Raw genomic sequence first — 144,179 nt, 5'->3', positions numbered from 1 at the left:
GCTTGCAGAGAAGGGTAAAGGCAGCAGTGCTCCTGCAGGGCCTACACAGCAGGCTGAGTGGGCCCCTTTTCTCTCTGGAGAGCAAGAGATATTGATAGACTTAAGAACCTGTGAGCCTGGGGCACCTGGGTGGCTCAGTCTGTGAGGCGTCTACCTTCAGCTTGGGTCATGATCTCAGGGTCCTGGGATCGAGCCCGGCGTCCGGTTCCCTGCTCAATGGGGAGTCTGCTTCTCCCTCCCTCCTCTCCCTCTCTTTCTCTCTCCCTCTCAAATAAATAAATAAATAAAATCTTAAAAAAAAAGAAAAGAAAAGAAAAGAAAAAGAACCCGTGGTCCTGAGGTGTCCCGTATGGGGCTAAAACCTTTCCCTCGGTGCTCCAGGAAGCTACCAAGTCTGTAAGTCATAGACTTAGACATAAGCAGATGAGAAGGAAAACAGAAGACCCAAAGGGAGGGAGACCAGGAGAGGATTCCAAGGATGGGGGACAGACAATGGCAAGCAGAGTTGCCTCGTGGATGCTCCCTGGCCTCTTAGCAGGTGTCCTATCCCCGTGATTCTCGGCAGCCTCCTCTCTCCAGTTGAGTAGCCAGACCAGAATAGTTCATGGTCCTTAGTGACCTGGCATGTGCAACTGTGCAGTCTTGGTCACTATCGGTGTTTTCCCTATACTAAGCGTCCCCTGGTCTTCACTTCTACCTTATCAGCACCATTCTGAGAATCTCACGTGGAAGTAGGAACAGGATGACAGAAATCTTGTGAATGAATCATACAGCCCCAACAGGGGGAGCTGCCGATGAAGTAACAGCTCAAGGAAATGCATGAAACACCTTGCCCAGAGCTAAATACGGAGTGCTTCCCTGGTGGGTCTGTGAGCAGAGCCTGGGAGCTTGGCCCCTCCCCCACCACACACACACACACACACACACACACACACACACACACACACACAAAATATATATATATATATACACACACACAAATATATATACACAAATATATAAAATATATAAATATAAAAGTCTATGTATATATAAATATAAAATTATATATGTATATACACATATATGTAAAATCTTTTCCTAGACAAAAGTTTGTAAGCCTCCCCATGACTATGTAATGAACAGACACGGGCCCCAGTCCACTGGTCTAGAGAATTTCTGCAACCAAGCCCTGAGCTGAGATGACACCACAGACAGAGTTCCAGTGTGGGAGACGAGAGGCTCGGTGACAGCCTCAGGTTCTGCTCCTCTCTCTGACATTTTTTGCAAGACCCCTTCGCATCTGTAAAATTCCACAGACCCTTCCAGCTCTGACAATGCTTAGGATAGTTCTAGGACTTTTTTTTTTTTTTTTTTGGAACCTTCTTTCCAAAGACAAAGCCTGCCCAAGTGTGCAATGGCTCTCTCTATTCAAGTCCTCTGAGCCTCGCCCATCTCTGAGTGAGTTGTCACTTGCTACAGGACACTCCCATTTCTTGCCCAGGATCAGTGAGACAAGGAAGAGAAAATATTATCAGGTGAGGGACATGTTCTAGTTTATGATATTTCATTTTCATACGTAGCTGTTTGGGCCACTGTTTCCTACTGTAGACAATCCCTGCATCATCCTCTCCTCAGCAAGACTCTGAAATGTTCACAATGTTTTTGTAGCAAAACAAAATATATTGTCAGCTTGAGACTCCCTTAAAAGATCCACTGGGGGTTGGCGGTACCAAGAAGTTTCTTGCTGGCAAGGTCTGGTGCTCCTACAAACTCTGCCCGGAAACTCCGACGGCAGGACTCACCAAGGAGAGAAGATAGCTCATCTTGGGCCCACCTTGAGGCCAGGCGAGAGGCGGTCCTGCCCTGGACCTGCCCCTCCGAAGGCCCTGCTCTGGCCTCCTTGTGCTTCTGTCCCTCCACACTGGCTGAGAAGTCCTTTGGGCCTAAGGAAAGTAAGCACTCATAGCTTATGTTACTCCCTTTACAGCATGTACCCACACACCCAGGTTCCTGCCAAATTGGCTCCTGATTCACATCCAAGACTCAGCCTCACCACTTCCCCTGGCCTGTCCCTCCAAAGGAGAGCCGCGCTCCTGGTACGGCCATCCCTTGGCTCCTGGGATGTGCTGTCAAGACCCACATAGGCCCCACTCACCTCACAGACTCATTTCCAGCCACCTCACCCACACCATCCATTTTTGGCTACAATAGACTACTCTCTCTGCTCCCTGAACTCACCACCAAACCCCAGTGCCTTTGCCGGGTCAACCCTCAGCCTAGAACTTCCTTTCCCCATTCCTTCCCCTACTGAATCCTTTAAAGCTCAGCTGCGATGCAACCAGTTGGTCCAGGCACACAGCCTCAGACTCACAGCCGCACCCAGGACAGTCATCGTTCCCTCGTCTGTTTCCATTGTATTAGGTGCCTGCCTCTACCATGGCATATAACATGGAGATCTGATCTTGCTTACTTTCATGTCCCTGGTGACACATGGTAGTGGTCCGTAAATATTTGCTCAGTGACCTCTGCTCGGCTGGGGCCATTCTTCTCATATAGTTTGCCTGAGTCTGCTTCCCTCCCATCCAGGACAGAAAGTCATTTTGAGCTCATGTTTATTTGTATCATTACTCTCCCCTCTTTTCTTCCTTTTCACCACAACTGTCATTGTGCGTTAGGGTTTGTACGGTATTTTGATTCTTTTATATACAACACTTCGTCGTATCCTCAGAAATGCATGGTATCATAAGCCCCATTTTCAAGTGAAGAAATTTCATTTTCAAATGAAGCTCCACTATTGTTTTCACCTGAGATTGAGTGAGCAGCACTTTGAACTTGAACCTCGGCCTCTAATTCCAGAGTCAGTGTTCCTTCTACTCTCCTGGATCCCTGAGATTAGGACTTACGCACCCATGTTGCCCTCATGACCGAGAAGATTGTATAGACCCTGGGAACTGACCAGAGCAGAGATCTAGTCAACAACAGATTTGAACAAACAAGGAAGAGTTAGGGCGGAAACCCTCCACATCTGTAAAACAAAACAGCAACCACCAACGATGAAAATTACATATTGGGAATAAGTAAACCACAATCACCAAAAATGCTGGTTTAAGTGAAGCAAGACTTTCCAGAAAACTGCAGGTCATATGGGAATCACTCATGGTTTGGCGCTCTGCCACAAGCAATGATTGCTGAGTGTTCTCTCATGAGGAACATTTCAAAAGGGATTTGGAAGGAATGTTTGCTAAAGAGGTGGAAGTGGTCCAGAAATGGGTGAATAAAGACTGTAAGGGTAAGAAAGGGACAGATGGGAGAACTGGTCTGGCAGAGGATAAGGAAGGAATCCAGGCTATTGCTCAAAGAAAGCCAACTCTGGGCAGAGGGAGGGTGTGCTGGGCACATCCACCCACCCCTGTGGCCTCATGGCTTCCAGTGGCATGATGCCAACTTACCTGCACCATGTCAGGTGGCTCAGCTCTGGCAGCAAGGTCTCAGACCAGGGGCTTATCTGCCCCCACTCCAGAAAAGGCCCTGGAAAGCTGACAATGTCCTCTCTTCTGGAAAGAAGTAGCTACTTTGCTGGCTACTTGAGCACAACCTCCTCTTCCTTCCACAAGGTTTCCCAGGCTCCCACTATGCCCCCTCGGGAAGCAAAGCCCCCACACTCAAGCTCTCTCCACGTGGGCATGGGTAGGGAACCTGTTCCTCCCTTTTACACTGTGTAGGAAGTGACATGATGCTGTACTGGCCTTTGTAGAATGAGATAAGGAAGAAGACAATGCCCAGCTACTGTCGGCAAGGCCATTTTCCAGGGCATAAGAAACAGATATCAACTCCAAGAAGCAGTAATTGGCATGGCCTGAATTAAAGAGTCCAACTTTGCACCTGTTTTCACACACTTAGTATCTGCCTTCTCCCTCAGCAAGGACCTGGAGATCCAGCCCTTTCCTACCAAGCATCCACGGAAAGGAAAGGAAGCACAGGGGAGGAGGGCTGGAAGCTTCGTTGCTGAACAAAGCTTAACATAACACAGGCCATTCTTTTTCTTTCTTTCTTTCTTTCTTTCTTTCTTTCTTTCTTTCTTTCTTTCTTTTTTTTTTTAAGAGAGAGAGCAAGAGAGAGGACGAGAGCGGGGTGAGGAGCAGAGGGAGAAGCAGACTCCCCAACGAGCAGGGAGCCTAACACGGGGCTCGATCCCAGGACTCCGGGACCATGACCCAAGCCAAAGGCAGCCACTCAACTGACTGAGCCACCCAGGTGCCCCCAGACAGGCCACTCAAGCAGACCCTGAAACACCTGGCAGGGCCACCACTTGATGATTAGTCACCTCTAAGAGCTGCAGATCAACTTCAGGACAGACATGGCAGCAGCAAGTGGGAGCAGTGGGTGTCTCTGTCTGAACTGTAGGTGCCTGCGGCTGCCCTGGCATCTCCCCTAATTACAGTGTGTTCTCCAACTTGAGAAGACCACAATTAGTTCTGGGAGGCATTCTGGGGAGAGAGGCCCCACAGCTGGCCTTCTCTGGAGCAGCTTACTCTGCTCACATGGACACTAGGCGATGCCTCCAGCGTCTGAAGCAACCCTGAGAGGACTGTCCTGGGCTGGGAGCTCTGTGAATCCCTGGTTTCCCACATCAGCCCATCACAGCTCACGCTAGAATAACCCACAGGAGTAGGGAAAGAAGGTTTTGCTATTTGGATTCCTGAAGCTTGCCCCCTGGTCTTTTCCATTACACTTCTAAGAACTAATTTTTATCACATAGGAACTCTTTCCAGGAGACTGAAAAAGGTCCTTTAACACAAGGCTGGTAAGGAGAGCTTCCAAGGAAAGAGATTGTAGGATGAGATTTGGAGAAGGAACTCTTAAGAGGACAGTAGTGTTATGTGCAGTGTCACTCACATTCAGTGAGGGAGAGGCAAAGACAGAGACGGATGGAGAGAGTGAGTAGAATTCAAATATTTGTGTTCAGATCCCAGGCTCTCCACGCACACTATCCACTCATGGACAAGATCCCTACACTCTGTGAACCAAAGTCACCATCTGCCTAATGGAGATAATTTTTTCCTTAGCTGGTGGTTATAAGGAAGTAATGTCAATTGCCAGGAAGAGAGCAGGTATTCAGGAAATGTTTCTCGAAGCAGAAATTGGAGCTTGGCAGTATTTGATAAGGTATTTTAGCCACTTTCCCAAGAACCTCCTGGCCACAGGCATCAATAAACCAGTGACATCAGTTAGGTAATTCCTAGGAGAAAGGTCCTGAGTCCCACACTGAGACACACCAGTGACCACCAGCAGATAGGAAGAGAGCAGGGACTTCTGGGAGCTTGCCTTGGGCCAGATGGCCTCAGTAAGTACACAAAGTTCCTTCACCTCACCAAATAGAGATGGTACTACATGGTCTCTGACATCCAGGACTTCCTTGTAGGTCGGATCCTACCCAGAAAATGCAAAGTCAGCAGTAAGGATTCGGATGAGAGTCAAGGTGCCTTTGAATCAGGTGTAGAAGATCTTCTTCCAGACCATCTCAATTTCTCTCTCTTCAGCAAGTCATAAATATCTAATCTTCTTTACATTTCATTCCTGATGCATGACTACTCTACTGCATTTGGCCCCAAAGGCATGACTTCGGAAGCCGGGAGAGACATGACCAAGCTGGAAGAGATACATGTCACTTCCGCTCACATTCTGTTGGCTGAATCTGTCATGCTGGCCACATCCAACTTCAAGGAAGTGAGTCTCTCAGGCAGCTTCGGTTGGGGTTAAACTGTGGCCACAATCAACCCCCAAAATCTCTGTGGCTGACAGGCAGTTTATTTCTTGCTCATGTGACATGCTCCGTGCAGGTCACCTATGACCCTGGGACCCAAGCTAAAGGAGCAGCCCCTACACGAGACATTGCCATTCTCATGATAGATGGAAAAGAGAGTTTGTGGATTGATGCAGTGGCTCTAAGGCTTCTGCTCGGAAGTAGCACTCCCTTCCACTCAGGCCAAAGTGATCCCACGTCCTATCTCTGATATCAGAGAAATAGAACCCTTCAAACAGAGAGTCACCACGGGTCCTATGAGGAAGCTGATGAGGAAGCCAAAGGATCAGGAGGAGTAATAATCTTATCACACGGAGGAGCACAAGACATCAGAAAATATGATCTTACCTGTAACTCAAAGTGGAGGAGAATGGAATATTAGTGACTACTAGTAATATCCATCATTTGTAGCAAGGAAATATAAACACAGAGGGCTATAAACTAACACTTTGTCGGGGGGATTGATATATCCCCCTGTACTGGGGATTAGGGGAGTAGGAATAGTTACAGAAAAACAGACAATTAATCCCAGCCCAGGGATGGAAAAATTATCATTATTTATATTATATTAAGCAACAAATTATCCAACAAATACTCTTTGAGTATCTCCTATGAGTCAGGAACTGTAATTACTGATATACAGTGGATAACAAAACAGGCCTGGTCTCTACCTTCATGGACATTAAACACCTTTATTGAAAACTGGCATTAAGAGAATACACACACAAATAAAGACATATTTACAAATTGGGCTGCTACAGTAGAAAATACTGGGCTGTCAAGAGGCGGAAAAACAGACAGAAGGCTGTGCTGAGGAAGTGATGTTGGAACTGAATGTACTGACTTGGAGGAAGCCAGGCAAAGAGCGGCGGAAAGCATGGTCCACGCAGAGTGAACAGGGTGTACGAACTCCCTGAAATGGAAGATGCTGGTTACTCTGGGGCTAATGTGAAGAGGGAAATCAGTATAGTAAATAGTAGAAAAGTGTTTCAAGGGGAGGTTGTCTAGGAAAGCTACAAAATGTAGGACCCTGAGACTATGTGAAGGGTTTTAGGTTGTGTTGGGGGGGGGTGTTGTTTTAAGACTTTTATTTATTTATCTGAGAGAAAGGGGGAGAGAGAGAGAGCACAAGTGGGGGGGGGCAAAGGGACAAGCAGACTCCCCACTGAGCAAGGAGCCAGACACGGGATTTGATCCCAGGACTCTGAGACAATGACCTGAGCTGAAGGTAGACGCTTAACCAACTGAGCCACCCAGGTGCCCCCTAGGTTGTGTTTTAAGTGAAATACACCACAGATAGTTTTCAGTGGAAGGGGGCACCTATGGGTGAGTGGGAGACATTACCCTATACTCATCTATCTAATCATTCAGGCTGCTACTTGGGGAGTGGATTGAAGGGGGGCAAGAGGTGAAACAGGAAGACCAATTGGAGGTTAGGCAGGACTCAGACAAGAGGTGATGGTGGCTTGGATTAGAGCCATGAACAGGGTTTGGACATGTCCGTAATAATTTCAAGACATGTTTTAGAGATAAAATCCATAGCATTTGTGATGAATTAGAATATGTGTTGGGGGAGAGGACAAAAGAAGAAGGTAGCAGGAAAGACGGAGCTGGTTCCTCCTCGGTGCAGTTCACCCAAATGTGGAAGAAAGATGGAGAGGTGGAAATGGGGAAATCAATTGTTTACTTTGGGACTTATTCATGTTGACACTTCTGTGAGCCATCCAAGTTAGAAACACCAAATAAATCATTGAATACAAGAGTCTAGGACCAGAAGAAAGAGCTGGGCTATAGATGATCATTTAAGGGTCATACTATGTAAAATACGAATGTATGGGATGAGGGTTTAAGGGGAGAAGAAGAGGGCCATGGACTGCTCCCTGGAGAATTCAAGCATTAGAATTCAGCCAGGGGAGGAAGTATGGGGGTGTTGGCAAAGGTGTCTGAGAGAATCAGGGAGTTAAGAGAAAATCAAAGGAGTATGGTGCCATAGAAGCCGTGAGAAGAAGCATAGCCTCTCAAGGAGGAAGGAGATTGAGTTAATATCCCAGAGTGCCGCAGAAAGTTCCCGTAAAAGGAGAAGAGAGAAATCACAGCTGGCTTTGGCAGCATGAAGTGACTTAGCAAGATCAATTTCTAAGGAATGGAGGGGACAGAAATAAAACTGAATACACTGAAGGAAAAAAAGAAGAGGTGAGGATATGACACAGGCAGCTCTTAGAAGTGCAGCTAAATAGGGAAGTGAGAGTCCTGCCAATAGCTGGAGGAGATTTGAACAACAAGGGTGGTGTACAAATGTTGGAGTATTTATTGGATGGATCCAGTAGAGAGCGAAGGGTTAAAGACAGCAAAGGCAGAAAGCCTAACAAAAGAGCAAATAGTCTGATAAGGCAAAAATAGGCTGGCATCCAGAGTGCCTGGCTCGCAGGGGACAGGTGCACACTTTCTTGCAGACACAGGAGAGAAGGAAGGTGGGGTGGTAATGCCACCAGATGTTTGGATTTGGTAGTGGGGAGACATGGATTATATGCTTTTTGGGATTTTTTGAAAAAATAATACAAGGCAGTATAAAGCTAAGAGGAACACAGTATAGAGTGAGTGCAGCTGGAAACTAGAAAATATTCCTCGCACAGAGCAAAATAAGCTTATCTCAGCAATGAGGTTGGAAATCACAAGCTTAGAATAAAATTGGTCATCACATCTTAATCATAAGAAACAAACTGAGGGTTGCTAGAGGCAGGGAGTGGGGGGAGGTGGAGGGATGGGGTAACAGGGTGATGGACATTGGGGAAGGCACGTGATGGAATGAGCACTGGGTGTTATATAACACTGATGAATCACAGGCCTCTGAAATCAAAGATACATTATGTTAACTAATTGAATTTAAATATAAAAAGTAAACAAATAATAATAAAATCTTTTTTAAAAATGGAGTCACTTCTGTTAAGGGCTCCATGTGAATAAAAAAAAAAAGAAGATTGGTCATCACAGAACAGAAACACATCAGTCCCCTGGATTTCTGCCCAGAATCACCCAGCTGCCTGCAGGCAGGCACAGAGCAAGGAGCAGCTTGCTTTATGCAGGTTGAGCGGCTTGCTTTATGCAGGTTGAGCTGCAACAGGTAAATGGAATAGAAGGAAAGGAGGCAAAAGAGTTGAGGTTACCTACAAGGGAGCAATAGCGTAATGGGCCGTGGACTTTATCCTAGATGGAGGGAAGTAAAGAAACAAGAGCTGACAGATAGCGAAAAAGCGGTGGGGTGTCAAGGTGGAGAGCTTGATGAGGTCAGGGAGAACATGGTCCCAGTGTAGGATGTCTGAATTTGTCCTTTAGGAATTGGCGCAATTTCTGGTGGTTACCATGTAATAGAGTCCTTTCTTTTTTATTTATTTTATTTTTTTAAGAGAGAGAGCATGTGTGTGTGAACAAGGGGGGATGGGACAGAGGGAGAGAATCTTCAGCGGACTCCTCGCCCAGCCACAGAGCTCGATCTCATGACTCTGAGATGAGGACCTGAGCTGAAACCAAGAGTTGGACACTTAACCGACTCAGCCACCCAGGTGCCACCTTCCTTTCTTTTTAATTCACATACCATGCAACGCACAGATCTTAGTTCATAGGTCAATGAATTTCGACAAACGAATACACTCGCTTCCCCATCACTTCTATCATCCTAGAAAATTCTTTAATGTCCCTTTCCAGTCAGGTCCCACCCCTATCCTCCAAAGTGGCAACCACAGTTCTGATTTCTACCTCAATAGATTACTTTTGTCTGTTTTAGAAATGGAGTCCTACAATATGTATACTTTTTTTTTTTAAGATTTTTTATTTATTTATTCGACAGAGACAGAGACAGCCAGCGAGAGAGGGGACACAAGCAGGGGGAGTGGGAGAGGAAGAAGCAGGCTCATAGCGGGAGAGCCTGACGTGGGGCTCGATCCCATAACGCCGGGATCACGCCCTGAGCCGAAGGCAGACGCTTAACCGCTGTGCCACCCAGGCGCCCCCTCCAATATGTATACTTTTGTATCCATTTGTAGGTGATTTCTTTCACTCAGCATACTGTTTGTGACATTCATCTATGCCGTTGCATGCTCTCGTTGTCTATTCATTTTCACTGTTGAATGGTATTGCACTGTAAGACCACACTACAATTTATCCGTTCTTCTATTGATAATATTGGTTTTTTACAGTTTGGGGCTATCATGAATAAATCAACTCTGAACATTCATGTGCAAATCTTTATTGTGGACTATGTTTTCATTTCTCCTGGCTAAATAACCAGCGGCAGAAATTCTGGAGAGCATTCCAAAATAGGTATATGTTCAACTTCATAAGAAACTGCCAGATAGTTTTTCAAGGTGGATGTAATATTTTCTACCCCACTGGCAATGGACAGGAGTTATAGCTACTCTACATCTTATCCAATATTTGATGTGTCAGTCTCTTTAATTTTAACCATTTAAGTAGGTGTAAAGTGGTGCTTTATGGTGGTTTTAATTTTCACTCCCTCGATAACTAATGATATCGAGCAACTTTGCATATGCTTACTGGGCATTTATAGTTCTTTTGTGGAGTGTCTTTTTATTTGTCTGAGGATAAAGCATTTTAATTATTCATCTGCAATGTTTATGCCTTTCATTTCTCTTCTTTAATTTTTACCTGATTACATGGGTTCTTATCTCTAGAACAATGTTAAGGAGAAGTGGCAAGAGCAGACATCCCCGCTGTGCTCCCGTTCTTAGGGAAGTAAGAGTTAGTTTTCATACCTGTCTTATTTCTCCCACTAAACAGTAAGATCCTCCAAAGTAGGAATCATGACTTATTCATAGTTGCGTTCTCCACCGTGCCTGACATGGAAGAGCTTATGGCATCTAAGAAGAATTTAGTAAACGTTTATTGATGTATTGCATGAATAACAGATGGTGGACATGCCTCGGGACCTCTGTTTTGAATCCTGGCCACATTTGGTGCTGATCTCCTAAAATGAAGTGTCAGCTCATAAACAGACAGCCACTGATAAAATTTTGTTTTAAAAGAGTTAATAGTTCATAGTGTGAGTTTTATGCAAATATCTTGTTAAAATATCTAGACATGTTCTGGGTAAATGATCATTTTGACCAGGAAGCAAAGTAAGACCCATTGCATTGATGCAGGATCGTTGAACCCAACGGTCTAGAAAGAATTCTTGAGACGTTTTATGGCACAAAAAGTTGTTTTTATTACAGCACGGGGACAGGACCTGTGGGCAGAAAGAGCTGCACTTGTGACAATTATATGGAATTATCTATCCTATGGAGGTGAAGGTGACATTAGGGATCCAGGAAATTGAGTCTATAGGCTCCTGGAGGTCTATTATTAAGATTGTGTTTTTCTGGTAAATCATTAAGACAGTTACAAACTATAGTAGAGTTTCATGTCCTACTGACTGGGATCTTTATCAGCTGACCATTTGTTTTTCCCCTGCCTTTGTTCTTAGGGCGTTGCTAGTGCCTGAGGAATGTTGTATATATCCCACCTTAAGTGGGGTCAGGGGGTTTGCAGGGTGTCGAGTACGTTTTGCCTTCAGCTTGCCTTTTGCTCTCTCATCAGCATTACCCTGACTCTGAAATTCTAAGCATACATAGAACTGTTGAAAGTAGCCAGAATGTTCAGGTTCACCAACCGTGAGCCCCAAATATGCAAAAGAGAATAAAAACTGAAAAACTAGAATTTGTGGGAAAAAAGATTCATCCATCATCTTACACTTATCCACTAAGCACTGTTATCAGAGTATTATTAATGCTTTATCCTCAGGTCCAGCAGCAACTGCTGATTCAAAGCTTTTTGCAAAATACCAAGTAATAATAAGCGTTACCAATTATTGAGAACTTATGCTAAGCACTTCGCTAAGAGCCAAAATACCACATGTCGGGTCATCCACCTACAGCTGGTAGTGCGCACTGCACCCATTTTATGGATGAGTAGATTGAGGTTAAATTACTGTCCCAAACACGCAGCTCCTAAGTGCTAGAGGCAAGACCCAAACAGGATCTAAGTCCATAATACGGGAACTCTACCTCCAAATCCCATGTCGTGGGGAGGGGGCGTCCTGGCCACCCTTCTCCAGACTGCCCTGGAACCTGGGTTCTGAGTCATGAGATCAGGGACCACACCTGTGTGTCACCCAAAAATCTAGACCAGTGCCTAACACTAAATTTTATAAGTGAAATGACATGCTTTCCCAAATAATTTCCAACCAGAACCCATATATTTGTCTATTACAATTCTCAGTAACTGAATTTTTTTTTTTAAATAAAAATAGTCTATTCTGATGCTGAATTCACCCATTTGTCCTGGGAATTCCAGGGAGCTTATCAGTTTTTGCTCTATGTTTTTGAAACTGTGAAGTATCTTTCTAGTAATTTAAGCTTTTTAAATACTATATAGAGACCACGTTACTCGTAAAGATGCTTTTTGTCTTATGGTCTGTTTTATTTGAAATTAATATCTTGTCTTCAGCCTCCTTTTGTGTAAGATTTTTGTGGGCTTTATCTTTTTCTATCCTTTTTACTTTTAACCTTCCCGTGACTTTAAGTTTGGGGTCTATCTTTTGTAAAAGCAAGAGGCTGAATTTTGTAAGACTGTTTCAAAACCATTCTAAGTGTGGGCGCCTGGGTGGCTCAGTCAGTTAAGTGTCTGCCTTTGGCTCAGGTCATGATCCCAGGGTCCTGGGAGGGAGTCCCAATAGGGAGCATGCTTCTCCCTCTCCCTCTGCCCCTCCCCCCTGCTTGTGTGTGCAGGCATGCTCTCTCTCTCAAATAAGTAAATAAAATCTTAAAAAAAGAAAGAAAGAAAATCATTCTAAGTCTATTTTAGCTAGTATATTTAAGTAATTTACATTTTATTGATTATGTAAATATTTGGGCTTGTTCCTACCATCTTACTTTGTGCTTTCTTTTGTATGATTTTTTTCTCTCTTTTTGTTTTTTTAATATTCAGTTTCTGGCCTATTTATTTTCTTACTCCATTTCTTTCTCTTTTCTCTTTTCTGGTTTGGAAGTTTTATACTCCATTTCAATTCTTTTAATGGTTGTCCTTAAATGTTGCCATTGCTAGGCGTTTTTAAAACGCTGCTTTGTTCCACTTTTAAATGTTCTATTCTCTTTCAAAATAGCTGAAGTTTTAAAACTTCCACCTTTTCTAAGAACAATCTGTCAAAAGCCTGGCAATAAAAAGTAACAGCAAAACAACAGAAGTGTTAAGAAAAGTGTTCCGTAAGTGTGAAATACTCTGTAGGCAAATTGTAGATACTTATAAAACAGGAACTATATAGACTTCAAAACCTTCATAAAGTAAAGACAGAAATGTTGATTTACCGAGAAAAAAAGAAAATTACTCCTTTTCTCTGAAAAAAAAAAGTGCTTTTTAAACTGGAAAGAACTTTTGCAACCTAATCCAAGCTCTTTAATTTAGAGATGGGAAATACAAATTCTAGAAGGTGGACATAATTTGCCCACAATGTCAATTCATGGACCTGAGATACATGGTGAGATAATTTCTTTTTCTGCAGGAGATGCAGGAGAAAGTCCAAGCATGAAATAAAAACTGAGAAAGCCAGACCGGTTCTTACATTAGCTAGTCCCCCAAGTAAGATTAATAGACCGCTTACAAGAGTCAGGGTAGAGGGAAGCCTTTGGCAGATGAAAGAGCCAATCTGGGGACAGTTACGGCCACCTGGCTGATTTTTATTTGCAAGTCATAGGCCTGCAATCCAGGGGGCTGCTGCCAGGATGGCAGTGGGGGTCCCTGTTATCAGGAAAATCCAAATGACTGGCTCCCGAGAAGGAGGGCAGAAGACCTATCTACACACTGAGAGCTTTTAATTTATGGCCTCTTTATTGAACTAACACAGTAGAACATATTAATCTCTAATTGCTAATCACAAAGGTCATTAGCTATATATCTATAAAAATTTGAGCTTCCAAAGTCCATGAAGAAAACCAGCCACCGCTTTCTAGACATAACTCCCATACGGGTCGGAGGAAGATTTAAATATCGCTTTCCAAACCGATATTTTGCAGGATACCAGTTCTAACAGGTGTTTAAGGGGTCTCTGGGAAAAGGTGTTTTAGGATCAAATACACGTGTGAGATGCTGAAATGCGGGATTAAATAAAGCTGAATAACTTTCAGTGCCGCCTGGTCAGAAACTCCTCTGTGCTTAATGTGCTTTATATAGTGCAGAGGGTTTTCTAGCTGATTTGAACAGCAGAATCTTTTTCTCACGAGTGCGTTCGTGGAGCATGTGTCGAAAACCATGCTTTAAAGAACTACAAACTTTCACAAAACAGCACAATATCTTTCTCACTAAGCTTTTCTTGTCGTTGTGGGAAAATACACACAACATAAAACTTAGGATCTTCACTTTTTTTAGGTGCAGAGTTGAGTGGCATTAAGTACATTCACGTTGCTGTGCAACCATTTGCACGATCCACCCACAGAACTCTTTTCATCTGGCAAAACTGAAACTCTGGACCCATCGAACAGCTCCCCATTCCCCACTGCCCCCCAGCCCTGGCAACCGCCGTTTCTGTCTCTGTGAATTTGACCACTCTAGGTACCTCCCGAATAAGTAGGATGGTGCAGTATCTTTGTGACTGGCTTATTTTACTTCGCATAATGTCTTCAAGTTTTATCTCTGTTGTGGTGAAGCAGGAGAGCAAGGTTCTTGTCTCAAAGAGTCAAAGAATGAATCGTGCGGACAAGGAAGACTGAGCAGAGCAATAGAAGTTAATTAAGCAGGGATACAGCAAAAGCTCTCAGGCGTGAGAGGGACCCCGACAGGTGGCCACTGAGGGCTTTTAGGGTTGGTCTTTTAAGGAAAGCTAACCAGGGAATTTACATCTTTTTGACTTCCCTACTGGTAGCACCATTGATGGAGGGTTAGTGATAACATCTTTAATGGCTTACTGTTAGGGTCTGGTTATTTTCAGTTGACCACAGGAGACTGTCATAAATAAGACTTCCCCCTCGGACATCTAGGGGAGGGTGGTCTGGAGAGTTTCTGTAAGCCTGATCATGGAGACCCCTATCTATCTCTCCCTACCTAGCTCCACCTGTCCCTAACTCAGTGACATGTGTCAGAATTTCCTTCCTTTGTAGGCCAGACAGTATTCCATTGTACACATGGATGGACACTGGGTTGCAAGCTTTTGGCTCGTGAATATTTGCTGCCATGACTCACAAAGATTTATTTATTATACATTACTCCAATTCTACTCATGAAGTTGAAAAAACTTAGTCCAAAACTTTCCTTTCACCCACAAAATTCTACCTGATGAGTAAGGATTTAGGACTCTGACTAAGGCTCTTAAAAGCTTTAGATAGCCCGCTGACAAAATTTCTCACAGGAACTCTGTCCCACTCTTTCAGGGGAAGCCTTTGGCAGCCACATTGAACCTTCTTCCAGAGAGCACACGTGGCTGTCTCACTATCCCTATTCCCCTGCTTCACTTTGTCCTTTTCCACAACAAGAAATGGCTCCTGGGGCATGGCTTCAACCCCAGGTGGAGAGTTCTCAGAAGCCTTGTATGGGCGCCAGGCAGGAAGCCATGTGACTTCACATTGAGGATTTGGGGGTTTTGTCCTAGTTGGAAGAAGATATTTTCCTCTTCAGGGAAAGGGCATTTCATCAATATTTTAAACCCTGCAATTAGCTTCTTTAGTGGGATGGAATTTTATTGCTCTCCATCAAAATTCTTTTAAGACCTTAAAGAACAAAGAGGAGGTGCCATGTACTTTTTAAAGTCAGAGAAGCATGAATTGGCACGACCTCCTGTCGTGGGGGAAGAAAACACAGGCCTGCTTTTAGGAAATAGCAGGAAACCATGTTGGCCAGTCAAATAACACAGTGAAGGAGCAAAGAAGTCTAAGAAATACGGTGGGGGGTGGGGGGAGAATAGCTTCCTTCTCCAGCTCCTGGAAAGTTAAATTAGCACTTTTCAAGAGCACAAAGGGAATATTCAGAAGTTGAAGCGTCTGTTCCAAGTGCAGGACACAAGGGTGTAATCAGCTCTCTTGTCCTTGTCCTCTCCTTTTCTTTAAGCCCAACTATGATCCCAGGTGCCCCACGCTCTCCAGCCCACCCAGCTTGCGGTCCTTTGAGATTTATGTAAAAGGGGGTTGAGCTTGATCCTGCGTAGAAGAGCACTCAGAACTCTCCTTCCATTGCCATGGCGGGAAATCCTCAGAGGCTTGATTTTTCTTGGTCTTCACTTGATCCAGTTCCTCCTCTCACAGAAATCTTGCCCTCAGTGACGTCTTCCTTCCCACAGCTTTTTTCTTCTCCACCTTGCAGCCACCCAAACCTGGAGCTCAGCCCCTTTCCCTTGTTTTTCCCAAGCACCACCATACAGGCAATTGTGAAGAAGAGGGTTTTGTTGAAGATCTTGGGATACTTGCAAAGAGCTCACAGCCCCCACAAATTCCCCAAGATTGGATACAAAATGTTTCATTTGTCTCTGCTTCTCAGCCATGTGGGTCTTGCTAGTTCCTCTCCCCAACACACCTTCTCTCTTTTCCAGAGATTTTTCTTGTGTCTTTGGTAGAAGGCAGAGGATGGAGGGGATGGAGGCTGTTCTCACCTTGTCCCTTCTGAGGCTGCTTTGGACACTCAAAATTCTGCTTTCATCATTTGTGCGGAATGGTTTAGCCTTCTTTGATTGATGCCAGCCAATCTAGGAAATTCTCCAAGAGCTACTCTTTCATGTCAAAAGATTGCACATCGAGATGTTTTGCTAAATGTAGTCCATTCCATAAGAGCCAGAGTTTACTCTTCATTATTAATATGAAGCCTACTTTTCCTGATAAGAGCTGACTTTTGACTCCTCTAAAGATAGCGAGGGTTGGACAGAAATTAGCACAGAGTCCTGGGTGAGCCTCTTGCTGGTAGATTGCCTAGGCAGATGTAATTTATGTTCACATTGTAATTTCCCCCTTGCCTGCCTGCACCTCTGTGTCTTATCTCTGTGCCAAAAGTTCCCACACTGTTCTTAGAAGCCCAGTTACATTTTCCCAACAAGCATGGTCTCTAAGTGCCACTGATTAAGGACCCTCCTCTCTGTCCCTAAGGCAAGGTTAAGATGCCAGAGACAGTGTTAATATTTACATCTTTATAATACACAGGATTGGCTTCAAAAAGATGTGCTGTTCCAAAAACCAAATAGGGGAATTACAAAGAGAAATTCTACTCTTTTCGTGTAGGCTGTAGAACTAAAATTCCATGGGGTAATTTCCAAGAGTTTTCTTACTGATTCAGTTGAGCTCCCCTCCCTGTTGCCTGCAGTTCTTCACATTTTCATGGTAGACATTCCACCGGATCGGCAAGCTGCATGTTTAGAGCCAGAGAGAAAATAGCTTCTGCTCCATGAGGATCTCAGCTTTACTTGTCAGCACTGACCACTGGGTTTTAGGGTGTGGCCAGACCAGACAAACTCTTAGAGCCTCAAGTGCTGAAAAGATGGCAGAGCTGTATTTCCTTGGTGTTGGTCATCATCTCTCCTCTTACATTCATGATTTTATTAATTTTGGTCCTTTCTATTTTCTTTTTGGTAAGTCTGGCTAGGGGGTTATCAATACTATTAATTCTTTCCAAGAACCAGCTTCTAGCTAAGTTGATCTGTTCTACTGTTCTTCTCGTTTCTATTTCATTGATCTCTGCTCTAATGTTTATTTCTCTTCTCCTGCTTGGTTTAGGCTTTATTTGCTGTTCTTTCTCCAGCTTCTTTAGATGTAAGGTTAGCTTATGTATTTGAGATTTTTCTAATTTTTTGAGAAAGGCTTGTATTGTAATGTACTTCCCCCTTAGGACTGCCTTTGCTGTATCTCAAAGGTTTTGAACAGTTGTGTTTTCATTCTCATTTGTTTCCATGAATTTTTAAAAATTCTTTTTTAATTGCCTGGTTGACCCATTCATTCTTTAGTAGGATGCTCTTTAACCGCCGAGTGTTTGCATTCCTTCAAAATTTCCTCTTGTGATTGAGTTCAAGATTCAAAGCATTGTGGTCAGAAAATATGCAGGGGAAATCTGCATATGCAGACGCATATGCAGGTTGAGATCTGACTTGTGACCCTGTGTGTGATCTATTCTGGAGAATGTTCCGTGTGTACTTGAGAAGAATATGTATTCTGGTGTTTTAGGATGGAATGTTCTGTACATATCTGTGAAGTCCATCTGGTCCAGTGTGTCATTCAAAGCCCTTATTTCCTTGTTGATCTTCTGCTTAGATGATCTGTTCATTGCTGTGAGTGGGGTGTTGAAGTCTCCTACTATTAATGTATTATTATCAATATGTTTCTTTACTTTGGTTTCAATTGGTTTATATAATTGGCTGCTCCCAAATTAAGAGCGTATATATTTATAATTGTTAGATCTTCTCATTGGATAGACCCCTTAAGTATGATATAGTGTCCCTGTTCAAGTATCCAAGACCTATAAAGAACTTATCAAACTCAATACCCAAAACAAATAAACCAGTCAAGAAATGGGCAGAAGACATGAGCAGATATTTTCGCAAAGAAGACATACAAATGGCCAACAGACGCATGAAAAAATTCTCCACATCACTTCACATCAAGGAAATACAAATCAAAACCACAACGAGTTAGTACCTTACACCAGCGGAATAGCTAAAAATAACAAGACAGGAAAAACAAATGTTGGCAAAGATGTGGAGAAAGGGGAACACTCTTACACTGTTGGCGGGAATGCAAGCTGGTGCAGCCACTCTGGAAAACAATATGGAGGTTCCTCAAGAAGTTAAAAAAAAAGCGACCCTATGACCCAGCAATTACCCCAAAGATACATATGTAGTGAAACGAAGGGTCACCTGCACCCCAATGTTCATAGCAGCAATGTCCACAATAGCCAAACTGTGGGAAGAGCTGAGATGTCCAATGACAGATGAATGGATAAAGAAGATGTGGTCCATATGTACAATGGAATATTACTCAGCCATCAGAAAGGATGAATACCTACCATTTACATCGATGTGGATGGACCTGGAGGGTATAAATCTAAGTGAAATAAGGCAATCAGAGAAAGACAATTATCATATGGTTTCACTCATATGTGGAATATAAGATATAGTGCGGAGGATCATAAGGGAAGGGAGGGAAAACTGAATGGAAAGAAATCAGAGAGGGAGACAAACCAAGAGAGACTCTTGACTCTGGGGAAAAAATGAGGGTTGCTCAAGGGGAGGTAGGTGGGGGGGATCTGATGAGCACTCGGTGTTATACGCAACTGATGAATTATTGAACATTACATCTGAAACTAATGATGTACTATATGTTGGGTAATTGAATTCAAATAAAAATAAATAAATAAACAGAAAAGGAAAAGCTTATTCCAACTGCGATCTCTGTTTGGTTTCAGTTTTGGCTTTGGTGTGCCTACTTTGCAGGATCCCTGAGCACATGTTTAATCTGCCTGTTTCAGTAACCTTCCAGGTGTCTGCTAATAGCACCAGACAGGCCTTCTGCCCCCTCCAACCTGGAACACGGGGTAGCAAATGAGACACGCGGCCTGGGCACATTTAATAGGGTACAAAAAAAAAACAAAACCAAATTCAGCAATCAACATGAAAACTATTTTAGTGCAATATTTTTAAATCAAAATGCCAAGTGATGAACAAAATATGAAAATTTTAAATAAAGACAGAATCCAACAGTTCCATGCTGAGGCATAGTTTCTAACAGTGAGTTTTTCCCCAGAAGTAGATTTTGGAGATGCTATTGATTACTTCACTTCTCTCAAAGCCAGGAAAGTAAAATTGTAATAAATTCTTTTGGGGGCTATAAATAAAGTACCTTAAACTTAAAAGAATGTTGTGACTTTTAATTTTCTTGCTTACCAATTTTTCAGTATTCCTTCAATTTCTTTAATGTTCTAGAAAAAAAACAACATTAAAAGATAGGTAAAAACATGTTTGCAGGGTGCACATCTTTCCTTTGGCCCCCGGCACTGATATGGTTCAGTGTGGTGCTGGCTTTGGTTAATAAGGAAGACTGTAACTCAGCTTTGGCCCCCACGACCTGAGGATGGCGGAGATAGACAGAAATAGCTTGGAAGACTTCAGAAGCCACAGCTGCATTTCTTCACACAGTCCTGAGTGGAACCAAAGGAGAAGAAGACAGAGGAAGAACTACAGAGTGACTGAATGGATAAGTAAGACACCTGCAGAATTTGAGTAGGTGCTTTGCAGGAGGCCGATGGTCTGTGATGGGAAGTGAGGGCAAGAGCTGCAAGATTAGGTTGCACACTGATGGGCCAATCCATTTACTGTGGTAGCACAGCAAGTAGAACAGGCCCACACCAGCTAGTCTGGGTGCGGTTTCCTGCCAGATGTAGGTGGTATATTACCTTCCAAACAAATTATTTTCCTCCTGAATGTCTGACTCTGCAGGTGGAAAAGGAGCAGGAAGTTTTAGTCTCAGCAGCTTTCTCTCCCCACCCTTTCTCTGTCACTTTCCCTTCTTACAAATTCCCACCACACCCAACTTCCTTCTCTTATTTCATTGTAACCCTTCTCCGGCCTCCATACCTACATCCTTCATTCTATCTGTGGGGCAAAGGAGAATAGATGGGAGCCAATGTGTGTTCCCACTGTGCAGCCTTAATAAAAATGCCAGTCAGTTAGATCCTTATGTTTAATTCTTTAATCAAGATTTTTCATGCTCAAAGCTTAGAGAAGCATCTGCATGGAAATGGCAGGAGGAGACTGATGTGGAAATATAAAACCCCAGACTTGCAATTAAAAAAAAAAAAGACCCTTATTTGTAAAACCCTATCTACAGAAAAGCAGATGGTGAGTGTTTACCGGCTTAAGGCGCTGACTACCACACCTTTAACATATCAACGTTTCCTTTCTTTATAAATATAATCCAAAAATCCTCTGAGAATTTTCTCGAAGTCATCAAGGGAAGAGGCCCTGGAAGGGGAGATCAGACTTCATGATACTCAGCAGGATGGTGGGATTAGATTTTGCCATCATAAATTAGATACTTTCCAAACTAACTATTTGCAATGGGTACTGATAGCATATATACAAAAAGGACATATTTCCCAAGCAAATATTAAAGACCTATAAGGGCTCACAGCATTTGTCCAAGGGAGTAATATGTTGTAACTCTCTAAAAGAATCAAGGTCAAAAGTCAACATCCATTCACAATAAAAACTCTTGACAAATTAGGCATAGATGGAACATATCTCAACATAATAAAGGCCATCGATGACAAGTTCACAGCTATCATCACACTCAACGGTGAGATGTTGAAAACTTTTTCTCTAAGATCAGTAACAAGACAGAGGTGCCCACTCTCACTGCCCCTGTTCAACATAGTACTAAACGTCCAGCTGAAGTAATCAGGCATGAAAAAGAAATAAAAAGTATCAGAATTAGAAAGGAAGAAGCAAAATTGTCTCTTGGTAGATGACATGATTTATTTTATATACAGAAAATCCTAAAGACTCAACCAAAAAAACTATTAGATTTGGGCGCCTGGGTAGATCAGTTGGATAAGCATCTGACTCTTGATTTCGGCTCAAGTCATGATCTCAGAGTCATGAGATTGAGCCCCACAACACGCTCCATGCTGTTCATGGAGCCTGCTTAGGATTCTCTCTCTCCTTCTCCTTCTGCCCCTCCCTCTGCCTCATGTAGAAGCGCACGTGCTCTTTCTCTCAAAACAAAAAACAACCTATTAGATCTAATCAATGAATTCAGTAAAGTTGCAGGATATAAAATTGACATAAAAATCAGTAGCATGTCTGTACATCAACAACAAATTTTCTGAAAAAGAAATAAAGAAATCAATTCCATTTATAATAGCATCAAAAACAATAAAATACTTAGGAATAAATTTAATGAAGAGATGAAAGATTTCTACTCTGAAAATTATAAGACACTGATGAAAGAAATCAAAGAAGATACAAATAAATGGGAAAATGTTCCATGCTTATGGATTAAAAGAATTAATATTACTAAAATGTCAATACTACCAAAAGTCATCTATAGGTTCAATGAAATCCCTACCAAGATTCCAATGGTATTTCTAAAGAAGTGGAAAAAAACACTCCTAAAATATATATGAAACCACAAAAGACCCTGAATAGCCAAAGGAATCCTAAGAAAAAAGAACAAAGCAGGAGGCATCACATTTCCTGATTTCAAGCTGTGCTATAAAGCTATAGTTATCAAAACAGTACAGTACTGGCACAAAAATAGACAAATAGACCAATAGAAGAGAACTGAGAGCCCAGAAAGAAACTCAAGCCTATGCAGTCAGCTAATATTTGACAAGGGAGCCAAGAATACTCAAAGGAGAAAAAGTTTCTTCGATAAATTGTCTGGAATAAATGAATAACTACATGTAAAAGAATGAAATTGGACCCATATCTTACATCACTCACAAAAGTTAAGTCAAAATGAATTAAAGACTTAATTGTAAGACCTGAAACCATGAAGAACTCCTAGAAGAAAACATAGGAACAAAGCTCCTTGACATGGGTCTTAATAAGGATTTTTTGGATATGACACTTAAAGCACAAGCAACGAAATAAAAAATAAACAAGTGAGACTTCATCAAACTAGAAAGCTTCCGTGCAACAAAAGAAACCATCAACAAAGTGAAAAGACGACCTACAGAATGGGAAAGTTTATTTGTAAATCATACATCTGATGAGGGGTTTATATCCAGAATATATAAAGAACTCTCACAACTCAATAGCAAAAAATAAATAAATAAATAAATAAATAAATAAATAAATAAATAAATAAATAAACAAATAATAACCCAATTTAAAAATGGGCAAAAGAACTGAATAGATCATTTCTCCAAAGAATAGATATGAAAGGCCAACAGGTACATAAAAGATGCCCAACGTCACTAAGCATGAAGGAAATACAAATTAAAACCACAATGAAATATCGCCTCACACTTCCTAGAATGGCCATCACCAAAAAGACAAGAGACAACAGACAACAGATGCTGGTGAGGATGTGGAGAAAAGGGAACCCTTTGCACTTCTGTTGGATTGTAAATTGGTGCAGTCACCCTGGAAAACAGTATGGAGGGCGTTGACCCAGCAATTCTACTTCTGGGAATATATCCAAGGGAAATGAAAACATTAACTTGAAAAGATATCTGGACCTCCCACCCCATGCTCATAGCAATATTATTTACAATAGCCAAGATATAGAAAAAACCTAAGTGCCTATCAATGGTTGAACGGATGAAGAAGGAGACAGAGAAAAAGAGAGATACACAATGGAATATTATTCAGACATAAAAAATAAAGAAATCCTATCATTTGTGACACTATGGATGGATCTTGAAGGCATTATGCTAAGTGAAACAAATCAGATAGAGAAAGACAAATACTGTATGATCTCACTTATATGTGGAATAAAAACAAAACTTATAGAAAAAGAGATCAGACTTCTGTAGACTTGTGGTTACCAGAGGTGGAAGGTAGCAGGAGGAGGAATTGGAGGAAGGTGGTTAAAAGGTACACACTTCTGGTCACAAGATAAATAAGCACTAGGGACGTAACGTGATACATGGTGACTACAGCTATCGCCGCTGTGTGATATACAGGAAAAGTTGCTAAGAGAATAAATCCTGAGAGTTCTCATCACAGGGAGAAAATTGTTTTCCTGTTTTTCTTTCTTTTCTTTTTATTGTATCTATATGAGAAGATGGATGTTAGCTGAACCTACTGTGGTAATCATTTCATGATACGGTATTCCCCCCTTATCTGCAGTTTTCACTCTCATCTTCCAGAGAGCTCCTCAGCACTCAGCTCCATCGGCCCCCGTCTGTGAAGCTCTTCCTGGCCCTCACCTCCGCCTCTGTGTCAGTGAGCTGCACATACCCCTACATCACCATACGTGCTCGTCTACACTTGCAGGCGTCTGGGGGTCGGTTTCTTCCCCTAAATGGTACGCTGGGGTGAGAGAGACTATGACTTACTCGTGTCCTCAGTACTTGGCAGAGTAAATACTCAATATAGTGGTCCCCCCATATCTGCTATTTTGCTTTCTGTAGTTTCAGTTACTCATGGCCACCTGTGTGGCCTAGAGGCAAATGATCCTCCTCCTGACACACCATGAGAAGGTCAATAGTCACCTAACTTTATGTCACAGTGCCTACGTCATTCCTCTAATTTCATCTCATCACATAGGCATTGTGTCATTTCACACCATCACAAGAAGGGTAAGTACAGTACGATAAGATATGTTGAGAGAGAAAGGGACCACATTCACCTAACTTTTATTATGGTATATTGTTATAATTCTTATTATATTATCATCATTATTATTACTACTCAATAATAATATTATAATTTCATACTTGCCTAATCTATACATTAGGCTTTATCATAGGTATCTATGTATAGGAAACAGTATAGCACATATAGGGGTCAGTACTATCCCCAGTTTCAGACATCCACTGGGGGTCTTGGAACATACCCTCCATGGATAAGCGGGACCATTGTTTATGTAACTCAAATCATCAGGCTGTACACCTCAAACTTATACAGTGATGTATGTTGATTATTTCTCAATAAAACTAGAAAAAAGGTAATTTTCAGGAGAATAAAAATATATGTAAGAGTGAAAGTGGTTGTTCAGGGGTATAAAACATGAAGGACTCGGTGTTGACCGAGATTTTATCTTTAGAGCTGACTGGGACTGGCCTGGGCAACCTGGAAAGTAAAATCACGCTACACACGAACCACATTCAAGTGCGTCAGTTCCTCTGACTCTTTTACCAATACACCCAAAGCATTGCCAGATTTGAATCAGGCTGAGAGTCAGAAAAGCCTCTGCAATTAGTCCAGCGAAAGCTGCTCAGCCACTTGGGCCTTATAACCCAGACGATCCCATGACGCTACAGTGTCCGTAGCACGTAAGGACACTATGCGGACTCTGGCAAGCCTCGGTAGAAATACAGACCCTAAGGTTTTGGAGCAAAGCCATGTCCTCCTCTTCAAATGTCTATTCCCCTTTGAGAAGCAGCTTCTGCCTTACTCCCGAGCCCTGGCTGAGACTGAATGCCCAACCGTGGAGCCCCAGGTACAATTCAATCACAGTAGCTCATGACGAGCTAGGTATTCTCTGAATTCCAGTTTACAACACTGGACGTGCCAAATTGAGAAGAAGTGGTTCCGAAGCATAAATAAGTTGAATGAACAGGTGGCTCAGTCTCCCATGACACCTACTCCTGCTATTTTGCTGCTACAGTTGGAATCACCTCTGATTAAGTTTGCAAAAATGTGCAGTCGTTCTCCAAGACCCTGCTGCCTTTCAGCCGGGCCCACGGGCAAGTTAAGCGAGGATGTAGAAGGCATCACCGTCCGCGCATCTTTCCAGTCTTTGGCGGTGGCACTAGCTCGCGCAGTGCCCTCAGGCACTGGTAGGAGAGGACGTCCCAGCAGCTTCTGCTTACATCTTTCTGCCTTAACAACCCTCGGCCCACAAGTCAGAGAGCCAACACAGTGATTCTGCCAGTTCCCCGGGGGTCTATTCCAGTCAGGCACTTAGGAACTTGGGAAAGAAGCCAAGGGAAATTCAGACTTACTAGGCCCACTATAAGGTGGATTTAGATCCACACCCTTTTTATCACCCAACTTCCACAAGCCCCAGCTCTCAGAGACGATGGATGTATTTCAGGTCCCCAGAAATTAATAGTAATTCTGATTTACTGACTATAATTCCTAAAGATATTGTTATTTCTCTTTCCTCAATTCACCACCATCCTGATATGCGGATGCAGGTCCTTTGGGGGAAATTGTGGAACAATATTTACACTGTGTAATTGTGACAGTGTCACAGCTCCTTCTTCAAGGAGACTCAGTCTCTCCTTCTTTCAAGAGGCTGCAGGTCAATGAATCGGCTTGAGTGGGTTCAGGGCGAGAGAACGCTATGCTATGGGGGCGCCACAAGCTCAGTGCCTATTGTCTTGATCTCAAATGTTTCTGACTATATTTGCTGCTTTAGTTGGCTCCCCATCTACCAGTCCCAAGGACACTGATCAAAGAGCCACAAAAGTCGTAACATTTGGATTGCTGTTCCACACAGACTGGCCATTTCAGGAGCTGGGCTCATGTTGTCCCAGGCACTTGAGTGCTACCGCTTGGCCTCAGCCACTCTGAGGGTGCACTGGGATGGTGGCATCTATCACCTTCATCCCCAGCTAGCAAGAGACAGGTGGTACAGAGTGTTACAAAATTATGGTGTCTCACTCATCAATGCATTTTTTTCACTGCTTTGGGTCCTCTTGGGGACATAGTGGAAGGGGAGAGAGTCACACCTGAAAAATTTATTCCAACCTTCATCTCCCTAAGTGTTTGGATTCCTTCTTTCCCATTCTACCAAGGAAGTTATGGCACCTCAGCTTCATTGAATTAGGCCACTGCTGAGTCGAGGCTTCAGTCAACTAAACAAGCAGATGGATAGTAACCATGCCAGCTGCTCAAGATACCACAGAGACTGCAAAATCTCTGGCAATTGCACCTACATCAGTAAATGCAATTCGACCCAATGTGATGTGCCGTTATCACCATTGGTAACAAATACCGTATCGGTGAGGATTTAGTCGGAAAAACAGAAATCACTTTAGCTATTTTCAGCACAAAGGTGTTTAACACAGGAGATATTATTTCAAAGTGTTAAAAGGACTAGAGGACCAAAGTGGGGAGAGGAGGAGAGAAGTACTGTTACACAGAGATCAGTCACTGCAAGAAGTTGCTACCATCTGTATTAGTCTGCCTAGGCACCATCACAAAGTTAGAGAGTGACTGCCACCATCAAGAGAAGTGCTCACGGCAGCTAGGATTGCGGTGACAGCTATGGAAGTGACTACAAGAGGGATTTGCTTGATAAATTGGATGTGAGATGTAAGAGAGAATTGTGGATGGCTCCAAGATGGCCCTGTGGCAATTCTTAACACCAAGGTCAGAGTGGCCCTTGATCCATGGACCTCTTCTCTCTCCACACTCAATCCCATAGTGATCTCACCTAATCCCATGGATTTAAACACTATAAATTTCTGGATAGACATCTAGCCCTGATATTATATCTCTATCTATAGATCTATCTTCAGACTTGTACATCCAACTGTCTTCCCAAAATTTTCACTTAAATGACAAACAGATTTGTCAAAGTATACACCAAACTGGACTTAATTCTTTTTTTACCTTTTCAAAAATGCTTCTGATATTTTTATTGATATCCTCCCAACACAGTTTCAATCCATTTCTCAGGCCAAATAAACACTTTGGCATTACCTTTGACTTTGCATTTTTGTCTCACACCTGATGTCCAATCCATCAACCAGGTATTGGCTCTACTTTCAAAAGACAATATAATTCCAACCACTCCTCACTCTCTCCACCCTACCACTCTGGTTCTTGCCGCCACCATACCTCACCTAGGCCACCACACTAACCCCTGGCTGGCTGGCTTTGTTCTATATATGAGCCCTTATTGTCTGTTGTCCACAAAGCAAGTAGAGCCATTCTTTTTTTCTTTTTTTTAAAGATTTATGTATTTATTTTAGAGAGAGAGAAAGTGAGAGAGAGCAAGTGGGAGGCGCAGGGAGAGGGAGAGAGAACCTCAAGCAGACTCCATGCTGAGCACAAAGCCTGATAGGGAGCCTGATCTCACAACCCTGACATCACGACCTTAGCTGAACCCCAAGAGTCAGATGCTTAACTGACTGTGCCACCAGGCACCCCGCAGAGCTGTTCTTTTAACACCTAAGTCAGATCATGTCTGGCACCTGTCCACTTCCTGTTCCTCAATGGATAAAACACACCACTTTCTCCATCACAAAATCACCAGGCTAAATCCATCACCAGGTTAAATCAAGGAACCACAAAATCCTTCCAAGCACTCCCAAACCATCAAGACATAAGCCTAGGCCTTTAGGCGGTTTGCCAGATCTCTTTGGAGCTCACATTTGATTCTCAGCCTCTTAAAATGATACGTCTCAGCCTGTTGTCCTCACCCCAACCGCTCAAGCCCCACACCTTCCTGGCACCAATTTCCCAACAAATCCCTGATGTGAGCAGGTCATAATCCATCAAACCTGTTTTTTCTCACTTTTTCTTATTCCTCAGGTAGTGATGGAAAGAACATGGGTTTGGGAAGTAGCCCACCAGTCTCTCAGCATTTCATAGCCTTAATCCACAGTGTGGACACAATTCTACTTATCAGGGTTTTATGACATTAAATGGGATAAAATATACAAAATGCCTGCTTATAGTCAGTTCTCAATAAATGTTTCCTTTCCCTCTCCCTTACCCCAATATCTGCTTACTTTCCCTTTCTTCTCCTTTTATCCCATTTTCTTCTTGAATCGAATCGACCTTGTACTCATTCAGCCAAAGGAGGTCCTGCCAAAATAAAATGGAAATTGAAACAAATGGCCAAGTTTCGACACTCTCAAACCCTACTCTTAATGCTGTGAAGTACGACTTTAAGGTTAAAGTAGCAAACAGTGCCATTTGGGACTAACTTAATTATTTGGCTTTGCTTGACTTGAAGAGACCAGGTTTTACTTCCCTACCTGTCCAGCGTGAATTACTGTAAGAGTGACCAGTTTCTTCTGTTGCCAGAAGTAATAGATTCTCAGAAACATGGTGGCTCAGAGAAGGGAATTCAATGTGGAACTGAATTCATTCGGTAGGATACTTAAATTTCATTGCTTGTAGAGAAACTCTATTGTGTTGAAATATGAATGTATTTGGCTCATGCCATATTTTTATTTATAAAATATAGCTTAGTATAGTGAAAGAGAAAAAATATGATATACAGACCTTTTAAAAGTAACCTGGTTTTAAAATGTTCTTCCCCATTTTATGAAACGTGGGAAGCAGTACATAAACCTTTGTAAGGAGATGAAGACCCTTGAAAAAATTAGGTTTCTAGAGATCTTTATATGTGGAAAAATATGGTCGTAAATCCAACCCACAAACTCCTGGCAGACAAGGTAATCTGTGGCCTGGCTTTAGCAGGGCAGAACTCTGATTTCACCTGCAAAATGTTATCAGGGAACCGAAACGGATTGAATGAACCATCGATCTAGTTTTCTTTGTTTATATTCGTCCCTACGTGGTATTCATCTCTGATTTAATAATATAGTAAATTTTTGTTTGGAGTTTTCAAAAACCTCATTTTCTGTTTCACTTATAAAAGAAGCAGTTGTTCAGGCTCATGTGTATGCCCTTGGTATCCTAGTTACATGGGGCTGAGGTTACCAAACCCAATGTTTGCAAAGCCTGGTACTATCCCTTACCTGGAGGCACAGCTCAGGAAGGAGCTGAATCTGCAAGAAAGGTGGACGACTGCCCAGCTGCCAGGAGGCTTGACTCCACCCGACTGGAATAATTCTGTGGTTAGAAAAGTAGCACCTGTCTCCTATCAAACCTGATGACCTGGAGAGCTTTAAGCAGAAACATCCCATCCAAATGAAATAAATGTGTCTGACCAAGAGAGAAAAAATCACTGGGCAAAAGTGGGTGACTTGATCATTGAGCTCCTTCCATAGTCCTTGGACCAAATATGCTCCAAGTTCTCTTTCTAAATACTGTATAAATACAAGCAAATCAGGCAGCTAATTTGCCATGTGTTTACAATTAACACCAGCAGGGGCGAAAAGGAGCTACCACAGATACTAGGAGGAACCAGTCTTCACAGGGAACTTGACTTCATTTTCCTTTATTTAGAGGTTGAGGTGGAGCTATGTAAAGCCCACACTTCCTATTACAGTAGTATCTATATTTTTGCACCTGGATGAATAATTCTGCAACATTAAAAAAAAAAAAAAGCACCCGCTTGTTTCCAGAAAATTCTATAACACACTATACTACAAGGTCTGTGCAGGTAATTAAAAAAGAAAAGAAAAGAGAGAAAGGAAAAGAAAGGAGAAGAGAAGAGAAGAGAAGAGAAGAGAAGAGAAGAGGAAAGGAAAGGAAAGGAAAGAAAAGAAAAGAAAAGAAAAGAAAAGAAAAGAAAAGAAAAGAAAAGAAAAGAAAGCATTCCAGGGACCTTCTTGGAGATCAATAGGCAGTAATGGGGACTTTGGTAAACACACAGCAGATTGGATGATACATGCCTGGAATAAGTGGGGTACCTGCCACTCAGCTCCCACTTAGTGTTGTCATGTAAAAAGTCAGGTTTCAAGAGTATATGAAAATCTGGGTGGGGCGCCTTGTGGATGGCCTCGTGGAGGCAGAGGAAAGGGGACACAGTCTCCTGGCAACAGGAGGACAGTGAAGGCACACAGAACCAAAGCTGTGAAAGGGAAGAAGTGGACATTAATGGCTCTTCCACATTTGGCTCTACCTCTTGCTGGTTCTAGACCACTGCTATAAATATGCCATCTCTAAGTTGCCTAGTCTTTCCAGGTTCCAAGAACTTTTATGTGCTCCCAAGTCTCCACCCAAGGAGAAAACTAGGGGCCCTAATATCAAACTGTAAGAAAGGAATAAATTCACAATATGAACAGTTTCTGCTCTGTTCTAGGCATGGTATTTCATATGATCAGAGCTAGAAGTGTCTAAGAGTGTAGGAGACCCACTGATTGGCAGTGATTGGATACTGATGATAGAAGATCTTCTCCAGACCACAACGAAGTCATTTCATAAAAGGAATGAGTGCGTGATTCCAATCCCATCAGTTCAGATTTTATGATAATTCTCTCCCAGCCTGAATTTTCCTTCTTTTATGCTTTTACTATTTTCCTCCACCCACTATGTTCTTCACCCTGTCCTGTGTGCTGACTTTGCATGAGCACTCCTAACCAGTTCAAGGCTTCCCTCTTTGTCTTCTAGTGCCATCCCGTTTGACATCTCTTCCTCTGATTCCTGTAGCATTTTCTTTGAACGTTGTATTTTTGTGCGTTGTGCCTTGTATTGGTTATTTGTATGCTTATAATATTGCCCAGTTACACTATCATACTTCTGATTCAGAGACTATGCCACATTCACCTTCATCCGGTGAAGTATAGCACCTCCCACATAATAATCTGGTTACATGGAATACTGTGTGTAAAGTACTTCTAACATAATCCTTGACACATAGTAGGTTCTCCTTTATGGTTTGCCTTCCTTTTTCACTGGATGGATTAATGTGCTGGTGGATAAATGGACTGACCAACTAAGGAAGGAACTCCGGCAATCTCATTTGTCTCCTTGGAGCACCCCAATAAGCACAATGCTGTATATCTTAGGAATATCTTACCTCATTTTTCATATCTTGAGACAAACTTGAGACAATCACATTGAAGATCATTTTCTATTCTAACAGCTAGCTTTTATTCATTGGGAACTGGTTTGAGGTCATCCTGATAATAAGCATCTAGTATCTCTGTAGTTCCAGCTCTTGGCTTCAGAGGCCCCTGGGGCTATGAGTTTTCCACTTCAAACCTGCCAAAATGAGGAAAAGTCCCCCAAATTGACTATTGCAGAAGAAGCAAGAATCCATCAGAGTTCAGGGAAGACTTTCTTATTCATCACAGAATTCGTTTTCATAGCTTCTCTGTGAGATCAGTTGGGCAAGCATTAGTGCCATTGTACAATAAAGTTTCGATTAAATTTCATTCTGCCAAAATATAAATGTTCATTGTGTTAGTAGCCATTCACTTTTCTCTGGACATAGTCAGGTGTGCCTGTGGTTTTATTCTTATTTGAGCAGACTTCCTCTTCCCTTGGCTTTGAAGTAAAGACAAAAACCCGGGTACACAGGAGGTCCGAGGTATAGAGAAAGAGAATGAAAATCTGCACTAAGGTACATAAGATTGCAGTTTCTAGAATGTCAGCTCTGCCCAACACTTGACAGGTTGTCATTTTGACCCTCATCACAACCCCCATAAGACAAATATCGTGATCCTTATTTCACAGACATGAAAACAAAACCTTAATGACATCACTCAAGCTTACACTGCTAAAAAGCAGCCATGTTAGGATTCCATCCCTCTCCAAAGCTTTAATTAGCGTTTGCCATTACACTGGGCTGCATTTCCAGCTGGTGGGGGTGAATAGAACCTTCCCGGTACTTTTATTAAATTGAAACAGTGGCACCAAGTCTTTGAAACTGAGTCTTTTTAAAAACTCTCTCACACAATACATTTTTTCTCATTTATTTGTTATGGTGAACTATTTCTAACGTAGAGAAAACTATGGGGAATAATAACACAAGATATATCTATGTCCCCACTGGCAGACTTAACAAATTCTGACAATTCGCCATTTTGCTCCCCATCTTTTATTTAAAACAAATTAATCATACAGTTGAAGTCTCTAATATAACTTTTCCTAATCTCATTTCCCTCCTTCCAGTCCCAGAAACAGCAGTTATTCTGAGATTGGCTTGTATCATGCCTGTGTTTTTTGTTTTGTTGTTGTTGTTGTTTAAGATTTATTTCTTTATTTGAGAGAGAGAGAGACAGAGGAGAGGCAGAGGGAGAAAGAATCCTCAATCAGACTTCGCTGAGCACAGAGCCCACCACAGGGCTCGATCCCAAGACACTGGGATCATGACCTGAGCTGAAATCCAGTCAGCTGCTTAACAAACTAAACTACCCAGGTTCCCCAATGTCTGTGTTTTTATACTTTTACTGTTTTTATACTTTTATAGTTTTTACACTTTTATACGTATATTTATATATACCCATTAACAACATTTGTTATTTTTTCTGTGTTTTTTAAAACATTCAGTGATTGGTACCACACCTCTGTGATATTCCATGACCTGTATTTTTGCTTAACGTACTCTGCGTGTACTGGAGAAATCTTCTTGCACTAATTTGTTTACCTTAACTCTGTATAAATGAGAATTTCATTGCATGTAGACAAGCTACTAATTATCCTGTTGATAAACAGAGAGGTTGTTTCTAAATTTGCGACTGCAAACAACGCGACCACAAGCATTCTTGGACATGTCCCTTTGAGCACATAGATGTGTGAGAGTTTCTCTAGACCAGCACTGGCTAGTGGAAATACGGTTACACTGGCACTCCAGGACCAGAGGGAGGTAAGCAAGGCATGGGAGGCATTGCCTCCAGTGCAAAATTGAAGGGGTCACCAAAAAACTCAGTGATCAAGATAAATAACATTTTACTGCAGCATTTAAAAGACAAATTAATGGGGGAAAAAATCCATGAAGAACAAAATATCAAGGATCAGTAACGCTTGCCTGCTGATCCATCTTAAAGCCTGAGACGAAAGCAAAAATAAGTAATATTGATCTTGTCCTCTTTTTGGAAACTCATAACACCTATTAACATATTAAAGGCTTTGACGAATATTGTAGAAAAGAACCCTATTCAACTTTGTTTAATCCTACAGATCCCAGATGTATTTAACCACACAACTTTTTGTAAGCAACATCATATATAACAGTAGAATATTTTTCAGGACAAGCTAATACAGTATAGCTTTTTTTTTTTTTTTTTTTGGACTGATAAAGAAACCAAGGCAGCAAAAGTCAAAAAGATCTTTCTAGTTAACTAGGAGTAAATCAGTAAAAAATGTTGTCAGTGTATGGGTTCTTTTCTTCACCAATAAGTGTGTTATAATGAATAGTTTTTAATCTTTCTTTAGTTATTTTTGCAGGCTTTAGGTCATTATGATCATTAATTCCTTGAGGACTGTCTGTGAATCCAATTGTATAAATCAGAGGGGATTGAGTTAAACCTACGCTGATGGCAAGGAAAAATAATACCCTTCGTTCTGCTTACTGTATGAGGAAATGAAGACCTCTGGACCTGATCTTGCTGGAAGGAAGAGTTAGAAAATCTGGACAAGATAGAAAACAACTGCCTGACCTTCTGGAGACAGACCAAAAGCAGGCAGGATTTGGAGGAATGTTGAAATCTGCACAAGGAAGCTTCCGTTTTTTGTGGCTTTCCTCTGAAGTCAGTAACTCGAAGATGGATCCATAGAAAGTAAATGATCTGAACGACAGAAAAAAACAAAGCAAAACCAAACAGAGCTTCACGGCTATATGGAAAAATTTCAAAAGGTCTAATGTGTAAACGTAAAGATGGAGGCGAGAAAGAGAAAAGGACAGAAAAAAGTATCTCGAGAAATAACAGCCAGAAGTTTCTAATTGGTTAATGAGTTAAATTTACAGATTCCATAGTGTCATGAACCCCAAACAGAATACATTTGAAGAAAATCATACCTAGGCCATTGGGCTGAAAGATTAAGGGGAAATCATGGAATCATTATTTCTGAGAAAACGGCACATTACATTTAGCAACTATTTGATTGATTACAACTTCTCATCGGAAACCACGGAGGCCAGCATACTGTGAAATATCTTTAAAGCACTGACAGGGGAAAAAAGCCTGTTCAATAAGCATTTTGTATCCCCCCCCAAATACCTTCCATGAATGAAAGCAAAATAAAGATATGTTGAAATAGTGGAAAACTAAGGGTATTCATTGTTACCACACTTGCTCCGTAAGAAATGTGACACTGAGTTCTTTAGGCTGAAGGGAAATAGCGCCACAGGGAAATTCAGGAAAAAGTACAGAGATTTACATACAAGACTGTTTGGGTTGGGAGGGTGGTTTGTTTTTTCCTTTCTTTCTTTTTTTCTTTCTTTTTTTTGGGGGGGGGCTAGTATATTTATTTTTTTCTATTCTTTTAAATGGCAAATATTCTAGGAAGTTATGATGTGCCATCATAATTCCATGGCTTCGCCCATGTTTTCCTTTCTGCCTGGAATGCCCTTACCCAATATGTCCACCTAGAAAATTTTTGTACATCCCTTCAATTTTATCTCGAAATGTATATCGTTAGTGACACCGTCTACGACGCAGTAAGCCAGCTTAAGTGTCCCTCTTCAGACGCTCACGCTGCATATGTAATGTGAGCCCCAATGGAGCAATGAAATTATTAGTTCACAGCTTTGTATGCTTATCCTTTCCCAACTAGACCGTATGCTTTTAGAGGAAAGGGAATGATGCACCGGAAGTACTAGCTTCCTACTTATTCTACTTAGTGAATGAATGAACATAGCAGACACCTAAGCCTTACATTTAAGGCAAACAAAAAGTGTTCATTTATCTTTTCTCTCCCCTTTTTTAAAAAAAGAAAGACATACACATGAGTAGTTTATATATATGTGTATATATATATATATATATATATATATATTCTGTATAGTTTATATAAATAGTCTGTATATCTGTGGTTAAAATTATATACATATAAAATTATATATGATATATAAATAATAATCTTAATTTTCAAATGATTTTTAAAAATATTTATATATGCAGCATTTAAAAATTTACCTTATGTTTACCACATGCCGTGATTAACATATTAAGGGATGAAAAGATGATTTGTTAAAGGTGCAGAAATACAGCAAAATCTAAGTATTATGTTATTTTTTTATCATTTTATTTTTTCATCATGAGAAGCATACTCTTTAATAAAGCTGTTTCTTCTCTTAATTTCTTTCTAATGCTATTTAAAGACAAACTTTTAACATTGTCTTACAGAATTTATTAGATAAAGAGTAGAATTTTGCCAAGGATAAAAGAGGAATTTCAAAAAAAAAAAAAAAAAAAGAAGAGGAATTTCATAATGTTAATGTTATCTATTAGCTTTTTAGCTTGATTAATTGAGAGGCTATAACAATCAAATATATATATACCTAAGAGCCTCAAAATAGAAGGGGAAATTGATAGAATTAAAACAGAAATGGACATAATACATAATCTTACCACATAATCAAGTAGGAGGAGTTAACACTCTTTTCTTAGAATTTGATGAAACAAGAACAACTAAATCCAAAAAAAAGTAAAAAATAGAGGATCTGCTATTAATCACCTCATTTAATTTCTCCTTGTAAATCATCATAGCAAACAAAGGCAGAATACACATTCTCTTCAAGTGCTCATAGATCAATTATAAGCGAAGACCATATGTTAGGTCATAACAACAGTTTCAATAAATTTAAAAGGATTCAATCCATACAAAGTATGTTCTCTTACCACATAGAATCAAATTAGAAACCAATAACAGAAAGATACCTAGAAATTTTCTAAAAATTCATATGCAAAAAAAGTTAACCTCAACTCATACCTAACATCTTACAAAAAAAAAAAAATTAACTCAAAGTTAATTACAGACCTAAATGAAAAAACACAAAACTATAATATATCTAGAAGAAAACATAGGGGGAAAAATCTTTGTAAACTTGATTCAAGCAAAGAGCTCTTAGATATGATACCAGAAGTATGATCCATAAAATATATTAGACTCCATCAAAGCTAAAATTTTTTATCTGCTAAAGACACTTTAAAAATAATAAAAAGATAAGCCACAAACTGTGAGAAAGTATTTTTAAAACGTATATTTGACAAAGCATTTGTATTCTTTTTCTTTTAGCGTTTGTATTTTAATCTCAGAACTTGACAATGAGAACAATCCAAATTCTTTTAAATGCAAACGATTCAAAAACTTCACCAATAAAGAAAACAGATGACGAACAAGCATATGAAAAGATACCATCATTAGCCATTAAGAAAATGCAAATTTAAAAATATTTTTAAAATTATTATTATATACCTATTAGGATTGGTTTCTTTAAATTAACACTACCAAGTGCTAATAAAGATGCAGCGCTTGAACTCTAATGCGTGTTTGCCAGGAATGCAGAATGATGTAGCCACTTTGGAAAACCAGTTTGGCAGTTTCTTATAAACACCTGTGTAGCATAATCCAGCACCCCACTCCTATGTATTTACCCAAGAGAAATGAACCTTATGTTCACACACAAATCTGTACACAGATATAGCTGCTTTATTTATAACCGTCAAAAACTAGAAACACTGTGGACTCCGGGAAACAAACTGAGGTTTTTAGAGGGGAGGGGGTGGGGGGATGGGCTAGCCCAGTGATGGGTATTAAGGAGGGCGCGTAATGCATGGAGCACTGGGTGTTACACGCAAACAATGAATCATGGAACACTACATCAAAAACTAATCATGTACTGTATTGTGACTAGCATATCATAATAAAAAAATAAAATTAAAAAGAAACTAGAAACAGTCTAAATATCTGTCAATGTGTGAAATGGTAAATAAAACATGATATACTTTGGCAAATTTAATGCAATTGCTTGGCAGTAATAAGGAATGGACTGATCACACAGGTGTATCCCAGGTCTGTTATGCTGAGTGATGGAAACCATACACAACAGAGCGCATAGTGTATGATTCCATGAAGGTAAAATACAAACTAACCTACAGTGAAGAAAAAAGCCTATCAGTGATTGTCTGTGATGAGGAGTGGAGGGAAGAATGCACTGCAAAGAAGCATAAGGAATCTTTTGGGAATGAGGAAATATTCCATATCTTGATTGGTGGGGTAGTTTCATGGGTGTATATAACTGTCAAATTCTCGGTATTTACACTTGAAACAGATATCGTTTATTGTAACTAATGAGAAATAATTATTTCTCATCAAGTTGATATGGAAAAGACATTTCTAATAATCATTTTGCCTTGTTCTGATGTTCTTTCTCCTAAAAATGAATAAAACATATAATTTTTTGTCTAATAAAGTGATTTGCATAATCAATCACTAATATACCATCTTCTTAGAGTCTCTTCTCATGTATCACAATTTTTCCATCTTTTTTCCTCCACCAGCCCCCGTGAGTGCAAGAAGCATAAGTTCTGTTGCCCAGAATTTGGTTCTCCAGGAGATTCCATTTTCCCTTGAATTGAACTAAAGTCTTCAATTCTGCATTTTTCCATCTACTCATATCTAGGTGTTACTGGCTCAGTCTCAGAGCTCAATGCAACTAAATTATTGATGCCCAGGGAGACCCTATTCGGATTCTCATAAATGGCCTGGCACGAAAGGTCGGATTGGCCTAGGAAAACTTGTCAGCCCGGAACACTGTCTTCAATGCCTAGGACTCAGAGTTACAAACACTAGTCCAGTCCCCGGCTTCCATTCCATCTGATCCTCACCAACAAGGCATCTTCCAGCCTCTTCTTGAACACTCCAGTGATGAGGAGCTCACAGCCAGGTTTGTTGTCTTCCTTATGATGAATCAAATTTCTCTCCTTTGAAGCTTACTCCTTGTTTCCTTTCTGGCCTCTCCCCACTTTCTGGGAAGCCAAGAGTTCTTAACTTCCAATTGCCCACGGCCCTGTCTGCACATCTAGGCAGCTTCCACCAGAGGGCACTCTGAGCACTACTCAGTCCTTCCTCTGCAGGCTCGTCCTCTGCGTCCTCTCTGCTCTGTGACCAAGTGTCAGCCCACCTAATCCCTGCCAAGAGATCCTTAATTGTCATTTCAGATTACTTAGTACTTTAAATCGAACTAAAAGTAGATGGGTACCTGGGAGTAGAATTGCTGGATTATATGGTAACCCTTTATTTAACATTTTCAGGAACTGCCCGCTGTTTTCCAAAGATGTTGCTCCATTTTATGTTCTCACTAACAGTGGATGAAGGTTCTCATTTGTTCCCATCCTCCTCAACCCTTGTTATTGTCTGTCTTTTTAAATTGTAGCTATTCTGGTAGGCATGAAATGAGATCTCATTGCGTTTTTGATTTGCATTTCCCTGATGATTAATGATGTTGAGCATATTTCATGTCCTTGTTGGACATTTCTGTATCTTTGGTGAAGAAATATTGATTCAAATCTTTTATCCATTTTTAATTGAGTTATTTGTTTATTTACTATTGAGTTGTAAAGTTTCTTTATATAGTCTGGATATAAGTCCCTTATCGGATATATGATTTGCAAATATTTCTTCTCAATCTGTCAGTTGTCATTTTACTTTCTTGGTGGTGTCCTTTGAAGTACAAATCTTTAATTTGGATAAAATCCAACTTGCCAATCTTCTCTTTTATTGCTTGCACTTTTGGTGTCTTAAGAAATTATTGCCTAACCCAACAGCATAAATATTTATTCCTATGTTCACTTCTACACATTTTTATATTTTAGCACTTACATTTACCTTCATAATTCACTTTGAGTCAATTTTTATTTATGGTGTGAGATAGGGGTTCAAGTCCATTCTCCTGCATGTGGATATCCAGTTGTCTCAATACAGATTTACTAAACAAATGAATGAAATTTGATATGACTTGTCTTCAGAGATCACCAAGCATCTAGGTTTTTCCTATGATTCTTATAGGCTAAATGAAAATAATGAATCTATTAAACTGGTACCAGACAGAACAAATCTACCTAACATATTTCTAAGGCTTTTAGAATAAAGAAGAGAGTGCATTAGAACTGTTGACAAAGTGTGATGGCACTTCAGCCACATTAGGCTCTGCTAATAATTCAAGAGGAAATACTTTGGACTCTGTACATTCCCTCAACCACCCCCCAACAGAATGACTAAGAGGAGGAACCCCAAACAAAGGAAAGAATCAGAGACCGTGGCCTCTGCCACAGACCTAATGGATATGGATGTAAGCAAGGTGTCAGAAATAGACTTCAGAGTAACAATTATGAAGTGGATACCTACGCTTGAAAAAAGTATTAGCAACAATATAGAAACTCTAAGGGCAGAAATGAGATCTAATCAGGCCAAATTTTAAAAAGCTGTGAATGAAATGCAATCTGAACTGTATATTCTGACTGCCGGGGTAAATGAGGTAGAAGAATGAATTAGTGAACTAGAAGATAAGATGATAGAAAAGAAGGAAACCAAGGAGGCCTGGGAAAAACAGATGAAAGCCCAAGAGATCTATGTTTCCTTTAGTGACACCATGAAACATTCCAATGTCAGAATTATTGGAATCCCTGAGGGGGTGGAGAGAGAGGGAGTTCTAGAAGATATATTTGAGAAAATCATAGCTGAAAACTTCCCTAATCTGGGGAAGGAAACAAGAATTCATGTCCAAGAGGCAGAGGACCTCTCCCAAGATCAATGAGAACAGACCGACACGCCGACATATAATAGTACAATTCACAAATCTTAGATTCCAGGAAACTATCTCGAAAGTGGCCAGGGGGAAGAGATTTCTTATGTACAGAGGGAGGAACATCAGAATAACATCAGACCTGTCTACAGAGACCTGGCAAGCCAGCAAGGGCTGGCAAGACATATTCAAGGTACTAAATGAGAAGAACATGCAGCCAAGGATACTTTATTCAGCAAGGCTGTCATTCAGAATGGATGGAGAGGCAAGGAGCTTCCAACACAGGAGAAACTGAAAGAATATGTGGCCAGCAAGTCGAAATATTAATGGGGGTGGATTCTATAAAAGAAGAAAGACCCCAAGAGTAATATAGACCAGAAATTTACAAAGACAATCCATAAAAACAAGGTCTTCACAGGCAACATGATGGCAATAAAATCATATCTTTCAATAATCACTCTCAATGTGAATGGCCTAAATGCTCCCATGAAATGGCACAGAGTTGCAGATTGGATAAAAAGACATGACCCACCCATATGCTGTCTACAAGAGACTCATTTTGAACCTAAAGATACATCCAGACTTAAAGTGAGGGGATGGAGAACCATTTTTCATGCCAAAGGACTTCAAAAGAAAGCTGGGGTAGTAATTCTCATATCAGACAAATTAGATTTTAAGTTAAAGACTGTAATAAGAGATACAGAAGGACACTATATCATTCTTAAAGGGTCTATGCGCCCAACATGGGAGCAGCCAACTACATAAGCCAACCATTAACCAAAATAAAGAAACATATTGATAATAATACTTTAAAAGTAGGAGACCTCAACACTCCATTCTCAGCAATAGACAGATCATCCAAGCTGAAGATCAACAAAGAAATAAGAGCTTTCAATGATACACTGGGCCAGATGGACTTTATAGATATATACAGAACAGTCCATCCTAAAACAACAGAATACTCATTCTTCTCCAATGTTCATAGAACTTTCTCCAGAATAGACCACATACTGAGTCACATATCAGGTCTCAACCTATACCAAAAGATTGAGATTATTCCCTGCATATTTTCAGACCACAATGCTTTGAAACTGGAACTCAATCACAAGAAAAAATTTGGAAGGAATTCAAACACTTGGAAGCTAAAGACCGTCCTACTTAAGAATGTTTGGGCCAACCAGGAAATTAAAGAACTTAAACAATTCATGGAAACCAATGAGAACGAAAACACATCAGTCCAAAACCTATGGGATACTGCAAAGGTGGTCCTAAGGGGGACATAAAGCCATCCAAGCCTCACTCAAAAAAATAGAGAAAGGACCCAAATTAATAAAATTATGAATGAAAGGGGAGAAATCACAACTAACACCAAGGAAATAGAAACAATTATTAGAAATTATTATCAGCAACTATGTGCCAATAAATTAAGCAACCTGGAAGAAATGGATGCCTTCCTGGAAACCTATAAACTACCAAGACTGAAACAGGAAGAAATTGACAATCTGAATAGACCAATAACCAGTAATGAAATTGAAGCAGTGATCAAAAACCTCCCCAAAAACAAGAGTCCAGGGCCTGATGGATTCCCAGGGGAATTCTACCAAATATTTAAAGAAGAAATAATACTTATTCTACCGAAACTGTTTCAAAAAATAGAAACAGAAGGAAAACTTCCAAACTCGTTCTATGAGGCCAGCATTACCTTGATCCCCAAACCAGGCAAAGACCCCATCGAAAAGGAGAATTATAGACAAATAACCCTGATGAATATGGATGCCAAATTCTCAACAAGATCCTAGCCAATAGGATCCAATGATACATTAAAAGGATTATCCATCATGACCAGGTGGGATTTATTCCTGGGATGCAAGGGTGGTTCAACATTCACAGATCAATCAATGTTCAATAGAACACATTAATAAAATAAGAGACAAGAACCATATGATCCTCTGAATTGATGCAGAAAAAGCATTTGACAAAATACAGCATCCTTTCCTTATTAAAACTCTTCAGAGTGTAAAGATAGAGGGAACATTCCTCAATTTCATAAAAACCATCTATGAAAAGCCCACAGTGAATATCATTCTCAATGGGGAAAAGCTGAGAGCTTTTCCCTTAAGATCAGGAACACGACAGGGACGCCCACTCTTGCCACTATTGTTCAACATAGTTCTAGAAGTCCTAGCATCAGCAATCAGACAACAAAAAGAAATAAAAGGTATTCAAATTGGCAAAGAAGAAGTCACTCTCTCTTTGCAGATGACATGACTCTTTAATGTGGAAAACCCAAAAGACTCCACTCTAAAATTACTAGAACTCATACAGCAATTTAGTGATGTTGAACAATACAAAATCAATGCACAGAAATCAGTTGCTTTTCTATACACAACAATGTAACAGCAGAAAGAAAAATTAGGGCATCGATTCCATTTATGATAGCACCAAAACCATAAGATACCTTGGAATAAACCTAACCAAAGAGGTAAAGGACCTATACTCTAGAAACTACAGAACACTTATGAAAGAAATTAAAGAAGACACAAAAAGATGGAAAAACATTCCATGCTCATGGATTGGAAGAATAAACATTGTTAAAATGTCTATGCTGCCCAGAGCAATCTACTTTCAACAACATCCTGATTAGAATACCAATGATATTTTTCACAGAGCTGGAGCAAACAATCCTAAAATTTGTATGGAACTAGAAAAGACCCCAAATCACCAAGGAAATGTTGAAAAAGAAAAACAAAGCTGGGGCATGACATTGCCTGATTTCAAGCTATATTACAAAGCTGAGATCACCAAGACAGCATGGTACTGGCACAAAAACAGACACATAGATCAATGGAACAGAATAGAGAGCCCAGATATAGACCCTCAACTCTATGGTCAACTAATCTTCAACAAAGAAGGAAAAAATATCCAATGGAAAAAAGACAGTCTCTTCAATAAATGGTGCTGGGAAAATTGGACAGCTATACACAGAAGAATGAAACTGGACCATTCTCTTACACCATACACAAAGATAAACTCAAAATGGATGAAAGATCTCAATGTGAGACAGGAATCTATCATAATCCTAGAGGAGAACATAGGCAGTAACCTCTTCAACAACAACCACAGCAACTTCTTTCAAGACACATCCCCAAAGGCAAGGGAAACAAAAGCAAAAATGAACTTTTGGGACTTCATCAAGATAAAAAGCTTCTGCACAGCAAAGGAAACAGTCAACAAAACTAAGAGGCAACCCACAGAATGGGAGAAGATATTTGCAAATGACACTACAGATAAAGGGCTGGTATCCAAGATCTATAAAGAACATCTCAAACTCAACACCCAAAAAATAAATAATCAAGTCAAAAAATGGGCAGAAGATATGAACAGACACTTCTCCAGAGAAGACACGAATGGCTAACAGACACATGAAAAAATGTTCAACATCATTAGCCATCAGGGAAATTCAAATCAAAACCACATTGAGATACCATCTTACACCAGTTAGAATGGCAAAAATTAACAAGGCAGGAAACAACAAATGTTGGAGAGGATGTGGAAAAAGGGGAAACTTCTTACACTGTTGGTGGGAATGCAAGTTGGTACAGCCACTTTGAAAACAGTATGGAGGTTCCTCAAAAAGTTAAAAATACAGCTACCTTACGACACAGCAATTGCACTACTGGGTATCTACCCCAAAGATACAGATGTAGTGAAAAGAAGGGGCACATGCACCCCAATGTTCATAGCAGCAATGTCCACAATAGCCAATTGTGGGAGGAGCCGAGATGCCCTTCAACAGACAAAGGGATGAGGAAGAAGATGAGGTCCATACATACAATGGAATATTAGCCATCAGAAGGAATGAATACCCACCATTTGCATCTACATGGATGGAACTGGAGGAGATTATGCTAAGTGAAATAAGTCAAGCAGAGAAAAACAATTATCCTATGGTTTCAGTTATATGGGGAACATAAGGAATAGCATGGAGGACATTAGGAGAAGGAAGGGGAAAACGAAGGGGGGAAATCAGAGGGGGAGATGAACCATGAAAGACTATGGACTCTGGGAAACAAACTGAGGGTTTCAGAGAGGAAGGGATGGGGGGATGTGTTAGCCCGGTGACGGGTATTAAGGAGGGCATGTATTGCAATGAGCACTGGGTGTTATACGCAAACAATGAATCATGGAACACTACATCAAAAACTAATGAAGTACTGTATGGTGACTAACATTAAAAAAAAAAGTTGAATCACTGTATTGTACACCTGAAAGTAATATAACACGGTATGTTAACTATATTAGAATTAAATTTTTAAAAAATATATTCCTTGCTCTAAAATCTACTTGATCTGATATTAATATAGCCACTCCAGATTTATTTTAATTAATGTTTTCATAGTATATATTTTTCCATCCACTTACTTTTCACCTGAATATTTGTATTTCTAGCAGGTTTCTTGTATATAGCATACAGTTGGGTCTTGCTTTTTTATTTAGTCCGAAAATTTCTACCTTTTAATTGGAATGTTAATACTATTTACATTTCATGTAATTACTGATATGGCTGGATTTAAATTTACCATCTCACTATTTTGTTTTCTCCATCTGTTTTATGTTCATTTCTTCTGCTTTCACTATATTATTTTGGGATTGAATTGTTTTTTATGATTCCTTTCCTTTTCCACTATGAGTTTATTACCCATATCTTTTTTGAGTCATTGCTCCAGAGTTTATACAATATACATCTTTAACTTAACAGAGTTTATATTTAGATTTAACCTCTCTCTATATAGTATAGAAATCTTACATTAATAATTAATTAAATGCATTAATAAATCAATTAATGAAATTTAATTGATTTTATGGCATTTGCTTTCTAGTCAATGCTGAAAAAAATGCATCCTTATAAAGAAGGATCCTTGGCCTTTGGAGTAAAGGAAAACAAAGACCATGAAAAGGGCAAAGCCTGTGGGTGCTTATTCCTCTGGAGGCTCTCATCTCCCCACTGGCCTCACTGAACTTGGATGCAGCCACACACTTCTCAGAACAATTCCTTCACCTCTTTCTCACAAGTGTCACTGCTGCACAGACTTAAAACCATCTTTATGAGGTGAGTCACGGAAATACAATTAAGTTCTTTATTGTGAGGCACAACCATATGGCTTGTGTCTAAAGAAATTCAGTATCTTTCCTTGTGAAAAAGGAGCTCGAAGAAGAGCTTATTCTCTCTCCCAGAGGCATTCTTTCCCTAGGAGGGTAAGGAAGGGATCAGACTTTCACAGACCAAGACAAGGGAAGGGAGATAAACTCACTCTGTCAGGAGAGGCCCCCTCTCCCAAGGCCCTTTCCCTGACTTCATTGCCAGCCTTCCCCTGCCTTCGCCCCTGCTCCTCCTGCATAACTCCCCACTCTCCTCCACTTCCTCTCTGCTCTCTTCCAGCTCCCAGCCAGCCTGCCTCGTGGGAGAGGGTCTTGGATATCCCTCACCTAGTGTCTGCCTACACTGAGCAAAGCCAAACCCTGAAGCCATGAAGGTTAGGACAAGAGGAACTAACACAGGTTAGTACGTATTTAACCTTCTTCAACCATGTATTTCACTCATCCAAACCCCAAGCTGTGGTTGGTGGGAAGAAATGAGACACGATACACATAACACAGAACCTTTTAAGATCGCAGCTTAATGGGCTTATAGAGAGAATGAGCAAATCTCTTACTCAGAAATTAAATCCACTCAGTGGCTAGTAAATCATCCAAGCACCCACATTACCATCTGGCACCATGCCTCTTTCTTTTATCATGGGATAGTATAGATGCTATAAAACAATCAACAGCCTTTTCTAGAAGGTTTTGCTTAATATTTACTGTTTCCCTAGCTTATTTGCCATGCCTGGACCTCAGCCCACAGTCTATTAGAGAATCAAAGGCCAGGCAAGAAAGGAAATGACTCTTCATGAGTCCATTCCGTCATGTGCCAAGAGCTTTAGCCTTTGATTCTTGGTGAGATTACCATAAGGTTACCACAAAAAGTCAAGGCAGCTATTGAAAAACTGAAAGGCAATAAAATCATAGGTTTATTTATTTGTTCCTGAAAGGGTTAGACCACCTAAATGACTATTTATTTGCAAAGTACTCATTAGAGGTCTTTTTTCCTTTTCTAATGTAGGACAGCCAATGATGCGACTAGGGAGGTAAGCTTTGGGGATAAGGGGAACTTGTGACTTGAAGCTTTTTTCAGACTGAGCACAAATGTCATCTCTTCTACACCACGATCTCTACTACACCTTTGTTTTATGAAATAGGTTCATGATAGGGCATAGCCTGATACTCACCACAGAGTGGGGGAAACAGATGCCACAAAATGGACATGACAGTTGGTAGATTTCTGAATCTCTGGCTATTTTTCTCTTGCATGAGTTCTTCAGAAATCTAAATGGCAACCTTAAAGGGCAAGAATCATGTCTAACTCAACAATATCCTCTCACCCCTTACCATTTTCCATATTTTAAATAATAAATGATTGCAGAGTGAATGAGTGTGTTCAGACTTTAAATTCACACCCATCTATGTAGGCTGTGTTGGGTCTCTCTTCTAAAAACCTGCTATGCCCTAAGAAGAAAGACAGACTTCTGATCCTTAAAGGGAAAAGGGAGGACGGCTGTTCTGACCGGCTATGTGACCCTGGGAGGCATTTCAATACTGCAGGTCTCAGTGTCTCCATCTATTATGTGAAGGGGTGGGACTAGTGGATGTCTTAAATGTGCTTCAGCTCTTTAATTCTGAAAACAAACAGAACACTACAACAACTTCTACAAGGTCAGTAGGAAAACATTCCCTCCATAAAAATTTTAGTAGGATCGAGACAGACTATCTTGTTAGCTAAGCCACTGTCATATTTTAGTCCCTGGTTTCAAAAACCACTCCACAGAAAACCTAAATTAACATTTTTGTAGCACTCTAGTTGTAGGAGAAAGGGGAAATACATTTAGAGAAGAGCACACTTTTCCTTCAGACTTTTATTGTACTCAATCTGCATACATATTCTAGCCCAGACAGAGAAAATGGGTTGAAAACAATGGTCCTAGAGCACTGAGAATACCTCAGCTATCAAGGGAAGAGTTAAGATTATGTGAAGTTTATTCTACACTATGTTTAAATTAAGGTCCACATCAGGGGTACCTGGCTGGCTCAGTTGGTAGAGCATGGCAGTCTTGATCTTGTAGTCATCACTCGAGCCCCACGTTGGATGTAGACATTACTAAAGCATAAATAAATTTAAAAAAAAAAGAAGGTTCATGATCATGTTAACTTGAAACAACAATAGGGTTTTTCCAATTTCCAAATATGTAAATTACCTTATTAAATCAGGATTGACCTAAAAATTCCAGAGAGCACCTTCTTGTGGCAAAAAAAAAAAAAAAAAAAAAAAAAGCAATCACTGAATGGCAGTTTTGTCCCAAGATTGTACCTACTGGGCAAAATGGAGCTGCCATTCATTGAGTGCTCATTACGTTTCAAGGACTGGCCCAGATACTTTATATGGTAATGAGATAAAGGTTTTAATAAAGGCAGTTATCAATGTCTTGGAGAGAATTGGAAGTCCTCTATTTCACAGAGCCCAAGCTATACCTTAAGATTTATGTCATTAAGAGTATCTCCCCATCTGTGTATTCCTGAACATCAGGGGTGGCATCTAGCCTTAGCACATTCCCCACACCTTTCCTGCACCCGCTTCCAGTTCTGAGCTATGGCTGAGAAACCACATAAGTTATATTTCTCTTTTGTTTTCAACTCAGAGCCCCTAATTTCAAGTTGACAAAATGAAGAGAGAAGAGCAAAAAGGAAGCAATACTTTTTTAAAGAAGAAGGAAAGAGAGGAAGGAAGGAAGGAAGGAAGGAAGGAAGGAGAGAGAGGGAGGGAGGGAGGAAGGAAGGAGGAAAGGAAGGAAGGAAAGAAAGAAAAGAAAGGAAGAAAGGAAGGCAAACAATAACAACAACAAAAACCCCACAGCTCAACACCTTATAAAAATCTTCATGAGCCCAGGGATCTTTCAATTCAAACAAAATTACTTAACATTCATGATTTAAGAGGCATTTAATAAACAGAAAACAGAAAAACATTTATATGATTACAATTTGTATTTTTCAGTAATAGACATCATCCTCAGACCTTTCAAATGTCTTGTTTCTTATACAGTGAATTTCTATACTTAGCACCTCACCTGATAAAATTGGTGTTCATTTCCCAAAAGGGCTTGCCAAACATTATGGACGCTTGCCTGGATCTGAGGGGACAAATATTTTCCTACATCCTGATTCTGAGTGTTCAGCCCCTCCCTTAGAGAGCCCAGTGTCTAAGGACCCATGCTAGGGTGACCCGTCCACCGAGGTTGCACATTCTAATGCACACTAGCTGATCAGTCCCATTCTTAGTGGGTTCCGTGGGCCCTTTTAAAGGACCTTTTAAAGGAAACTGGAATGTAGAGACCTAACTTTGAAATTTTGGAAACTTCCAATGTTAGAAAAACAAAAACAAAAAAACAAAGAAAGTCAAACTATGTGTGAATTCCTGTCTGAGCCAAACAAAAGAGGTTTGCCGCCCAGCTGCAGGCCTCTGGTGGCAGCTTTCAGCCCGTGCCCTGGGAAACTTGGAGGACTCATGCTCAGGCTGCCCCTAGAAATGCCTTTCTGAGCAGATTCCGAGGACAGCCGTGAAGAAATCTCAGAAAAGTTGCCGAGCACTTCTGAAATGCTTCTGTGTCACTGCAAATGTCCTGTCCAGGTGAGCAACGTATGATCTTGCTCAGTCGTTTCTCTTCTTTGACACTCTCTAATTATTTGGATATTTCCACAGGTTTCCGAGAATACCAGAGTGGGCGGTGTCTACTGTAAAACATTTTTTTACTCTCTCAGTAGCCAACCAGAGTTATGTCACTCCCTTTGTGGTCAAGAAAACCTGACCTTCAATAAACCCCACACCAGTTTTCTGGGATATCTCCGACAGGGATCCTGGAAATTTCAGGAAGCCAGAGGCGCTGAGACAATGCACAAATTTGAAACGGGGTCAATGCCTCCTTGCACCTTCAGCAACATGAAGAGAGGGCTCCTCTGTTAAAAGTCTACTTCATCACCTCACGTCTATCATAATTAACTAAGGGAGAGGAAAGTGTGACTGGGTTTTCATTTGTATGGGTGTAAAATATGTACCTTTAATAAATTCTACAAACCCTGCCCTCAGCTGAAAACTGTCCCAACTATAGGCTGTCTTACATTGACACAGAGCAGGTATTAGGCCACACATACTTAGATCACCCAAAGAAGAAAAGACTGTAGGGAAGTTTTGCACTTTCTAGGAGGACTAGATAAGGAGGAGACAGGTGCCTCTGTGTGGAGAAGAGCCTTGTCGAAGCTTCAACAGGAGATCAGGAGAGAGACCCTGGGAGGGTGGAGTATGCACAAAGTAGTCTCCTCACAGAATCTCCACACGGCTGTCAGAACACAGGAGGCCTCCTGGTATCTATTACACGGGAACTTAAAAAATGACAGGCTCAGCTCGATGGTGTTCAACAGTCATGTGGGAGCTTTTAGTTTCTTTTTTATCTGGTTTCTTTAAAAAATAAATGGAATGAGGGCCTTCCGAGATTTGGGGTAGTCCTCAAACATCTTGAGGTAGAATCTAAAAGACAAGAAAGGAATAATTATAACAAGCAGTGGTCAACCATTGAGGTTTGCTGGGTCCAAGAGCCTTGATACAAACCAACCTACAGTTACTCAAGGCCTGACTCTTGCAGATGGAAGATGTCCATCTTCCTTCTCCCTCATGCATCCTCTCCCATAAATATTGAAGCTTCTTGTGTTGGGAAATAAAAAGTAATAGCCAGAGAACAGTGGGGATGGTTGCACAACATTATGAATGTACCTACTGCTACTAAATGGTACTCTGAAAATGGCCAAAATGGTAAATTTTATGTTATGCGTGTTTTACCACAATAAAAAAAAAGGGGGGGAGCCAGAAGGAACTGCTCAATGGATTCAATTGGGAAATAAGGAACCAGAGACCCCAAAGACCATGGGCAAGATTAATCCTAGAAAACTGGTAATGTTCCCAGAAAATACCCTTCATGAGGCCTTGGGAATGCCAAGAAAATGTTACCTCATATTCTGAGTTGAAGTGTGCTCCCCGCCTCCCCCCACCAAATATATGCTTGAAGTCTTAACCTAGAAGACTTACCTGAAAATAGGGTCATCGCAGACATGATTTAGTCTGTGTAGTAACAGGCTAAAGGGCATACTGGAATAGGAAAGTCCCTTCATCCAGGATGACTGAAGGGGACAAGAAACACCAAGACAGAGACAGGCAGGGGAAGAGGCCATGTGGACATGAAGGCAGAGACTGGGGATGGAGCTGTAGATCATGGAACACCTCAGGTTGGGGGTACAACCACAAGCCAGGAAGAGGTAAGGAAGGATCCTCGCCTAGAACCGTCAGAGAGAACACAGCCCTACATACCCTTTGATTTTAGACTTCTGCCTCCAGAACTGTGAGAGAATAAATTTCGATTGTTTTAAGCCACTCGGTTTGTGGTCATCTGCTTTGGCAAGCCCGGAAGATTAATTCAGGTTGTGAAATGGCTTTCTCCTTCAGTGACCAGGCTGTCCTAGCTAGTTGAAGCTGGGAACTCTCAAGTGGTAATCACAGTGATACACTCTGTTAAAATACCTTAATGTGCACCAGGCGACAAACAGTAATAATGTGCAACAAGAGGTGGCTGGTTTTCATGCTATGCTTAGAGAGGTCTGATGAGTTACTTCTCACAAAGACCAGTTGGCCCTATAGAAAAGATGCCTGGCCTTCCTTCTGGAGGAATCTGACCTCACAGGACAGGACCACAGTTTAGATTTTGTTGTTGCACCTGCTGGAAACCTCTGCTAGAACTGCTGTCCCTCCCCTGACCGGTCCCACCTGAGACTACTTCCCAGAACTCCTCCAGCTGCTGGCTGCCCTCTCTGCCCTCTCCATCTCCACCTCTGGTGGGGAACAGACTCTGCCTCAAGGGAGGAGAACACACACTGTCTTACAGGCTGGAGACACTCTCCAGCCTGTCCCTGCCAAGGCTAGGAGGTGGCTGGTGCATGTCATGAGGACAGCTACTGTTTCATTCATTTCTGACACTTTTGCATAAATTCCACTCTGAGGAAAAGAACCCATTCTTGATTTAACCTCCAAAACTACAGAATTAATCATTAGCCCAACTAAAACACCCATGCAGGAGCTTAAGGATTCTCCCAAGTCCTGGTACCAAGGCTATTCCCCCTTTGGCTATCCCTTCCTCTCTCTGTGTCTCTCCAGCCACAAAAGCCAATTTAGAGAAAGGATCTGAAGTTTAAGCACAAAGCCCGATAACAACTTAGTACGTTACTCTTCCCCTTGCAGTGATGCTTTTAGTTAATGCTTTTGTCTGGTGCTGGGTCTGGGAGGAAGGTGGAAGGTAATAAGGCTTTATGCTAGACCTACAGAGGAAAGGTTCTAAACCCCTACAACTCCTGGCATTGCCCAGGTGAGGGGACAGTCCTAAAATCACACCAGATAAGCATTCACTTATCCTACCTTCCCAGGAACCCAGCAATGACCTTGGCTAGGATTTATGGAGGGCAGGGGTCGCGGATAAAATAGAGTGTCAGAATAAGCCCTGTTACTACACAGATTCCAGGAGAATAATTCTGGAGTTTCCAGGGCTCTGTGATTACCTGAACTATTAGCACCAAACCCAGAATTAAAGATAGTAGCCACACTAGACCGGGGGCTAGACTTTTCCCTGGTGGTACTCTATCGTGGCTATACCTCAGGATTATCTGTGAAGCTGGGGTCAGTGCAGCCTGTGGAACACACTTTGAGAAATGTGGCAGAAGTGAATTGAATTGAAGCGTGGAAATGGAAGCTACTTTTTGGACCTCTTGACCCTTACCTAGAGCCCACTGCCACCCAGCAGCCATGCGGTAAGCCTGCTAGGAGGCACAGAGCCCGGGCCAACTAACTCACAACTTCATTGCCAGGAAGCCTTCTTCCATAACACACAGGTGGCTTCCCAAGTCACCTCGGATGTGCCTCTTCCTACCTGGGTTTAGTTTCACTCATAAAAAAAAAAAAGTGTTTACACTGCTGTCACCCAGCTGAATTCCAAGTTCAGTGAAAGCTCAGAAAGCTCAGAATTTGCCAGTCCAGATTACTGTATCAAGCTTACCTTATAAAAATACATGTCTTAGCTTTCTCCATCTGACTCAGAGTGCTGAAAGACTGCTTGGAGAAGAAAGCTACTTGACAGCTGCCACCCTGACTGAGAAATTTACCTATGATGGTGGAAAGCTCGCAGCGCCAGGAAACAAAGTGAGAAAAATGCAAATGCAAGTGCTGGGAGGGACCAAGTGGCCAGGGCATAGCCGATCCATTCAATGATCTCCCCAAGGAAATTGGCTCCAGAAACATACGTAAACAAGCCACCTGTATGCAGAAGAATGAAAAAGTCCATCATCAGAACTGGATCATCCGCACATCAAACCCCTCTGCTCCGTTCCAAAGCACATAAAGGTAGTTATGATGAATGTGGGGCTGGAGACTTCCTTATGGTCATCACAGTCTGGTCCAAATCCACTTGGGAAGAAGGGTAAACACAGTGACAACAGCCTGTTGCCCTCAGAACTTCCTGGAATCGTGAAGAGTGGCCCCAACTTCTTGATGGGCTCCAGCCAATCTCCAGCAACTGCTGTACCCCTTGCTCTGGGCAGGACAATGATGAGGAGCAGGAGGTCTGGTTTTCATTTTGTTCGACTAAATAACATTTCCAAGCCACCTCTCACCTTCTCACTCCTCCCCTGGACACCCACACCACACAGTTCACGTGGGCACTCAGACAAAATGAACAACACACTATGTGACAATAATAAAAACCTAAGTTGATACTAGACATAATTAGATTTTCCTGGGGCATTTGCCCCCGCCCCCTGCAAAGGAGTATATATACTCGTTCAAGTTGAAGGAAGTGAGTGGGAGCTGCAGGGGCTTTGCCCCCATGGGGGCTGGTGAGGTCTGCTTCTGCTGATTTTCAAGATTTACTTTTCTATCCAACCATATATGTCTGACATCAAACCTATAAATAGAAATCAACACATTTCCAATGATAGTAAATGTATCCACTTTCTGTCCCATAGTAAACTAATTTTTTTCTTTCCATATTTATATAAAGAATATTCTGTTTTTTTTTTTTTTTTTTAGAATATTCTGTTTTTAAATCATTCTCTAACATACCTTAATAGTTGGAAACTAACTTTGACAATCTAGCTTTTAAGAGAATTCTCTGCTCTTCTTTGTTTGGCTAGTTATTGAGTGAATATTTAAAATCCCAAAACTCCTTCAAGTTATCTTTCCCTAAAGATGACACTGCATCAGCAGTTCCAGACCCGTGATTTCCCGGATCCTGGCAGAAACCACTGACCTCCTATACAGGGTCTATAAATTGCCAATGGCATATCTCAATATACACCATTATTTTTGTTTGATGTAGACACCATGAGGATGTCAGCAACTCTTAAATTTATTTAAATGTGTTACTGAATTCATTATAGCTCTGTTGTTATTTTATTAATAAATGAATATCAATACCATATTGTAATTTAGGAAAAATTTTTGAAGTAAATAACAGGTCTATTTACATCAAAAAGGATGAGAGTCATCAACCTACACAAATACCACCTAAAATAGTGAAAGATTACTTGGACTAATTCACTCTCACCTGCTTGAGTTTGTCAACTTCACACCCTGGTTTCTTGGGAACAGTTAGAATTTCAAATAAGCTATGACTTTATATCTGAGAATGCATTTGTACTTGTAAGACCTCCCATACTAATTTTTGTTTAAGTAATTATGGCTCTGCATACCTTTAAGAAAATACAAGTGGCAGAAAATAAATACAGTACTACCCCTGACTACTCACTAGATAAGTCAAGGTCAACTGGAAAAGACAAGTCATACACAATTCAACTTTACTGACTAACTCATGAAGGACCAACATGGTACGTACACATGATGCTTAATTTTCTGTGTTAACATGATTGGGCTATAATGTGCCAGATATTTGATTAAACATTATTTCTGGGTATGTGTGTGAGTGTGTTCCTGGATGAGATTAACACTTGAATCTATTCACTGACTAAAGCAGATTTCCCTCCCCAATATGGGTGGACCTCATCCAATCCACTGAAGGCCTGAATAGAACAAAGGCCAAGTAAGGGAGAATTCACTCTCTCTGCCTGACTGTCTTTAAGCTAGGACATCAGTCTTCTCCTGATGATGACTAGATGATGATGACTAGAACTTACACCACCTACTCTCCTGGGTCTCCAACTTGCAGATAATAAATCATGGGATTTCTCAGCTTCCAGAATCACGTGAGCCAATTCCTCAGAATAAATCTCTCTATGTATCTATAGCTGTATCTGTATCTATATCCTATTGGTTCTGTTTCTCTGGAGAAGCCTAATACAGTACATGGTAATCTTACCTACTGTAACGAGGTGGCAGCCTATTTCCATCTTACCCCAAGCTTTGCACTCCCCCACCCCCAAGGTATTATGATGTTGCACCTTCCTGGGGGTGCCTCTACCTGAACTTCCAGGTTTAGATCAGAAAACGCAAATGTGTTGTGGGGTAGGAGGGGATGTGAAAGAGAAGTCAGAGGCAAATTGGGATATATCATACCATTTGTGCCCTCACTGCCCCCTCTCCATTTGCTACTCATAGCATAATCCCTGGGACAGGCTTCCCAAGGCAGAGTGGAAATCTGGAGGGCAGGGGAGGTATTACCTTGTGGAATCCTATAGATGACTTCTCCGGGCTTCCTGAGCTGGCGCAATATATAGTCACTCTGAATGTTGATTCCCATTCCCAAAATAAATAAGAAGACGCCTTAGCAAAGAAGACAGAGGAAAGAAGTTAATAATGTATCCTGGTGGGGCGCCTGGGTGGCTCAGTCAGTTAAGCATCTGCCTTTGGCTCAGGTCATGAACTCAGGGTCCTGGGATCGAGTGCCGTGTCAGGCTCCCTGCTCAGTGGGGACCCTGCTTCTACTTCTCCCTCTGCAGCTCCTCCTGCTTGTGCTTTCTCTCTCTCACACTTTCTCTCTCTCAAATAATTAAACAAAATCTTTTTTTAAAAAAATGTATCCTGGTTTTGGTGTTTTTCTCATAAGCTAAGTTTTGTGTGTGTGTGTGTGTGTTTTAATGATGAGAAGGGAATTTAATTTCAAATTCTGAGAATGCTACAAAGATATGGCAAAGGGTGGCCAATTAGCCATTTCCCAAATTTGGGTGGAGAGGCCATATTTTCATAGACCAAAAGACTGACATTATACAGTGTCACATGATGGAGGCAGTTGGGAGAGGAGAGAAAGGGAGCAACACCACTGGGCAATACTTGAATGAATGAATGAATGAATGAATGAATGAATGAATGAATGAATAATAGCAAACTTTTGGCTCATTCCCAAATAATTAAATTGTGGTTGGCAAACTCAACCACTAATTCCAAACCCTCTTCTTTTGCCTTCCCCCACTATAGAGGCTGGAAGTCTGAAAAGTAGTCATGGGACCTATTTCTGACACAAGGATATAAAGGGAAATTTCCTTGGAAATTTTTGCTTTCCTGATAAAAGGGAAGATGCCTCCCTCCTCTTTCATTGCCAGATGTGATGCCTTGAGCTCTAGCAATTGCCTTGCAATCATGAAGTGAATATGATGAGGACCATAGGTAAACATGTTAAGAACCGTGGAATAGAAAGTATAAAAAGTTCCTAGGATTTTAATGATATCGGTAAGCAACTAAAGGAATGCAGAAGCCACCTACCTTTGGACATTCTTGTTATGTAAGAAATAGAAATTCTTAATTAAGTCACATGAACTGGTTTTCTGTGACTTATGCTGACAGCATTCCTGATTGATATACCCATTCTCATGAAAGTAACATGAGTCAGATTGGGGAGCCTGGGACCTAGCAAACTGGTTTCAGTCACTGCCAGTTCACACACACAGTCTTGTTCACCCATTCACTGGCTCAGAAAGAAGCCCTGGTCTGAGGTGAGGAGAGCCAGGATCAGGGATGCAAGGTCTTGCAGGTCTTGTATCCCAGTGGGCACCATGACAGTCCAGAAACACTCACTGTTCCACATAGATGCCCAGCCTCACCTCTCAACAACGTGTATTTGTGCTGATCAAAATATATGAGGCAAAAAGCAAGAACACTTGAATTAAAAACAGATCTGCCTCATTTTCTATGACAGGAAACAATGATTTGCAGTCTTGTCTAGTCAAAAGATCATTGGCCATTGTATGGTGACAGGTGGTGACTACACTTATCTTGGTAAGCACTGAATAATGCATAGAATTGCTGAATTACTACATTATGCATCTGAAACTAATATAACATTGTACGTTAACTATACTTCAATAATAATTTTTTTTTAATTATTGGCCTGGAAGAAAGGAAAATGGGGATAGACAACAAAGGCAGAAGGTTGAGAGAAGGAGGGGAGATAGCATGCACGGAAGTGGACAAAGCAGAAACCTTGGACTCAGGGTCTATGTGTCCTTGGGCAAGTCACTGACCCTCTCTCACCTTCCGTTTTCTCATCTGTAAAATGTAGATTTGAATAGTACCTATTTCACAAGGATGGTACAAGACTCACTCTTGTACTCATTCATTCATTTATTCATTCAACTAATATTGATTGAGAGCTTATAATACACCAAGCGTTATCCTAAGCACCAAGGATACAGTAGTGAAAAAACAGTCAAGGTATCTGTTCTCATAGAGCTTACATTTTAGTGAAAGAAGACGGAAACGAATTCAAATAATTAAAACATTTTAAATCATACAATGTCACTGCAAAGCAGAAAATCATAGGATCATGAGATAGAGAGTGAACTGGGGAGGGGAAAAGGTGTCTCTACTTTAGATGAGGTGGGTAAGGAAAAGTTTTTGAAGATTTGGCATTTTGTCTTGTGATTTGAATAATAAGAATACACAGATCTGAGGGAGAGCAATCTGGTATAGGGATTAGCAGGTGCAAAGGCCCTGAGGCTAGAATAGGTTTACTCTGTTTAAAAAACATAAGGAAGGCTGGTGCAGTTGAAACTTTAAGATAGAGGGAAAAGTGGGAAAATGTAGACAGGATGATAACTAAAAGAGCACACACTAAGCGTTGTAGGCTTTGGTGAGGAGTTTGGATTGTTAAGTGCAAGAGGATGAAGTCAGAGCAGTGAGGGAGAAGTGAGCCCTGTCGGGACATGTTACAGAGCTAAATGCAGCCGTACTAAGCTGACAGAGAGAACCTGATGTGTGGTGTAAAGAGAGGAATTAAGGGTAATCCCTGCATTTTGGTTTAAGATAAAATAATATACAATCAAACCATCCTGACTTGAGTTCCTCTTGCAGATAATGGGAAAAAAAATTCAACAGTATTTTCTACTATTTTAGATAAAATGCTCAGGAAAAGTCTCTTTGAGGAGGTACAAGTTGTTAGACACCTGAATAAAGTAAGGGACCAACCTCCACGAGTATATGTGGACAAAACATTCTAGACAGAGGGAACGGTCTGTACAAAAGCTCTGGGGCAGAACCAGCTTGACCATTTCAGGCCCAGCAGGAAGGCCACTGAGGCTACAGCACAGTCATTGGATGGAGGCAGGAAATGCGGTCGAGAAATCGGGCAGGACCAACAACATTTGGGCATCACAGGCAGAGGCAGTGACAAGGAATTTGTCTTTTATCCCAAGAGTAATAGAAATGCACTGGAGGATTCTGGGGTGGGGAGTGACCTGTTTCTCAAAGAGCTCTTTGGCTGTTTTATAGGGAAAAGAGCAGGGCAGGGAGAGGAGAGGAGAACGGAATTCCCTGGGGGTTATTGCAGTAGGGTGGGGGAAGGTGATGGGGATTGAGGCGGGGTGTGGGTAAGAAGTGGCCAGGTTTACTTACCCAGGGTAAACCGTACGTCTGTGTACCACTCAGCAGGGTATTCAGCACAGTAAATCAGATAGTAGCCTTGGAGAAGTCCATTTCCCATGCAGAAGACAAAACCTCTGACAAGGAACACAACTGGGAAAGGCCTCCCTCTAGTGAGCAATGAGTAAACAAATGTCCTGAGATAGATGGGGAAAAGATGTCAGGATACAGAGTTTAAAAAACAACAACGATGACGAAAACCCCAATGAGATGAAACAACAATTACATCAAACCCATTTTTAAAAATCATTTTCCTTGAATTTATGCAAAAAAGAACATTATTATTCCATTCTAGAGCAATCCTTTATGCTATTATTAGTCTTGCTTCATTAAAGGCCATAGTAATCACCATTTATTACCTTATTTTATTTTCAAACCAGCCTTGAAAGGTAAATTTCATCTCCACCCAGTAGTTAATAAATTCAATCCTATGAGCCCAGGATTGGAGCTCAGCTTTCTATCAATCTACAAATGAAACTCTGAGGACACTGGAGAAAGGGAGAGCCTAGCTTGCCTCTGTAGCAGTGGGATGACATTTTGATAGCAGCCGCTCAATCGTACAGCTTTCTATATGTCACTCTGATATGATTTAATTACCAATACTATAGCATTTCCTAGGAAGTGGACCATAGAATCTCTCAAGAAAAGAAAGAGATTCCTCTGTTAGGAAGCATGAATCTGAGGAATCTAGGAAAATGGGATTAAAAATATATAATCAGCCTCAAAATAAGATTTGCCCAAGATATAATGCTACATACTAGAAATCAACTACATTTTCTTTATAATTTTTCTTCTTTTACGGTGCAATATAACAATCATACAGGTGAGTTCATAAACCTACGTGAATAGTTTAATGAATAACTATTAAATAAATACCCCTATAGTCACTAAACAAGAACTAGAACATTCCCTCCACCCCCAGAAGCCTCCCTCTCTATTCACCATACCACCATCATCCCAGAGCCAACCACCACCCTGATTTTTGTAATAATCACTTCCTTTTGCTTCTTTACAATTTTACCACATTTGCATACATCCCTAAAACTACAGTTTCTTTTGCTCATTTTTAATTCCATAAGAATGGAGTCATATTCTATGATTCTGAGAGTATCCATTAATATCTTTTTTCTTTAACTCATCATATTTCTCAGACTCTAGCATGTTGTTGTATATAAGTTATAGTTCATATATTTCATTGTTGTATATTACCATTATATATGAATATACCACATATGTTTATCTATTTTACTTTGATGGAATTTTGGGTTGCTTCCAAAGTCTTATAACCTCTAAGAGCTATTTCCCCATTATTAATGATTTTAAATTTTATATTTAAATCTTTGATACATCTGGAATTTCTTTTGTTGTAAGAAGTTAGCTAAGAATCCAACTTAATGTTTTTCCTAATGCTAGTAAATTTACTAAACTCTTTTCTTTCACTGACATGCACTCCCATTGGTATTGTATACTAATTTATCATAAAAACTTGTTCTTTTTCTGGACTTTTGATTCTGTCCCATTGATCTATTTATTGCCAGTACTATACTGTCTTAATAATTATACTTTTAATATATGTCTTAATACTAGGTGGGGCAGGAGCGCCTGCGTGGCTCAGTGAAGCTCAGGTCATGATCCCAGGGTCCTGGGATGGAGTCCCGCATCGGGTTCCCTGCTCAGCGGCGAGCCTGCTTCTCCCTCTCCCTCTGCCCCTCCTGCCCCACTCGTGCTCTCTCGCTCACTCAAATAAATAAATAAAATCTTTAAAGACTTCAGAGAATGAGTTCAGAAAAGTCACTAAGTAAACAAACAACTATGACAACAGGCAGCAACCACAACAAAGCCCCAGGAGGTGGGGAGAATCTGATGTCCAGAGGGGCCACATAGTATCATTGGAAATGCTTCATTTTCAACAATCAGCCACAGATATGCAAAGGAACAGGAAGGTATGACCCATACACAGGAAAGAAAGCAACCAATAGACACTGTCCCTGAGAAGCCCGATCGTTGGGCTTACTGGACAAAAACTTTAAATGAACTACTTTAACTATGTGAAAACAGACGTTAATACAAAAGCTTGTACAGCAATGTTCATAGCAGCATTATCTAGAGTAGCCAAAAAATGAAACAACTCAAATGTCCCTCAGTTGATGAACTGATAAACAACATGCTGTATATCCATCCAATGACATATTATTCCACCATAAGAAGGAATAAAGTAGCGATACATGCTACAACATGGATGAACCATAAAATAATATCCTATGCAAAAGAAGCCAGTCACAAAAGCCTACAATTATAGGACTCCATTCATATGGAATGTCCAGAATAGGTAAATCCTTAGAGACAGAGAATAGAATGTGGTTGCCAGGGGCTGGGGGCTGGGGGGATGGGGACTGACTGCTACCAGGCCCAGGATTTCTTTTGGGGATGATGAAAATATTCCACAATCAGGTAACGGCGAAGGTTGCACAACTTTTTCAATCTACTAAAAACCATTTAATTGTAACTTTAGTATGGTGACTTTTATGGTGTGTGAATTACATCTGAATATTTAAGCTACTTAAGAGAAAATTCATGCAGTGGTGCACTCTATGGTTAAATGGTAGGGTGCCTTCCACTTACCTGCTGTATGACCCTGTCACCTAACCTCACGCGCTGTGTCTGCCTCTTCATCCGTGCATCTCATAGGGTCAATATATGTGAAGTGCTTAGAACCGGACAAATCATAAGAGCTCAGTAAACGTGTTGTTTTTGGTAACAATATGTTTGTAAGGCTGTTGTCAACAGATACAAGTGGTTCCTTTGCACTCAGGTCATTTTTTGTGTCCCTTGGGACATTTTTAAGCTTTTCTTTTTCTTTTTTTAGATTTTCATTTATTTATTTGAGAGAGAGAGAGAGAGAGCACAAGCGGAGGGAAGAGCAGAGGCAGAGGCAGAGGGAGAACCTGGCTCCCTGCTGAGCAGGGAGCCTCATGCGAGACTCTATCCCAGGATCCTGAGATCATGACCTGAGCCCAAGGCAGATGCTTAACCAACTGACCACTCCAGCACCCCCATTTTTTAGTTTTTTTCACACAGATTTTGCACATTTTTTTGTAATGTTTAATCCCCAATTTTTAAAATCTTTTTTTTTTGTGTAACTGTAAATGGGGTTATCCATTTACCTCTATTAACTGGTTGTTTTACATATAGAAGGTGGCCTTTGATATTTCTAATATTAATATATTAATTTTGTTCCCAACCACATCCTTAATTCCTTACTATTTATAATAGTTTTTCAGTATATTTTCCAGGATTTCCCAGGTATGTCAGTATCTGCAAATAATGTTATACTCCTCTCTTTAAAAGACCCTGGAAGCCTTCTTTCTTTCTCACCCTCAAAAAAAAAAGGGGACCTGGATGGCTCAGTCAAACATCCAACTCTAACTATTGATTTGGCCCAGGTCATGATCTCAGGGTTGTGAGATCGAGCCCCAAGTGGGGCTCCAAGCTCAGTGCAGAGTCTGCTTGAGAGTCTCTCCCTCTGCCCCTCCCCCACTCATGCTCTTTCTCTCTTTAAAATAAATAAATACAACTTTTTAAAAAAAGAACTAAGAGTTTCTATTAAAAGAAAAGGATACAAATATAAAATCAAACAAAATGTAATGTTAAATTTGAATTGGAAAAATCAATATGAATTCATGACTTTTAATACTGACCCACTCAAAGACCTAGGAGTAATGACACACCAGTAGCAATAAGCACTGGGTCTCCATTTGTAAATCCTATTCTCTAAAGGAAGCAGGCCACCATGGTGAAATAGCTCATTCCAGATCAGAGGTAGGAATAGTACAAGGTGAGACAGTTTGTGGTATTGGAAAGTAAGGGAATAATAGAAGATTAAAGAGGGGACAGGGAGGGGCACCTGGGTGGCTCACTCTTGGTTTCGGCTTAGGTCATGATCTCAGGGTCCTGGGCTTAAGTCCCGGGTCTGGCTCCACACTCAGCATGGAGTCTGCTTGTCTCTCTCCCTCTGCTCCTCCCCCCACCCCCCTCTCTCTCTCATAAATAAATAAAATCTTTTAAAATAAATAAATACATAAAAAGGGAGGGTGGGGTTGTCAAAGTTACATAGGTGCCAACTGGAAAGGAGTTCCTCTACCCAAATCCGTAACAAACTAGGTACTAAAAAGAATAATGACTGAGGAGGACTTAAGATGGCAGAGGAGTAGGGGACCACTTTTTCAGCTGGTCCCCTGAGTCGAGTTGGATAGGTACCAGACCATCCTGAACATCCATGGAATCAGCATGAGACGCAGGAAGATACACCTGGATCTCTACAAATGAACAACTCCAGCGCTGAGTATTGAGGTACGAAGCGGGGAGCCGTGAAACCGCCGCACAGATATTGGAAGATAAACAGAAGGGGGAGGGAGCCGCTGCGTTCGGGCGCTGGGAAGAGGTAGCCACCTGCACGGGGGAGCGGGCGGACTCGCGGACCAGCACCCGCGAGACAGCAGACTGAGACCCTGAGCCGGGGAACGCGTGAGATTAGTCTGAAAACCAGAGCACCGGTGCGCTCACTGGAACCAGACTGAGACCGGGAGCTCCGGAAGCGCGCGGGGGCGGCTGGCGGCTGGCGGTGTTAGAAACACAAAGGACAGAGACGCGCCGGCCCTGGAAGTGAGGGCTGGGATGCCAGGTGTGAGGCGCACATCCCGGGATGCTGCAGGGTTGAGCAGCACCAACAGTAACAGAGTTCAAGTGGCCAGAACAGTGGAGAATGGTCTGCGATCCCTCTGTTCTGAGACAGAGGCTGAGATTCGGCCACTGCTGCTCTGACTCTCAGAAGAGGCACAGCAAACCGCCAGGGAACAAAAGCCTAGAAATACCGGCTCACAGTGTGCCCATCCCCATCCCCCCTCGCAGGGGACACGGAGACTCTACCCAAACAGGGTTGCCTGAGTATCGGTGTGGCAGGCCCCTCCCCCAGAAGGCAGGCTGAAAAATCCAGAAGCCCACATCCCTAAGATCCCTATAAAACAAGGGCACGTGGCCTGGGTCCTGGTCAATAATTTGGGCTCTGGACAACCCCGCAACCTCTCCTCATCAGAATGACGAGAAGGAGAAATCCCCCCCAGCAAAGAAAAGACAAAGAGTCTGTGGCCTCTCCCACAGAACTAATGGATATGGATATAACCAAATTAATAGAAATGGAATTCAGAGTAACAATGGTCAAGATGATGTGTAGACTTGAAAAAAGTATTAATGAAAATGTTAATGAGAATATGGAATCTCTAAGGGTGGAAATGAAAGCGAATCTAGCAGAAATTAAAAATTCTATGAGCCAAATGCAGCCAAAACTAGAGACTCTGACGGCCAGGGTGAATGAGGCAGAAGAACGTATCGGCATATTGGAGGATGGTTTAGTAGAAGAGAAAGCTAAAATAGAATCTTGGCTCAAAAAAATCCAATTTCAAGAATGTAGGTTACAGGAGATCACTGACTCGATGAAACGTTCCAATGTCAGAATCATCGGCATCCCCGAGGGGGTGGAGAAAAACAGAGGTCTAGAAGACATATTTGAACAAATTGTAGCTGAAAACTTCCCTAATCTAGCAAAGGAAACAAACATTCATGTCCAAGAGGCAGAGAGGACCCCTCCCAAGCTCAACCACGACAAACCTATGTCACGTCACGTCATAGTGCAATTTGCAAATATTAGATCCAAGGATACAGTATTGAAAGTGGCCAGGGCAAAGAAATTTCTCACGTCCCAAGGCAAAGTTATCAGAATTACGTCAGACCTGTCTACACAGACCTGGAATGAGAGAAAGGGTTGGGGGGGGGCATTTTTAAAGCTCTTTCAGAGAAAAACATGCAGCCAAGGATCCTTTATCCAGCAAGACTGTCATTCAGAATTGATAGAGAGATAAAGACCTTCCAGAATCGCCAGTCATTGACCAGTTTTGTAACCATGAAACCAGCCCTACAGGAGATATTAAGGGGGGTTCTATAAAAGTAAAAAGGCCCCAAAGTGATATAGAACAAAGTCACAATCTATAGAATCAAAGACTTTACTGGCAACATGGCATCATTAAAATCATATCTCTCAATAATCAGTCTCAATGTAAATGGCCTAAATGCTCCCATAAAACGCCACAGGGTTGCAGATTGGATAAAAAGACAGGACTCATCCATTTGCTATCTACAAGAGACTCATTTTGAACCTAAAGATACATTCAGACTGAAAGTAAAGGGATGGAATACCATCTTTCATGCCAATGGACCTCAAAAGAAAGCTGGGGTAGCAATTCTCATATCAGACAGATTGGATTTTACACTAAAGACTATAGTTAGAGACACAGAAGGGCACAATATTATTCTTAAAGGATATATCCAACAAGTGGATATGACAATGATAAATATATATGCCCCCAACAGGGGAGCAGCACGCCACTCTTAACCAGAATAAAGAGACATATAGATAAAAATATGTTAATAGTAGGGGACATCAACACTCCACTATCAGCAATAGACAGACACTAGAGTGGAAAACCAACATAGAAACAAGAGCTTTGAATGCCATACTCGATGAGTTGGACCTCATAGATATATATATAGAACACTATACCCCAGAACCAAAGAATACTCATTCTATTCATATGCCCATAGAACATTCTCAAGAATAGACTATGTTCTGGGTCACTAAACAGGTCTCAACCAATACCAAAAGACTGAAATTATTCCCTGCATATTCTCAGACCACAGTGCTTTGAAATTGGAACTCAACCACAAGGAAAAATTTGGAAGAAACTCAAACACTTGGAGACTAAGAACCATCCTGCTCAAGAATGATTCAATAAGCCACGAAATCAAAAATCAATTTAAACAATTTATGGAGACCAACGAGAACGAAAACACAACGGTCCAAAACCTATGGGATACTGCAAAGGCGGTCCTAAGGGGAAAATACATAGCCATCCAAGCCTCACTCAAAAGAAGAGAAAAATCTAAAATGCAGTTTTTATATTCTCACCTCAAGAAGCTGGAACAGCAACAGAGGGACAGGCCTAATCCACACAAGAGAAAGCAGTTGATCAAGATAAGAGCAGAAATCAATGAATTAGAAACCAGGAGTACAGTAGAGAAGATCAACAGAACTAGAAGCTGATTCTTTGAAAGAATAAATAAAATTGACAGACCACTGGCAAGACTTATCCAAAAGAATAGAGAAAGGACCCAAATTAATAAAATTATGAATGAAAAGGGAGAGGTCACAACCAACACCAATGAAATTGGAAGGATTATTAGGAACTTTTATCAACAGCTTTATGCCAATAAATTAAGCAATCTGGAAGAGATGGAGGCCTTCCTGGAAACTTATAAATTACCAAGACTGAAACAGGAAGAAATTGATTTTTTAAACAGGCCAATTAATTATGAAGAGATTGAAACAGTGATAAAAAAAAAAAAACCTTCCAAAAAACAAAACTCCAGGACTGGATGGTTTTCCTGGGGAATTCTACCAAACATTCAAAGCAGAAATAATACCTATTCTCCTAAAGCTATTTCAAAAAATAGAAACAGAAGGAAAGCTAACAAACTCATTCTATGAGGCCAGTATTACCTTGATCCCCAAAACAGGCAAAGACCCCATCAAAAAGGAGAATTATAGACCAATTTCCCTAATGAATATGGATGCCAAAATTCTCAACAAGATCCTGGCTAATAGAATCCAACAGTACATTAAAAGGATTATCCATCATGACCAAGTGGGATTCATCCCTGGGATGCAAGGGTGGTTCAACATTCGCAAATCGATCAGTGTCATAGATTTTATACAGAAGGAAAAAGCCAAAAATCATATGATTCTCTCAATAGATGCAGAAAAAGCATTTGACAAAATACAGCATCCTTTCCTGATTAAAACACTTCAGAGTGTAGGGATAGAGGGTACATTTCTCAATCTCATAAAAACCATCTATGAAAAGCCTTCAGCAAATATCATTCTTAATGGGGAAAAGCTGGAAGCCTTTCCCTTAAGATCAGGAACACGACAAGGATGCCCACTCGCAATTATTATTCAACATAGTACTAGAAGTCCTTGCAACAGCAATCAGGCAACAAAAAGGGATAAAAGGTATCCAAATCGGCAAAGAAGAAGTCAAAATGTCTCTCTTCGCAGATGACATGATACTCTATATGGAAAACCAAAAAGAATCCACCCCAAACTATTAGAAGTTATAGAGCAATTCAGTAATGTGGCGGGATACAAAATCAATGCTCAGAAATCAGTTGCATTTCTATACACGAATAATGAGACTGAAGAAAGAGAAATTAGGGAATCCATCCCATTTACAATAGCACCAAAAACCATACGTTACCTTGGAATTAACTTAACCAGAGATGTAAAGGATCTATATTCTAGAAACTATAAATCACTCTTGAAAGACATTGAAGAAGACACAAAAAGATGGAAAAATACTCCATGCTCATGGATCAGAAGAATTAACATAGTTAAAATGTCCATGCTACCCAGAGCAATCTACACTTTCAATGCTATCCCAATCAAAATACCAATGACATTTTTCAAAATTTGGAACAAATAGTCCTTCAATTTGTATGGAACCAGAAAAGGCCCTGAATCACCAAGGAATTGTTGAAAAGGAAAAACAAAGCTGGGGGCATCACACTGCCGGATTTCAAGCTGTACTACAAAGCTGTGATCACAAAGACAGCATGGTACTGGCACAAAAACAGACACATAGACCAATGGAACAGAATAGAGAGCCCAGAAATGGACCCTCAGCTCTTTGGGCAACTAATCTTTGATAAAGCAGGAAAAAACATCCGGTGGAAAAAAGGCAGTCTCTTCAATAAATGGTGCTGGGAAAATTGGACAGCTACATGCAAAAGAATGAAACTTGACCACTCTCTCACACCATACACAAAAATAAACTCCAAATGGATGAAAGACCTCAATGTGAGACAGGAATCCATCAAAATCCTAGAGGAAGCATAGGCAGCAACCTCTACGACATCGACCAAAGCAACCTTTTTCATGACACATCTACAAAAGCAATTGAAACAAAAGATAAAATGAACTTGTGGGACTTCATCAAGATAAAAAGCTTCTGCACAGCCAAGGAAACAGTCAAAAAAACTAAGAGGTAGCCCATGGAATGGGAGAAGATATTTGCAAATGATACTATAGATAAAAGACTGGTATCCAAGATCTACAAAGAACTTCTCAAACTCAATACACAAGAAACAAATAAACAAATCAAAAAATGGGCAGAAGATATGAACAGACACTTTTCCAATGAAGACATACAAATGGCTAACAGACACATGAAAAAATGTTCAAAATCATTAGCCATCAGGGAAATTCTAATCAAAACCACACTGAGATACCACCTTACACCAGTTAGAATGGCAAAAATTGACAAGGCAAGAAACAACAATTGTTGGACAGGATGTGGAGAAAGGGAATCCCTGCTACATTGTTGGTGGGATGCAAGTTGGTACAACCACTTTGGAAAACAGTGTTGAGGTCCCTTAAAAAGTTAAAAATCGAGCTACCCTATGATCCAGCCATTGCACTACTGGGTATTTACCCCAAAGATAGAGACGTAGTGAAGAGAAGGACCATATGCACCCCAATGTTCATAGCAGCATTGTCCACAATAGCTAAATCATGGAAGGAGCCGAGATGCCCTTCAACAGATGACTGGATTAAGAAGTTGTGGTCCATATATACAATGGAATATTACTCAGCTATCAAAAAGAACGAGTTTTCAACATTTGCTGCAAAATGGACGGCCCTGGAGGAGATAATGCTAAGTGAAATAAGTCAAGCAGAGAAAGACAATTATCATGTGGTTTCTCTCATTTATGGAACATAAGAACTAGGAAGAATGGTAGGGGAAGAAAGGGATACAGAAAGGGTGGGTAATCAGAAGGAGGAATGAAGCATGAGAGACTATGGACTCTGAGAAACAAACTGAGGGCTTCACTGCAACAGATGACTGGATTAAGAAGTTGTGGTCCATATATACAATGGAATATTACTCAGCAATCAGAAAGAATGAGTTCTCAACATTTGCTACAACATGGACGGCACTGGAGGAGATAATGCTTAGTGAAATAAGTCAAGCAGAGAAAGACAACTATCATATGATTTCTCTCATCTATGGAACATAAGAACTAGAATGATCAGTAGGGGAAGAAAGGGATAAAGAAAGGGGGGTAATCAGAAGGGGGAATGAAACATGAGAGACTATGGACTATGAGAAACAAACTGAGGGCTACAGAGGGGAGGGGGTGGGGGAATGGGATAGGCCGGTGATGGGTAGTAAGGAGGGCACATATTGCATGGTGCACTGGGTGTTATACACAACTAATGAATCATTGAGCCTTACATCGAAAACCGGGGATGTACTGTATGGTGACTAACATAATATAATAAAAAATCATTATAAAAAAAAAAAACTGAGGGCTTCAGAGGGGAGGGCGGTGGGGGAATGGGATAGGCTGGTGATGGGTAGTAAGGAGGGCACGTATTACCTGGTGCACTGGGTGTTATACGCAACTAATGAATCATTGAACTTTACATCAAAAACCAGGGATGTACTGTATGGTGACTAACATAATATAATAAAAAAACATTTAAAAAAATAAAATCTCCTATTCAAAAAGGAAAAAAAAAGAATAATGACCATAGTTGATTGTAAACATCTGTAAACTCAGGTTAATCTTTACTACCTCATTGGATTCTTATAAAAATTAAATAGGATTCTGCAAGGGAAAGTGCCCAACACAGGATGGTTGCTGAATAATTAGTTTCTCTTCCCATTCACACCTCATGAAGACTTGAGTGTCTGAAGGTGGCTTACAGAAAGTCTACTTTCAAAATAGTTTTTTACATCCCAATGCGGCCCTGTCAGTGCCAAAAATGCCCCCAAAATTGGTCCTTGCATGTGGCCATGCTTCCAGATCAAATCATGTAACTGCCCCACCCCTAACTTCTGGACTTTTTAAGTCTAAATGCAAAGCCAAAACTCATTGCATCTCATCCAAAGGAGTGTGTAATAACCAGAACAGGCCCACAGCTATAATAAACAACTCTAAAGTATCAGAGTTTCCACATAATAGAAGTTCATTTCTTGCTGTGTCCCCAGTGCAATGCTGTTCAGGGGTGATGCTTCGCTCCACAGTCACTCAAGACCCAGATTCTCCCAGGCCGTCTTCCTCCTCTGGCGGGCAAACAGAGAGAGAGCATGGAGGACTGTGCACAGGTTTCCCCATGGGCCAGGCCACAAGCTGGAAGTGGAATAAATTACTTGCTCCCTCACTCCTCTGCCCGCGCACCCCCCAACCTGCCAACCGCAAGGAAGGCTGGGAAATGTAACCTCACTGGATTTCTCAGCAGGAAAAAGAAAAGAGTGTTGGCGAACCAGAGCATAAGCAATAGGTTCTGGAAAGCCAGGAACACTGGAAAACCAATAAAATCCTTCTGATAGAAATGACTTTGCTGCTGGAAAGCTAAAAGCAGTTCAAAATAGATGTTTCAATGTAGAAAGCAATAAAAAACGATGAAGAGAAAGGAAAAGAGAGTCAAGTAGCTCAAAAGGTTGACAGTTAGTGCCGTGGAGGGTTGCTGGTGAGTCTCACCTTCAGATCCCACATATGCCCTAAGACTCAGTTTCCCTGGTTTGGGACCACTTTGCTTTAATTACTTCTTACACTGCTAACGACATTTTCATTCTTTTGTGTTTGTTCTAATACAGAGACTGATATGTACTCTGTAAATATAAAGTTTTCTGTCACTGCTAAGTAAATACTCATTTGGGGGTCTCTTATTGGAAAGGGTTAACTGAAATTGCAAATCCAAATTAAACCAAAGAAACAACCTTTAAAATTACACATCTTACAGAGACCAACTCATATTTAACTAAGTCTTCTTCAAATATAAATCCTCTTGCGAAGATTATTGAAGACTTTTCACTATATGAAATTTTAGACTCCATTGTCAATCAAAATAAATTCAAACTCTCTATATAAATACAAGGTTCCCATGTGTATATTTACTTGTTATGTGTAGTAATGACTCCCTCAACCCATGTCCCCCTTCACCCACCATGCCATTGTTTTGCTTTCCTTTACAGCCAAACTCATCCAAAAAGTTGTCTATACTTGCCATTTCTTTGTCTTCTCCTTCTCTTCTTTCCTCCCTCCCCTGCGGTAGAAACTGATCCTGGCAAGACCACCAGAGATCTCCACATTTCCAGATCTAAGAGTCAATTTTCAGTTCTCTTCTTGTTTGACAGGGTAATCACTCCATCCTTCTGGAAACACTTTCTTCACTCAGCTTCCAGCACACCACTTTCTGTTGGTTTTTCCTCTACTTTACTGATTTCTCCTCATTTTCCTTTGCTGGTTTCTCTTTATCTCCTTGGCCTCTAAATATTGGAGTGCTCCAGGGTTCAGGACTCTTTTCCTTATTTACAACCACTATAGGTAGGACCACATCTAGTGTCATATCTTTAAATATCATATACAGAATGACAACTCCCAAATTTTTGTCCTTGAACTCAGACTCATATAGCCAATGTTCCACTAGACATCCACTTTAAAGGATATCTCAAACTTAATATATCTAAACCCAAACCCCTGATTCCCTACTTTTCCCAAAATCTGCACCTCCCTAAGTCTGCCCCTTCTCGGTAAATGGCAAGTTCATTCTTCCAATTGCTCTGATTGAACCACTGTTGACTTCTCTCTCTCTCTCTCCCTCTCTCTCTCTCCCTCTCCCTCTCTCTCTCTGTCTCTCTCTCTCATACCCCACATTAAATCTTCTAACAAATCCTGTCAGCTCTACCCTCAAAATATTTCCAGAATCTGACCACTTCTCACCTACTCCATCAAACAGAAAGATAACAAGAAAATCTCCAAAACTTGGGAACTTAACTATACTTCCAAATAATTTATAGTTCAAAGAGGAAGCCTCAAAGGAAATAAAAAACTATATTGAACTCATTGAAAGTGAAAATTACAACATATCAAAATTTGTGGGACACAGCTAAATCAGGGCTGGGAGGGAAGTTTGTAGCACTAAATGCATACAATAGAAAATAGGAAAGGTCCCAAAGCTTCCACCTTAAGAATCTAGGAAAAAAGAAAAGCATAACACTGAAAACTGCCAAAGGAAGCAGAAGAGAGACAATAATAAAGATAAAGATAAAAGCAGAAATCAATGAAATTCAAAACACTAAAACAATAACTAAAACAAATAAGACAAAGAGTTATTCCTTGAAAAGATCAATGAAATTTATATAACTCTATAAAGACTAATAAAGAAAAAGAGAGAAGACATAATCTGGAATGAAACAGGGGCTATCATTACAGAACCTACAAACATAAAAAGAATAATAATGAAATACTATGAACAACTCTACATGCATAAATTTGACAACTTAGATGAAATGAACCAAATCCTTTAAAAACACAGCTATCATAGCTCACCCTAATGAAATAGATCATTTGAATAGCCCTGTAACTATTAAGGAAATTTAGTTCATAATTTTAAACTTCCCCCTCAAAAAAAAAAATCCCAGGTCCAAATGATTTTACCAAAGAATTCTACAAACATTTCAAGATTAACACCAATTCTGTGTAATTGCTTCATTTTATAAAGTTAGTATCACCCTGATACAAAGCCAGACAAAGATAGTACAAAGGGGAAAAAAATCTACAGACCACTAGCCCCCACAAATATGAACACAAAAATATTTAACAAATTGTTAACAAACAGAATTCAGCAATAGAATTCATCAATATATATAAATAATTATTTAGAATGAGTAAGTGGGGTTTATTCCAGGGATGCAATACTTGTTCAAAATTCAAAAATCACTCAACAATATCAACTATATTAGGAGAACAAAAAGAGGAAAACTGTGATCATATCAGTCATTGTAAAAAAAAATTGATGAAATTCAATACCCAAAAATGATAAAAACTCAGAAAATAGGATAGAAAAAAGCTTCCTGAACTTAATAAAGCACATCTATAGGAAACATTATACTGAATGGTCAATGACTGAATGTTTTCCCTCTGAGATCATGAACAAGACAAGGATGTCTATTCTCACCACTCTTACTTAACAAAGTGCTGAAAATTGTAGTCAGTGCAATAAGGCAAGGGGAAAAAAAAGCAAACACATCAGAAGGGAAGAAACACAACTGTCCCTGTTTGCAAATGACATGATTTCCTCTATAGAAAATCCCAAAGAATATACAACCCCCCCCAACTTCCTAATAAGTGAATTCAGCAAGTTTGCAGGATACACTACATTCAATTACATTTCTGTATGTTATTAATGAACATATGGACACTGAAATTAAAAACACAAAGTAACATTTACAATAGTTCAAAAATAAAATACTTAGGTGCAAATCTAAACAAATATGCACAGGACTTGTATGGTGAAAACTACAAAGCATTAATGACAGAAATCAAAGATCTAAATAAATGGAGACATACTATGTTCATGGATTTAAAGACTCAAAATAGTAAAGGTTCAATTCTCCCCAAATTGATAGTGAAATTCCTATAAATTCTAGCAAGATTTTTTATAAATATAGATAACATAATTCTAAAATTTATATTGAAAGGCAAAGGAGTTTTGATAACTCAAACTATTCTGAAAAAGAAGAATAAAGTGGGAGGAATTTACCTACCATATTTTAAGACCTATTGTATAACTGCAGTGATCAAACCCATGTGGTATTGGTGGAGAGATACACACATAAATCAATGGAACAGGGAACACAGAAATACACCTACACAAATAGGCCCAATTTGTTCTTTATGAAGTTGTAAAAGCAATTAAATGGACAAAAGATAGCCTTTCAACCAGAAAATTCTCAGAATCTAGGGCTAAGCAAAGTGGTCTTAGGCTTGACACCAAAGCACCATCCATAAAAGGGGAAAAATCATAAATTGGACTTTATCGAAATTTTTAAACTTTTGTTCTTCACATGACCCTGTTAAAAGGTTGAAAAGAAAAGCTACATGTTGGGGGAAAAAATATTTGTAAACCACATACCTTACAAAAGATTAGAATTTAAAACATATAAAGAACTCTCAAAACTCAATATTAAAAACAAAACAAATTCAATTAAAAGGTGGGGAAAACACACGAAGAGACATTTTACCTACTAGTATATAAAGATAGCAAATATGCACATGAAAAGATGCTCAACATCGTTAGTCTTTATGCAAAGGCTATTAAATGCAAATTAAAGCCACCATAAGATATTATTGCAAACCTATCAGAATGGCTAAAATAAAAACTGACAGCATGAAATACTGGCAAGGATATGCAAAAATTGGATCGTTCATACACTGCTGGTGGGACTATATAGCCACTCTGGAAAACAGTTCAGCAGTTTCTTCAAAACCTAAACCTGAAACTGCCATATTACCCAGAAATTGCATTTCTGGGCATTTATCACAGAGAAATAAAAACTTATGTTTTCTAAAACTCATATTCAAATGTTTATAGCAACTTTATTCATAACAGTCAAAAACCAGAAACTCAGATGTCCTTCGACTTGTGGATTATTAAACAAACAAGTACATCCATGCCATTGAATACTCAGCGATAAAAAGGAAACAATTAACAATACATACAACAACCTCAATGAATCTCCAGATAGTTATGCTGACTGAAAAAGAAAAAGCCAATTTCAAAAGGTTACATGCTATATTCTGCCATTTATGTAATATTGTTATAATCACAAAAGTATAGAAATTAGGAACAGATTAATGCTTGTCAGTGATTGTTGGGGGAGGGGAGGAAAGTGAGTGTGGCAACATTAAGAATCCCCCCTGGTAATGGAAATATTCTGTCCCTTGACTATAACCAACATCCCAATATCCTGGTTGTGATACTGCAATATAATATTGCAAAATGTTACCTTTGGAGGTAACTGGGTAAAGGTTACACATGATATCTATCTATTATTTCTAACAATTACATGTGCATCTATAATTATCTTAAAATAAAAAGTTTATTTAACAAATATGTGATGTCCAAATGTATATATGCCACGGCCAATGGTAGCTGACTTGGAGAATCAGTTTTTAACTATGGACATCTATAAAGATTCTCTTTGTCTAGCTTAAGAGACAGCCCTTAAATTCTATAGGCCAGTGGCAAATACGGCTGAGTATTAAAACTACCTTACCTACTAAATTAAACTCTTTCGGAGATTTCTGAAAGCTCTCTGGAAGATTTTGATGCCACTAACCACCAACTCGCCCACAGATCAGATCTAAGAGCTAAGCCCAAGAGGTGCTCAGCTATGTGAATGGTAACCCAGAACCTGGCATAATTCTTCAGGGAAAAAAAGTAATAAATAAATACTCAAGAAATATGAAAAGTACTCAATAAATAAGTAATAGATTATTCTAGGTTTTATCCATCATCTTTCAGTTTGGTTGCTTCTATATGGGTGACTGTGGCAAAGTGAAAATGGATGGTGGATGTACTACTTCCAAAATGCATGACTGTATTAGTTATTTGTTATTGCTACACAATAAATCACCCTAAACTTAATGGGTAAAAACATCAACAAACATGTGTTTTCACTTGTATTTCCTTTGTGTCAGGAATTCAAGAGTGGCTTGGCTGGGCAGTTCTGATTCAAGGTCCCTCATGAGATTGCAGTTAAGGTATTGACCAGGCCTGCAATCATAAAAGGCTTGCCTGGGGCTGGAAGGTCTACTCCAAGATGGCTCATTCATATGGCTAGAGAGTGGGTGCTAGGTGTGGGCAGGAGGCCTCATCTTCTCTGCACATGGGCCCTCTCCACATTCACTTCAACAAAGGGTACCTTGGGTATCCTCATGACATTGTGGCAGTCTTTGCCCAGAACAAGCAATCCAAGATATAGTGCCAACAGAAGCTCCCTTTTTTTGTGACCTAGTCTCAAAAGTCACATACTTTGCCACATTGTATTTGTGAGAAGCAAGTCACAAATTCTGGCCCCCATTCACGGAAAGGATAATTAGGTACCATATTTTCAAGGAAATTGTGTCAAAATAATTTGTGGACGTATTTTTAAACTACCACAATGACCTTAGCAACTTAATTCCTCTGGATCTCAGTTTTCCATTGATAAACAGAGGATAATAATGATGTCAACCCCAGAAGGTAGTTGAAAGAATGAAATGGTACAATTGAATATAACTGGTACATATTAGAACTTAATTATTCTTTCCTTTCCCAACCAAGAGAATATATTGGTTTCTCTCTATAAAGCTGAGGGCCAGCACAAAACCAACAGTGAAACTGGTCTTTGGGTCTGTTCACATCGTATCCCCCCTATCGGGCCCTCTCCTCCCAATTCCCTCTTTCTCTCAGGTTCTCAAGATTCCAAACATGCATGACATAGACATGCTTGGTCATTCCCCAAAAGGTTTCTTTTTCCTGGAAATTCCCCAGTCTCAACAGTTTTGTAATTCTCTTAATGAAACCTACCATTCTTTTGTCCCAATCCCTCAGGATGCTCTACTCCCTGTTATCTTCTAAGCAATGACTAACACCTGTGGCCAACAATCTTCCAGAAGCAGAGTTATCACCTGTTGTGAGTACATTTGCAACTCATCTTAGAAGACTAGGAAAGTGACACAAGTTATCCTTCTCCAAAAAATCTCTTACAACAAAATAGAAGATTGAAGATTAAACCCTATCCCCCTGACAGAAAGTTGAGTCTGTCACTCATTCACACTTCACAGGAATGCTTTAATCAAATAGTGATTAGGTGGCACTCACCCAACCTAAGATCAACTTCACTGTGAAAATGAGAATTGCGATTGTGAAGGAGAGATGCCATTTTACAACTGGACATAACTTGAGGGAAAGGAGAACCCTAGATAGAGTTTTTCAATGTGGAGATTCCCTGTCATTGGGTAACTCCAGGGAACATGAAGGCCCTGCCTGAGTGACAGGAGAAGTAGTGAGAAAAGAATGTTCAAATGAATGTGAAAGGACATTTTTCTCAAAGTCTTGTTGGTTGCTTTGCATGTGGCAATGAAAACATCTCCCACGGTGACTTTGGCTCATCCTCTCCACGATGGCAGACAAGGAACAGTCAATGATGCAGGATTTCATGTTGTCTCTCCTTTGGATCTATTTGCATTTTTTACCTGGATCTCTGGAAACATATTGCTTTGAACCAAACAAAACTCTTGAATGGTAAGAATTTCAGACATGTTTTAGGGCCCAAAGAAAAGAGTTGTAGGGGCAGATGGTTCTTTGGTACCAATCAGATTGTGTTCAAGTAGGCTTATTCTGTTTATGCACCCAGGTGATGGAAGGTCCTGATAAGAAGCCATCTATCCTGATATCCAGAGAGAGAGAGATTGTTATTGCTGAGCCAGGGAAGAATCTGAAGCTCACAGATTGGGTAATTTTCCTAGGGCCACATGAGACAGGATCCAAATGAAGTTCCTCTGCTTCAAAACAACTCACTCGCTTCCACTTAGAAAAAGAAATTGTGACCATCATATACAACTGGGGGGAAAAGTCCCACATGCCCTTTAAAAGAACCCAGGCTTGGTTTTCAGACATTTTAGCCCAAAGATCTATTACATCTGCTGTATTTGCCACCTAACATTTATTCTTCCTACTTGGAGTAACGACCTTGTATCACATTCTCACCTTAGCCTGTGATAGGGTTCATCCTCTCCAGGCCTTTCAGCCAATCAAAACAGGGATAGCCTTATCACACTGGTTGTTTCAGAGATGGGCACGGGACCCAATAAACCCCAATAAGGTTTTGCTTACATGGTTTTGAGAACTGTTCTTCTCCAGTGTCCTAGATCAGAGAGGATATAAGCTCTTAGATGCTACAGTTGTCTTGCCACCACTGAAGGATAGCCTTTTTGAGAACAGAACCAGTAAAGGCAGAGCCAAGAGCTGGAGAGAGAAACTGAGTCCTGATGGTATCTTTGGAACCATTGCATCAATCTAGACCTGAAGCTGGAATTTTTCAGTCATGAGCATTAATAAATTCAGGTTTTACTTCAGCCTCCTTGAATTGACTTTTCTGTCACTTGGAACTGAAAGAGTCCTGATTAAAGCACAATCACACTGCTCTCTTTTGAAATAAGCATCAAACTTTTCCAAATATAAAGCCAGAATTGGTGAGGGTTTTGGGTTGCATTTAATCATAAAATAGAATTTCCCCCAATTATTCCCTTTGGAGCAGAACCCACCAAATTGTTCTTTCCCTGTTGGAGCCTTTCTGCATGCCAAAGGCATTGGGCCAACCAGTCTTTTGAGCCCTTGGCTCACTTCCCTGAGTTCTTCCCAAGAAATAACAAACACTGACAATGAATAGTCACTTGTCTGTATATACAAAGATGATACCTATTATTGTAAATAATGGTTTTGGATATATTAGAGAGTGGAATGTGCAGGCCAAATGCAAAGGTGACTAAACACAGAATGAGTTAGTGATACATCCCATCCAAGCTTATGTTTTTTATGGACTTGTGTCACGGGTTGAATGGTGGCCCCCTAGAAAAGATGTGTCCATGCCATAATCCCCAGAGCTCGTGAATATGGCAAAAGATGTGATTAAATTAAGGATTTTGAGGTGATTATCCTGGATAGTCTTGGCGTACCCTGAATGCAATCACATGTATCCTTATACAAGAAAGGGACAGAAAAAATGAAGAAAGACACACAGACAAAACACAATGTGAAGACAGAACAGAGATGTGACCACAAGCCAAGGAATGCTGACATTCACCAGAAGACAGAAGAGGCAAGGAATGGATTTTCTTTTAGAACTTCCTGAGGGAACATAGCCCTGTCGACACCATGATTTCAGACATCTGGCCTCTAGAATGGTGAGAGAAAACATTTATGTTATTTTAAGCTATCCACTTTGTGGTAATTTGTTATAGTAGTTACAAGAAACTAATACACCTTGTTAGAGTAATAGGCCATTGAAATTAATTTCAGTTCAGACAGTTGGTAGGAAAATACCAATAAAGGACAACAGACAGCTAATATTTATATAGTGCTTACTATGTTCTTGGCACACATTAACTCATTTAATCTTTATAGTTACCCTAGGAAATAGATATTATTATAATTATCCCATTTTACAGATCAGGAAACTGAAGCACAGTGAGATTAAGCTAGTTCAGGGTCACACAGCTATGAAATAGCAGAGCTGGGATTTAAGTCCAGGTGGAGCTAGTTCCAGAGTTTATGCTCTTGAGCACTTTGCTCTACAGCAGTTACTACATGGAAAAATAATCAGTCACATGGGTATTTGTCTACATCAGAGGTTCTCACTTCTGGTCCCAACTAATGAGGAAGAAGCACACTGAAGACAAATTATTCAGAACTTTAGCATAGAATCCTGAACATCAGCAATTCTTAAGAGTTTCCCCAGATGATTCTAATGTGCAGCCAGGGCTAAAAAACACTGACATTATAACCTCCAATTGCAGATTTAACTAATTTTTTCAAGTTAGCATTGACCAGATGTTTGGCTTCTCCAAAAGCTATGTCTACACAGAGAAATCAGATTGCCAAACCTAGTGAAGGGTCCAATTCAATAATACCACATTGTTTTTTTCTGCAGTGGAGTAGCTGACCATTTCCTATAAAGGGGTGTACCATGGGAAAAATTCAATGTGAGGTTTCCCCCAAGGATCCTGTGACTTCTTCTCATCTTGCTCTGACACCCTACAAGTAAGGATACTCAAGTCCCATTGTCAATGTCCAGCAGATGTCATCTGGTTTGAATTATCTTGTGGTCATGATCCAGCAGATCTATTTAAATTATGAAAAATATTGAGATGATTAGCTCATGAAGACCTAAAATACAGGAAACTATTCTTAAGTTTTCTATTTATGTGTTTTTATAACTTCGTATTTATGTCCTGGTAGTCCTCGGAGACCCTGGAACTCACTTCTTTTTTTTTTCCTGCCTCTACATAGAAGTTCAATATGAATATATAATGAATTACCAAAGTATTAAGGAGTTTTGAGGGTTCCTCTGAGTGATGGAAAGATAGTCATCATTGTGGTACAATCTTTTACAAGAGACATACTACTAGTGACCACTATTTATACCCTCAAAAGTGAAAATCTGAGTATACAAAGAGAATCGGATCAACCTCTTAGCCTGATTTTGACATTGTGTAGGCACACCTGCTCAGCCATTCATGCTAACTGCTCATGACCAAATAAATAAATTGTAAATGGTGGCATGGGGTGGTTTTCAGCTTGAAGCACAAAGTTCAGTAAGCCTATTATTATTGTAGGCTCAGGGCAAGGCATTTTCACCGTTGGACACAAATACGTCATATCTCTAAGCTGCAATTTTGTCTCCTCTATTTCTCATTATTTAAAAAAGAAATTTCTGGATTTCTAATTCCAGCTGTTTGGCTTCATACTGCAGCCCAGCTTTATAAGGCTTCTCATGTTGTTTGGAAACTGTTCTATACAGCCATGTGGCAATGAGGCCTATATAGTGCCATCATTCTGAGAACCTCTGAGAAGTTTCTACCTTCATATCTACATTCTACAAATATTGTCCTGGGACTAAGTAGCCCTGATCAAAGGGTACAACTTTCAAAAATGGATCTGCCTCAGTGCATCTCCCTCCTACATCTTCGTTTCATTGTTCACAGTAATGAAAAAAGAAAAAGCCTTTTCTGAGGTCTCTGTGGCAGAATTGACCATGTGAAAGTTTCAGACCTGTCATTCATAAGCACCTGCTGATATCTCCCACACACTATCCCCCACCTTACAGTATTAGGGCCACCTTGCCAGCAACAGCTACATGGAGCCACATAACTTCTGTAAAGGAAGCCATCATTCTCCTATCACACTTAGCTCTCCACAAGCTTAGAAACTTGTAACATGGGACCTAAAGGTCATTGCACATTAAGCCGGAGAATGGAAAAAGCAAAAGGATTTTAACAAAAAAAAAAAAAAAAAAAAGGAAACTGTTATGGACTAAATGTTTGTCTCCCCCAAAAATTCATATATTGAAATCTAATCCACAATTTGAAGACGGGGCCTTTAGAGGTAATTAGGTCATGAAGGTTGAGTCTTCATGAACAGGATTATTGCCCTTATAAAATGAGGCCAGAGAGCTAACCCTATTTCCACCATGTGAGGATACAACAGGAAGTCAGCCATCTGAAACCCAGAAAAGGGCCATCACCCAAACTGGACCTTGCTAACACCATGATCTTAGACTTCCAGCCTCCAGAACTGTGAGACATAAATTTCTGTTTTTGATAAGCCACCCAGATTACGGTGGTGCTGTTTTTTTTTAAGTTTGTTTGTTTGTTTATTTATTTATTTATTTATCAGAGAGAGAGAGTGCACAAGCAGGTGGAGCAGCAGTCAGAGGGAGAAGCAGGCTCCCTGCTGAGCAAGGAGCCTGAAGTGGGACTCAATCCCAGGACCCTGAGATCATGACCTGAGCCGAAGGCAGATGCTTAACTGACTGAGCCCCCCAGGCGCCCCAATTATGGTGTTTTGTTATAGCAACCTGAGCTAAGACAGAAACACTCTGAACAAATTGGTGGAAAGTTTAGAAACACAAACCAGTAAGCTTCAGTATAATAAGATTGAGTGCAAGCAGAGGCTACTAAAACCAACAAGTCAACAAGTACTACAAATGATCAAATTAGCAAAGATAAATGCTAAAACCCATTGAAGGGACTTTTGTTTCCAGTCAAGATGGAGTAACAAGAACTAGATTTACCCTCCAGACTGAAGAACAAAAATACAAAACAAGACAAATTATATGAAATGATGATTTACAAAACACTGAACATCAGGCAATGAAAGACAGGATCCCTGAGAGACACACAAAAATGTTGTGAGCCTTATAACAACTGATCCATGTTACTTCTTTGAGAGAATTTTCCTTTTCAGGAAAGGGGATCTCTGACAGAAGTTTGAAGACTTGCTGCACTGAGGAAACACAACTGAGATTCTAGATCAAGACATCTAGAAGTCTCAGGACAGAGTATTGAAGATGAGAGAGATACAAAGAGACCTGCAAAGGATTCTTCTCAAGTATTCACCAGAGCCTTAACACACTTATGTAAGGAAAGCATGTCTCAAAGGATTAAAAGGAACATTGCCCAGTGCTCACCCATGGTCAGGAATAGAGCCCCTTCCTACAAACCAGACATAGAAAGTCATAATACATGGGACATTGGGCATTGGGTAGAATATTCAAAGGCCTTACCTCAGAGAAGAGGATTAATTATCCCTGTCACTAGCACTCTTCTAAAACCACTTAGAAAAATCAGGTCAAGGGGCACCTGGGTGGCGCAGTCATTAAGCGTCTGCCTTCGGCTCAGGGCGTGATCCCAGCGCTCTGGGATCGAGCCCCACATCAGGCTCCTCTGCTAGGAGCCTGCTCCTTCCTCTCCCACTCCCCCTGCTTGTGTTCCCTCTCTTGCTGGCTGTCTCTCTCTGCCAAATAAATAAATAAAATCTTTAAAAAAAAAAAAAAAGAAAAGAAAAATCAGGTCAAGACCTGAAAGGATCAAATTATTTCCAAGTAATTTAACTGCATTCCAGAGTAAAGCTCAAGAATATTTATAGGAATACAAAAATATTTAACACCCAAGAAGCTACATCTGACCACCCAATCAAAGATTACCAGGCATGCAAAGACATGGGAAAACATTCCCCATAATTGGAAGAATAATCAATCAAAACTAACATAGAAATGATACAGATGTTAGAATTAGCAGACAATGACATTAAAATAGCTATTATAACTATTCCAGTTATGGAATGAATAAGTCATGAGGCTAAAAGGTATGGCATAGGGAATATAGTCGATGGTATTGTGAAAGTGTTATATGGTGGCAAATGGTAGCTACACTGTGGTCAGCACAGAATAATGTATAAACTGGTTGAATCACTATGTTGTTTGCCTGAAAATACTTCAATGTTTAAAAAACACCTGTTGTAACTGCATTCCTCATGTTCACAAAATTAAGTAGAGACATGGAAGACAGCAGAAAGACCAAAAATCACACTTCTAGTGATTAAAACTACAATGTCTGAGTTGAAAATATCCCAGATGGAATTAACAAGATAAGACATGCAGAAGAAAAGACTATGAATTGAAAACATAGCAATAGAAACTACTCAAAATGAAATACACTGAAAAAAAAATTTTTTTTAAATGAAAGGAGCATCAGCAAGCTCTGGGATAGTTTTATACATGTGTGGGCCTCATACATATGTAATTGCAGTTCTTGAACAATGGGAGAGAGAAGCAGGGAGATGAAGAATAATGTATAAATATTGTCCAAATTTGATGAAAACCTTAAATCCATGGGTCTAAGGAGTTTAAAGAACCCCAGCATTAAAGTCATGAAGAAAACTACACCAAAGAATATAATAAATTGCTCAAAACCAATGATAAGGAGAAAATACTAAAAGTAGACAGAGAGAAAAAGACACATGTACGGAGGATCAAAGACATGAAGGACAGCAGATTTCTTTTTATAAACAATGCAAGCAAGATGACAATGGAGTTACATCTTTAAAGTACTGAAAGAGGACAGCTGCCATTCTAGAATGCTATATCCTAGAAATATATATCTTCAAAAACAAAGGAGACATAAAGACATTTTCAGATATTCAAAATCTAAAAGAACTGGTCTCATATAAATAAAGTTCTTCAGGCAAAATAAAAAATAATACCAGATATAAATATAAATCAATCCCCAAAAGTGAAGAACACCAGAAGTGACAACTACATGGATAAATATACTAGTTTTTTACTATTTAAATCTCATTAAAAGATAATTGACTGGGGTGCCTGGGTGGCTCAGTCAGTTAAGGGTCTGCCTTCAACTGAGGTCATGATCTCAGTGTCCTGAGATTGAGGCCTACATCAGGCTCCTTGCTCAGCAGGGAGTCTGCTTCTCCCTCTACCTCTACCCCCTACTCATGCTCTCTCTCTCTCTCTCTCTCTCACTCTCTTTCTGTCACTCTCAAATTAAAAAAATCTTTTTTAAAAAGATAACTGTTAAAAAATAGCAATACGGTAGAGCTTTTTATAGCATGTCTATAAGTAAAACAAATAATGACACTCACATAAATTTCAAGAGAAGAAATGAAAGTATTCATATTCTTATACTGTACATGAAGTGGTATGATAATACTTGAAGGCAGGCTGTGATAAACTTAAGATGTGTGCAATCAGCCCATAAGCAAACTAACAAAAGGGCTATAGGTAATAAGCCAAAAAGATATAAAATGAAAAAAAATCCAAATGATGGAAGATAAAGAGGAAATGGGAACAAATATCAAGATTCCACAGTGGAATTAAATTTTAAATTTGTAACATAAAATATGTGGAAAATCCCTAAACATTTGGAAACTAAATAGCACCCTTCTAAATAAACCATGGATCAGAGAAGGAATAAAAAAGATAAGATATTTTGAAACAAATTAAAATGAAACAACATATAAGAATTTGCGAGGTGCCATAGCAGTTCTTTTGTGTGAAACTCATAGCAACAAATGCCTATATTAAGATAAGGAAAAGGTCTCAATCTATAACTTCAACTTCTACCTTAAGAAACAAGAAAAAGGAGAACAAATTAACCCAGAGCAGAAGGAAGATAAATACAAATATCAAAACAGAAAAATAAATAGGAAACAGAAAAATCAATAGAGAAACTCAATGAAACCAAAATCTGGTTCCTTGAGAAGATTAACAAAATTGATAAAGCTCTAACTAGACAGACAGGGAGGTAGTGAGAAGACATAAATTACCATTACTAAGGATGAGAGAGGTGATATCCCCACAGATTCTACAGATATTAAAAGGATATTTGTGTGTTGACAATTTACCAAGTAACAAGATTACATTTTAAGGGATCTTCAACATCCTAACTCAAAGTATCAATATGAAAGGTGACAATTTCAGGAACTAGTGATGTCATAGTGGCTTAGTAAAAGAGAACTTACACATAAATGGTGACTTTCTCTCAAAGTAAATCCCTCAAAGCAGCACCTACTTGTAGGAGTATCTTGATCTCTATGGGCATTTAATTGCATGGTCAGTTTGCAAGGTACTTCTTAAAAGTCTTGTAATATCAGTGTTATTTCTTCTATTAGGTTTAGTGGGAGTTAAACCACTAAACACTGAAAATATTACAAGAAAAAAATGCAAACCCAGGGTGCCTGGGTGGCTCAGTCAGTTGAGCATCTGACCCTTGATTTCAGCTCAGGTCATGATCTCAGGGTCGTGAGATCAAGTGGGGAATCTGCTTGAGTTTCTCTTTCTCCCTCTCCCTCTGCCCCTCCCCAACCCTAAAATAAACAAATAAGTTTTAAAAAAATAAAAAAGAAAAGAAAAATCCAAACCTAAAGTATCAGCTATCTCCATCATTTTGTATTCCAACCATTACCAATATTAATTCATACATGTTAATGTGGATTTTTCAGAGTATACTCTTTATGTGCTATTTTTACTAAATTTTTTACTAAATGATTTTATATACTTATTTTCATCATATAGTCCAAAAAACTAATAATTTTAAGTATACATGATTATGCATTCATATTGATTATAATTAGTACTCAATTATAGAGCATTTAAGTAATTTCACAGTTGTGAATAGTTACACTATAACTTTATATAAATTGATTTCTTTCTTTTAGATTATTTCCCTTGAGTATTTCCCCTAAATGAAATTCCTGGGTCAAAAAAAACCAAAAAAAACAAAAAACAAAAAAAGTGAACAGTTTTTCAGCTACTGTTGAACATTGCCAGATTAGCCTCACAAAAACTTCGAGCAATTCTCAGTGACACAGGGCCACACCTACATATAACTTTCTCACTGGTCCACCTACAGTTTTTTTTTAATCTTGAGGTATAAGTAACAACCAACTGCATGTATTTAAAGTATATAATCTGATAAATTTTGAAACTATCATGATATCAAATAATGAGCACATCCAACATCACCAAAACTTTGCTCATACCCTCATAATCCCACCTTCTACCCTTCTTTTTCCCTAGGAACCCACTAATACTTTACTCTAGATTCGTTTCAAGCTCATACAATTCTATATAAATGGAATCATAACGCATGCACTCTTTTTGGCTTGGTTTATTTTACCCAGAATAATTATTTTGAATTTCATCCCATGTTGTAGCACAAATAAATAGTTCATTCATTTTTATTGATGAGTAGTATTCTATTATATGGCTACAACACAGTTTGTTTGCTAATTCACCTGCTGGTGGACATTTGGGTTGTTTCCAGGTTATGGCTACCACAACTAAAGCTACTGCAATCATTTGCAAACAAATCTTTATATAAATATGTGTTTTTATTTTTATTGGGAAAATAGCTAGCAATGGAATGGCTAGGTCATATGGCAGATTTACGTTTAACTTTTTAAGAGACTGTCAAAATGTTCTCCAAAGTGATTGCCATTGTACATTCCCATCAACGATGTAGATGAATTAGTATGGTCAGTCTTTTAAATTTCAGCCATTCTAGTGGTTGCATACTGGTATCCCATTTTGCTTTTATTTACATTTCTCTAATGACTAATGATGCTGAGCATCTTTTCCTGTTTTTATTTGCCTTTATGTTTTCTTTAGCAAAGTATCTGTTCATATCACAAGATGCAAGAGCAATTCATTAAAGAAAGAACAGTATTTTCAATGAATGATACTGAGACAATTGGACATCCATAAACAAAAAAAGAACTTTGATTCATACTTCTAACCCTATATAAAAATTAACTCAGGATGCCTGGGTGGCTCAGTCAGTTAAGTATCCAACTCTTGATTTCAGCTCAGGTCATGATCTCAGGATTGTGAGACTGAGCCGTATATCAGGCTCTGTGCTAATCGTGGAGCCTGCTTAAGATTCCTTCTCTTCTTCTCCCTCCACCCCTCCCCCATGTAAAAAAAATTAACTCAAGATAGATCATATACATAAATGTAAAACCCAAAGCTATAAATCTTTTATAAGGAAACTAAGAGAAAACCCTCATGACTTAAGATTAGGCAAAGATTTCTTTGATAGGACACCAAAAGCACAAATACAAATAGAAAAATTGGATAGCATTAAAAGTTTAAACTTCTGCTTTTCAAAAGATATGGTCAAGAGAATGAAAAATAAAAGCCAAAAAGACTGGGAGAAAATACTTGCAAAGCATATATCTGGTAAAGGATTTATATCCAGAATATATATGTGTGTGTGTGTGTATATATATATATATATATATATATATATATATATATATATAAAAACCTTTCACAACTCAATCATATGAAAACAAAGGATCCAATACTCTAATGTTTAGATTTGTTTATCAGCTCTGCAACTTTGGGCAAGTAAAGAACATTCACTGAGAGAGTGAAGTGAGACCTTGTACTGTTGCTAAAGAGAACAGATAGGGGCAGGAGAGAGAAACAGACGTTGTACACAGAAAAGGATCACGGGGTGTTTCATAGTCAGATAGGAAAACTGTCAAAACCATATTGCCTATTTTCTTCATGGTAACTTCTAGGAACAGTCTTGGGACATGGCCCAAGTATAACAGAAGAGTTTTGAAAAGGGCATGGAGCCTGATTAAGGCTTGGATAGTAGGATTGGATATTATGGCATATATTCAAAAGATATTTGGTATTAAAAGGACTGGAGAGGAATTCCAAGTCAGAGTATCTGAAGCATTGGGCAATTTCAGGTCGTAGGTCATCAGGCCCCTTTTCCTGAGTGACCATCACATTGGATAGTAGGATTGGATATTATGGCATATATTCAAAAGATATTTGGTATTAAAAGGACTGGAGAGGAATTCCAAGTCAGAGTATCTGAAGCATTGGGCAATTTCAGGTCGTAGGTCATCAGGCCCCTTTTCCTGAGTGACCATCACATTGCCACCCACAAGTCTGGGAATAGACCATCCTTTGAGAACCAGCTCACATGCCTGCCCATCACTCTTACTCACCTCCACCAATCACTGCAGTCAGATGGAGTGCTGTCCTTTGTGAAACAGCATTAATAATAGTGATTACCTCAAAGACAAAATGAGATAACCAATGTAAATCATGTAACATAATTCCTGGAACACCCAGAGCTCAATAAATATTGGTTTCCCTTTCCTTTTCCCCCTTCCTCAACCAAATGGAAGGCAAATTGCACTGCTGGCCCCAGTTCAGAGGGTTTTGAATTTAGAGCTCCTGTGCTGAGCTCTTATTAAAGGATCCTGGGTTGAGCACGGCGACTTTTTATACAACTTGATTCCAGATTTTAACGGCCCCATTGCCATATGTGACAGGGAGTCAAAAAGCAGAATGGGAGGGGCCCCAGGCTCCAGAACCAAGTTGCCAGGCTCTGGCAAAAATCAATAGGTAGACAACTTTTCTGTTCTATCTAGAAACAGAAAGCATTTATGCCTCCCCTCCTGCTGGCTGAGGGCCCATCAAGAGAGTATCCCTCCAGTCTTTCCACTGCCCCTCACTCACTCCTCGTCAGGGAAGGAGAAATGCATGGCCTGACTGGTAAACTTCCAAGCAGCACCTCTCCAGAGGTGTGTGCCGCTCAGCCCATCTCCCACTCTGCTGCCTTTTCAGAATAGGCTCCCCTGGGAAAGGCCTGTGGTTGTTCAGCTGTGAGTGTTGCTGGGTATTTTTGAGGTACAGTATTAGGAGGCCCATATGGAAGCCACATTGGCCCATATCAACTTTAATGAACTCTAAGAAGGATGGTCATCATTGCTTAATTCCTAGGTTTATCTCCCAGTTGGTTCTGAACTTGGGAGGGGGAGAGGAGTGCCCTCTATCCCATGCACACTCAAGCACAGACAAGCACCAGAGACAGCATATTTAGTGGCATGACTGTGATCCCCTGTAGGTCCCCTTCAATTTGCATTTTCCCACCCACTCTAGACCTCTCACACTGACATTGCCACCACCAACTTTCACACCAGAAAGAATGATAGACACATAATGATGATTCTTTCTTGCCTTCCTCCTGGAGGTCAAGGTGTTGGACTTCAGTGGCTCCCAGAGGACCTAGCATGGTTCGGAGCATGTGGAACTCTGATAAAGAATCAGGACACTGGGTTCAAACCCACATTGTCCCTTCCTAGCCATGTGACTTCAGACACATCACTTCACCAATTTGGATCATTGTTTCCTTATCTTATTTTTTTTTTTTAAGTGACATTACGGTAGAATGAGCAAGAACTTCAGCTTTTCTTCAATGTGGCAAAAATGAAACGGTCAAGATCTCTAATCCTTGTTTATATTTTTGGCAAAAGAGCTCTACATTTTTCAGATGTGCTTATGATGTCCTATTTAGAAGGTAAACTCCAAGACTCCTACTGTTTCCCACAAGTGTTCAGATAAAAGACTCGGAACCTAGGAATTCTCAGAAAATGATGTTACTACCAAATTCCTGTTTAAATGGACCAGAAATATTCTAGAATTGGCCCACTGCTTTGCTACAGGATTTAACATAATTTTATTGTAGTATTACCAGGAATGCAATCAATTTACTGATTATAAAGCTATGCCATTCATGGGTTTCTTAAGGAGGGGCTGGCAAGAACTGGGGCCCACAGGCCAAATACTGCCCACTCCCTGTTTTTGTAAATAAAGTTTTATTAGAATACAACCACACTCATTTGTGTACATATTATTTCTGGCTGCTTTCATGCTACAATACCAGAGAATAGTAGTTTTAACAGAGACCGTAGGCCCGCGAAGCCTTGAAGAGTTACTATCTGGCTTTTCTACAGAAAACATTTGCTAACCCTCATTCTAAAGAATCTTTCAGTTAATCATACTTGATCAAATTATGCCTCATGAATGTCCTTAACACGTGATTAAGTGACCACAAGAATGTGGCTTGTCTTGCATGGTCTTTCTTCTCAACCTCAAGAGAAGAAATTTGTCTAGGTGATTTCCAATATAAGCATCAATCAATACTCTGACTCAGCCAATGAGTAATTTCCTTCATGAGGTTTTTGGAGGGTTGTTTTTTATTTTTGTTTTTTGAGTTTTTATGATTTTGTTTTATATTTAAAGACACACTTCTCTTTTTTTAATTGAAGTATAGTTGACACCCAATGTTACATTAGTTTCAGGTGTACGACATAGTGTTTTGACAAATTTATATATCATGCTCTGTTCACCACAATAGAGCTACCGTCTGTCACCATACAACACCATTACAATACCAGTGACTGTACTCCCTGTGCTGTAACTTTCAGCCCAGCAACTTACTCATTCCATTACTGAAAGCCTGTATTTCCCATTCCCCTTCACTCTTTTGCCCATCCTCTACCCACCCCCTCCTTGGGCAGCCATCAGTTTGTTTCCTTCATGAGGTTTGATTACTTCTGAATATCTCAGACATCTGCTTCTCTTATGAGATTGGAGAAGCATTGGCAAGGCCCATCAGGAGACTCAAATTCCAGCCCCTTCTTTGACCCTAATTGACTAAACCTCTTGGTGCTTTACTTCTGTAAAATGGGGAGGCTGGACAGATGAAGATGAAGTTTTCTTAAAGCAGATAATTATGGTCCAGAGTGTGACGTGCATCCTAGAAGGCCACACTGGCTGTTATGAAAGCCCAAGGAATGGTATCACAGCTGGATTTACAGATGAGAAGGGACTCAGAGAAGGCTTTCTGACCTACTTTTGAAGAATAGGGAAGAATTCATGCTGCTGGAGAATGAACTGAACAATAAAGCAAAAATGTACCTTACGGAAGCCATCATTTTATTTGGCTAATTAGGAAATGTCATCTGTTTCAACATCAAAACCCCAGGAACGATCTAAATTCAAACAGACTCTAATGTGTGCATTACACTGTGCTTCTGAATATACATCATGAAAAGTCACTCTGCAAGCAACTTTTCACAATATAGTCCCCTTTTTTTGTGAAAAGAGATTTCTTTTCCTTCTTCAGCTAAATACCAGGATGTGATACCAAGATCACATCCAAGTCTTGAAAAGACATCAATTGCCACAGTCATAGGTGGTGTGGTGATCATTGCATAGGACACAAAGTCTTCTTGGGAAAACGAGATCAATCAGAGAATGTGAGCAAAGGATCATTCCAGGGCTGTAAGCAAGGTCAACGAGAGATAAGATAACTGACTTCAAACTTTGGCAGTAGGATTAGACAACATGCTTACACAGCAATCATTTTCATGTCATTAGACAATCCAAACATTCACAACAATAGATTCTGAAGGGAGAAGAATTATCTCAGTTGACCTAGCTATGCAATCTCAGCAGTGATTTCTAAGTAATCACTGGCTCTCCCACAATCCAACTGCCTGTACAAATGTCAGAGGTAGAATTCATTCATGCATTCAACAAATTTAGTGAGTACCAACTATGCACCAGCACTTTTCTATAGGGACACAGCTGTGAAGAGAGGAGACAAAAATCCTTGCCCTTGTGTAACTTAAATTCTAGTGGGGCACCTTTGTACGGAGAAAAGCGCAAAGAGTTTTAACTACTATCCAATAGGACATATTGCCATTCTGAACAGTCCTGAAGGGACATTTTGCAAAAGAGTCTAAGCAACACCTGAGCCACCCTTCCCCCTGATCCCTTGTCCCTTCATCTTAGTCTCTGTGTCACAGCAATTTACAGAACAGGGTAAAGTCAAGGCAGCTTGATCCTTTTTTCTTAATGTAACCTCATTATCAAGCCACATGATCCCCAAAGCCTCAAAACATTCATATTCATAGACTTTGAACCACTTCTGGGAATCTTGACTGAGAAAACACACCTAATTTCTGAAGAGAATTTAGGTTGCAAAAATGTGCATCACCACTTTAACCTAGCTTCCCCCCTGCAAAATAAAGGTGGCAAATTAAATGTCCAACCATAAATTAATGGATAGGTAAATTACTGTTTTTACATGAGATGAAATCACACGCAGCCATTAAGATTATATTTACAAAGATTCTATGATAATGTAGGAAAACACTTATTATAAAATGTTAGGTAATCAAGCAGAACAAAACTATATATATATTCAATAGAACAAGCCTGTGTAAAAATCTACTAAGAAAAATAAAAGCCCTGATGGAAATGTTCCAAAACATTAGCCACTGATATACTTAGGTATTGAAATTGTGGGTGTCTACTTTTTGTATTTTTTTTTCTTTAGTCAACATTTATTATTTTCAGAATTAAAAAATAATTGTAAGTCTAAATATAGTTTTTAAAAGGCAAGGACAAGTATAGAACAGTTTATCATGGTAGCTAAGAGCCTGAGATCTGCATTCAAACCCCCTGGGTATGAACCATGGCTCCCCAAGTTACTGTATGACCTTGGGCAGATTGTTTAACCTTTCGTCCTCCTAGTTACTCACCTGCAAAATGGGGGTGAAAATAGTGCCCATCTACATAGGTTGGTATGAAAATTAGTAGATAATTCATGAAGAGTGTTCAGCAGAGTGTAATACCTCATAAGCACTCAAAATAACAGATCCAGTACTTCAGTGGCCTCAAAGAAAGAGTTCACACAAGGGGGGAAGGTGGGCAAAAATCACATCTTCACATCTCAGGAACAACTAACTCACAGCTGTGTTTTCAGTGGGCAATCTTCCCTCAGTCAGAATCAATCCCCAAATCCTTGACATATTTTAAACTTTCCCCTGAAGAAGATGGACAGTATGTTGATACTCATTTTATGGGTAATTACTTCCTTGGTTTTTTTTTTTTTAATGTACTGGTCATCATTTATTGTGCACAGTGACTTTTAATTTTAAAAACAAGTCTGAAAATGATGTTAACAGGGCTGTCAGAAAACACTAATCATTACTTTAAGATGAAATGACCTCATAAAAATACTGTTTATGGTGCTGACAGTTGTTAATTTGAAGATAAAAGTAATTGATAGAATCATATTTTTTGTCAAATGTTGGTTCCAAAAACAGTGAAATAAAAAGCTAGCCTCTTAACTCCTGCACCCAACATCTTTTTTTTTTTTCTGTACAAATTAAACCACTTAGATCTGGGTAAGATAATGTGGTCATTAATTAAGCCTGCACCTTGTCCACAACAGACTTTTAGTGTATATTTGCAGAAAGGACACCCATTTCTGAAATTTTAGTTCTTATTGCTTGCCAATACTCATCTTTCTAAAAGAATGAAAATTCAGTTCAGATTGCAGAAATATGGAATCTTGACCAATAAAGAAGATCCAGAGGATAAGACAGGTTAAAATTTGTTTCTCTACAACTTCTGAAATAAGGCATCCTTATGAAAAAGAATTGTGCCTTTCACCTTCCAGCATTCTTTACACTAATTTCCAATCTATATTTCCTTGATCTTATGACCCTAGAAATTCTCTACTCAAAATAAGGCTGTGCTTCTCTCCGTTCTTGACTTGGTTTGGCGACCTTTCCGTCATAGACTCTTCTTGCATGGAGTTTCTGCCTGCTTAACACGGTGAAAACGTCTTGGATGGCGGAGTTTCACGGGCATGGATTTGAATCTGGCTGGGCACCAGCTGCATCATCTTCAGTTAGTCACTGACCCTCACTCATCCTCGGTTTCTTTGTCTATAAGGCGGGCATCATAAACACAGATCTCACAAGGTTACAGTGGGGCTACTAGGGACAAATGACTGGGCACGGTAGGCGACTTAGTCAGGTGCTCTTCCCCTTCCCCTGGGAGTCTTTTTTGAGGGTCTGCAGTCATTCTCCGAAAGTCTTTGATTTCTTTCCAGTCTTTCCTTAGACCAGAAGGCAAAGCTGTCCTGAATTTGGGATTCTTAATTTAGAAGAGCATGTGAGCTCTACATTAACTTCAACTCCTTCACAGGACAGGTAGAGGAGTTGGTGGCGAGCGCGGCCCCTTTTCGGGGAGGGGTGTTGAGAAGTGGGGTCCTCGCTCAGGCCAGTGGGTTCCCATCACGTTCTCTCTCCCCCGTTGGAAGTCCGGGTCAGGCTCTGCCCACCTCCCTCAGACCCGCAGAGATTAAGTTATCGGCCGCTCTGAGCCCGGTTTCCTTCGGGAGATGCCCGTACGTAGACTCTCTCGGGATCCCAGAACCAGCCTGCCCCCACCCTGCAAAGGAAAGGTGAAGGGAGATGGAAAGGGAGAAGGGAGCGAGCCGCCACAGGTGACGCGGCCGGCGCGGAGTTGAGGAGGGAACGGTCTGCCCAGCCTGAGCTGGCCGGCTCCCCTCCCTCTCGCTCCAGCGCCTTCCCCAAGCAGCCAGAGGATTTGGAGCCGGCCGGAGAGGCGCGCGGGGCCGGAAAAGTGCCGGAGGCGTCTGCCCCGCGACGGCTTCTCGCCCGGCCGGCGTCCATTCCAGAGCCCGGCCCCGCCGGGGGCTCCCCTCGAGCGCGCCTCCGCGCTCCGCTCGGCGTGCCCGGGTGCACCGCGCTCCTGGACGCCGGGGTGGGGGGGCCCGTTGGGCGCCGCGCTCGCAGGGGGGCAAACGCTACCTGTGGAAATAATGTGCGCAGAAGAGGCCCAGGAGCACCGTCGCAGGCTGGCCGAAGAGCGAGCGCGGCTGCTGGGCAAGGATCCCCGCGGGCACCGCGAAGGAGGGCAGCTCCTGCAGGAACCAGGCGGCGCGGGCGGGCAGGCGAGTAGCGGCGGGCATCAGGCTCTCCGAGTACTTCCCGTAGCCGGAGGGCTTCGCGAGGTACAGGACCAGCGCCCCCAGGGCGGCCAAAGTGGCGCTGCCTGCCAGCACCGGGCTCTGCTGGCAGGGAACGGGCATCGCGCCGTGATCCCCGCCGGTGGCCGCCGCTCATGCAGAAGAGAGCGCGGTCTCCGCGGCCCCTTTATGGGGCGTGAGACGCCACCCTGCGTCCGCCCCTTCGGTCTTGCCTCCCGCCCTTCCATCCTGCTTTCGGCTCCGCGCGGCCAGCGGGGGCTTGGTTCAGCATCAATGCCCTTTTCGCCGGGCTGGCATTTGGGGAGGCATCCGGGGCGAAGGGGAGGGCCCAGGGGCCAGAAACGTGTCCTGGGGGCCGTCCCCCCACCCCCCGCCTGGGACTAGGCTACATCCATGCCTCCGTCCGCGCGCCCACCCTCTCTCCATCGCCTGCCACTGGTCTCCCCTTTGCGCTTCGAGACCTGTTCCTCACCAACGCCCTCTGATGCTGCAGCTTCTAGGACAAGGAAATCAGAAGAGATAACCACAGGGACGTTTTAGCCGGGGTCTTTCTCTCGCCCCCAACACACCCCTGGGCCGCCGCCACGCAGCCTCCATCCTCAGACCACCCCAAGCCAGAATCTCCCCAATTCCTCCCCTTCCCTACGCTCCTTCACTCCCCGTCCGTTCCCACCCAGCCCTGCATCCTTCTTATAACCCTGGGACAGGCATCCAGGCACTTTCCGCGCCCGCCCACCCTTCTGACTCGGGGCTCGGTGCGCCTTCTCCCTCTCAGCCAGTGGCCCCTCTACCCCACCACACTCCCAGGGCCCTCATTCCTCCGCCGTTTCTCTCTGCTTTGCTGGGTGCGCCCCTGGGCCTCGGGCCTTGGTCAAAAAGGCGCATCCCCAACGCGCGGGCGCACAAGCAAGGGTTGGGGCCAGGAAGAGTGATCCTGTCGGTCCGCGCTCTCCTCCCCTGCACCAGGGGACCCCTGGCCACCGGCTAACGTCTACGGGTTCTGCAGTGGGACGCCCTCTCCCCATCCTCGAGCGATGTGTCGAGTTCAATATGGTGGTGCCACTGGGGAAGCTACCTGTGCTCTGAACTTCCAGGCGTGGTTCTTTCTTCCATATTCCACCCTCCTCTCATCCTTCACCCTCTCGTTCATTATCTATTTCTTCTTCCCTTCTCTGATTCAGTATCCAGACCTCCTTAGCTGCCCTCTTCCGAAGTCGTGTGCCCCTTTTAACCTCTCCCGTCTTTCTTTGACCTGGCTTCCTCCTCCAGGTTGACCTTCTTTTCCCGAGTGCTGCCTCCATCAGTCTTCCATCTTCATGTCCCACCTCTGATAGGGATTACTTTATCCCTATTAATTTTCTCCTCTGGTCCCTACTTCAGGCTCCATCCCGGGCTTCCCCCCCCCCCCCGCCCCCGCACCTTTCCTTGGCTTTCTTCATCCTCTCTCTTAACTTCAACTCATTGACACAGGAGCCCCACTCAGTACTCCCCCATCCACTCCTGCCCTGTCCTCCTGGCTGTTCCAATGAAAGGCACACTGTCCCATCTGCCCAGTTTGACGGTGTTTCCTTATACCAGGGACACTTTCCAAATTTGATGAGAACCCCATCTTATAGATCTAAGAACCTTGGTAAACCCTAAGCAAGATGAACACACACCCCTAACACTCAGCAACCAATTTACCGAGAACAAGTGATGAGGAGGAAAATCTTCAAAGCAGCCAGAAAAAAAAAGAAAAAGACCTAGAGGGACAAAGGTAATAAATACAACAGATTTCTCAGACACTATGCAAACCAGAAGAAAATGGGATGATACATTTTGAAGTGCTGAAAGAAAAAAAATTTTCAACCAAGAATTTCACATTTAAGGCACCTGGGTGGCTCAGTTGGTTAAGCGGCTGCCCTCGGCTCAGGTCATGATCCCAGAGTCCTAGAATGGAGTCCCACCTCAGGCTCCCTGCTCAGTGGGTAGTCTGCTTCGCTGCCCTTCCCCTGGCTTCTCTTCTCTCTCTCTCTCTTGCTCTCGCTCTGTCTCAAATAAATGAAATCTTAAAAAAAAAAAAAAAAAGAATTTCACATCTAATGAAAATATCCTTCAAAAATTAAGGTGAGGAGATTGGTTTCCAGACATGATGGACTAAGATTCTGACAGGCAGGCAGACAGACACACACACACACACACTCACACACGCGTGCGTGCGCACACGCAAGCAGAAAGTGATGACAAAGCCTGGGAGGAAAAAAATCTACCTGAAGTTACTAGAGAATGAAGAGCAGCAAACAGATACTGATGGGGAAATCACCTGCACATGGCAGGGGGACATGGAAAACTGTAGGCATAAGCTCTCCTTCTTTGAGACTTTCAGCATGGGCTAAGTGCAATCTGAATAATGCACACAGCAGCAGCAGAGACACATGTGAAGGAAAACTTACCATAGTCCTGAAAAGGAAAGAGCCAGAGAGAGAATCCCTAGACTCTGTCCACCCATATCTCTGGATGATTTTTGAACAGCACATTATCGGAGACTCAAAGCAACTCAGCTCAGACAAAAGTTCTGAACAGACACAAGAAACAAAGTTTGAAGCTCAAACCCAGCCAAGGAAATTACCAGCTAAAACAAATGAAATAATATTCATAAGAGAAAAAGAACCCATAACCTCTACTACTTAGCATGCATAATGTCCCAAATTACCTGACACAGGAAAAATCAATTCAATGAAACACATTCTCAAGAGAAACAAAAATCAATCAAGTCCAATACTAAGATGAACCAAATCTTAGAATTAGCAGACAAGGATTTTAAAGTAGCTATTACAATGGCGCTAATTTGCTAGGGCTGCTATAACAAGTGTCACAAACTTGATGGCTTAAACAACAGAAGTTTATTGCCACACAGTTCCAGAGGCTAGAAGTCCAAGATCAAGGTGTCGGCAAGGTTAGCTCTTCTAAGGGCAGTGGGGGATAATCTGTTCCATGCCTCTCCTCTAGCGTCTGGTAATTTGTTGGAAATCTTTGCCATTCCTTGGCATGTAGAAGCTTCATTCCAATTTCTGCCTGCGTTTTCACAAAGTCTTCACCCTGTGTATATGTATCTGTGTCCAAATTTCTCCTTTTTATAAGGACACCCGTCGTATTAGATTAAGGGCCCACCCTACTCCAGTATAATCTCATTTTAACTAATTATACCTTCCATGATCCTATTTCCAAATAGGATCACATCCTTATGTGCTTGGAGTTAGAACTTCAACGTAGAAGTTTTGAGGGAGAGGGTCACCTGGGTGGCTCAGTTAAGCATCGTACTCTTGGTTTTGACTCAGGTCATAATCTCTGGGTTGTGGGATTAAGCCCCACATCAGGCTCTGTGCTGAGTGTGGAGGCTTTTTAGAGTCTCTCTCCCCCTCTCCCTCTGTCTCCCCCAACTCGTGCATGCTCTCTCTCACTAAAAAAAAAAAGAAAAAAAAAAAGAAATTTTGAGGGAGACACAATTTAACCAACAGCAATAATTAATCTCAGTAAACTATAAAACAAAACATGCTTTCAGTGCATGAAATCACAGTATAGAAATGGGCAATGATGAGATATTGAAATGGTTTTTTTAAAAGATGGAAATTCTAACTAATAGTACACTGTATGTTAATTGATTTTAAATAAAATAAAGTAAAGATGGAAATTCTAGAACCAAAAAATACTATTTATGAAATAAAAAAATTATGGGATAGACATACAACTGAAAAGGAGATGGAAGGAATAACAAGTGAACTTGAAGATAGATTATTTGATAAAAGGCAGAAATTTACAAATTCAAATTATTTGATGAGAAATAAGCAGAAAAACAAAAAAAACCCATGCTGAGGCAAAGCAAATCATATTTAAGTTATTAAAGGTCAAAGATAAAGAATGAATCTTAAAAGTAGCAACAGAAAAACAACATATTATATACAGGAGGACAGCAATCTGATTAACAGCTAACTTCTTATCAGAAACATGTGAATCAGAAAAGAGTGGAACATCTTTAAAATGTTGAAAGAAAAAAATCTCTGCCCAGAATTCTACCTATATCCAGAAAAAGTATTATTGAATAATGAAGGTGAAATATGGATATTTTCAAATAAACAAAAACTATGAGCATTCATAACTTCAGTATAATAAATGGTAAAGTTCTTGTGGCTGAAGGGAAAACATAAAGGATGGTGAGATATGAGTTGTAAGTCTGTAAGATTTCAATTTTTTTAAGTGAAGTAGTACATTGTAACTATAACTATACTGTGGCAGTTATGAATGAATGTTGAAATCAATAGGGCAACCCTATAAAAAATTTAATGAAGAATAACTACTTTTTTTAAATGAGGACTAACTACTATGTATAAGGTTGAATGTTAATGAGATTTACTGTGGTGATGATTTCACAATACATACAAACATTGAATCATTATGTTGTACATCCTAAACTAATATAATGTTATATGTAATTATACCTCAATTTAAAAAAAGAATAACTACAAATTCAACAGTAAACTTAAAATGAAAATCTAAAAAGATAATCAAAAAATCAGAAGGAGGGGACAGGAAGAGAATAACAAGAATAAAACACAGAAGAGCTAAATGGTTGTAACAGCTTGGAAGGAAGAAGTGAAACTATATCTTCACAAATGACATGATCTTATATGTAAAACACTAAGGAATCTACTAAAAAGCTTTTAGCACAAATAAGTGAGTGCACCAAGGTTACAAGATATAGGATCAATATAAAAATATCAATAGAAACTAGCAATAAGAATCTGAAATGAAATTACAAAAACAATCCATTTACAATCCATTTACAATAGCACCAAAACCCCCAAAATACTTAGGGATAACAAAGGAATGAGACAAAAAAAGAATGAGACTTAAACACTAAAAACTACAAAACATTGTTGAAAGAAATTAAAGAACACTTAAATAAATGGAAAGATAGCCTATGTTCATGGATTGGAAGCCTTACTATTGTTAAGATGTCATACTCCCTGCTATAGACTGAATTGTGTTCCCCTAAAATTTGTATAATGAAGTCCTAACCCCTGATGTGACTGTATCTGTATCTGAAAATAGGGTCTTTAGGAGGTAATTAAGATCAAATGAGGTCATAAAGATGGGGCTCTAATCAGATGAAAGACTGTGGCCTTATGATAAGAAAAAGAACTCTCTCTCTGTCTCTCTCTCTTTCTGTCTGTCTCTCTCGCTCCCATGTGAAGAAACAGTGAGAGGCAGCCATCTGTGGCCCAAGGAGAGATCTCTCACCAGAAACCAACCTTGCTAGTACTCTGGTCTTGGACTCCTAGTCTCCAGAATTATCACAATAAATTTAAGTTTATTGTCACCCAGTTTATGGTATTTTGTTATGGCAGTCTGAGCAGAATAAGATACTCCAAACTGGTCTATATATTCAATTCAATTCCTATCAAAATCCCAGCTTACTTTTCAGAAATGGAAAAGCTGATCCTAAAATTCATACGCAAATGCAAGGGGCCAAGAATAGCAAAACAATCTTTTAAAAGAAGAAAGAATTGAAGGACTTCTACATCCTGATTTCCAAACTTACTACAAAGAAACTGTAATCAAGACAGTGTGGTACCAGCATAAGAATAGGCATATAGATCAATGGAATAGAATTTAGGGTCTAGATATAAATTCATACATCTATGGTAAACTGATTTTCAACAAGAGAGACAAGATCATTCAATGGAGAAAGAATAGCCTTTTCAAAAAATGATGTTGGTATAAATAAATTGCCCCATGCCAAAGAATGAAATTGTACCCCTAATTCACACTGTATACAAAAATCAATTCAAAATAGGCAAACACATAAATGTGAGTTAAAACTATAAAACTCTTAGACAAAAACGGAGATATAAATATGACCTTAAATTAGGCAATGGTTTCTTAGCTATAACACAAAGCACAAGTAACAAAAGGGAACAAAGATCAATTTGGCTTCATTAAGACTAAAAGCTTTTCTGCAAGTAATACCATCAAGAAAGTGAAAAGATAAGTCACTATGCTTATGCTCTCCAGAACTGACTTTTCTACTAGTTGCAACTTTGTACCTTTTAACACCATCTCCCCAATTCCACCACCTCCCAGCTCGTGGTAACCACAATTCTATTCTTTGTTCCTGCCTTTTTACATTCCACATATTAGTAATGTCATTTGATATTTGTCTTTGTCTGGCTTATCTCACTTCACATAATATCTTTAAGATCCAACCATGTTGTCATGAATGTCAGGATTTCCTTCTTTCTCATAGCAGAATAATATTCCATTATCACATCTTTGCTATCCATTCATCCACTGATGAACACTTAGGTTGTTTCCATATCTTGGCTGTTGTAAACAATGCTGCAATAAACATGGGAGTGCAGATAATCTTCTTGATATCCTGTTTTCATTTCCTTTGACTATATACCCAGAAGTAGGATTGCTGGATTGTATGGTAGTTCCATTTTTAATTTTTTGAGGAAACTCCATACTGTTTTCCATAGTGGCTGAACTAATTCATATTCCCACCAACAGTACATGGGATTTACTTTTTTCTCCACATACTCACTGACACTTGTTATCTCCGTCTTCTTGATGATAGCCATTCTAATGAGACAATACCTTATTGTGGTTTTGATTTGAATTTCCCCGATTAGTGATATTGAGCATCTTTTCATGTAATATCAGCCATTTGTATCTCTTCCTTGGAAAAATGTCTATTCAGTTCTTCTGCCCATTTTTTAATCAGATTTTTTGTTATTAAGTTGTATGCGTTCTTTAGATATTTTGGACATTAACCCCTTATCTGATACATGGATTGCAAATATTTCCTTCCACTCCACAGGTTGTCTTCATTTTGTTGATTGCTCCTTTTGCTGTGTAGTAACTTTTAAGTTTGGGGCACTCCCACTCATTTATTTTTCTTTTCTTGCTTGTGCTTTGGTGTCATATAAAAAAAAAAAAACCAGGGCCAAGACTGATGTCAAGAAACTTCTTCCCTATGCAGTATGTTTTCTTCCAGGAATTTGATGGCATCAGGTCTTATGTTTAAGTTTTTAATCAATTGCAAGTTAATTTTTGTGAGTGATATGATAAGGTTCCAATTTTATTTTTCTACAGGTGGCTATGCAGTTTTCCCAGCACCATTTATTGAAGAGACTATCTTTTCCCATTGAGTGCTCTGGCTCCCTTGTCAAATATTAGATGACTCTGTATGCAGGGGTTTATTTCTTGTCTCTCTGTTCTGTTATATTGATCAATTTGTCCATTTTAATGCCAGTACCATCCTGTTTTAATTGCTACAGATTTGTAGCGCAGTTTGATTTTACACAAAAGTTACCAAAGCTATCCGATAGAGAAAAAATGGTGCTAGAACAATTGGATCTCTCTTTGTAAAAGATGAACTTCAACTCTTCTTCCACATCATGTACAAAATTAACTGAAAATACATTACAGATCTAATTGTATGAATGAAAATTATTAAAATTCTAGAAGGAAACATAGCATAAAATCTTTGTGATATTGGAGTAGGTCAAGATTTCTTAAGACACTCCAAAGAACAAAGTATAAAAATACTGATAAATATCAACTTCATCAAGATTAAAAACTTTTGCTTTTTCCAAAGACACAGTTAAGAAAACTAAATGTGAAACATAAGGAATAGCATGGAGAACATTAGAAGAAGGAAGGGGAAAAGGAAGGGGGGGAAATCAGAGGGGGAGGCGAACCATGAGACAGTAAGGACTCCGGGAAACAAACTGAGGGTTTTAGAGGGGAGGAGTGTGGGGGGATAAGTTAGCCCTGTGATGGGTATTAAGGAGGGCATGTACTGCAAGGAGCACTGGGTGTTGTACGCAAACAATGAATCATGGAACACTGCATCAAAAACTAATGATGTACTGTAAGGTGACTAATATAACATAATAAAAAAAAAGAAAACTAAATGGCAAGCCATACATTTGGAGAAAATTTTTGCCACACATATACTCACCAAAGGAATTATATCCAGAATATACAAATAACTCTTGCCATTCAATAATTAGAGGACAAGCAACCCACTTAAAATGGGCAAAATATTTCTTTATTTTAATGATTTTTTATTATGTTATGTTAGTCACCATACAGTACATCTAAAATGGGCAAAATATTTTAACAGCCATTTCACAAAGAAGATCTACAATAGCCAAAAGGCACATGAAAATATGTTCAACATAATTAATCATCAGAAAAATGCAAATTAAAGCACAATGAAATACTACTACATACCCACAAGAGTGATTAAAATTAACAACTTAAAATCTCATATATTGCTGATAGGGATGCAAAATGGTACAGCCACTTTGAAAAACAGTATGCAGTAACTTATAAACATACATTTACCATGTGACTAATAACTCCACTCATTTCAGTATTTATTTAAGAAGAAAGGAAACGTATGTCCACATAAAAATGTATGTCAATGCTCGAAGCAACATTATTCATAATAGTCAAAAGCTGGACACAATCCAAATGTTCACTCAACAGTGAACGGGTAAAAAAATATATATAATATAATCATATCATGGACCACTACTCAGCAATATAAAGAAACAGAATACATATGCAATAACATGGATGAATCTCAAACATTATGCTGTGAAGTCAAACACAAAATATTAGGTGATACATATCAATAGCATACACACTCCTTGTTGTAACCACCAAAAATATGCCCAGAGAGTGTCAAATATCCCCTGGGTAGGCACAATTTCCCCAGCTGAAGATCACTGGTTTAGACATATTTCAGTTTCTTGTACTTAACATATATATAAATACCTAAGACTGTTCTAAAAGCTTGTTCCGTTTAATTAAGAAGTCTTCATTAACAAGACATCTATTTAATTCCCTTTGGTGAGAGATAATTTATACCAATATATTTTCAGATGGAAGAGAAAGAAAGAAAAGAAAAGAAAAGAAAGAAAGAAAGAAAGAAAGAAAGAAAGAAAGAAAGAAAGAAAGAAAGAAAGAAAGAAGAAAGAAAGAGAAGGAGGGAGGGGGGGAGGGAGGGAGGGAGGAAGAGAATATTTTATCAACTCTTTTACAGACCACAAGAACAAGTTGGAATAAAAAAGTAGCATATAAAAGAGAAATAAAGAAGCAGTATCTATTAAGAATTCTGATTAAAGATACAAAAGATTATTAAGCAACATTAGGTTTCTCAAAGGAGAATCATTATAAATAATCTGAGTTTTTCAAAATTTCCTTCTGAATTTTATCAGGAAATCAGTATTGGGGTTTTTTTGTTTTGTTTTATTTTATTTTTGGATTTGGGGGCTTGAGGTTTTTGATGCCCAAATCCTTACAATAATGACCACCTTCTTTCTTTAGCCTTAATCAGAAATTCCTAAAGAAGCATTCATCTGGAACTATTCATTTGTTAGTTGCTTCATCAATAAGAGTTTAGGGTCAGTTTCTGCTGCTTGCATCTAACAACCCTGAAGAACAGTGTATCATATTGAAAATAACTGTTCGTGAGTTTGCCTCAGAACCATTCTTGTTCACCTTTCAAACCCCCACATTTATAATAATTTCTGGTACATGCTCTGCAGGTGTTTCCCAGGCAGAGAAATGTATCTAGCATGGATTTGACTTTGTTCTCTCTCGGTCTTCCCGGCTACTTCCTTTCTCGTGAATCTTTGGAAACATCACCCATGCTACTCACTAACTCAGCTCTATTTTTGAACACTCTGGACTAGGAGGGACAGTTTTTTTTTTTCTCTTCCTAAATTTCTATTTCACCCCATAAAATAGAAACTTTTAGGAAGTATAGAGAAGAGAGAAGAGGGCTCCATTCTTCTCCCTTCACTTTATTCTCCCTAAAGAGGAGGTGCATAAAAGGGGTGGGCCCGGCTTGTATATCTGATGGGGAGATGTGGAGAAACGTAACTGTATATGCAGCCCAGGCTGCCCTTTCTCTTGTTTTCTGAGTAGCCCTCCTTGTGATGCAAGCAGTCTTCCAAGTGTTGCTTATAGAAATGGGCTCAGGCCCAGGGGTTGGGAGAGAAGCCCTGAGTTGTCTAAGTTCCTCCACCTTAGTTTGGGTAAACAAATTCAATTCAAGAGAAAAATACTAGGAAGTAAAATTGGAGCTACAGGTCAGAGCTTTGTTCTCCAAAGCAACTTTACCAATAAAACTGATATTTTGATGTTGTTGTTATTGTTGGGTTTGTTTTGTATGCAAGAACAAATTTTTAAAGGTTGATTACAAACAAATATTCCACTAATAGATGAATGGTATAAATATCTAAATTTTTTAGATTTCAGGACTCTTATTTATATAACACCAAAACTCATCTTATCTACTTGGAAAACTCCTATTCATTCTTCAAAACCCAGCTCAAACTTACTTCTATGAAGTTTTTCCAGGAAGAATTAATTACTTCCTGTTCTATGTTTTCATGGTACTTTCTGCAGGTCTTATTATATCACTTGCCACAGTTTACATGTTTCTTTTTTTTTTTTTTTTTACTTGAAAGAAGTTTTTTTTTCTTTCTCCAAATTTTTATTTAAATTCTAGTTAGTTAACATACACTGTAATATTGGTTTCAGACGTAGAATTTACTGATTCGTCACTTACATCTAACACTCAGTGTTCATCACAAGTGCCCTCCTTAATACCCAACACCCATTTAGCCCATGCCCCTCCCGCCTCCCCTCCAGCAACCCTTGGTTTGTCTCCATAATTAAGAGTCTATTTCCTGGTTTGCCTACCCCCGCCCCCAACCAAAGGATTTGTTCATCCGTTCTGTTTCTTAAATTCCATATTATGAGGGAATCATATGGGATTTGTCTTTTTCTGACTGACTTATTTCACTTAGCATAATAGTCTCTAGCTCCAGCCATGTCATTGCAAACAGCAAGATTTCATTCTTTTTTATGGCTAATATTCTATTGTATATGCATGTACCACATCTTCTTTATACATTCATCAGTTGATGGACCTTTGGGCTCCTTCCATAATTTGGCTATTGTTGATAAGGCTGCTACAAATATCAAAGTGCATGTAGCCCTTCAAATCAGTACTTTTGTATCCTTTGGATAAATACCTAGAGTGCAGTTGCTGGGTCATAGGGTAGCTCTATTTTTAACTTTTTGATGAACCTCCATACTGTTCTCCAGAGTGGCTGCACCAGTTTGCATTCCCACCAACAGTGTAAGAGGGTTCCCCTTTCTCTGCATCCTCACCAACACCTGTTGTTTCCTGTGTTGTTAATTTGAGCCATTCTGATAGGAGTGAGGTGATATCTCATTATATTTTTGATTTGTATTTCCCCAATGATGAAGGATATTGAGCATCTTTTCATGTGTCTGGTAGCCATCTGGATGTCTTCTTAGGAAAAATGTCTACTCATGTCTTCTGCCCATTTTTTAACTGGATTATTTGTTTTTGGGTAATAAGTTTGATAAGTTCTTTATATATTTTGGTTACTAACTCTTTATCAGATATGTGATTTACATATATCTTCTCTCATTCCAAAGTTTGTCGTTTAATTTTGTTGACTGTTTCTTTCACTGTGCAGAAGGTTTTTATTTTTTATGTAGTCCCAATAGTTTATTTTTGCTTTTGTTTCCCTTGCCTCAGGAGACATATCTAGTAAGAAGTTGCTACAGCTGATGTTAAGGAGGTTGCTGCCTATGTTCTTCTCTAGGATTTTTATGGTTTCCTATCTCACATTTAGGTCCTTCATCCATTTTGAATTTATTTTTGTGTATGGTGTAAGGAAGTGGTCCAGTTTCATTCTTTTGCAAAGCAATCTACACATTTCATGCAAGCCCTGTGAAAATACCACCAGCATATTTTACAGAGCTAGAACAAACAATCCTAAAATTTTTATGGAACCACAGAAGATCCTGAATAGCCAAAGCAATCTTGAAAAAGAAAAGCAAAGCTGGAGGCATCACAATTCTGGACTTTAAGTTATATTACAAAGCTGTAGTGATCAAGACAGCACGGTACTGGCACAAAAACAGACACAAAGAACAATTGAACAGAATAGAAAACCCAGAAATGAACCTACAACCATATGGTCAACTAATCTTTGACAAAGCAGGAAAGAATATTGAATGGAAAAAAGACAGTCTCAGGGCGCCTGGGTGGCTCAGTCAGTTGAGCGTCCAACTCTTGGTTTCGGCTCAAGTCATGATCTCACGGGCATGGGATGGAGGCTGGCGTCAGGCTCCCAGCTCAGAGGAGAGTCTGCTTGGAGATTCTTTCCCTCTGCCCCTCCTCCCACTTTCTCTCTCTTTCTCTCCCAAATATATAAAGAAATCTTTTTAAAAAGTCTCTTCAACAAATGGTGTTGGGAAAACTGTCCAGCAACATGCAAAAGAGTTTTCACAAGTTTCTGTTTACATGGCTGTTTCCCCTGAAGAATGTGAGCCCCTTGAGGGCAATATTGCATAACTGTTAAGAAAATCGGCTTGAAGTCAAATGTGGATTCTTTTTTCTACCATAAAGAGCTGTATAATCCTGAGCATCAGACTTAAATTCCGATAATGATTTTCTACATCAGTAAAATGGGGGTATAATAATACTACAATGAACAGTAGTTTTTAAGATAAAAAGTGACAGAAACCTAACTCAAAATATCTTAACCAAAAAACAAAAATGAAACTCTGTGTGTGTGTGTGTGTGTGTGTGTGTGTGTGTGTGTGTGTGTATTCATAAGTAGGAAGTTCAAGAAGTGGCTACCAGGCAAGAATGGATCCAGGGATCCATACTTGTCACTAGACTCTCCTATCACCATCTATTAATTCTAAGTTCTTCTGCTTCATTTTCAGGAAGGGCATTCTAGCAGCTCCAGATTCAGCCAGGCCTTGGTTCTTGCAATCTTAGTAGATTCCTCTATGAAGAAATCATTCCCCTAAGAGAATTCTACCCCTGCTTAGGTCATATTCCTGGAAGGGATAAAGGCTACTCTTTTTCTTTCTTTCTGGTTGTTTTTTTTTTTTTAACTTTAACAAATTTTATTTTTTTTAATTAACATACAATGTATTATTAGTTTCAGAGGTACAGGTCTAGGATTCATCAGTCTTATATAATACCCAGTGCTCATTACATCACATGCCCTCCTTAATGTCCATCACCCAGTTACCCCATCCCTCCACCCTTTTCCCCTCCTGCAACCCTCAGTTTGTTTCCTGTGATTAAGAGCCTCATGGGGCGCCTGGGTGGCTCAGTTGGTTAAGTGGTTAAGCATCTGCCTTTGGCTCGGGTCATGATCCCAGGGTTCTGGGATCGAGCACCACATCGGGCTCCCTGCTCAGCAGGGAGCCTGCTTCTCCCTCTGCCTCTTCCCCCCACTCATGCTCTCTCTCTCTCTCTTGCTCTCAAATAAATAAATTAAAAATTTTTAAAGAGTCTCTTATAGTTTGTCTTCCTCTCTGGGTTCATCTTGTTTTATTTTTTCCTCTCTTCCCCTATGATCCTCTATTTTGTTTCTTTTCTTAAATCCCATGTATCAGTGAGATCATATGATAATTGTCTTTCTTTGATTGACTTATTTCACTTAGCATAATACCCTCTAGTTCCATCCACGTCCTTGCAAATGGCAAGATTTCAAATTTTTTGGTGGCTGAGTAATATTCCATTGTGTGTGTGTATGTGTGTATATATATATACATACATATATACACACATCACACATATGTGTGTATATATATACATATATACACACATACACACACACACATATATATACATATACCACATCATCTTTATCCATTCATCTGTCAATGGACATCTGGGTTCTTTCCATAGTTTGGCTATTGTGAACATTGCTGCTATGAACATTGCGGTGCAGGTGCCCCTTCAGATCACTACATTTGTATCTTTGGGGTAAATACCTGTAGTGCAATTGCTGGGTCATAGGGTAGCTCTACTTTTACTTTTTGAGGAACCTCCATACTGTTTTCCAGAGTGGCTGCACCAGCTTACATTTCCACCAACAGTGTAGGAGGGCTGCCCTTTCTCCCACCCTCTCCAAAATCTGTTGTTTCCTGACTTGTTAATTTTAGCCCTTCTGACTGGTGTGAGGTGGTATCTCATTGTGGTTTTGATTTGTACTTTCCCGATGCCCAGTGATGTTTAGCATTTTTTCATGTGTCTGTTGGCCATTTGGATGTCTTCTTTGGAGAAATGTCTGTTCATGTCTTCTGCCCATTTTTTGATTGGATTATTTGTTCTTTGGGTGTTGAGTTTGGTAAGTTCTTTATAGATTTTGGATACTAGCCCTTTATCTGATATGTCATTTGCAAATATCTTCTCCCATTCTGTCAGTTGTCTTTTGGTTTTGTCTGCTATTTCCTTTGCTGTGAAAAAAGCTTTTTATCTTCATGAAGTCCCAATAGTACATATTTGCCTTTGTTTCCCTTGCTTTTGGAGATGTGTCCAGCAAGAAGTTGCTGCGGCTGAGGACGAAGGGGTTGTTGCCTGTGTTCTCCTCTAGGGTTTTGATGGATTCCTGTCTCACATTTAGATCTTTCATCCATTTTGAGTCTATTTTTGTGTATGGTATAAAGGAATGATCCAGTCTTGTTCCTCTGCATGTGGCTGTCCAATTTTTCCAACACCATTTGTTGAAGCAATTGTCTTTTTTCCAATGGGTATTCTTTCCTGCTTTGTCGAAGATTAGTTGACCATAGAGTTGAGGGTCCATTTCTGGGTTTTATACTCTGTTCCATTGATCTTGTGTCTGTTTTTGTGCCAGTACCATACTGTCTTGATGATAACAGCTTTGTCATAGGGCTTGAAGTCTGGAATTGTGATGCCACCAGTTTTGGTTTTCTTTTTCAACATTCCTTTGGCTATTTGGGGTCTTTTCTCATTCCATACAAATTTTAGGATTATTTGTTCCATCTCTGTGAGAAAAGTTGATGGTATTTTGATAGGGATTGCACTGAATGTATTGACTGCTCTAGGTAGCATAGACATTTTCACAATATTTGTTCTTCCAGTCCAGGAGCATGGAATGTTTTTCCATTTCTTTGTGTCTTCCTCAATTTCTTTCATGAATATTCTATAGTTTTCTGAGTACAGATCCTTTGCCTCTTTGGTAAGATTTATTCCTAGGTATCTTATCGTTTAGAGTTCAATTGTAAATAGGATCAACTCCTTAATCTCTCTTTCTTCTGTCTCATTGTTAGTGTGTAGAAATGCAACTGATTTCTGTGCATTGATTTTATATCCTGCCACTTTGCTGAGTTCTACCAATTTTGAGTTCTAGCAATTTTGAGTTCTAGCAATTTTGGGGTGGAGTCTTTTGGGTTTTCCCATAAAGTATCATGTCCTCTGTGAAAAGTGAGAGTTTGACTTCTTTGCCGATTCGGATGCCTTATATTTCCTTTTGTTGTCTGATTGCTGAGGCTAGGACTTCTAGTACCATGTTGAACAACAGTGGTGAGAGTGGACATCCCTGCTGGTTTCCTCACCTTAGGGGAAAAGCTCTCAATTTTTACCCATTGAGAATGATATTCGCTGTGGGCTTTTATATATAGTTTTCATGATACTGAGGTATGTTCCCTCTACCCTACATTGTGAATAGTTTTAATCAAGAAAAGATGCTAGGGGCGCCTGGGTGGCACAGCGGTTGGGCATCTGCCTTCGGCTCAGGGCGTGATCCCGGCGTTGTGGGATCAAGCCCCACATCAGGCTCCTCTGCTATGAGCCTGCTTCTTCCTCTCCCACTCCCCCTGCTTGTGTTCCCTGTCTCGCTGGCTGTCTCTATATCTGTCAAATAAATAAATAAAATCTTTAAAAAAAAAAAAAAGAAAAGATGCTATACTTTGTCAAATGATTTTTCTGCATCTATTGAGAGGATCATATGTCCTTTCTTTTATTAATGTGGTGTATCACATTGATTGATTTGCAGATGTTGAACTACCCTTGCAACCTAGGAATAAATCCCACTGGTTATGGTGCATACTCCTCTTAATGTACTGTTGGATCCTATTGGCTAGTATTTTGGTGAGAATTTTTGCATCCATGTTTATCAGGGATATTGGTCTGTAATTCTCCTTTTTGGTGGGGTCTTTGTCTGGTTTTGGGATCAAGGTAATGCTGGCCTCATAGAATGAGTTTGGAAGTTTTCCTTCCATTTCTATTTTTTGAACCAGCTTCAGAAGAATAGGTATTAATTCTTCTTTAAATGTTTGATAGAATTCCCCTGGGTACAAGCTACTTTTAATGGGGTACATTTTGTGCCCATCCTACGGCCAGGAGGCCTCTATTGATAATCCCATGAAACCTAGAATTCACATGGTTGTGTATGTGTGTGTATACATGTGTGTACACTTGTATGCACACATGTGCATACACACACACACAGAGGTGGGAATTAGCCACAATTTAATGCAAAAACTAATAGTATTCAAACTACTTCAAGCAGAAAGGTCTGTCTTGCAGGGAATTACAAAGTTGTTAGAAGGGGCTCCAATAGTTAAAGTCAAGACACTACTACTGGGCTTCAAATTCACCTCACCATTGACTTCAAGTCACACCATTACAATTGACATGCAGAGGTCAGCACCTTAGTGTGGCCCACGAAGGTGGTGAACATACACTGGAAAGTGGGTTCTGGCAGCTGCAGAGACTCACTTCTGCAGAGCACTCCAAAAGCCACCACCAGGACAAACAGCCTGAATTTCATCTCCCTTTCACATTCTAAGCCTCATGAGAGTACATCTCAGTAGCAGGAACTAAATCATGTCTAGAACCCTAATTGCAAGGGAGTGTTAGACTACTCCTTGTAATACAAGGAGATCACAGGAGGGAGAGACATGGAAACTGACTACCAATAAATAACACTTAGCGCTGGCAACCAAAAGTAACAGATAACTGGTTTTCAATATCTATTTTATTTTATTTTAAGATTTTATTTATTTATTTGACAGAGAGAGAGAGACAGCCAGCAAGAGAGGGAACACAAGCGGGGGGGGGGGGGGTGGGAGAGGAAGAAGCAAGCTCCCAGTGGAGGAGCCTGATGTGGAGCTCGAGCCTGATGTGGGGCTCAATCCCAGAACTCCAGGATCATGCCCTGAGCCGAAGGCAGATGCTTAATGACTGAGCCACCCAGGCGCCCCTTCAATATCTATTTTAATGCACACTTCACAGTTTAACACTTGAGCAACTGAAACATACGAACTATAATTGCTAATTTTTTTCCATATGTAATTCTAAATTCTTACTGTATTTTCAGTTTGGGGAAAGACTTCACATCTTTGTTCCCATGATTATTGTTATATAGTAGCTAAAAATTACTATAAATGAAAATATCAGAACTTCTATTTCCTAACAACTTGAATTCATTCCTGAAAAATGTGCTAAGTAAAGAGATGTTAAATGGGTAAAAATTCCATTAATTTTAACAAGAAAAATCAAGATGAATTCTGAACTAAGATTGGACAAAGAAAAGTTGACCAAAAAAGTCAACTGAACACTGAAGTAACTTCATATACATAACACATAGCAATTTTTAAATGAATAAGTGAAGTTTGGACATAAAATGAAATTTAAAGAAGGTTTAATGTACTCACTAAAGAAAGTAAAGAAAACCTGATATGAGGGGAAAATTGATGTAGAAGGGGGCCACAACAGAGTAATTCTTTGGAAGGCACATTTTTCTCTATGCACCATTTTGTTCATAAATGTTTCAACCTTTGGGTGGCTTGTGATTATCTTATATTCAAAATGCACTTAATGTAAAGAAAAACAAATAGAATGAAATAAACATAAGAACATTTTGGAATGCATGGAGTCATGTACACATACATGAGACTTGAAAAACCATGCTACATCTTCACCCTTCTTGCTTAGCATATACGAAAAAAGCAAAGTGTCTGGGGCTCATACAAACATGTTGTACAATTCAAATCTGTTCCGAATGTCAGTTCCTGATTAGAAACTGTTGTCAAGTACATTGATGAATCTTTGCCTAAAATCACAGTGTTGAAATATTACTTCTTAGCATTTATTTAATGTGCTTCATGGTGAAAATGTATGGAAAAAATTATCCAAAAAGCAGTCTTTTCAACAGTATGTCCCAAGGTCCTTAATTGAACAGTTGTGTAACCTAAGTCCATCCTTGAAAAATCCAAAGCACATACTTTCAGTAAATTCACTTGCAGTTAGAAAATGATCTTAGGGGGCGCCTGGGTGGCTCAGTCGTTAAGCGTCTGCCTTCGGCTCAGGGCGTGATCCCGGCGTTCTGGGATCGAGCCCCACATCAGGCTCCTCTGCTATGAGCCTGCTTCTTCCTCTCCCACTCCCCCTGCTTGTGTTCCCTCTCTCACTGGCTGTCTCTATCTCTGTTGAATAAATAAATAAAATCTTTAAAAGAAAAAAAAAGAAAATGATCTTAGGCTTATAGAATCACTTTAAGAATTAAAAAAATTAATGTGTGTAAAGTACTTGGAACTGGGTTTGACACATAGCAAGGATTTAATGCTATTAGATAATATTAGTCTCAAATTATACTTTATTCATATTTTAAACTCATACATTTCTTAATTGTGTGATGTTCCTTGCCCAATTTCTTTTTTTTTAGATTTTATTTATTTATTTGACACAGAGAGAAACAGCAAGTGAGGGAACACAAGCAGGGGGAGTGGGAGAAGGAGAAGCAGGCTTCCCACCAAGGAGGGAGCCTGATGCGGGCCTTGATCCCAGGACCCTGGGACCAAGACCTGAGCCAAAGGCAGACACTTAATGACTGAGCCACCCAGGCACCCCCCTTGCCCAATTTCAAATCAAATTAAAAGTCTTACTGTGGGGGCGCCTGGGTGGCACAGCGGTTAAGCGTCTGCCTTCGGCTCAGGGCATGATCCCGGTGTTATGGGATCGAGCCCCACATCAGGCTCCTCCGCTATGAGCCTGCTTCTTCCTCTCCCACTCCCCCTGCTTGTGTTCCCTCTCTCACTGGCTGTCTCTATCTCTGTCAAATAAATAAATAAAATCTTAAAAAAAAAAAAAAGTCTTACTGTGATGTGCCTGGGTGGCTCAGTTGGTTAAGCATCTGCCTGTAGCTCAGGTCATGATCCCAGGGTCCTGGGATCTAGCCCTGTATTGGCTCCCTGCTCAGTGGGGAGTCTGCTTGTCCCTCTCCCTCTGCCCCTCCCCACACTTGTGCTCTCTCTCTCTCAAATAAATAAACAAAACCTTTAAAAAATAAATAAAAGTAAAAAATAAAAGCCTTACTTGTGAAACTTATTTACACTAGACTGGTCTGGGGGCAGGACAACAGAAAACACTGCCCCAACACCAATCTAACAAGCACTGAATTATTAACAATAGCAGTCTACCAATGGGGAAAGGGCAACAGTGTATAAAGTGGTATGCTCTGTGGTGTAGGCATGTAGGAAAGGCTAGAAGTTGAGACGGGACCAAAAACATCAGCATAAACTTACTCACATCCTAGCCTTCACCCAACATACAGAGGGATTTGAAAACAGTGATGCACTAAAGGTAGCCATAGCAGCAACAATAGCCAAACCTCATTTTCTGAACAGACTGATTCAACTCACAAACATGAACAGCCAAGCAGAATAAGATATGTTCTCCTTTCCAGACATACATATTATTTACCTCAGATTCTAGTGTTCTGCATACAATGTCCAACATTCAACCAAGAAATCTGAGACACACAAAAAAAGCAAGAAATAAACAACCCATGAAAAGAGAGAGTACAATCAACAGAGACAGACACTGAGATAACTCATATGTTGAATGTATCAGGCAGACAAGTTAACATAACTGCAATTAATGCTAGTCGATCATGGAAAAGGTGAACAGTATGAATGAACAGGACATTTTCAGAAGAGTGATGGAAACTACAAGAAGAAGTTAAATGGAATGCTACCAATAAAACATAAGAAAATAGAAATGAAGAATTGTTTTCATAGGCTTATTAGTAGATTGAATTCCAAGAAAAAAATTACTGAGCTTGGAGATAGGCTTTACATAAACATAGTTTGAACAGTCTATTTAAGATAATAATTTTTCTTTCATCACATACAAAAATTCTACACTGTTACTTCTCCTTCCATACTTTATGCTACTGATGTCACACCTTATGATTATATTGTGCATCCATTCACAAGTTATTGTAGTTATACTTTTTATACTATAAAATATATATACTAGAGATAAATAATACTAGAAAAATAAATATCTAGAGATAAAAATGATTTACACAACACCATTACAGTATTAAGGCATTCTGAATTTGACTATATATATATATATATATACCTTTACCACTGAGTTTTACACTTTTATATGTTTTCATGTTGTCACTTAGTGTCTTTTTGCTCCAACTTGAAGAACTCCTTTAAGCATTCCTTGTGAGGCAGATCTAGTGACAATGGACTCCCTTAGCTTTTGTTTGTTTGGGAATATCTTTATTCCTCCATCATTTGTGAAGGACAGTTTTATCAAGTACAGTATTTTTGTCTGGCAAGTTTTTTACTTTCAGCACTTTGAATATATCATCCCATTCCCTCATGGCATGCAAGGTTTCTACAGAAATCCACAGACACCCTTATAGGGGTTCCCTTGTATGTGATGAGTCATTTTTCTCCTGCTTTTTCAAAATTCTCTTTGACTTTTTTAAAAAAGATTTTATTTTAGAGAGACAGAGAGAGAGAGAGAGAATGTGTGTGAGTGGGGGGAAGGGCAGAGGAAGAGAGAGACTCTCAAGGAGACTCCACACTAAGCTCAGAGCCCAATGTGGGGCTCAATCCCACAACCATGATATCAGGACCTGAGCCAAAATCAAGAATCAGGCTCTCAACCAACTGAGTTGGCTGGACAGGCACCCCTCTGTCTTTGACTTTTAACATTTTTTATTATAATGTGTCTCAGACTAATCATCTTTGGGGTGATCTTGCTCAGGGTCCTTTGAGCTTCCTGTACCTAGATAGCTCTTCTAAGATTTATGATTTCTCTTCTACTGGGCTTCTCATGATGCAAATATTCATTTGCTTGATGATGTCCCATAATTGACGTAGGCCTTCTTCACTCTTTTTCATTCCTTTTTCTTTGTGTTCCTCTAAGTAGCTACTTTCAAATGATCTGCCTTGGAGCTTACTGAGTCTTTCTTCTGCATGATCAAGCCTGTCGCTGAGGCAATCTATTAAATTCTTCAGTTCTATCATTGTATTCTTCAGCTCCAGGATTTCCATTTGGTTCTTTTTTATGGTTTACACTTCATTAAATCTCTAATTTTGTTCATGCATTGTTTTCCTGATCTCATTTAGTCGTCTATCTGTTCTCTTGCATTTCACTGAGTTTCCTTAAGATTTTTAACTGTCAGGCAAATCATATCTCCATTTCTTTGGAGTCAGTTATTGGAGTTTTATTAATTTCTTTTGGTGGTGTCATATTTGTCTGATTCTTCATGCTCCATGTAGATTCGCATTGGTGTCTGCATTTGAAGGAGCAAATACCAGTCTTTACAGACTGATTTTGACTGGTATTGACTGTCTCCTTTCTATTTCCTAGGTCAATGGGATTACCTCCAGAACCACAGTTATGTTAGGGTGGATCCAGTTTTGGGGCTGTCGCTGAGTCTGCAATGAGGTCCATGGGTGATGGGATCATCACCAGGGTTTGGGGAGGCATGGATCCCGTCTGTAGCTGGGTGGATGAGACTGCCTCTAGTACTTTTTTAGTAGGGTGGTACTGGGACAAAGGTCCACAGTCGGATCCTCAGACAAGTGTGGTTACAACCAGGTCCCTAGAAGAGCTACTGCCTGGTCAATTGATGGGTCCCTGGAGGGAAGGACTGGCCCTGAACCATGGCTGAAAGGGGCTGGAATCAAGCCTCAGGGATGTTCCAGATTCCATAGCCAAGACTGAGGTCTGCAGACCTGGCTCTGGTGGCATGGATGGTGTGTCTCCCACCAGGTCCCTGGGAAGACTGGCCTGCTCCCTGATTATGGTTGAAGTGGTTGGAGCCATGTGTAGAGATATTTTAGGATCTTGTGAGGTATAGACACAAGTGTCTACCACCAAGGCTCTGTGCCAGCAGGACTTCTCATGGACTGTGGCTGGGAGGGGCTAGAGCCAAGGATAGGGCCCTTCTAGAATCTACAGTCTGACCAAGTTTTGTAGGCTTACCTCCAAGGTTTCCCACACTATGGCTAAGTGGGACTAAGGCTGGTTCATAGGCCATTTCAGGGTTCAAGCTGGGGCCAAGGCCTATATGTGTATTACCTGATGCACAGGTGGGCATGACTCCACCCAGGTCCCTAGGTACATGGTGCTGGTGACAGAACCAAAGCCAAATACAGTTGTAGCTCAGTTTTCAGGGGGTATGGAGCTGTTCTGAATCTGTAGCCAGCACTATGGTTGAAAAGTCCACAACCTGGGTGTGGGCCTGGCTTCTCAAAATGGCTCTCCTTAGTCTTAGATGGCCCAAGGGTTTGTAATCTCCTACCTGGAACCCATAGCTCCCACAAAAGCACTCCTGTCCATGGATGGATGCTAAATTATTATTGTTGAGGGAGAATATGAGTAAGGGATGTCTTACTTGGCCATCCTGCTAATGTCACTCCAGAATTATTTCACTCTTTCTAACAAATGCATAAGGGTTTATTCTATGGATGTGCCTGATTTTTTTAGGTACATGAAGACCGTTTCTGCTATTTTGCTATTACAAATAACCTTGTGTATTCATGTGTATATATTACCCTGCACAAGTATGAGTGTGTCTGTAGGATGAATTCCTAGAAGTAGAATTGGGCCAAAGGGTGCATGCCTGTTTTATTTTGCTAACAGTACCAAATTGCCCTCCTTACAGGTTTTTAACAATTTACATCCCATCCTCAGCAACATATGAGGATTATTCACTGTGAAACTGCTATGTGAAGAGGGCTGAATTGCCCAATATGTAAATTCAGCATGTGCCAAATGCACCAGCATAGTAAAAGCATTTAAAAATGACCAAAAAAAAAAGTTTTAGAAATCTGTTATTTGAATTTGCAAAAGAAGAATTTAAATAGTCATAATGGGAAAAAAAACTTTACTAATTTTGTGATTTAGTTCTGTTTTCTATTTGAATTACATGTACAAGGAGACATGATATGTTTCAGCAGCTAAACCAGTAAAGGTCTAATCCAACCATGTGTATGTGGGTGATTCCCTAAGTAAACAAGTGACCCTAATAAGTCAACCAGAAACCAACATAGCAATAACATCCACAGTCTGAAGCTTGAGTTAGCCAGAGTTGATTTCTGTTGCTTATTATGGACCCAATTTCATGCCAGGCCACATCAAAGGCAGTCAGACTCCATTACTTTTCAGCCCATATGTGAGTTCCCTTTAACACATACATTAGTTGTTGGACCAACAGTTAGATCAGAGTCACATTTCTTAAAAAGTTCACTTTTCTCAAAAGAGGGCAGCTTAGCTACTGGATACTTCATGGCCATTTCTGGTTTGAACATCTATGCACTTGAACCTAAACATCGTTAGAAATATGCACTCCTTTCCTTCAGACATATAAAATTTCTGAGCTTTAATTCTATTTGAAACTTCCAATTCACAATATGAAAATGTGCTTCACCTTCTCGGTAGCATTATGGAATATTTATTTGCAATTTTTCCTATACAGTTTTACATGTGTCAGTTCTCATGGCACCTACATTCTTAGGAAAGACTAGCAGAAAACACAATACCCTTGGAGGTCCTCTTATATATGCTTTTCTTTCTTGGGTTTCCCACTTCAGCCAGCAACTGAAATTCACAGCCCTCTAAATAAACAGGTGCCTCAATTCCACAGATGGACTGTGTACTTATTTCTAGAACCTAACACATTTTCTAGTACATAACATTTCTAATTTGGAGTGGATTGTTGGTCAATGCTTTTATCTCTCTCACAGTTTAAGCAGCTCTTGGCTATTCTATTTCCCTTGGACTTGATCTTAATACTTAAAGACAAGGATGACTTTTTTTTACTCAGCCATATTTCATGGAAGAGAAAGAATGACAATCAGTTGACTCAATACCTTATTGATTACCTACATTGTAGAGATATGTCACCCACTGACTCCTGACATATTAGACCGGACGATTCCTGTTGAAAGCAATTGATACCCAATTCCCATTCCCTTGTATATTCAACTGTAGGCTTCTGTTTTCCCAATAAGAACATTAAAAATTAAAAAATATATTTTAGCCCATATGAATATATTTGCTTTTAGAAATTAAGATAAAGTGGTCAAATTTCTATGTATAATACTTGACTTGTTATTTTTATTACATATATATTTTAAATTATATAAAAATAATATAAATTATCACACTAAATATTTTTAAAGACATTCTATGTATTTCTTTAAATCACTTTAACTAAATTCTTCTGATGCTTCTTCTTACTATCACTCAGTCACTCAACACTGTTTCCCAGAGTATGTCATCACTTCTAGGTTTTTCAGATTTAGAATTTTTTTGGATCTGTACATGATACTATCTCTGGAAGTTTTATCCCAATCTATAAGAATTATCACATAATGTAGAACAGGAGGCTTTTTCCCCATTCACCCGAGAAGTATAAATTTCTAAAGCCCAAAATAACATTTCATTGTATTGTTATAATGACTGAAACTGTGTAAAATTTCTGTCTTTTTTAAATCATTTTTAATCAAATACACTATCAGCACTCAAGACTAGTCCTGGATTGAGGTTATTTCAGCTCATGTGAGCCCTGAAGAGTAGTTTGTTATTCAAAATGAAGCAATTAAGAGGATGTCCTAAATATGATAAACTCTTTTCCGAGGTATAATTGTAGGGAGAAAAACCTTGCTTTAGTAGGGCACATATGGCCGCTCAAACAAATAAACAAAAAAGCAGTGGGGGGGGGCAAAATTGGGAAAAGGTAGAAGAAACCTAGGAGAATTATAGGATGGGTCTCTAAAGTGAAGAAAGAACAGTAAAGACTAGAGCAAGGGTTCAAGATGGTGACGTAGGAGATCCTGAGCTTATCTTCTTTCATGGACACACTAAATCTATAGCTACATATGGAACAATTTCCTCTGAAACAAACCCCAGAACTAGCTGAGTGAATCCTACGCATCAGGCTACCAAGAAAAAGACCCATATTGAAATGGGTAGGAGAGGCTGAGTCATAATCTCACCTTAAATCCCACCCCTTGTGCAGCAATGCACAATCAGGAGAAAACTCACAATCCCAAGCTTCTACCTGAGGAGAAAAGGGGTTGAACACCATATCTGGCACCCCAATGTTTAAGGTCTGCAATTGCAAGACAAGTTCCCAAAACATATAGCTGTGAAAGCCAGGAGGGTTTGTGTCCACAAGGTCCACAAGGCTATAGCAGTCTGAGAAACAGTTCTTAAAGGTCATGTGTACTTACCCACCCCAAGACCCAGCACAGAGACAGCCTATTGAAAAGTACCCAGTCTTTCTGTGAAAGAGTTCTATTTGCTTATCTTTAATCTTTGTCATGAAGGGCAAGCATCCAATTTAACACACATCTGGAAGCCTACTTAAATACTCTCCAAAGGTGGAGGCAACAGGATGCCATCTTTTTCTGTCCCTCTGCCTTACTCCAGGTCACCAGGATCTCCCAGAAAGGAGTTGGTGCACTCATTTGGCACCCCAATATTTGCAGCTTCCACCCAAAGAAAACCTCCTAATCACCTGGCTCTGGTGCACTGTGGAATTTATGCTAGTGGTTACCACAAGACTATAAAAAATGGATAAAGTGTTCTTAACTGGCTATATACTCCATGGCACAGCACAGAGGCAATAGACTGAAATATCCAATCTTCCTGTGAAAGAGGACCAACTCCATAGCTGTAGCCTGAAAAGCAGAGTCCTAGTTAAACACACATCTAAGAGCCAACTATCATCCTCTCCAAAGACTTGGAGAGTGGGTGCTATCTTCACACTTTCCCTCTGCCTTGCCCCAGGTCACTTACCTCCTAAAAAGAAGCTTGCACATACCACTGATGCACTGATTTTTGTCACTGGGAATATACCTTGATTGATTGACTTTGGTGGCCAGTGGGGCTCACATTCATGGGTTCCATCAGACTGTAACAAATGGAGAAACAGTCCTTAACCAGCTATCCTTTACCTCCAGTGCATAGTGCAGAGATAGGAGATTGAAACACAGGTATAATAAAATAGCCAAAAAACAATTAACAAAATGGCAATAAGAACATACCTATCAATAATTACTTTAAATGCAAATGGACTAAATTCTCCAATCAAAAGTCATAGAATGACCGAATAATTTTTTTTTTTTTTTAAGTAAGACCCATTTATATGCTGCCTCCAAGAGACTCATTTCAGGTGTAAGGACACACACAGACTGAAAGTGAAGGGATAGACAATTATATTTGATGCAAATGGAAACCAAAACAAAGCTGGGGTAGCTATACTTATATCAGACAAAATAGACTTTAAGACAAAATCTGTAATAAGAGACAAAGAAGGAAAGGAGCAAATCCAGCAAGAGGATATCCATTTGTAAATACTTATGCATCCAACACAGGAGCAGTTAAACATACAAAGCAAATATTAACAGACTGAAAGGAAGAGAGAGACATAGATTGTTAACAATAACAGTAGGGGACTTTAATACCCCATTGTCATCAATAGATAAATCATCTAGACAGAATATCAATAAGGAAACAGCGGCTTTATTTTTATTTATTTATTTCTTTAATCTTTTATTATGTTATGTTAGTCACCATACAGTACATCCTTAGTTTTTGATGTAGTGTTCCATGATTCACTGTCTGCGTATAACATCCAGTGCTCCATGCAATATGTGCCCTCCTTAATACCCATCACCAGCCTAGCCCAATCCCCCACCCCTCCAACTAAAACCCTCAGTTTGTTTCCCAGAGTCCATAGTCTCTCATGGTTCATTCCCCTTCTGCTTACCCCCCCCTTCATTCTTCCCTTCCTTCTCCTACTGATCTCCCTGCTATTCCTTATGTTCCACAAATGAGTGAAACCATATGATAATTGTCTTTCTCTACTTGACTTATTTCACTTAGCACAATCTCCTCCAGTCCCATCCATGTTGCTGCAAATGTTGGGTAATCGTTCTTTCTGATGGCTGAATAATATTCCATTGTATATATGGACCACATCTTCTTAAACCATTCATCTCTTGAGGGGCATCTCGGCTCCTTCCAGAGTTTAGCTATTGTGGATAATGCTGCTATGAACATCGGGGTGCATGTGGCCCTTCTCTTCACTACGTCTGTATCTTTGGAGTAAAAACCCAGTAGTGCAATGGCTGGGTCATAGGGTAGCTCTATTTTTAACTTTTTGAGGAACCTCCACACTGTTTTCCAAAGTGGCTGTACCAACTTGCATTCCCACCAACAGTGTAAGAGGGTTCCCCTTTCTCCACATCCTCTCCAACATTTGTTGCTCCTTGCCTTGTCCATTTTTGCCATTCTAACTGGCATAAGGTGGTATCTCAATGTGGTTTTGATTTTAATTTCCCTGATGGCTAATGATTTTGAATATTTTTTCATGTGTCTGTTAGCTTTTTGTATGCCTTCATTGGAAAAATGTCTGTTCATATCTTCTGCCCATTTTTTGACTTGATTATTTGTTTCTCATGTATTGAGTTTGAGAATTTCTTTATATATCTCGGATACCAGCCTTTTATCTGTAGTTTCATTTGCAAATATCCTCTCCCATTCTGTGGGTTGCCTCTTTGTTTTGATGACTGTTTCCTTTGCTGTGCAGAAACTTTTTATCTTGATGAAGTCCCAAAAGTTCATTTTTTCTTTTGTTTCCCTTGCCTTTGGAGACATGTCATGAAAGAAGTGGCTGTGGCCGATGTCAAAGAGGTTACAGCCTATGTTCTCCTCTATGATTTTGATGGATCCCTGTCTCATGTCGAGGTCTTTCATCCATTTGGAGTTTATCTTTGTGTATGGTGTGAGAGAGTGGTCAAGTTTCATTCTTTTGTATATAGCTGTCCAGTGGCTTTAAATGACATGTTAGGCCAGATGAACTTAACAGACATATATGGAATGTTGTACCCAAAAGCAACAGAATACAGATTCTTCTCAAGCAAACATTCCTGATGACAGATCATATGTGAGGTCACAAAACAAATATTAATAAATTTAAGATTGAAATCATATCAACCATCTTTTCCAACCATGATGGTATCAAACTAGAAATAAATTACAAGAAGAAAACTCACAAATATGTGCAGATAAATTCACAAATATGAGATAATGAATCTCCAAATCTCAAATCTCATAATCTCAAAGATAAATTTACAAATATGTGAAGAAAAATTCACAAATATGTGGAGATAAAACATGTTACTGAACAACAAATGGATCAAAGAAGAAATTAAAAGAAAAATAAAAAATACATAAGAAATAGCAGGCAGATCAGTAGGAGAAGGAAGGGAAGAATGAAGGGGGGGAAACAGAAGGGGGAATGAACCATGAGAGACTATGGACCCTGGGAAACAAACTGAGGGCTTCAGAGGGGAGAGGGTAGGGGATTGGGCTAGGCTGGTGATGGGTATTAAGGAGGGCACATACTGCATGGAGCATTGGGTGTTATATGCAAACAATGAATCATGGAACACTACATCAAAAACTAAGGATGTACTGTATGGTGACTAACATAACATAGTAAAAATTTAAAAAAATAAAAATAAAAAAAATACCTTGAGACAAAAGAAAATAAACATATGACATACCAAAACTTCTGGGATGCAGCAAGAGCAATTTTAAGAGGAAAATTCATAGTGACAAATGCCTGCATCAAGAAACAAGAAAAAAATCTTAACTAAACAACCTAATTTTACACCTGAGGGAAGCAGAAAGAGAGGAACAAACCCAAATTTAGAAGAAGGAAGGAAATAACAAAGATCAGAATAGAAACAGATGAAACAGAAATTTAAAAGATAGAAAATATCAATGAAACTAAGAGATGACTTTTTTGAAAAGATAAATAAAATGTGCTAAACTTTTGCTAGACTTTCCAAGAAAAAAAGAGAGCATTCAAATAAATAAAATCAGAAATGAAAGCAGACACATTACAACTGATACCACAGAAATACAAGGGATCATAAGAGCTACTATGAAAAATTACACACTGATGAATTGAACAATCTACATGAAATGGATATATTCCAAGAAACATAAAACCTACAAAGACTGAATCATGAACAGAAAATCTAAATAGACTGATTACTAGTAAGAATGAATCAGTAATCCTCCCAACAAACAAAAGCCTAAGACTAGATGGATTTACTGGTGAAGTCTACCAAACATGTAGAGAAAGAAGAACTAATACTAGCTTCTCTCAAACACTTCCAAAAAATAGAAAAGTAGGGAACACTTCCAAATTCATTTTACAAGGCCAGCATTAACCTGATACCAAAACAAGAATGCTACAAGAAAAGAAAATTACAGGCCAATATCTCTGATGTGTATAGATGCAAAATTCCTCAACAGACTATTAAGAAACTAAATTCAACATAACATTAGAACCATGATGAAATGGGATTTATTCTAGGGATACAAGGATGGTTCAACATTTGCAAATCAATCCATATGATACATCACATTATCAAAATGAAGGACAACAATCAAATGAGCATCTCAATAGATGCAGAAAAAGCATTTGACAAAATTCAACATCCTTTCATGATTAAAACTCTAAACAAATTGGGTAGAGAGGGAAAATACCTCAACACAATAAAGGCCATATATGAAAAGCCCACAGCTAATATTATACTCAATGGTGAAAAGCTGAAAGCTTTTCCTCTAAGATCAAGAACAAGACAAAGATGCCATTCTTTCCACTTTTACTAAACGTAGCATTGGAAGCACTAGCTAGAGTGATTAGGCAAGAAAAATAAATAAAAGGCATCCATATCAGAAAGGAAGAAGTAAAACTGTCACTATTTACAGATGACATTACATATAGAAAACCCTAAAGACTCCACCAAAAAACTATTAGTAACAAATTCAGTAGAGTTGCAGTACATAAAATCTATATATAAAAATCTGCTGTATTTCTATGCATTATTAACAATCAGAAAGAGAAACTAAGAAAACAATGCCATTTACAATTGCATCAAAAAGAATAAAATACCTAGAAATAAATTTAACCAAAGAAGTGAAAGATTTATAAACTGAAAACTATAAGACATGATGAAAGAAATTGAAGAAGACACAAATAAATGGAAAGATATTCCATACTCATGCATTAGAAGAAAATTAATATTATTAAAATGTGCATACTACACAAAGCAAGCTACAGATTCAATGTAATCCCTATCAAAACTCCAATGGCTGCTATAAACTTTGGGGTGCATGTATCCCTTTGAATCATTTTTTTTTTTTTTTTTTGTCCTTTGGATAAATACCTAGCAGTGCAATTGCTGGATCACAGGGTAGTTCTATTTCTAACTTTTGAGGAAACTCCATGTTTTCCAGAGTGGCTGTACCAGTTTGCATTCCCACCAACGGTGTAAGAGGGCCTTTGCATCCTCGCCAGCACCTGTTGTTTCCTGTGTTGTAAATTTTAGCCATTCTGATTGGTGTGAGGTGTTATCTATGTGTCTGTGTATATATATATACACACACATATACATATATACATATGTTTGTGTATATACATATACATATGTGTGTGTATATATATGTGTATATATATATGCATATACATATATATGTGTGTGTGTATATATATATATAGCCACAAAAAAAATGAAATCTTGCCATCTGCAATGATGTGGATGGAGCTAGAGATTATTATGCTAAGTGAAATAAGTCAGAGAAAGATCAATACCATATGATTTCACTCATATGTGGAATTTAAGAAACAAAACAAATGAACTTGGGGGGAAAAAAGAGAAGAAAACCAAGAAACAGACTCTTAATTATAGAGTACAAACTGATGGTTACCACAGGGGAAGTGGGTGGAGGGATGGGTTATGTAGATGATGGACGGGGATTAAGGAGGGCACCTGTAATGAGCACTGGGTATTGTGTGTAAGTGTTGAATCACTAAGTTCTACACCTGAAACTAATATGCTAACTTACCTACCTGGAATTTAAATAAAAACATGGGAAAAAAAGAAAAGAAAAGAAAAAGTTCCAATGGCATTTTTCACAGAACTAGAACAAACAATCCTAAAATTTATATGGAACCACGAAAGACCCCCAACCGTCAAAGAAATTTTGAGAAAGAAGACTAAATCTAGAGATATCATACTTCCTGATTTCAAACTATATTACAAAACTATAGTAATCAAACCGTATAGCACTGGCATAAAAACAGACATATAGATCAGTGAAACAGAATAGAGAATCCAAAAATAAACCCACACACGTGGAATCAATTAATTTATGACAAAGAAGCCAAACATACACTATGGGGAAAGGACAGTCTCTTTAATAAACAGTGTTGAAGAAACTGGACAGCCACATGCAAAGAATGAAACTGGACCATTTTCTTACATCTCTTACACAAAAATTAACTCAAAATGGATTAAAGACTTGAACATATGACCTGAAACCATAAAATCCCTAGAAGAAAACATAGGCAGCAAGTTCCTTAACATCGGTCTTGTTATGATTTGAAACAAAAAGATTTGAAACAAAAATGAAGACAATAATAGCAAAAATATACAAGTAAGACTACATCAAACTAAAAAAGCTTCTGCACAGCAAAGGAACTCATCAACACAATGAAAAGTTAACCTACTCAGTGGGAGAAAGTATTTGTAAATCATATCAATGATAAGGGACTAATATCCAAAATATAGAAAGAAATCATGCAACTCAATAGTAATATCATCATCATTCAATTAAAAATGGGCAGAGGATCTAAATAGACCTTTTTCCAAAGAAGAGATATAGCTGGCCAACAAGTACACAAAAAGAGGGTCAACATCACTAATCATCAGGGAAACACAAATCAAAACCACAGTGAGATATCAATTCACATCTGTTAGAAAGGCTGTTACAGGGGCGCCTGGGTGGCTCAGTTGTTAAGTGTCTGCCTTCGGCTCAGGGCGTTATCCCAGGGTCCTGGGACTGAGCCCCACATTGGGCTCCTTGCTCCGCTGGGAGCCTGCTTCTTCCTCTCCCACTCCCCTGCTTGTGTTCCCTCTCTCGCTGGCTGTCTCTCTCTCAGTCAAATAAATAAATAAAATCTTTTTTTTTAAAAAGACTGTTATAAAGAAATAACAAATGTTGACAAGGATATTGAGAAAAAGCAACCCTTGTATTTTGTTGTTGAGAATGTAAATTGGTGCAGCCACTGTGGAAAACCATGTAGTGGTTCCTCAAAAAATGAAAAATAGAACTACTGTATAATCCAGCAATCCCACTTCTGATTACTTATCTGAAGGAAACAAAAACACTTACTTGAAAGACATATGTACCCCCATGTTCATTGCAGCATTATTTACAATGGCCAAAATATGGAAGCAACCTAAGAAAATGAATTTTAGTTATATATATGTATATATTATAAGGAATATTATTCACCCATAAAAAGAAGAAAAACCAGCCATTTGTGACAACATGGATGGGTGATGGACCTTGAGGGCATTATGCTAAGTGAAATAAGCCAGACAGAGAGAGACAAAACTGTATGATCTTACTTATATGTGGAATCTTTTTTTAAAAAATAAACTCATGGATACAGAAAACAGTTCAGGAAGGAGGTAGGGATGGGCAAAAGACAACTAACTTCCAGTTGTGAAATATATAATACCAAGGATGTAAAGTACAGGATGGTGAATATAGTTAATACGACTATATTGCATTTTTGGAAGTTATTAACAAGATATATCTTAAAAGTTCTTATCACAAGAAAAAACATTTTGTTACTATGTGTGGTGATTGAAATTAACTAAATTTATGGTGGTGATTATTTCACAATAGATACAACTTTCAAATCATTATGTTATATATAATATAACTAACCTAATGTTATATGTCAATTATATCTTTATTATATTTTATTGTATTTCTTTTTTTAATTTTTATTATGTTATGTTAGTCACCATACAGTACACATTAGTTTTTGATGTAGTGTTCCATGATTCTTTGTTTGTGTACAACACCCAGTGCTCCATGCAATATGTGCCCTCCTCAATACCCATCACCGAGCTAACCCATACCCCATCCCCTTCCCCTCTAAAACCCTCAGTTTGTCTCCCAGAGTACATAGTCTCTCATGGTTCATCCCCCCCCTCTGATTTCCCTCCCTTCATTTTTCCCTTCCTTTTCCTAATGTCCTTCATGCTATTCCTTATGTTCCACAAATAAGTGAAACCATATGATAATTGTCTTTCCCTGCTTGACTTATTTCACTTAACGTAATCTCCTCCAGTTCCATCCATGCTGATGTGAATGCTGGGTAATCATCCTTTCTGATGGCTGAGTAATATTCCATTGTATATATGGACCATATCTTCTTTATCCACTCATCTGTTGAAGGACATCTTGGCTCCTTTCACAGTTTGGCTATTGTGGACATTGCTGCTATGAACATTGGACAGCTATACACAGAAGAATGAAACTTGACCATTCTCTTCTACCATACACAAAGATAAACTCTAAATGGGTGAAAGACCTCGATGTGAGATAGGAATCCATTAAAATCATAGAGGAGAACATAGGCAGTAACTTTTTCCACACCAGCCACAGCAACTTCTTTCAAGATACATCTCCGAAGACAAGGGAAACAAAAGTGAAAATGAACTTTTGGGACTCCATCAAGATAAAAAGCTTCTGCACAGCAAAGGAAACAGTCAACAAAACAAAGAGGCAATCCACGGAATGGGAGAAGATATTTGCAAATGACGCAACAGATAAAGGCCTGGTATCCAAGATCTATAAAGAACTTCTCAAACTCACCACCCAAAAAATAATCAAGTCAAAAGATGGGCAAAAGATATGAGCAGACACTTTTCCAAAGAATACACATGAATGTGACACATGAAAAATGTTCAACATCATTAGCCATCAGGGAAATTCAAATCAAAACCACACTGAGATACCACCTTACACCAGTTAGAATGGCAAAAATTGACAAGGCAAGAAACAACAAATGTTGAAGAGGATGTGGAGAAAGGGGACCCCTCTTACACTGTTGGTGGGAATGCAAGTTGGTACAGCCACTCTGGAAAACAGTGTGCAGGTCCCTTAAAAAGTTAAAAATTGAGCTACCCTATGATCCAGCCATTGCACTACTGGGTATTTACCCCAAAGACACAGATGTAGTGAAGAGAAGGGCCATATGCACCCCAATGTTCATAGCAGCATTGTCCACAATAGCAAAATTGTGGAAGGAGCCAAGATGCCCTTCAACAGATGACTGGATTAAGAAGATGTGGTCCATATATACAATGGAATATTATTCAGCCATCAGAAAGAACGATTACCCAACATTTGCAGCAACATGGTCAGGACTGGAGGAGATTATACTAAGTGAAATAAGTCAAGCAGAGAAAGACAATTATCATATGGTTTCACTCATTTATGGAACATAAGAAGTAGGAAGATCGGTAGAAGAAAGGGAAGGGGGAACCTCTTACACTATTGGTGGGAATGCAAGCTGGTGCAGCCACTTTGGAAAACAGTGTGGAGGTTTCTCAAAAAGTTAAAAATAGAGCTACCCTATGACCCAGCAATTGCACTACTGGGTATTTTCCCCAAAGATACAGATGTAGTATATTTTTATTTTAAAAAAGAAGAAGAAGGCAGAGTGTTGCCTTGTTTGACCTCAATTAGGAACATGCGTATAAATTTTTCACCATTCTGTGCATGCTTGTGAATGACCACAAAAGTGTTACAAGTATTGATTTGGGGGTTACAAATAAATTTTAAGAGGGAGGCGAATTTGAAAATACAGAATCCACAAATAACGAGAATCAACTACGTATTTGCCAAGTTAGAAGGCAGAACATATTTTATTTGATACTTCATTGGCTTGATTTATAACTTTTAAATATTTAGACATATGGAATTGGGACTTCAACCTGACCCTGGCCCAGATGTTAGGAGAAGGTCTGCTCTTCACCCTAAAGGCCAGCCCTGGTCAGAATTGTAAAGCAGGCAGAATTTGTGGCTAATGGCTTTCATCTATACATTTTGGGGCATGTAATACCTTCTTTTAACTCCTGTCCTCCTATTCATAAACCACCATTACCTCCCCATGCTTGGAGACACACATACACACAAACACACACACACACACACACACACACACACACACACACACACTCACCTATACATCACAACTTTCTTCAGAAACTTACTCTACCCAGAATGGAAACAAACCTAATCTAGTTAGAAAAGAAGACTGACATTACATCTCATCCCTACATCAAAACCTACCTGCCCTTCTCATTCTCTCAGGGCCCTATGAGATGCTAGATAAGAAACTGACAAGCAAATAAACTATTTTATGATAGTGGACGACTCAGCTCTATTAAACTGTGCTAATGTGCTACCACTCCCAAGTGATATCAAGCTTCAGTGAGATTTAATTTTTTTTCTGCAAAACCTCTGAGGAATGACTGTGAGGATTTTTAGACTTGGTAGCAGATCTTTCTGGAAGATATTTGAGAGTTACACAGAGCTTTCAAATCATATCACCAAATTAGAATCTGTTCCATGGGACACTTTATGTATTAATGTGATCCTTTCCCCTAGTAGTAAGCCAAAAATATCATTAAGAAGAACAGGAGATATCCCCTTCTGTGTCCTGAAGGGGAATGGACAGGCCATTAGTCAGGCAGAAGTACAAACATCAAAGGATATAAGCTATGGGAGTGGACACACACCAGAGCTCTGCTAGGCCAAGTTCACTGTGTTCTTGGAGAAGCAGGTCCACATAAGGAAGAAACTGGGTCAAGAGTAAGGGCAGATGAGGTCTAACAAAGGAATTGTGCATGTGGGGAGTAGGAACTGAATGAATCTAGAAGCAAGGAACTTTAAATCCACCTCTTCTAAAAAACACTCACTTCAAATCCCAAGCTTCTGGAAAACCAATTTTTCCTTGGAACATCAAAAAACAGTGGTTCCTACACTTTGAAATTTCACAGACTACGCTTAATTTTTTTAAATCGGGATACACGAATTGCTAACTTGTTTCTTTGCTAATTGAATATATTTTTTAAAAACCTAACATTTGTCATTATAATAATTTCATATAAGAAAATAATATTTTGAGGGGCGCCTGGGTAGTGCAGTCGTTAAGCATCTGCCTTCGGCTCAGGGTGTGATCCCGGCGTTCCAGGATCAAGTCCCACATCGGGCTTCCCCGCTGGGAGCCTGCTTCTTCCTCTCCCACTCCTTCTGTGTTCCCTCTCTCGCTGGCTGTCTCTCTGTCACATAAATAAATAAAATTAAAAAAAAAAAAGAAAAAAAAAGAAAATAATATTTTGACATCAAAAAAGTACAAAAATACAATTAAAGAATAAAGGGGAGACTTTCCTATTCTATAAATAACAGCTGACACTGACATTTAATGGCATCCCCATGGAAATGTCACTGTAGACTGGCACAGTCTTGGAAGTGAGCAGCTAGAAACTCTGTTCCAGAACAAAGCTCACACTCTGGGCTCACTGTCCCAGGGCCATGTTTAACATCAGGAATCCAGACTAGCTTTATGGTTAGGAGGAGTCCCTATGGCTTCTTGGAACAGAAGCCTATGGCCATTTTGGACCTCGACATTGGGTCTCATTGTGCTTTCTCCAGTAAGTCTTCCCTTAAACTTCTACCTTTGATGTTAATCAGTATTTGTGGTGAGTTCAGACCTTGAGCAGAACGTGGCCCAGAAAGGGCTTGATATCAGATGGTTCTTACCTAGAAAGTAACTCACACTCCCCTCCTATCCTGAAAGAGAGGGCCTGGCTTGAATCCAGGGGGAAACGAATGTTCAAAGCACAAAGGTGGCTATTATTTCCTCATGTGACTCATTATTTAGGGAAGCAGGGTTTCTTTTTTTTTATTTTTTTTTTAATTTTATTATATTATGTTAGTCACCATACAGTACCTCATTAGTTTTTGATATAGTGTTCCATGATTCATTGTTTGCATGTAACACCCACTGCTCCATGCAATACATGCCCTCCTTAATACCCATCACCAGGCTAGCCAATCCCCCCTCTGAAATGCTCAGTTTGTTTCCCATAGTCCATAGTCTGGGAAAGCAAGGTTTCTAATGGTAGACAATAAACCAGTAGGAGGCACAAGTTAGAGAGAGCGCGCGCTTGGGCAGCCAGCTGAAGGCGTGCTTCAAACACCCTCTGGCATCTCATTGTATCTGTTTGAGAGACAGTCAGGCCAGCAGAGGTTTTGGCACAGCCTCTGAGAGGCTGGGTGGGCTCAGATGCTGGACATCAGGAAGGGATGATGTGAAGAAGCCACTGTTGAACCACAGTCAAGGGTTTCCCCTCTTCCCCAGGTGCTATTTAGTCGAGATCACATAGGTCTGCTTTGGCTCTTAACTTTTGTTTTCCTGCCTGTAAACTAACCATGAGAAACCCTGACCTATTTCTAGCTTCTGGAAATACATTTGGAACTGAAACACATGCTGGCATATATTTCTAAGTTCAAGTGTCAATTCCTCCATTTATCTGTGGTATTATATGTGGGTATTATCACCTCACACTATCTCACCTCACCTCATACCCATGTGCCTCAAGCTTGAGATCTGTGAGGTCAGGGTAATAACCCTAGAAGCCCACTTGTGGTATAACCATTGCTCTAAATGTGCATGCCATTCTACATGCTTTTTATGGATAATTTTATTCCACATGGGCACCTAGAGAGAAGACGACTCTGCCATGGTGATGGGTGACATGAGAGTCTTTTTCAAAATGGTCCTTCAGAGTTGGAGGCACTGGCAACAGCCATGAAGAAATGACTGACAGAGCCACCACAGCCTTAAGTAGAGCTTCTTAAATGACTTCTGACCAGAGAAAACTTTCTCTCAGTCATAGCCCCAGTGGGGTTTCCTGTCTGGGAACCACTGGCCAGGAGCATTCTCCATTTGCTCAGTGCCTGACTGGTAGCTACAGAGCAATGCCCCTGGGACTTTGAACTAACTTATCATCCAGAAGTTGATCTAGCAAAAGTCTCATGATATCTTTTCCTAAAGGGACATGATGATTGTTTGGTCAAAGCAGGAAGAATGACCTAGGAATCAAATCAAGGTATGAATAAACTTGAGGGGGAAAAATTACCTCATCAATCATATTAATGGATGTGAACAAATGAAACCAAAGACCAAGTTTTAGCAAATGTTAATCCCACTGGGTCCAAAGGAGGTACAGTGAAGACACTAACCTGGATGAGCTGATGGTCTGACCACATTAAGTTACTCTACCCTCTGAGTCTACCCAACATCCTTAGCTCTGATGCAAAATGCACCAGGCAAAATGCTGGTAATGGTTTTGATTCTTTGTCTCTTGAAGACAGGATGCTCTGAATACAAGCACAAATATTTGGGGCCTCTGGACAGGCATGTCCTCCCCTGAAAACTAAAAAATTGGCATTCTGGTTTATACAGAAATCTCTCGCAAATTTCACTTGGGTGGATTGGGCCTCGACAGTCTTGTGCTCCCTGTGAACACAGACAAAACCAAGTTTCTTGCCCTACAAGACTGACTACAATTTAAGGATCTCACTGAGATACCACCTGAAGGCTCAACCAGCCTCCCTCTGTAGCTTATTCCAGCAGCAACCTCTGACATCAGCATATATTACTCATTTGCCCCCTCCATAGGGTGCCCCATGTTACAGGTGCCATGACACCCCCAGTTTTCCAAGTAAAGCACCATCTGGTCCTGTAAATGTTTGTCCAAGTATGCTGCAAGGTGCATGAGAACAGAAGCATCTAAAAAAAACTTGTATCATCAGGAAAGGGTCTGAATAGAGGCAAAGAATTTGGAGTACCTCCGTAGGAAGTACGGTAGGTTGAAAAGAGTTTGAACTCGAAATGAAGAGAGCTGGGTTCTAGCCCCAGCTCTACCACTAACGAATTCCTTACTTTCCCTGCATCTCAATATCTTCATCTGTAAAGGGAAGGATCACCTAGAATTTTCGGGTATCTACTACTGTGGATCTGTATATAATCTGCGAGGTTAAAAACTAGAACATCAGCTATCTAATTACCAAAGTCTCTATTTCCCCCAAATCTGGTGTTTTCAATGAAAGATACAGTTATTTCATTTTATAAAGAAGCTTCATGCTTTCTCCTAAGCTTCTACATTTCTGTTCTGCCAGAGATACAAGTATGTGAGGATAAATGACACTCAGGGCTAAAGGTAACAAATAATTGACCCCAATTGAGCCTCCCTAAAGGGGTACAGGGAAGGCCACAAGCTGTGAAAGTCCATCTAAATGATGGCTCACTGCTTAAGGGACTTCATCCAGGACAGTTTGACCCCAGTAAGACAGTACTCAAAGCCTCAGGGCAGGAACTGAGAAAGCAATCCTCAGACAGACAGTCACACCCTGTGATCTGTGTCCTGGCCAGTTGTCCTGCTGGCAACTATCCAACCTTGTGATTGAGGGCCTCGAAGCTCACAGCCAGTGAAGGAACAATGCTATCACCATAGCCAATAATTTCCAGTTCCCTCTCCACTAATCTCAAAGACAAACCAGGAACATTCAGGCAGCCAGACATTTCAGTTGTCAGACATGTTCAGCTACAAAACGCTTTTTAAATTTTTTATTATTTTAACTTTCAAACATATAGAAGAGCAGAGAATATGAGCTAACGAACACTCATATACCCATCACCTAGATTTTAAAATTGTAAATATTTTGCAATATTTGCTTCTTTTTGTTTTCTTCTGCTAAAGTATTTTCAAATAACAGATATTATAATCTCTCATCCCTATATATCAAAGTATGCATCTCTGAAAAATAAGGACTTATTTATATAATTACACTAGCATTTTTCACACATAACAAAATTCATAATACTCTCCTAATATCAACTAATACCTAATCTATATTCAAATTTCCCAGTTACCTGCATCCCCCCAAAAAATATCTTTTATAACTGGTTTATTTAAACCAATGTCCAGTCAAGTACCACATGCTACATTTGGTGGATACAGCCCTGAGGTCTCTTTTCCATGAGAACAACCACCCTTTCCTTTCTTCTTCTGTTACTGAAGAGACCAAAGTGACTGTCTTGTAGAACAGCCACATCCTGGCTTTGTCTGTTGGTTTCCTTGTGGTTTTAATTTTTTTTCCTGTATCCTCTGCATGTCTTATAAATTGGAGTTAGATCGAAAGGCTTAATGAAATTTTGTTTAAACACTTTTGACACAGATGATCACAGGTGATACTATGTGTGTCACCATGCATCCCAGCTGGAAACAGCAGTGGCATCTGGTTATCCCACTGTCAGGTACTGATTGATCACTGGGGTGAGATGGGGATTACCAGACCCCTTCACCATAAATTCCTGTTTTTGCCCTTGGGACTAGCTCTGGCTCTGGACAGCAATATTTTGTAACTGTCTAGCTCCTCAACTCTTTTTAGTTTTTAGTAGACATTCTTCAGTGAGAAAGAGCTTTCCATTAAAAACTGAAACAATGCAGTTGTCCTGATATAAATCCCTACTCGGTGCTTGATTCTTTCCCTTTAATTACTATATCCAAAGTAAGGAGTTGCTGTAGTCACCCCCAATGATTAGTAAGCAAGGTTTTGCTTTGTTTGGGATTTTTCTCAGTATGATTAGTGATTTACTGATTTTTCATATGTTCAATATGTTTTAATCATCTATAGTCATCGGGGTTTGGGGTGTTTGTTTGTTTGTTTTTGGGTTTTTTTTTTGGTTTTGGTTTTGGTTCTTTTCTTAGATCCTCAAATTGCCACAACTTCGGCCAGTGGGAGCCCTCCAGGCTGCCTCCTGTGTCCTTTTGACATGATTCTGTTATACTTGAGTGCTTACTTACTTTCTGCAAAATAAGTTATTCCAGGCTCATCTTACACAGTCTCTGTCCCAGACCCAAAACCAGCCACCTGCTTCTTTTTGTGGAAAATGGTATTGATAAACCAAAATCTGGCCACTGGGCATACTCTGCTACCAGGGTGTCATTGAATAGTATCTTTAGTACATATCTTAGCATGTGTAATCTTATCTTGGCTTCCAGTACTAGATTTGACAAGTGTACATTATATCCTTTCATTCCCACCTGTGTGGCAATCACTTAGCTTGTTTCATTTCCCTTCTCCTTTCTTCCTTCTCTCATATTTTTATAGTTTTGATGTTTTATCCCTTACCATACTCAGAGCATTTAGATACTATTCTTCCACTTTTACTTCCTCCTTTGATTTAATCTTAGGTCTACAGTTGACTGTATCCAGTGCTCACCATCAATTCTTTGGCCTTCATTTCTCTAATCATCACTTGGTTGGCTGAAGCCAATCTTCTAGTAGATTACACAGGAGAAGCCAACAAGTACTTGCATGTTCAAAACAGCTTTTATGTATCCTTGATACTTGAAGAACAGATTGGTTGGATATGACATCATTGGCTCATACTTATTTTCTTATGTACCCTATACAAGTTCCTCAACAATTTTCTGCATTGAATGTGGTTGTTGAGAAGTCTGATGAAGCCCTAATAGTCTTCCTTCTGTAAGTGATTTTGGTTTTTCACCTGGAGGCCCAGAAAATTTTTTTCCTTTATCTACAAGATCTAATCATTTTATTAGAACATGTCTAGAGTTCACTGTCACAGGAGATTTTCCCACAGTCATGGTGTGTACTTTTCAACATGTAAATGCAGGTTTTATTTCAGCAGATTTTTTCTTTAAATATAATGTTTATGTATTAGTGTTTTTTTTAAAAGATTTTATTTATTTATTTGATAGAGAGAGACAGCCAGCGAGAGAGGGAATACAAGCAGGGGGAGTGGGAGAGGAAGAGGCAGGCTCCCAGCGGAGGAGCCCGATGTGGGGCTCGATCCCAGAACACCGGGATCACGCCCTGAGCCGAAGGCAGACGCTTAATGACTGCGCTACCCAGGCGCCCCTTTTATGTATTAGTTTTACTTCGTTGTTTTGTTTTTGTTTTTTTCACGGTCTTCAATTATATAAGGGTGAATCTTCTTTAGCTGTCTTGTAAGTATATCACTCACTCCCTCTTTGTCAAGTGCACTCTACTTTCCCAGAGCCCCCAGCCTCTGGCTTCTTTCTGCACAGGTTGCATCTGCAGGATGGCTGCACAGCTATATTTGAGGATTGCCCATCTACATCGGATCCTCTGGCTCATACATCCTATATCTTCTTTCTTGGTTTATTTACTTATTTTGGTGGAGCACATTCTCTGGTAAATTCCTGATATGTATGTGGTAAGTAGATCTTTTGAGATCTCAAAAAATTTCTTAAAAATCTCTTTAAAGGGGCACCTGGGTGGTTTAGTCAGTTAAGCATCTGCTTTCAGCTCAGGTCATAATTCCAGGGTCCTGGGATGGAGTTCCATGTCAGGCTGCCTGCTCAGCAGGAAGTCTGCTACTCCCTCTCCCTCTGCCCCTCCTCCTCCCACAGTTCATGCTCTCTCTCTCAAATAAATAAAATCTTTTTTTAAAAATCTCTTTAAAAATGTCTGGTGATCCTTTGGCTTCCATTTTTATGTAAGAGGGGCACACTAAAAATTGTAAGAGTTCTATGTGCGTGAACAGAATATGCCTGCTGGAAGGCTTCTCTATAGAACGATCATGTAGTTAATCCACTTTTCCCTGGAGATTCACTCATATGTCAGTATTGGAAGATATTTTCTCTGAGATATTAGTATTTCCAGAGAAGTATCTTCAAAACTCTTGCCTCGGAAATGCTTTCTGAGAACCAGGTGAAGAAAGGCGAATGTTGGTCTCACTGCTTAAAGACACTCCTTATCCTTTCAACTTGGAATCTCCACTTTGCCTCATGTCCAGAGACTCTCTGATTCTATTTTTCCAGAGATTATACCTCTTGCCTCTATGGAGTGGGAGATTAGCTTCTGATAGTGAAAGAAAAGGTCAAGGAGCTAGTGTTACTTTCGAAAGCCAACAAAAAATTACCTTGGGAATTTGGGGCTAGGTATTCGAGTGGTCCAAGAACAAAATGGGGGCCCAGGTCCACCAATCCCTAACACTTTTGGTGACCAAAGAAGCACTCAAAGCATTGCACTGCTTACATTGGATTTCTGTCCCAGCAACCACTGACTCTGAAAATCACTTTATTTTAAAATCCTTATTCCAGTTTTCAGGACAATGAAGGTACACCAAACCAAGGATATTTAGAAATCGTTTCCTAAATTTTAATTCTCAAATTAGAATTTCTGGAGCTAAAGTGGACAGTTAGAGTCTATAAAATGTATGTGGATAGGATAAGTTTTCAGATGTGAACTCAAAAGTACCAACTTACCATTGAGTTTGCCAATGCCAGTCTAGGTAAAGCTGGGGAGAGGTGTATATCAAGTGTCATGAAGCTAACATTTCCTTACCAACTAAGATTTAAATTTTTGAGGTTTAAAATATAGAAAGAAATAAAGTACATGACAACAACAATGCAAAAACAGAAAGGGTTTATATATAGTTTGATTGTTCTAAGGCTCTATTTTTGTCAAGAGTACGGTAAAATTATTTATACTAAAGTGTAATAAGTTAGGGCTGTGTGCTGTAATCTCTATGATAACCAGTAAAAGAATTTAAAAGAATACATAAGTAACAAACTAATACAGAAGATAGGAGTAAGATAATAAAAAGTTATTTGATTAATCCCAAAGAAGACAAGAAAGGAAAGAAAGAAAAACAGAAAACAGGTAGGTTAAATAGAAAATAAATAGTAAGGTGGTAGATGACTCAAATACATCCATAATTCCACTACTTATAAGTTGGCTAAATCTCTAGTTTAAAAAAAGATCAGATGGGGAGAGGAGTTAAGATGGCGGAGGAGTAGGAGACACCGTTTTCAGCCGGTCCTCTGAGTCAAGCTGGATAGGTACCAGACCAGCCTAAACAACCACGGAACCAGCCTGAGACGCAGGAAGACGCATCTGGATCTCTACAAATGAACATCTCCAGCGCTGAGTATTGAGGTACGAAGCGGGGAGCCATGAAACCGCGCACATATATCGGAAGATAAACGGAAGGGGGAGGGAGCCGCCGCGTTCGGGCACCGGGAAGCGGTAGCCACTTGCACGGGAGAGCGGGCGGGGCTCACGGTCGGCACCCGCAAAACAGCAGACTGAGACCGTGAGCCGGGTGCGCGCGCCACCAGGCATCTCGCGGAACCCCGGAATCCTGGTGCGCTCACTGGATCCAGACTGAGACCGGGAGATCCGGGAGCGCGCGCGGGGCGGCTGGCGGCTGGCGGCATTAGAAACACAAAGGACAGAGACGCGCCGGCCCTGGAAGTGAGGGCTGGGACGCCGGGTGTGGGGCGCACATCCCGGGACGCTGCAGGGTTGAGCAGCACCAACAGAAACAGAGTTAAAGTGGCCAGAACATTAGTAGAGAACAGGCCGCAATCCCTCTGTTCTGTGACAGAGGCTGAAATTTGGCCGCTGCTGCTCTGACTCTCAGAAGAGGCACAAGAGACCGCCAGGGAAAGCCGCCAGAGAACAAAAGCCTGGAAATACCAGCTCAGGGAGTGCCCATCCCCATCCCCCCTCGCAGGGGACGCCGAGACTCTACCCAAACAGGGTTGCCTGAGTATCGGCGCGGCAGGCCCCTCCCCCAGAACACAGAAGGCAGGCTGAAAAATCAAGAAGCCCACAACCCAGGCACCTGGGTGGCGCAGTCATTGAGCGCCTGCCTTCGGCTTAGGGCGTCATCCCGGCGTTCCGGAAAGGAGTCCCTCATCGGGCTCCTCCGCTGGGAGCCTGCTTCTTCCTCTCCCACTCCTCTGCTTCTGTTCCCTCTCTCGCTGGTTGGCTGCCACATAAATAAATAAATAAAATCTTTAAAGAAGAAGCCCACATCCCTAAGATCCCTATAAAACAAGGGGCACGGCCTGGGACCCAGTCAATAATTTGGGCTCTGGAAACCCCGCAACCTCTCTTCATCAGAATGACAAGAAGGAGAAGCCCCCCCCAGCAAAGAAAAGACAGTGATTCTGTGGCCTCTGCCACAGAAATAATGGATATGGATGTAACCAAATTATCAGAAATGGAATTCAGAGTAACGATGGTCAAAATGATGAGTAGAATTGAAAAAACTATTAACGAAAAGGTTACTGAGAATATAGAATCCCTAAGGACAGAAATGAGAGCGAATCTGACAGAAATTAAAAATTCTATGAGCCAAATGCAGGCAAAACTAGAGGCTCTGACGGCCAGGGTCGCAGAAGCAGAGGAACGGGTTAGTGAATTGGAGGATGGGTTAATAGAGGAAAAAATGAAAATAGAAGATGGTCTTAAAAAAATCCACGCCCACGAATGTAGGTTACGGGAGATTACTGACTCCATGAAACGATCCAATGTTAGAATCATCGGCATCCCCGAGGGGGTGGAGAAAAACAGAGGTCTAGAAGAGATATTTGAACAAATTGTAGCTGAAAACTTCCCTAATCTAGCAAGGGAAACAAACATTCGTGTCCAAGAGGCAGAGAGGACCCCTCCCAAGCTCAACCATGACAAACCTACGCCACGTCACGTCATAGTGCAATTTGCAAATATTAGATGCAAGGATACAGTATTGAAAGCGGCCAGGGCAAAGAAATTTCTCACGTACCAAGGCAAAAGCATCAGAATTACGTCAGACCTGTCTACACAGACCTGGAATGAGAGAAAGGGTTGGGGGAGCATATTTAAAGCTCTTTCAGAGAAAAACATGCAGCCAAGGATCCTTTATCCAGCAAGGCTCTCATTCAGAATTGATGGAGAAATAAAGACATTTCAGAATCGCCAGTCACTAACCAATTTTGTAACCACGAAACCAGCCCTACAGGAGATATTACGGGGGGTTCTATAAAAGTAAAAAGGCCCCAAGAGTGATACAGAACAGAAAGTCACAGCCAATACAAACAAAGACTTTACTGGCAACATGGCAACATTAAAATCATATCTCTCAGTAATCAGTCTTAATGTAAATGGTTTGAACCATCCCATAAAGCGCCACAGGGTTGCAGATTGGATAAAAAGAAATGACCCATCCATTTGCTGTCTTCAAGAGACTCATTTCAAACCCAAAGATGCATTCAGACTGAGAGTAAGGGGATGGAGTACCATCTTTCACGCAAATGGACCTCAAAAGAAAGCTGGGGTAGCAATTCTCATATCAGATAAATTGGATTTTAAACTACAGACTATAGTTAGAGATGCAGAAGGGCACTATATTATTCTTAAGGGAAGTATTCAACAAGTGGATATGACAATTATAAATATATATGCCCCCAACAGGGGAGCAGCAAGATACACAAGCCAACTCTTAACCAGAATAAAGAGACATATAAATAAAAATACATTAATAGTAGGGGACCTCAACACTCCACTATCAGAAATAGACAGAACACCCTGGCAAAAACTAAGCAAAGAATCAAAGGCTTTGAATGCCATACTCGACAAGTTGGACCTCATAGATATATATAGAACACTACACCCCAGAACCAAAGAATACTCATTCTATTCTAATGCCCATGGAACATTCTCAAGAATAGACCATGTTCTGGGACACAAAACAGGTCTCAGCCGATACCAAAAGATTGAAATTATCCCCTGCATATTCTCAGACCACAACGCTCTGAAATTGGAACTCAACCACAAGGAAAAATTTGGAAGAAACTCAAACACTTGGAGACTAAGAACCATCCTGCTCAGGAATGACTCGATAAACCAGGAAATCAAAAATCAAATAAAACAATTTATGGAGACCAATGAGAATGAAAATACAACAGTCCAAAACCTATGGGATACTGCAAAGGCAGTCCTAAGGGGGAAATACATAGCCATCCAAGCCTCACTCAAAAGAATAGAAAAATCTAAAATGCAGTTTTTATATTCTCACCTCAAGAAGCTGGAACAGCAACAGAGGGACAGGCCTAATCCACGCACGAGGAAGCAGTTGACCAAAATTAGAGCTGAAATCAATCAAGCAGAAACCAGAAGTACAGTAGAGCAGATCAACAGGACTAGAAGCTGGTTCTTGGAGAGAATCAATAAAATTGACAGACCACTGGCAAGACTTATCCAAAAGAAAAGAGAAAGGACCCAGATTATTAAAATTATGAATGAAAAAGGAGAGGTCACGACGAACACCATTGAAATTGGAAGGATTATTAGAAATTTTTATCAACAGCTATATGCCAATAAACTAAGCAATCTGGAAGAGATGGAATCCTTCCTGGAAACCTATAAACTACCAAGATTGAAACCGGAAGAAATTGATTCCTTAAACAGGCCAATTAATTATGAAGAAATTGAGTCAGTGATAAACAACCTTCCAAATAACAAAACTCCAGGCCCGGACGGTTTTCCTGGGGAATTCTACCAAACATTCAAAGAAGAAATAATACCTATTCTCCTAAAGCTATTTCAAAAAATAGAAACAGAAGGAAAGCTACCAAACTCATTCTATGAGGCCAATATTACCTTGATCCCCAAACCAGGCAAAGACCCCATCAAAAAGGAGAATTACAGACCGATTTCCCTAATGAATATGGACGCCAAAATCCTCAACAAGATACTTGCTAATAGAATCCAACAGTACATTAAAAGGATTATCCATCACGATCAAGTGGGATTCATACCTGGGATGCAAGCGTGGTTCAATATTCGCAAATCAATCAGCGTGATACATCATATCAACAAGAAAAGACTCAGGAACCATATGATCCTCTCAATCGATGCCGAAAAAGCATTTGACAAAATACAGCATCCTTTCCTGATTAAAACCCTTCAGAGTGTAGGAATAGAAGGTACATTACTCAATCTCATAAAAGCCATCTATGAAAAGCCTACTGCAAATATTATTCTCAATGGGGAAAAGCTGGAAGCCTTTCCCTTAAGATCAGGAACTCGACAAGGATGCCCACTCTCGCCACTATTATTCAACATAGTACTAGAAGTCCTTGCAACAGCAATCAGACGACAAAAAGGGATCAAAGGTATTCAAATTGGCAAAGAAGAAGTCAAAATGTCTCTCTTTGCAGATGACATGATACTCTATATGGAAAACCCAAAAGAAGCCACTCCCAAACTATTAGAAGTTATAGAGCAATTCAGTAACGTGGCAGGATACAAAATAAATGCTCAGAAATCAGTTGCATTTCTATACACGAATAACGAGACCGAAGAAAGAGAAATTAGGGAATCCATCCCATTTACAATAGCACCAAAAACCATACGTTACCTTGGAATTAACTTAACCAGAGACGTAAAGGACCTATATTCTAGAAACTATAAATCACTCTTAAAAGACATTGAGGAAAACATAAAAAGATGGAAAGATATTCCATGCTCATGGATCGGAAGAATTAACATAGTTAAAATGTCCATGCTACCCAGAGCAATCTACACTTTCAATGCTATCCCGATCAAAATACCAAGGACATTTTTCAAAGAACTGGAACAAACAGTCCTTAAATTTGTATGGAAACAGAAAAGGCCCCGAATCTCCAAGGAACTGTTGAAAAGGAAAAACAAAGCTGGGGGCATCACAATGCCGGATTTCGAGCTGTACTACAAAGCTGTGATCACAAAGACAGCATGGTACTGGCACAAAAACAGACACATAGACCAATGGAACAGAATAGAGAGCCCAGAAATGGACCCTCGGCTCTTTGGGCAACTAATATTTGATAAAGCAGGAAAAAACATCCGGTGGGAAAAAGACAGTCTCTTCAATAAATGGTGCTGGGAAAATTGGACAGCTACATGCAAGAGAATGAAACTTGACCACTATCTCACACCATACACAAAAATAAACTCCAAATGGATGAAAGACCTCGATGTGAGACAGGAATCCATCAAAATTCTAGAGGAGAACATAGGCAACAACCTCTACGACATCGGCCAAAGCAACCTTTTTCATGACACATCCCCAAAGGCAAGAGAAACAAAAGATAAAATGAATTTATGGGACTTCATCAAGATTAAAAGTTTCTGCACAGCCAAGGAAACAGTCAGAAAAACTAAGAGGCAGCCCACGGAATGGGAGAATATATTTGCAAATGACACTACAGATAAAGGACTGGTATCCAAGATCTACAAAGAACTTCTCAAACTCAATACACGAGAAACAAATAAACAAATCAAAAAATGGGCAGAAGATATGAACAGACACTTTTCCAATGAAGACATACAAATAGCTAACAGACACATGAAAAAATGTTCAAAATCATTAGCCATCAGGGAAATTCAAATCAAAACCACACTGAGATACCACCTTACGCCAGTTAGAATGGCAAAAATAGACAAGGCAAGAAACAACAATTGTTGGAGAGGATGTGGAGAAAGGGGATCCCTCCTACATTGTTGGTGGGAATGCAGGTTGGTACAGCCACTCTGGAAAACAGTGTGGAGGTCCCTTAAAAAGTTAAAAATTGAGCTACCCTATGATCCAGCCATTGCACTACTGGGTATTTACCCCAAAGATACAGACGTAGTGAAGAGAAGGGCCATATGCACCCCAATGTTCATAGCAGCAATGTCCACAATAGCTAAATCGTGGAAGGAGCCGAGATGCCCTTCAACAGATGACTGGATTAAGAAGTTGTGGTCCATATATACAATGGAATATTACTCAGCTATCAGAAAGAACGAGTTCTCAACATTTGCTACAACATGGACGGCACTGGAGGAGATAATGCTAAGTGAAATAAGTCAAGCAGAGAAAGACAACTATCATATGATTTCTCTCATCTATGGAACATAAGAACTAGGATGATCGGTAGGGGAAGAAAGGGATAAAGAAAGGGGGGGTAATCAGAAGGGGGAATGAAACATGAGAGACTATGGACTATGAGAAACAAACTGAGGACTTCAGAGGGGAGGGGGGTGGGGGAATGGGATAGACCGGTGATGGGTAGTAAGGAGGGCACGTATTGCATGGTGCACTGGGTGTTATACACAACTAATGAATCATCGAGCCTTACATCGGAAACCGGGGATGTACTGTATGGTGACTAACATAATATAATAAAAAATCATTAAAAAAAATAAAAAAAATAAAAAAAAAAATAAAAAAAGATCAAATTGGATTTTTCTAAAGCTAGATGCTACTTATAAGAGATACATCTTCAGTATAGGGTCACAGAAAGACTGCAAGTGAAATGTTAGAAAAAGCTATACCATGCAAACACTCACCCCAAAAATGTTAGTGTAACTATAGTAATATCAGACAAATGCTGGAGGACAAAAATATATTTCTGGAGAAAAAAAGGATTAATTTCACAATGATAGATCAATTTACCAAGAAGATATGACAATCTTAAATATATATGTATCCAAGAACATAGCATGAAGCAAAAATTTAAAGACTTAAAAACAGAAGCAGGCAGATCCAAAATCATAAAGAGAGTTTTTAACATACCTTTCCTGAGAGCTGACAGCACAAGTATCCAGGAAATCAGTAAGGCTATAGAAGACCTGTAGAACACAATTAACAAATTTAACCTCATTAATATACATATATAA

At 39.9% G+C, this 144,179-nt stretch overlaps 1 protein-coding gene and 1 long non-coding RNA gene across 2 annotated transcripts in view; both read right to left on the bottom strand.

Annotated features, from left to right (window-relative positions):
• Positions 1 to 47,901: 47,901 nt before the first annotated feature.
• On the bottom strand, positions 47,902 to 93,872 carry SRD5A2 (steroid 5 alpha-reductase 2). The gene is made up of 5 exons (XM_045809128.2): positions 93,321 to 93,872; positions 57,770 to 57,933; positions 54,605 to 54,706; positions 52,096 to 52,246; positions 47,902 to 49,423 (listed from the first exon to the last, which is right to left on the bottom strand). Exons 1-5 carry the CDS (start codon positions 93,599 to 93,601, stop codon positions 49,357 to 49,359), a joined length of 765 nt encoding a protein of 254 aa, XP_045665084.1. The 5' UTR covers positions 93,602 to 93,872; the 3' UTR covers positions 47,902 to 49,356.
• A 25,579-nt stretch (positions 93,873 to 119,451) lies between these two features.
• Positions 119,452 to 144,179, bottom strand: part of LOC123799611 (uncharacterized) — a 26,359-nt gene continuing 1,631 nt past the window's right edge. The window contains exons 2-3 of the long non-coding RNA XR_006781662.2: positions 144,076 to 144,131; positions 119,452 to 119,604 (exon numbers count right to left, since the gene is read on the bottom strand). This is a non-coding gene — a long non-coding RNA (uncharacterized LOC123799611). The remainder of the gene's footprint in view (positions 119,605 to 144,075; positions 144,132 to 144,179) is intronic.

The sequence above is a fragment of the Ursus americanus genome, chromosome 7 (assembly GCF_024610735.1).
Source record: "Ursus americanus isolate L20-20 chromosome 7, mUrsAme1.1.p, whole genome shotgun sequence".
Classification (NCBI taxonomy): Eukaryota; Metazoa; Chordata; class Mammalia; order Carnivora; family Ursidae; genus Ursus; species Ursus americanus.
Note: the sequence above shows the minus strand (reverse complement) of the source record. Positions and strands in the feature narration are given on the sequence as shown.

What these genes read in the sequence shown, in the direction of transcription:
- SRD5A2 (XM_045809128.2), bottom strand. Translation starts at nt 93,601, where the DNA reads ATGCCCGTTCCCTGCCAGCAGAGCCCGGTGCTGGCAGGCAGCGCCACT. An exon ending in AGACGTACGGTTTACCCTGG is followed by an intron (nt 54,707 to 57,769) that starts GTAAGTAAACCT and finishes TTCTTTGCTAAG; the next exon opens with GCGTCTTCTTATTTATTTTG. An exon ending in CGAGCTTTCCACCATCATAG is followed by an intron (nt 49,424 to 52,095) that starts GTAAATTTCTCA and finishes CTTGTCTTTTAG; the next exon opens with ATTCTACCTCAAGATGTTTG.